This window comes from Scaptodrosophila lebanonensis, unplaced genomic scaffold (genome assembly GCF_003285725.1).
Source record: "Scaptodrosophila lebanonensis strain 11010-0011.00,11010-0021.00 unplaced genomic scaffold, SlebRS2 tig00000024-arrow-pilon, whole genome shotgun sequence".
Lineage (NCBI taxonomy): Eukaryota > Metazoa > Arthropoda > Insecta > Diptera > Drosophilidae > Scaptodrosophila > Scaptodrosophila lebanonensis.
In genome coordinates, this window is record NW_022060538.1 from 19,896,959 (window position 1) to 20,000,000 (window position 103,042).

The 103,042-nt window shown below is 37.9% G+C and overlaps 2 protein-coding genes and 1 non-coding gene across 5 annotated transcripts in view; 2 read left to right on the top strand and 1 right to left on the bottom strand.

Annotated features, from left to right (window-relative positions):
- Window positions 1–7,205: 7,205 nt before the first annotated feature.
- On the bottom strand, window positions 7,206–7,287 carry Trnas-gcu. Its single transcript has one exon. It is a non-coding gene; the product is annotated as a tRNA-Ser (tRNA).
- A 16,999-nt stretch (window positions 7,288–24,286) lies between these two features.
- Window positions 24,287–72,887, top strand: LOC115620759 (forkhead box protein O). 3 transcript variants are annotated; one of them, XM_030514156.1, is made up of 11 exons: window positions 24,287–24,319; window positions 25,314–25,634; window positions 36,792–37,085; window positions 37,410–37,624; window positions 59,229–59,521; window positions 60,856–61,077; window positions 61,321–61,534; window positions 61,600–61,804; window positions 62,856–62,977; window positions 63,044–63,660; window positions 72,005–72,887. In XM_030514156.1, the coding sequence occupies exons 3-10, from the start codon at window positions 36,866–36,868 to the stop codon at window positions 63,401–63,403; spliced, it is 1,851 nt and encodes a 616-aa protein (XP_030370016.1). In that variant the 5' UTR covers window positions 24,287–24,319; window positions 25,314–25,634; window positions 36,792–36,865; the 3' UTR covers window positions 63,404–63,660; window positions 72,005–72,887. The 3 variants fall into 3 exon arrangements, with proteins under 3 accessions (XP_030370016.1, XP_030370018.1, XP_030370017.1); XM_030514158.1 differs by having other exon boundaries at window positions 62,883–62,977; XM_030514157.1 differs by lacking the exon at window positions 24,287–24,319 and adding an exon at window positions 24,367–24,504.
- Window positions 72,888–97,659: 24,772 nt separating this feature from the next.
- Window positions 97,660–103,042, top strand: part of LOC115620984 — a 36,905-nt gene continuing 31,522 nt past the window's right edge. The window contains exons 1-2 of the mRNA XM_030514504.1: window positions 97,660–97,695; window positions 101,730–102,393. Coding sequence (XP_030370364.1) covers window positions 97,660–97,695; window positions 101,730–102,393 — 700 coding nt within the window. The remainder of the gene's footprint in view (window positions 97,696–101,729; window positions 102,394–103,042) is intronic.

A 103,042-nucleotide genomic window follows, 5' to 3' on the forward strand; every position in this document is an offset into this window, starting at 1 on the left:
GTAAGCGTTTCTTCCCTTTACCAGCAAACAGCAAACGGAGCAAAAACAACAAAAAAAAAAAAGAAAAGAAAAAGAGACATCGCCGCAGGTTCGTTGACGTTTCTCCGGGTTGGTTCGGAAACCGCTGCGCCTCGCTTATCGATGGCCTGTTCAATATTTTATTAGTGTCGTTAGCTGCGACTATACACATGGCCAAATACACACACACATACGCACACACACTCACACACTGCACATACCTAGGCAGTCTGTAAGGGTCTGAACTTTCAGCTTGACTTTGATTTCTTACTTGGGCGCGCAATAAATTTTTATTTGCCTGTAGGTTAGTTAAGTTTAGTCGAGGAAATTGTTACAATTTAGCGGACTTATTTAAATGGAGCCATTTACATAAGTTCTTCTCCACAACGGCACATTATAGGTGGGGGGTACAAGTAAATTTTATTACGCATACCATACATCGGGTTGGCACAGAAAGAGATTAAAGTGCTGAAACAGTAAATTGAGTGCGTGAGCCTCATAGGGGGCTTTTCATAGAGGCGAACTTAAAATACTTATAAATATTGTATGTACCCATATTTTAATATAAAAGCCTTGCTGTCTAATTAAAGTAAAAAGATTACTTCACAATTTTACCTTATTGCAAAAAAACAATTGGAAAATTACAAAATTTGACGAACTGAATGTTTTCAGTAATGGTTTTAAAGGTATTAAGAAATATGATTAGTATTAAGAAATACTTGCCGCTGATTTATAGAATCCGTAAAGAAAGAAGAAAGAATGAAAGAAAACTACTGTGCTAATCATTTGTCATTTGAAAAGAGGATTCGCTTCAGTACTGCATTGGGTTTATGAAACCTACAGCTACAACAATTCTTTGCAGCCATAGCCCAATTGAAGTCATAGTTTAATTAAAACGATTAATACCTAAATCTACATAAATCTCTTTTATAATTATATTTTCTCTTTATCTCCCAGCAATTTCCATGATCTTCCATCAACTCTCCATTATGTAAATCATTGCATATCTACACATTTTTATAAATTAAGAAAATTATAAATTTGATTAACAAAAACATCATCCTTGTATTTGTTAACATGTTCGATGCAAATATTGTAGAATTAGTGAGTCATCTAAGTTGCTATTACTTATTTGTTTCCTTATTATTATTAATCAGATCAGATATTTTGTGAAAAATAGTTGACCCAAGCTTTAGAGACCCCGAACTGGTTACCACATCAGACTGGAATATATAAGTCAGGCTCATTGTGAAAACAGGCGAGTATGGAAAGAGGGTTCAACTTCAAACTGGTACAATGGCTTCGGAATCATATTATCTTTCCATCTTAAAAAAGAAATGATAATGGGACAAGATGATGAGTGGTAATAGAATTTAAGACAAGGTTTTAAAATATAATATATTTCAGAAAAATGAATATACATATATATGTAAGTAAAGCTGAATGTTAAAAAAGTTTATCCAAAAGCTACCATAATCGCTTGAGAGAGAGTCATATTAGCTTCAAAAAGAACCAATAATAATAGATACTAATAATAATAATATTAAAAATAATAGAACAACATCTATTGAGGTGTTAAATATATAAGGCTGTGCTCTAAAAATACAGCTTAGGAAAAGTTTTGAGATCAACGAAACACCTTTTTATTCAGAAACAAATATCTAAAACGATTAATAAATGTTAACTAAGTTTTAAATTCTTCTTTAAGCTATCTACTGTTCATTGAAGGAAAGTTCATTTGATAATATCAATAAAAACTAAATGTATTTGCTTATGAGACATACAATCTCGGCTGTACGACGATTCACAACATTTGAGCTTCTTCAAACGTTAAACAGATTAAACCTTGATAATTATAAATATAATCTCAGCAACTTGGACTACTTACTAAAACTTTATACCTATTACATATTGTGGGAAGGTACGAGTATGTATGTATGTATCCGAGCTTGTATTTAAATGCTAGAAGCAAGGAACTGTATAGTGCATAACTTTTTGTGGTGTCACATAAAAACTGCAGATAAGCTTCAACTTCTAAGTGTTAAGACATAAACATTGCCATGTCTTTATCAATAAGCTGAGCATAAAATTTATCCAAACGTCGCACTCTTAACCCAACCACCACCACCATTGAGATAGTAGTGCGCATATATTTTCATACTTTTTACAACTACGCACTAAAAATGTCTGCCATTGTCCATGGCAGAGCCCCCCTTCCCCCACTCACCCACTCCTTGCCGACTCCCACCTAAGCCAAGAGCCGAGCCATGCATTTAACTTTAAACGTTATTATTGTCGCCTGACAGTCTCCACAATTTGGCGTAATGTGTAATATTTCTTTTTTATAACCGACTACGCATCCGACGACCCGCCGCGGCGCACTTAAGGTGTGTGCGAAGGATTGGAGATGGGAGGGAGCGGAATGGAACTCTAACACAAACCGCACAAGGCACCAACCAATGCTCGACTAGAGTTATTGTGTGGATGGGGAGGGGGATGGGGGATGGGGGTATTGTGGGGATGCTCATGATAATAAAATATAAAAACGCATAGCATACTTTTGTGTGTCGCCCAAGTGAGCTTTGCGTCTGCATATGGCGTCAGCATGAAGTAAATCAATGAACAACTGCGGATATCCGTTAATATATCATTCTATTTATGAAATTTTGTATGCTCCGCACTGAAGGGTTGTCCGTCTCGGCCAAAACTTGTTTTCAATCAATTTGATATGCCGAAAGTTGCAAGCGAATAGAAAAAGGAGAAACGACGTCGAAAAATCTTCAAAATTAATTGCGCGCTCGAGTGTTACTAATTAAAAGAACTGAGCAGGTATGTTTAGTCCACGAACCAACTCACAACTCGCCCACTATACCCTTTCGATATAGCAAGTATAGTGGGGTTGTTAGAAAACCCTCGACACAAAATAAATCAATGATTAAAGAATAGTTTTTGTATGACGAACGATTGAAGCATTTGTAATGATGTCGAAGGACACAACTAAGTTACATTATTTGAAGAAAGAAATCTGTAATCTTCTTTTAATATATTAAGAAAGTTTCTGATAAGCAATTTTTGTGTTAAGTATAGAAAACTGCAGAAAACAACTGGGTCTGAACGCCTAGTTTGAAATGTGCTAAGTAAATGTACCAGAGGGTCGGAAAGCGTCGAATACCAATTACATCCAAAGCGTCTAAGAATATCAACCGATGAATAATTCGTTGGTGTTCCATTCAAATCGTCAATTGACAACTAGAGAAATTGGTAATGCTCTTGTCCTTTCTAGTAGCTTAGTTAACACCATTTTAACAGAATATTTCGGGCTCGCCAAAATCCCTTCTGGCTCAAAAACACTGCACTCGTGCTCCATCAACATTCCCCAAAAAATAAGACGCAATTGTTCCCCAACCACCGCATTCTCCTGATTTAGGTCAGTGTGTCTTCTGGCTACTAAAGAAATTGAAAAGGCCAACTCCGGGCAGTGCAATGGAACAAATTCAATGACGATAAAATAGATTTTGATGAAAAAATAAAGATTTTGAATGTTGTAACCAATGTAATCGTAAATATAAAAAAAGTATAGAGGAGACTAAAGCTGTTGAATAATTTTATAAAAAATTTAATTCCATGAATATATGTAGCTTCGATATTAGTAATTAATTATTTCAGTCACAAAGGGGAAAGATGGATAAAAGATTCTGGTAGTTCGAGCAGCTGAAAGTTTGTGTAAAAATGTTATGCGATCTTTCCAAGTTAAATGGGAGATAAGACGATGCCCCACTTGAAGGAAGAATAGATTTCGTAATTTTAGTTTTGTTTTATATCAATATCAATCGATATCATTGTAGGAAGGTATTAAAAGCAATATTGGACTGACGTTGGGTTGCCATATGTACTTGAAGATATATTTCCATTTCTTTGATGTACCCCAAAAACGATTTAGTCTAACCACTCGCTCATCGACTTCGAGGGGCAAATATCAGGAATTATTTAACACATAGGAACAGTTTCAATTTCGTGATTGAACAAGTAACGTATAAAATATTCTGGTTGTCTAAGGGTCATACAATTTTTTGAACTCTCGCTTTGTGACGACAACAATTATAGATCATAAATAATTACATAAACTCATTATAAAAAATAAGACGCTAAGAAGAAGCTTGGAATTCTGAAATTACTTTTTTAGTAAATAATTTACAACAAACTATAATATGCAAATACATTCAACATTATTTATTCATTTAAGAGTTATAATAAACAAACATAAAAGATTCTCATTATTTTAAAGTTTTTATTCTTAATAACTAAATTGAATGTGCTATATAATGTGTCCGACAAATAATATATACTTTCAAAGATAGCGGCTTCTTATCCCTAGATTGCCGCAAACTTCCACAGTGCTCTGGAATGTGGGACGACAGGTGCTGAAGGGGAGCCGGTCAGTTGGCAAGAAGCTAAGCCAAGCATTGGCAGCAGAGAAGAAAAAACCATTTAATGACTATACATCATTTCAACAATCAATCAATTTAAGAACATTTAATCCGCAAGAATCGTGTTACATGCGGCGAAGGCAACGTCCAAGCGATAGAAGCCATGGAAAAAAAGAAGAAAAAAATAAAAGCACAACGCTAGCTGGACTTGAAACGGCTTCAAATCTTGTATATTAATCAGTCTATTAGACATGATTTGTTCCAGTGCCGACAATGTGCACGATTATTCAATCAACGATGGGCTCGCTGCTCTCTTGCATTGGAACAGGGGCGGGGCGGGGAGGGGCGGGTGGTTCTGGGGTCGCTTGGGTTGCGCACAGTTGGATGCCCAGCATACGGTTGAACAGATGGGCAGTCCACATTTCTATGTGTGTGTGTGTGTGTGTGTATGGGAGAGTGTGCAAGTCATGTCTGGCATGTGGCAAGTGCCACGGGGCAAGTGTTCAGGTTGCCTTCGCTTCACAGATAACTTTCACGCTTGTGTATAATTCTTTCATTTTTTTCCAGTCATAGACTGCGTGAAGAATAGACTGTTGAAAAGGCATTTCAGTTAAGTAGGAGTTTAAGAATTGTACAAGTATCGCTGCAGACCATGTGAACTGAAGGACCTCATTTCCAGGCCTTGATTTTGATTGTTTGATATTTATAGCTTCAAACAGTTATAGATCTTAAATGTACTTTTGGACTTATTCAATTTATTTTTCATTTCAGGTAGCTGTTTTAAGTAACTTACTTAAATTCACGAAGGTCGAGTAACATCACCAAGCTGCTTATACAACATTTTAAGGACTAATTAATTAATCATTATTAATTATAATTTATCAATCTATTGCCTAAATACGTTATATGAACACTCTCCATGAGAGTCCTCCCTCTTAATAATGAGAGTCCTCCTAATGTAATGACTAGAGTAATAATTTAAAAGTAACCTGATATTTGTAACGCTAGGATAAGGTTAACAAATAAATAAATAAATAAATAAATAAATAAATAAATAAATAAATAAAGCTTAATAGAGATTCTATAGCTTTTGTGGCAACTCACAATCGGAATGTATTTTTCTGTTTTTTTTTTAATCTACAATATAAGTATAGGAGAACTAAGAATATAGACATTTTTACACATATCATCCTAATATTTGCGCTATTTAAAATAACTCCATGAATTTTAGTAAACATTTCCATGATAATTTAGAACTTATCTGAGCCATAACTCTTTTCTCATTGGTGTGTAATCCACACAGCCCCTTAAATTTCGTTTAGTTTTCATAATTAAAGAAATATATTGCTGCAATGAAATAAAAAATAGAAAACTCATCAATATCGTTTAAGTTATATTGCCAGCAGCTAGCAATGCTCATCATATGGCTTGTCATCAAAACGACACTTTGACCAACTTTACAGTCCACCAAAAAGTCATTTGTTGTTATACTTGTATATACATACACACAGCACAGCATCGACATAAACTATATATAGTACATATATCGACCTAAGTATGAAATATAAAACTACACACACACACACACACACACACACACACACAATCATTTATGTGTAGTTTTAAGTCCCGAAATGTTTGTTCATATCGTAAAGTTTTTTATGTGACAAGAGGCGAGCAAATGAAGTTGGACGCATGGCCGGCGATGGAGATGGCCATAAAAATTGATAGAAAGTCTTTAGATGGCCTTTATGGCGAGTAAACATACATATATGAATGAATATTGACAGCGAATTTTTGATGATTTCCATGTACGAGTGCATTACTTTTGTAATTTCAGCTTTAAGTAAAGGATTTAAAAATGAAAAAAAAGAGAGAGCATATAAAAAAGAAGGAAGACAAGCGCAATTGAGCAGCGGCATTTGCATATTGAAGTGACTCGAAGTGTGCAGATGGATATGCGGGCATAAGACAACAATATCCTTGCACACACACACACAGACGTACATAAGTTTCCAGCAAGGACAGGCGATAGCGCCAAGGATAACGCACATTGTATGACTTATGGCGCAACTTTTTCAAGGCAGTACAAGCCACATCAGTGGCAAGTATTCCGCTGCTGTCAACCCGTGCAGCTTTTCAATTTCATCATATAAGCACCCCCCCCCCCCCCTCCCCCCTCCTCCACCGCCCATCCGACCATCCCCCTCACCCACAACCACTCTATATCGAGCGGAACGTCAGCTGTTTGAACCGCGTTTGTCGCGCTGCGCATTCGCAAGATTTATTTTTATCGCCTACAATTTCAATTCAATCCAATTCATTTCATTTCAGTTTTTTCTTATTTTGAGCACAAAATTTTGCAGAGAATTTCGTCGAGACTTTGATTTTGGCCACAAGTGTAGCCCGTTTGTTGGAGTCGCAGTGGCAGGAGCAGATATCATTTGGTTAGCGATAAAAAAAACCAAAAAAAAAAAAACTACAAAATTTGTCTTGTTCTGGTTGCCGGCGACTTTCATCAAGGCAAGTGAGCTCTTGGCTTTATTGCCAATTGGGGTAAGTTTGAGAGGGTTGGCGACTCGTATGGGCGCTCTGCCATAAATACTAGCACATGCAGAATCCAAATATTGATATATGGCCGGAGCATGCCGGCCAAAAAGACAATTGTGCCAAAGACAAAGCTGTTACCAATTGGCAAGCACACCTATGCTTTAACTTCTTTAATTTACTTGCAAAAAATAAAAAAGTATATCATCCAATCGACGAGGATGGGATTCGAACCCACGCGTGCAGAGCACATTGGATTAGCAGTCCAACGCCTTAACCTCTCGGCCACCTCGTCACTTTCTTCGGGCAGCGCCACATACGCTACTTCCGTTATTTCGACTTACTTTCCCGCATTCTCTGCACCCTCTTATTCAGACGTTGCTTTGCCCTGACTCCGAACTTCTGAGCGATTGCTGATGACAGCGCAGACATCTTATCGGAATGAATTAGCAAAGCCCCTCCACCTGGACAGAGATAAGTAACTGGTTTCCAAGCCAATTGGCAGCATATCTCAGTCAAGTTCTGTTGGAGTGACAGCTCAAGTGTTTAAACTGAAGATATCGTTTCATTTCTGATTAGCTTTAATCTAGTTCCAGCTTTAAGTCATAAAATTGGTGTAACTTTTAGAAGAATGTGCTGTATAAATTGTTTATTGATTGGTTTCTCCCTCAATTTTTGTAGTCCCTACCTCCCTTATGAGGAAGAGCTCTTCTCAAGTACAGCATTGCTCAGCTTAGGCGGAGATTAATAAATCTTCTCCTTTTCCAGATTAACTCTTGCATTCTGCGTTTGATCAAATTTAATAAAAATCTTAAAATGTCCGCTTAGAAATTGATGGATGACTTGAAGAACTTCCTTGAGAAAATATGTGGTGAAAGGAAGACAGCTTATACAAGGTGTGTTCCAAAGTAAACAGAACTTTAAAAAAAAAAACAGAACAAATGGTTTTTTCGGAAAAATCAATTTATTTTATTCAAAATAGTCTCCTTCTGCTTCAAGCCTTTTGAATGGCCTCTACGTCTGCATAACGCTTTCCTTTCATGGGCAAATGCATTTTTCTGAAAAGGTACCATATCAGGTGAATACGGCGAGTGGTTAATGGTTAAAATGTGATTTTTGATCAAATAATCGGTCACAAGCGTCGTTCGATGAGAGCAATTTTTGGTCGTCAGTCAATTTGTGCGGAACAAACCGTGCACACACCTTTCGTAAGCCCAAATGTTCGGTCAAAATGCGATAAATCGATGTTTTGTAGATGTTCAATTCCATTTCCATCAATTTCAATGATGATTTCGGCTTATTTTTGATGAATTCACGCACAGTTTCGATGGAATTTTCGGTGATCACGAATTTTGATTGGCCGACATGTTGATCGTCATTTATGTCCTCACAACCACTTTGAAAAAGTTAAAACCACTCGTGCACTCTGCTACGGGATAGGCAATCATCGCCATAAACTTGTTCCATTGAAACGTTTTACCAATTTAAAAACAAAATTTAATGTTGGCTGTTTGTTCGAAGCCTATTTTCGCACTGATAACACAAACATACTGACACTTAAAACGCAATAATTTCACTTCCAATCGATGAAATGTCATGAAATTCTCACTGCACAATCGATAAAGATAGCAGATTCTAACGCACCAGTCGACATATAGGTAGCGCCACCAGGGGGCGCTAGATTCAAAAAGTCCTGTTTACTTTGGAAAGCACCTTGTACATACATATCTATGTACATCTAACAGCTCATTACATGATAAATGTGTAGGTCGTTTGTGTAGGTCTAGATAGTCTGGAAGGACTGTTTCACAAAACATAAATGGCTAGTGCATAAATTTAAAAGAAATTGTCTTGTCGCACTAATAAACAAATAATATAATAAAATATAATATAATATGTACTATTTATAACTTGGCATTGGAAACTTACGTCACGTCCAACTTAAGTAGAATATAACTTCAACTAAAACCATTTAGAATTCTAAACTAATATATAGTATAGTATTCTGGTACTGGACAAAGCTTTCTTGAAAAAAATATTACAAATTTCTGTGCAAATTAATTGCGTTCAGACAGGCAAACTTTACCTGCATAAGCTTCTGGCAACTCAATCGCAAAACCGATTTTTATCTTGTCTTTCTACTTCCTAGTATGTAAGATTTAGTTACAATCCCTATTAGTAATAGAGCAGTTTTTATATTAGGGCGACATTATTCTATATCTTCAGCACGAGCCACGGAAATCTATTTAAATTAATCTTTACGAGCACCATGGGCGCCAAGTCAAAGTTCTTGAACAAAATAAACTTCTGACCCGAATTAAGTCATAAAATGGCAGCACAAACGAGTTGTGGTTGAAGTCGGGCCCACAAGAGGGGCCTACAAAGATGAAGTTGCGCGCACGCGCTCTGAAATAAAGGAATCGGAATTGACGGTTTTATGAAGGGCGCGTGTAGTTTTACGATCAGCGAGTCAGTTGACTGCTGGCTGGGGCCTGTCACTATCGGGTTAACTGGGCATAAAAACGACAGGGTGGCGGCTTAAACGCTTTTACGATGCCTCTGTCCCCGCCCCCCTCCTGGGCGTGTGAGCTGCCGGCACTAAATGTCGCACATAAAAGACGCAAACGCATAAAAACAAACGGCACCAGCAAGGCTTCCCATAAGTGCCGAAAGAGTTTGATGAATGTGCTGTTAAGGCGACAGGCGGCAGGATTATGGATGGATATATCTGCAAATTGCTGCAGATGAATGGTAATGGCAACGGCAACGGCAATGGGAGAGACAGTGGCAGATGCAGAGGCAGAGGCTTGTTTAAGAGCTCCGCTAATTGAGCATAAATCAGCTGAGCGAATTTTTCAAATTTATTGCAACAATGCGAAGCGCAAAAAGTTACGCTGATACTCGTGCTTTGTGCTCTTTGAAATTCTTCCAAAGTTTAATAAAAATTGCATCGACACTGAAGCGGAAGTTGCCAACAATTTTACAAATAAAATGCAAAAAGGATACAAAAAATTACAACAACAACAACTGTGCGCTACCAGCAATCGAGCGACAAAGTGGTCAACATGCCGCAAACTTTGTTAGTTTCCGCCATCAAATCCGGCCAGGGGACTGGGCTTAGGGGACTGGCAAAGTTGTACGAGTTTGCAGAATTCTTCTAAAACATTTTTAAACAATTTAGCGCAAGAATTAAAAATCGCAAACGCAGGCAGGCACTGAAAAGGCACAAACAAAAGTTGGAGCAGTGCACAGTGCTCTAAAAACAATTATTAGTCAAAACAATTATTTATTAAAATGATAAATTTTTAACTTTTCACTATTCAAACCTATTTTTAGTGTTGTGTGTTGTGGGTCCTTCTTATTTACTGTTAAAAATCTTTCTATGAGAAATTAGAGAAATTATTATATTTTTGCCTTAATTGGTTTTCAAACTTTAGCTTTTCGTAGAGAAATACTATTTAGAAATCTTATTTATTTGGAAGGGTTTTTAGAAAATCATATTTTCTCAGAAGTGACCGTTAAATGTATGAATTTTGAAATAAAAGTAGAGAAAATTCTATTATATTGCACACATTGAGCAAAATTTGTGTGGCTTTGGAATTATTGGCAGTATTGACGAAATTCTGTAGCAGGGAACGGGAAGACACAAAAAAAAAATGGGTGTTGCCTGTGGATCAGAAGAGTCTACATACCAAGTTTGGTTAATGTAAGCTCAGACGTTCATGAAATCCAGGGGTTCATACAGACAGACTGTCTGAGAGATGGATCGCTTTCTTTTGTCATGCTGACTAAGAATATTTGTACTTTATGAGGTTGGACATGTTTCCTTCTCCCTGTTACATACCTTGCACAAATCTTATATACACTACTGGCACAGGTTATAATAATTCATACTTGTTTGTGGAAATTGATTTGTTTTTGTAATTGTTATTTCGTTCATCCACATTGAAATTTGGAACCACTGTGGCGAACAATGCGGGTCGAGTTGAAATGGGGCTGTATAGGGATGGGCTGTAAAAAAAGTTGTACGCAAAGTTTGCCGGTTATAAATTATCGTTAGTTTGTATATATATATATGTGTGTGTGTGTGTGTGTGTGTGTGTGTGTGTGTGTGTGTGCGATACCTTTGGCACTCTTTGGCGCTCGGCACTTTTTTAAGCGGAGTTTCATCTTTTCTTTTGCCATTGGCAGCGCCGTAGACTTTTGGCGCCAACGGGTTTGACTTGAACAAATTGCTGTGTCGCGTGAAGCTACACACAGATACACACACACACACACACGTGCACTCACAAACACTGATAGACGCACCCGCACGCATGACTAAAGGCCAGCAGGGCAGGCAGCAGAGGAAGCGGAAGCTGAAGCAGAGCATCCAACATCCAGCATCCAGTTGCCATAGAGTTTTTGTTCCTTTTATTTTTATGCCATCCATACCTTTTGGCTTGGCCTTTCGCACTAATGGATTATCTAAGCCTTTTAGTGGCTATTGGTTGCTCTGGCAATTGTCTGATGGCTGCGAGCCCGTTCGTTCGTTCGCTGGTGGATGGATACGGCTTCGACAGATGTGTGTTGGCCAAATCTGGCAAGAATTTCAATATATATGTATTTACATTTATGATTTTTTTGTTGGGCTATCATTTCATATGCAAATGTGTCACATTTCAAATCGGTTTATTATGCCAGTCGGTTTCTGTAAGCGTGCAATAGAAACTGTTTATGGGTTATGTCTGCAGAAGTTGGTCAAATATTTCATTTATCATGCGATGAATTTTAATGGCTTAAGTTATTAAATTAATAAATTATGAATTGCAAAAATTGGCATACGAAATTTGTTAAACAAATGGGTTTTTTGCCTTTCTTGAACAAAAAAGTATAAGCCATTTAATTAAAAGCTTTAAGAACAGTTCTGGCAGATACCCCTTACTCGTAATTGTAAGAGAATTGGGAAGTAAGCCAATGGGAAAGCAAAATACCAATTAGTGGTAAATAAAGCCTTTTTAGCTATAAGCGAGCTTCAACTCTTACACACTGAAGTTTCGGCATAGGTGAGGCCATTCTGGATGAACTACTACTTCAGGCAGATTCAACAGACGTTTTCTCAAAAACAATAAAATTAGTTATGAGGCTTTATAGGTAGAATAGGTGCAAAGCACGGTGCAATTAAATGTTGTGGAATCTAACTATGAAAGAGACATGTGGTGTCCTTAAAATGCGCATAGTTAATAAACATCAACTAGTTCCGACCATGTCAGAAATATTTCGACAAACCATTTGAGGGCACGATCAAAAAATGACAAGCAGCCGGACTCATATAGTAAATTGTTGGGATGTCTTAAAGAACCATGTGAACAACATTTTGAAGTCCAAAAATGTGGGTGTTATCTCCATGTTGCCCAATGTGCTTATACCAGAGCTCAAGATTCGGCCTGTAGAACTTATGTACATATTTAGCTTGATATGGGTAAGGTCCTTGCCTGTAAGGTGTGCCCCCTAAACGAGCCTTATTAGATTACTTTTAATTTCCAGTTTTAAATATGAGGTAACATTGATATTCCAAAATTATGTAGCTTTTTATTTTTTTGTTTATAATTATTGTTTTGCATGTGTCTAACACTAGAGCAAGCAACTAAGAGCAACAATTGAGAAACAAATCCAATCCGACTTGGATTCTTTTTGATTATCTAAAAACCTATTTCTAATTAGCTCCACTGATCCCCAAATTCTTTTTTAGTTTATTTCAACACAACGGCTGCTCAGCGCTAATTGCACTTTCCAGTAAGCTCCTCTTGCATTTTAGAATACATGCTGTTTATATAATACTGTTGTAACAGAATATAATTGGAATAATTAATGTATATTGCTGATAAAAGTACAGAACTCAAAAATGCGTTTGTTAAAGTCAAACAAAATTTCATTCCTTTCTAATTTTAATTTTAATTTTAAATTGTGATTGTAGAAATAGGTTTAAGAAAACTCCACTCCATATCTAAGGCCATCTAGTCGTAGAAGCCTCACAACAGTCGTCTGAGAAGCGAAACCAAAAACTACAATCAGTTTTGTTTTCAAATGTGGAGTCTGTTTCTTCAACCATAAGGCTCGCCAGACAAAGTTCGCATACTTGGGCTATCAGAGTAGCGCCAGACACAAACCGGCACACATATACATACATACATGTGTACTAAGCGACTTATTAACCGATATGCCACGTACTTAAATATGTACATATGTACAGATGTGGAGTATAGCTTCGATAAGCCAGAAAATTTTTACAAATTCTGGATTAACAACACGTATAACTTAGTGTGGCTGATTAGAGAATGTTTTATCCTAAATATTATAATTTTAATGCTTTTGAAAGAAATTAGTAATTTTTTTGTCGTTACAAAGTTTTTCAAAAACAAGGAAGTTGCCCAAAAGCAATAAAATTAAATTTATTGGGGGGGTTGGCGACCAGAGAAGTATGGTGTGCCGATTACAGAGTATGCCATCGGAATGAAATGGTTGCGAAAATTTGCGCGTTGATCGAATTATCGAGTTCACACTGTATTTATTATATAGTCGTAGAGTCAGGACGGATCTATAATTAAAACAAAGAAGCTGGTAAATGCATGTTTCCGCATCTGCCCAAGAACGTTACATGCAATTGCACAGCAACAAGCACAAACATACATATGCACATACATACATGCATACATGCATATACACCCCACATGTGTACATATACAGTTGTAATTGTAATCAGCAAGGCCGAGAAACGTACACAGAACTACACACGCCCCCCAGCACCCTACCACTTCCACAAATGAGTGCAGACTCTCGTACTGTTTACAACAACAAACACAAACGCATGATTATTTATAGTAATCAAACATGTGAGTGAGTTGTGTGTGTGTGTTTGTGGCTGGGCGTGTGTGTTTGTGCATATTACAAGAGATAATGAATATGACGAGCGAAACAAAAATTTTCCAATAGCCGCAGCAGCGCTGCAATTGAAACGGCAGCAGAGTAGGGGCAGCGGCAGCAGCAGCAGCAGAGACCGCTCGACAGGTTCAATGTAATCATCAAAAGTGCAGCCACGTGCATGTGTGTGTGCGTGTGTGTAAAACAGACAGAGAGAGAGAGAGAGAGAGTGAGTCAGAGAGGAGAGAGGGCATGCATTGGTGGGCAAGTGTCAGCGCACTTTTGATTCGGTTACCATGCGATTCTGCGACAAGAACAAAAAGGTCAGTGAGTGGCAGGCAGCGCTTAAAGTAGCTGATAAAACAAATGATAAGATTGATAAGCGCTTTATTGTGATTGTGTGTGCGTGTGTCTGTATATTTAATCTGAGCATAACTAGTTTCTGTATGTGTTTTACTATCACGCCACTATGCGCCCCCAAAGGCGTTTTGTTCATTGCTAAGACGTTTCCGATGACGTCGACAGCCTGCGATTTTCCACTGCAACTGAAACCTTATCGACGATGTTGATGAACATACATACATATATATATGTATATAAATAGATTTGAATACCTTGCCTGCATTAACCTACATATACACGTAGTTGTGAGGCTCTAAATTGTGCATTGATTCAATAAAAAAACGCATTAAATTAACAAAAGTAACTTTTATTTTGCATTCAAATAAATATTCCAAAATTGATCTTATATGTGAATTTAACTATTACTTACTAATAAATATGTACTTCTTCAAGCAAATTTTCTTGGTATAAGAATAGTCGAGCTGACCTTTCTTTTGTCATTTTAAGGCAACTGTTGAAGTTCAGATTTTTTAATTCTTTCTGACTATGATTAGTAATTGTCAAACTTCTTTCATCCTCGCAATAGATCTTTGAGGAAGTATAGTACATACAGCTTCAGAAGTAACCCTTAAAGTGACCAAGAACCAGTATTGTGCTTGTTTGTGCCATTACTGTGTCTGCAGCTGCCCTCGTCCGTCCCTTGTCAATCGAGTTCATGTCACAGCTTTGCCCGTCAACTCGAGGTTGAGTTGAGTTCCTCAATCCCACATTCTTGCTCACACTCACATTATAATTATAGATATGCTTTTGCTAAAAGAAGAACAGACAAAACAAAAGCGCAACATAATGGCAGCATAAGCACAAAGAGGAAATATAAGTTGTGATCGGTACAGAAGTCTGGGGTTTCAGATAAGACAAAGCATTTAATTAACAGGTTTTTTTTATAATGACATAAATGGGTCAAATATAGAGGCAAGCGACCAACAAACATATTCCAGAAAGACACTGGCTATACATTTTCCGAACAAAGCTACACTGAGCTTAAAGGTTGTATAGAAATAATTCCCGTTTCAGAAATCAGAGAACTTAAAAAAATTGATTTTTTATAATCATTAGCTTTATGGCAAAGTTTTTCAATTCAAATAAAACGTAATAATTTAAACGCATAATTTAATAATTTTCTGTTCAGTATAGATTCGTATAGATTGTAGACCTTCCTCTTCGATTTTACGCTCTCTAAGGTGAAGTGAAGTGCAACAAATGCGGGAAAATTGTGGTTAAGCTTTCTAAAGTAAAGGTTTTAGTTTAAATTTGTTTTCGTTGTTAAGATTTCAGATTGTAAACCTATTTAAACTTTCTATGGAAGAGCTCGAGCAGTGCAAAAAAGTGCTAGTTAAGAGAAATGCTTTAAATGTTAAAAGTCAAATTTTAAATGAAATCTGTTTCCGTTGTAGTGTGTATTTTAAGGGAAGAGCCCACCCAGAGCTTTAAGTTCCTTATAATATTCACTCAAATTAAATGACATTTGAAATGGAATTGTAAAATAATCTTTGTTCAACATTTTCATCAACTTTTTTGCGGAGTGTATTAAGGGGGGCACTTGTTGATAAACCCACGAGTGTTGTAAGTGGTCAGCGCATTCATAAAGCGGAGTTGCTGCTGCCATTGATGATGATGTGTTAATGTGAATGATTATGTGTTGATATGCTGCCTATTATGTCATTATACTTGTATTGTATAATACGCATACCTATGCATGTACTCGTATGTTGTATGCCACGCTGATGTTGCTAAGCACTTGCATACAGCTTCTGGTCCTTTGGTCGTTATGTCGCCAGTGAAACCCAAGCTTGGACCCACTCTTCAAACAATCGAAGTAATTAAAGGGGGGCAGAAAACTTAGTAATCTAGAGAGGACAGAGAAAAAAATTAGATTTTGAGCGACAGGCAGCCTAAGTCGGTGGCACGGGTGAAATGGGAGGGCGTGGGAGGACAGTTCGAGCGACAAACGTTAATAGGCTATTACCATATTGTGTGCATACATTACACGTGTATATAACAAATACAAGTACATATACATAGCCACACACATACACACATATGTACATACATCGCTATAGAGACGACGCTACACCATACAACGCCCAAGGACGCGCAGCCCAACAACCACCAACAAAGACCGTCGGCAAAGCTGAGCAATCGCCTGCCAAAAAGCCGACGGCTGGGACTCAAAAGGCTCGCGCTGGATCGAGGACTGGGCAACGGCACCTCCAGGGGCGCACGAAACACCCAACGAAGTGCAGAGCCAGCCAGCCAGCGAGCAATTAAACGTCACTAAAAAGAGGCGACCTATTGGAGCGCCGCACGCGCTGCGCAGACTCCTGCCAGATCGCAGTGGACACACCCACCGGCCCGGAGGCAACATTAACCAACGGTTAACGGCCGCAGCCGACCGCAAACAGCCCGAAAAGTGTGTCAAGAAACTGCCAAGCATGTGTACATATACACACAAATATATATATATAAGTATTTACCTGCTGCAGGCGAATTCCTGCGCATCCTGCCAGCTCGCTCTAACGCCCAGGAATGTGTGAGCGAGCAGGCGAGTGTTTGAAATGGGGGGTTGGGGTGAAACTTGTGAAAAGTTTCGTGTAAGAAGGATATGCCAGACGTAGTGAGAGAAAACTTACGCCGTCGTTTCGCCGCGTGCCTGTGTGAGTGTTAAGGGAGAGTATTGCCTGAGAGTAATAATGTTTAGAGAGTTTGTGGAGCGTAAGTCGGCGCCTGAAGTGGACTCAGATTCCTACAAGTGGTCTTGGGGCAGGCCCAGCTACCGCGAAATTTAGCCTAATAGTCATTATTATTCATAAAATCAGGTATCATTCGCATTAACGGAAATCAAGAAACTTGGTTAGGATTTGTAAGTACAGCGCAACCAAATATAGCTTTCAACACTTGACAAAGAGGGTTTTGATGATTTTTGATTTTTCTACAATGACAAGATTGAGATCAAGAGGATTTAGCGTACAGTCCAACTGTTTAGAACAAGGCAGCTGAATTTTCGACACAGCTTTACATTTTATGGTGAAAATAGGAGTACGCTACTTGTATGCTATCAATAAATTTTATTAATTCACCCTGAGATCCGCTTTCCATAAAAATTGCGCATACGCCCAGTAGTACCTATTGCGATTTTGCATATGTATTTAAATATGTTGTAAATATTCTTTGTTGTCTAATCTTCATTCTTTCAAAACTGTAAGTTATATTTACAAAAGTAAAAGTATGTTTATTTAAATATATATAGAAAATAGTAAGTATTAGTTGTGTAATTTCGATTCTGAACACAAAAACGGTTTGTAAGTTTTAAAGATTAGAATCTAACCTTAATGTCCTGTATTACACTTGGTTCGATCCGGCTTGCACAAGTTCCAATGCACAGGTCTTTCCTCCAATTCCTTTAGTGAATTGCTTAATGAAGACATTTTGGAAAGAAAGAAATATCATACAGTTGATTGGCACTCCCACTAAATACTTGTAGTCTGGGGAAAAAAATGTCTATTTCAGAACTCAGTTGTGGCGGGAAAAAGTAAAAAGTACTTTAGCATATCCACAAAGTGAAATAAATAGCATTGGGTAATCTAGGAGCCTTTGCGGATCTAGTTCCAAAGATCGTTTTTCTAACGCAACTGAGAGGCCAAACGAACTAAAGGAAATTCTAACTCAGCTCAAGCTATGAGGGATACTGTATTTTGTAAATGCGTTGAATGTTCAGTCTGATAAGTTTTTGGGAATTCGCAAGTTCTACACAATCCACTGCTCTTTTCTAATTCATTTTATAGTATTTTTGAAGGTTTGTTTGTGTGTTGGCCTGCCTATCTGTCAGAATAGTATGTGTACATAGCTATTTGTTTGTTGGCTTATACTCTTTGGCCATATGTATGTAGTAGGTAGATAGCGAGCATGGCGCAGATTTTATGGTTATTTCTATCTGCTTTCATTCTTTTGCTGCTTAGTTTTTAGCCACACACAAATAGACAAACCTACCTACACACATATATACATATGTATGTCTGTATGTACATTTGAACATTCACGGTGTTCTTATTTCTATTTTTTTATTTTACAATTTTTAACGACGCAATAGCCGCGACGCCAGCAGCGAGCAGCGGCCAGCGCGTCAGAGAGAATATAATAAAAAAAACCACGTTTTTGCGCTACTTTTCCGCATCTGTGGCGCTCGGCATGTGAGCGTAAATGTCTGTATCTGTGTGTATGTGCTGGCTGTACGAGTATGCGTGTGATTTCATACCACATTAGGTAAGGTTAGGTTTTCAATTTTGTTTTCTAACGGCTGCCACACATTTTATGTTTTCTGCCTTTGCTGTCGCTTTTGTTTTCAGCGTTTGTTCATTATTTTTTACTTCTCTTCCATGGCCATCACTCGCCAATGTTCGTATGGAATTCCAGAACACTCGTTCAAATAGCGAACGAAACAGCTCCATTGATCGTGACCGGTCGCTCTCATTCACATTCGCGTTCACATTCCTTTTGCGCGCTCCAACTCAACTCTTTGCGGCTCCTTCCCCAGCTCGCTTGCGGTTTGTTTACATTAAATGGTGTGGCAGAGCCCACAAATGTTAGTTTATTTCCGCTTTCTTTTCATGCTTATGCCTTGTTTTGTTTTCATTCTGCAACCACAACCACAGCCGCAGTCGCTGTCGCAGCCGCCTAACTGGTTTGTCGCAGTCGCAGAGACGCTGAAATTTTTTCGCGTAGCATGTGGTTTTTCTCAATGCTTTGGCATGTTTATTTTTACGCTTTGCGCTTTTTGCCTATTTATTACACATTCTGTCTTGTCTATTTTGGCTAGTCTTCTGCTTTTGTAGTGAACTTGAAAAACCACGTGGTTTTTCTTCTGCTGAGCGGGCGAGTGCGCGAGCTCTTCTCATCTCGTCGTTCGTTCATTCTTTTGCCGCCGCTGTTTCTGGCCGTGTCTGTGGATGCCAAGTTGCTGGTGTGGATGCCATTGGGGCGATTTATCTGCGCTTTAGCTTCAGGAAGTGCTTCATCAAATTTACATATTGAATAAATGGCAGCTCGCATCATTTGCATGACGAGCTGGAAATTTAAACTTGTACTCGACTTGCCCCGCCTCAAGAATTCCAATCCAAGCTTCCGCCACAGTTTTAACACTCGATCTCCTAAACCGCATTTTGGGGCATGCGCTTTCATCGGCGCTAGCGGCTTTCGTCTTTATACTGTGCACCTAATGTGTTAAAGGGTATACTGGAGAGTGTAAAAACAAAATGTTCACCCATATGTACATACACAAATATGTGACGGGCAAAATTATACATACATATGTATGTATGTAAGTAGATGTGTACCAAACTTATTAAATAGACTTGTCTGATCCAAAGTTTACTAAAAATCATATATAGTGTCGTGTTTTACATAAATGCCATATAAGAGATCTGTAGAAAAACCACAATTCTAATCAAATTTTCTATTTATAGTACAACAGGAGGGAGGGAATACAAGAGTCGGAGTCGGGCTGAGACTACTTCATCGATCTACTCGTTGTCTCTCCTCTCTCACTCACTCTCGCCACTGCCGTTGCGTCAATTCGTCTCGCGCGCTCTCGCTGCATCAATTACGTTGTTAAATTAATCAGCCCGCTTTAATCTCAATAAATTAGAGATAACGCTTACGAGATATTTTGCATTTTAATGGCACACGCTACTGGGCGTAAAGCTTGAAAGCCTTCATAGCGTTGTCTGTCTGTGTGTGTGTTAGTCTTAAACGTAAATACATACAAATGCATGTACATATTTATGTGAGTGTGTGTACGTTAGGCTATGTGTGTATATACATACATATGTATGTATGAATGTACGCCTGAGATTAGTTAAATGCTTTCATGGGGGGGCTCGCTTAAGTCTCTAGAAATTGACGTTTCTCTAACGTGTTTTCCAACCGTTGTTGAGATCTTGTTTGAACAGCGATAGATAAAAAAAAGCAAATTTACGTTTTAGCTACAGTTCGCCGTCCATCACCTATGCAGTCTTTTTCTTTTTATAATAAACAAAACATCCTTCACCAGATTTTTACACCCATCACAACTTCCACATAACTTCTTATGTATGTTCGCTTCAAGGTCGTCTTCAACGGTGAAAATCCATCATATTTCTGGTCGTCCTAGTTTTTGTAGCGCTGGAGATACATTTGGCATACATACGTAGTACACGTATAGAACAGTCATGCAATTCTCTGAGTCGTTATAAGCTAGTGATTCTTTTAGACTCTATCTGAAGGATCCGAATATTCTTCACATAAAAGTATGTACATAATTATATTTAAAAAACTGCTATTGTTGACTAACAATTGCTCAGAATTCAGCATCACAATTAAGAATCAAATCTCATTTTAACACAATAGCAATGCGCTATAAGGACGTCCAAACCATTAAAAAGCCTTCTACCACCATCCTGAAGGACACGCCGGCCCATATACCATACCGCTCTTTTGGGCGATTAATTTAAAGTTAATTTTTATTCAAATTAATTTGAGTTTAGCTTGCTGTGTGAAAATTTAGTTTTGAGCCTTACGTATTACGTTGAAAACTTTAGTCTTAAATACATAATATCATGTGTGTATGTATGTACATATTTTTATCGTTTGTCGCCCACTTCTAAAATCTAAGCAACATGCGAGTTAAATTTATGTTTTGAGTTCGTTAAGGCTAAAAAATACTCTTCAAAAACATGAGTGAGGTATGTACACATATGTATACTATACATACGAGATATATATAGATAACGATAAATGTAAGATAAGGAGATAGTTCTTAAGAGAGTTGGTTCAGTTGGCTGTGTTCGAATACGAACTAACAAGCTGGTGAAATAATTTCAGAAATATAAAACTCTTATAAAACTTCAATTAACAACGCTTGTTACCAAAATGTTTAGGGATTTAGTTTTACATTTTATATATTTATTTGTATATTTCATTTGTCTTTTGAAAAGGCCCTGCATTGATCAGATATTATTGAGTTTGCCAGGCAGACATATGTATGTACGTAGAACTATATGTTATAATAATAATAAGCTACTTGATTTAACTATATTCATCAGTTAAGTTGCGTTACAAAGTCGCATTAAAAATAAAGAATGCCCTCATTTATGGGGTAATGAAGTGCTAGAGTAGAATATTCCACAACGTGGAATGGAGCTTTGCTCTTTTAATGCCCGCCCGGTTTTAGGCTTAAACAAGTTCGCTCTAAAAATCATCAGACTAGTAATATTCAAATTCAATATGAGAAACACATACATATGTACATATACAGAACTGGCGAGCAAACATTCCACACACACACCACACACACACACAAACACACACTGGTAAACAAACATCAGGCCAGCCAGCCAGCGAGCGAGCGAACAGAGTGGGGAGAAGTGGAGCGGAGTGGATCGGATCGGGACGGAACATACCAACACAACACGGTCGAGCAATAAAACAGAAATTATAATTTTTTGAAGGCCAGCGACATGAACTGATATCATTACTTCATCTAATTCCAATTGCCCAGACGTCGCTATAATTTGTTTCTACTGCGTCGCAGACCAAACATACTACATACATATATAGTAGGGGTGGAGGCACGACGCATGCGCAGCTGTGGCACATGCGCCCACTAGTCCAGTGGACATCTGATGCCAATGATCGTTTGGGGCTGGCTTTCTGCTCGACGACGTCACATGCCGCCAACATTCGACGTCGTCGTCGCTATCGTCGCTCTTACTCATATGGCCTGACCGAGCGAGCAGTGCGTCGTCAGCGAGTTGACGCGCAGTTGAAATTTGAGTTTATGTTGCGGGTCCAGTCGTCACATTTGGCTGAAACGATTCCGGCGATGCCGATATGACGACGAAAATTTCCAATTCGCCACGCGCCAACGCAAGTTGCGGCATTTTCATATTTTTTTCTTTGGTAGTTTTGGGGGAGGATGGGGCGAGGGTGGAGACAATCGTACAGTTTAATTGGATACGAGTACAATGTTAAGGTCGTGCCAGCCCGACTCATAAATACCCGATAGGAAAATAAAAAGAAGTTTTTTTATATGTGAAAAACTTGTAAACAGTCCCACAAATATATATGTACTTGTACATTAAAAATCGGACATTGTCTGGGAATGTTGTGGCAATCATTTATTTGAATTTACAGCTCAACTGGTTAACAATTTGCAATATAATAAAATAAAAATAAAATAAAAACTATTTAAAGAAAGAAAGGGAGAATGGATGGGAATCATGAACTGCTTCCATAACGTCCATCACTGAATTTGGACCTCCACTGCCAATAATTACTTGAAGTGATTGCCAGAAGCGCCCAGAATTGGTCAATAGAAAAAGTCACAAACAGCGCTAATGACTTCCAGGAAAGTCAGGCAGCTTCGTAGGGTGGTTTTAATGCATCCACCCGGATCTGACATCAAGTAATTATAACTACGAAAATTGGATTTTCAGCAGCAAGAACCAGAGATCTTATGAGGACATTTGAATCTATGCTGAAAAAGACAAATCAAACATAATATATTGAACAACGCAATCCTTATTAAATATGTATAAGTTGAAATTGGGTGAACAAAATGAATTTCCTTTTCCCCAACTTAGTAGTTAGGTATTAATTTAATCGAATATTAATAACTAACATGAATAATATAATATTATTTTTTGCTATATTGCTGAAATCGTAAGACTCATGACCCAGTTCCCAACAAATATACATATTCTACTTATGTATGTATGTATGTATGTATGTACTACATACATGCATCTGTATATATTTTCTAACATTTTTATGGACATTGTAAATGTTTCCTGTTGTTACTGTAAGCTCTTGGCAGGTTCCAGCCTACACCATAAACTGCTAGTCTCAGCGTCTAGACGTAATTAGCGATATTTGTGGAATTTGTGTGACAAAATATAAAAGTCCATATACATATGTATGTATGTATGTACTTATTTGAAAACTTGTCGAATGCACGTTTCTATGTGGCCGCTTGTAATAATATACAAATGCAATTTGAAAAGTAATAAAATGCAACTTATGTATGTATACATACATTCATGATTCTTGAAGTATGTACATATGTATGTATATACATACATACAACATAATAAAATGTGCAACGTTGTCATGACTGAAATGCAATTTGGGGGAAAAATAATTTCCATCACGAGACCCAGATCGAGAACGGGGCCGTCAGAGAGCGAGTCATAGATAAGCGCTCAACCTTCTTATCATGCAGATGCAAACTTTTTGAGTGTACAAAATGAGTCTTATTTAGATTGAGAAAGGCCGCCGCTTCGAAAGGGGCGAGATGGTTATAGACAATTAAATGAAATAGCAAACGAATGAAAAATTAAAATTCCGCATGTATAAAATAGGTAAACTTAATTTTTTTCATTTATTGTTATTTGAGTAAGTTCGTGCGTTTGTGTGCGTGTGAGCTACAAAAATACAAAAAGCGGCAAAAAAGCAACAACAATCAAGTGAGCGCCAAAAAAGTGAACACGCGTTGCTGTGGAACATAAGTAAGTCAAGTACGTATTGTGGATTCCAAAGGCACAAACGCACTGCGAGCGCCAACAGTGAGCGCACAAGCTTTACTCTCCTGCTTGCTAGCTCTTTTTCGTATATATTTACATACATACATACATAGCTTAGCACATGGGTCGCACTTTTTGTAGTTTCGTCGTTTCGTTAGCTTCGTGCAAATTGGGGCTGGCTGGCAGTTTGTGGTCGTCGTCTGCTGTCGTTGTCGTTCTCGTCGTGTTGCTTTGCCGCTTTAGCTTCGTTTCGATTCGCTTCGTATACGAAATACGTAATACAAACACATATTCACATACATATGTATGTACATACATATATACGAACGCCTCAGATAGGCAGCAGCAGCTTTTGCGCCACTCAACGCGCAGCGCCGATGAAAACGACGAATCAGTTGTCAGTTCGCATCCAACTAGAAAGCAGTTAAACGAGTAGTCCGTGCCTGTGTGTTTGCGGTTAAAAGCCACGAGGTTACAAAATATAAGAATTAAGCCTCTGCCCCCCATCCCCAACACACCCACAAACACACAGAAACGTATTGAATATCACTTCGAATATCGCTGAAAAGGAAAATACATAAAATTGATTGTGTTGTGCAAAGTGAAAGAGGAAGGCAAAATCAAAACATGTGAAAGAGTGGAATGCCCAAAACAAAGTACACACTGCTAACTACATACAAGCTTACTTCCATACATACTATGTACATTGATATGCATACATACATACCTTAATGAATATACGTATATGTATGTACATTTTTACATATGTACATGCCTATACATTCATGCAAACATAAAACGTTGAGCTAAAGTAAAGCGCAAAAAGAACGCGTTCAGTTCGTCGCACGTAGTTGTGTGTAGTAGGCATATAAAAGAATAATAAAAAAAACAGCAACAACTCTATGCCGACAGCGGCGTCGCGTCGCTGATCTTGTCGCTGCTGCTGCGCCGTCGCAGTTGCCGCCTGCGTTGTTGTTGTAGTATTTTTGGAAATTTGCTGCTGGTAGCATAACACAAACACACATATACATATGTATGTATACATATAGGCATGCAAATAAGTCTGTGCTGTCCAAATTCAAATTGGAGTGAAGAGAAAAATCAAAGCAGAAGTAGAAAAAACGTGCTTGTATTAATTTTTTGATTTGAACTTTAAACAAATTTTAATTGAGTATGTATGTGTGAGTGTGTGTGCTTGTGTGGGTCTCTGCCCGCGTCGCCGTTGACTGCGCCGGGCGCTTTCATTGAATTCTCATACGAATTCCAATTAATTTGTGTGTTGTACCCGATGCCGCCGTCCAATTGGCATGGATTGATGACGTGACGTGGGATCCGATCGTTTTCGCTGCGATTCGTCTAAATGTTTTGTTCTTGTTTTATTTAGATTTTTTGTTTTTATTATTCTGGTGCTCTGTGTTGTGTTTATTTGATTCTTATTCCATTTTGCTTTTTCTATAAATTATAGCTTGAGCAACAAAAAGTAAAAAATAAAACATCCAACAACAAATCAAACAAGTCAGAAACCGCCTAAAAATTAAATTACAACAAATTTTGTCTGTGTGTGAGCAAAAAATTATGCCAGCCATTTAAATAGCTAATACAAACACATACATATATGTACATATGCATAAGTTTTGCTCAAAACAATAACAACAACAACAAAATTCGTTAGCCTACCAAAAGTGAAACAAGTGCGTGCCATTTAACAACAACAACAATCACAAAAAGAGCCAAGTCGGAGCAACTCAGCAACTTAGAATTTCCAATTTCAACTCAACTTAAGCGGGTAAATAACAAAACCTATTACTCATCCTCATCTATAATTTGTGATCAATTAACGCCTACAAAACGTTTTCGTACATTTTGCCATTCGATATAAGCCAACTACCTTTCGGAATTTCATTTACCAAGTGCCTTAGAGATACTCATATTGGGCATTATCTAAAACCTATTTACCTAAAAGATGTTAGTTAAATCATACCTAAAGTTTTAGCATTTAAAAAGGAAAGAACCATACAAGAATTACTCATTTAGTGAAAGCAAAAGATTGTCGATCTTGAAGCTCCTTGAAAGTGGAAGCATTAGATATCAGAGTCCGCTCCTCTGTTCTAAGACTCAATACAGCCGTCCACCACTTATAATTGAGTGTTGGCATATATAATTTGATAACATGAAAATTCCACTTGGTCGAGATACCTTAGCAAAGCTTTCTTGTTTTTTCCATTTAAATCGAGTTGTCATTAAATTATGTATTCGTACACTTATTTAATGGATAATACCATTATACTTGTACTTATGTCCAATGAAATTCGTTAAAACTGAAAATTTTTTGCTGCAGCTTGGCTTTACTTTTACTTTATGTGGGTTTGTGTCTTGACTATAGACAGCTTATCACACACTGTGTGTATGTACTCCCGTGTGTGTGTTAAAGTTTGATTGCTGCGCCGTGCCATAGAACACAACACAAATTATTTGAGAGTTCAGTGCAGAGATCTTAATTAGAACACCGCTGATAATGCGCCTATAAATAGACAGACGTTGATAGCGACCCGACTTCGTCGATGTCGGCGCTGTCGTCGATTTTTTTTCGGATTTGTTTCTGTAGTTTTCATTCGGCTCTGAAGGACTGTCTGTTTTGTTTGGTTCTTCACACATGACATTTCTAGTTTTGACATCAATATTGACATTGAAATGTGATTAGACGGATTTTAATAAATGGGTCGATTTGTGAGCGACCGTTGATAAGGATTTCATATATATATATATATATATATATATATATATATATATATAATATTCAAAGTATAATATTCAAAGTATTCATTCCAAATTGAAGAAGAATAATATTCCTATAAAATTATAAAAGTGATATTGCAACAGTTTTAGTAAATCGTATCGGCTTGATTGTACAAAAGAGTAGAACCAAATGTTTTATGTGGAATTAAATTACATGTTTTATTTATCATATACATATACATATTTATAGCTTTACTTGATGAGTCTCCTTAAAATAAAGTTAGAAAAATCGAATAACTTCATATGTTTTCCTTTCATGGGTTCTTCAACTTAAAGTAGGTGGGCAATCACAAATAAATGTGGTTGGAAAAAAGAAATATTTTTTGTAGTTAAACTTGAATATGTTATTATTCGTTAAGTATCACGTAAACGCGAAACTGATTCATGTTACATATTTGCGATTCCACTCTAAAAATATTTTCACAAAGCAATTTTTCTTCATTTTTTAATTGTTTTAAAAGAGCTACATGCTTAAAAAATATTTATTTATTTTTCACTTCGATCAATCAGGTTACCTAAAGATTATAAAGATACTTCGAATCGAAATTAAATTCACCTGTTCTAGTTTCTGCAAATTTCAAATTGTTGAGTACATTTATGAGTGCTTTTAAGAAGCTGAAACTGTCCCGATAATAAATACTATATGCATATATACGTATGTATATTTGGTTGTTGAGAAGTAATTCAATGGATTCCAATCTTAATTAATATTGAATAAGAAATATAATTGCAAAAGCATTTCTTTGTTTTGGCAGGCAAAGCTGCCTTCTAAGTGTTTAGAAATTTGAAGGCGATCGTTCGCTTTCTCTGCCTCTGCTTTTGTTCTTACTTCTGCCGCTGCTGCTATTTAATTATAATGAATTCTACAAACATGCGCTCTTCTTGCATTCATTTGCATTTTTTTTCTGCGCGCTGTCTCTGCCGCAGTCGCTGCTGCTGCTGAACTATGCACAGCGCGTGTTCCTCTCTTTGACCTTCTAAGCACGTGTAAATATTAAGCTAAACGCCAAGTGCAGTGTGTGTGCATGTGTGTGCGAGCGAGTAAGCATGCCTAGTTCTCAATAAGCTTTCATTTGAATTTTATTTCCGTGATAATTGACTTAATAAATTATAAAAAATTAACAACGTAGAAAAACCAGAATGCAACGACGATCGCTTCGCCTTGCGCCTCGTTTCGTTTCATTTCGGTTGTATTCTATTTTCTTATGCACTTGCTAGGCTGGGCTAGGCTAGGCGTCGTCTCCAACAATGTTGCAAAAGAGCGCGTGATACCCGGAGAGCCAAATAGAGTGGGAGAGGCAAAAAGGGCAATCGCCTAGGCGCGTGCAGCGTCGTAATGATTTACTTACTTACAACTAATGAAAACTAATGGCTAATTCATGCAAAGTGCACACATTCAGCCCAAGTCCAAGTGCACTACAACGGACAACTGAACTGTGGTGTGATCGCGAGAGAGGGAGAGCGGGAGGTCGGGAGAGCCCGCAGTAATAAGCGACTGTAAGCTGGCAGATACAAAGATAGCGCAATGCCTGGCAATGCAACAAATTGCAATGAATTTGTGGCCTACCAGAACACCAATAAAAGTTCCAATACGCACATACAGAAGAAGAGAAATGTTCGAGTTGAAAGTGTCGATCAAGAATTTGTTGTGCAAGGTTTCAGTTTAGAGCTGAAAACTCTATGCGGAGCGAGATAAGCTTGCAGACAACAGGCTACACACACGCTCTGATAGCGCACTATTCAGAACTGAACAGTTCAGTGGGAATAGGCCTAGAACTGGGCATGGCAACAGTTGATGTTTGAGCACATGTGTGCAGAGTACTTTCCATTCATTTTGCTGTTGCTTTTTGTTGGCGCTTTTATCTTTGTGGTGATAAGCCCCATTGGGCATACTGAAAAGTAGCAACAGTTGGCCAGTAATATGAAAGAGCTTTACTTATACTTAATTGATGGACAGTATCGATAACTCGGGAGTTAGACGGAGTATAAATATAGAAGGAGTATAAAATTAAAAAGTTGCTTTGAATGCTCACAATCGTTTCACGTAGCAATTTCAATTTGCGGATTCTTAAAACATTGCTGTGTAGTTTAAAATGGAAGGCGATCGAATGCAGGTCAATATCATAAAGCAGGGTTCGCAAACTTACGCACAGAACTATTGATAATGTGAATGTATGTATGAACAGAGGTCACTGCGAATTGCTGAGAGTGCTGCACGACTCTCGGCATGTTGAACATAATACATATTTATGTATAAGCATGTATATATGTATGCAGTATGAGAAACAGACTCAGACAACGATAGCGAGGCTGATATCGACAAGTGAGTAAGGCACGCCACTATAGAATAACTTGGGGTCGGGCTTCGAGGTGTTGCACAGTCGGCTTTTTAAGTAGTTAGTGCGGTCGTTCGGTCGGTTGGTCAGACCAGTTGCTGTTCATTTGTGTGTGTACGAGTAGTTTGTGACTGACCAGCTGTCAGTTTTGCGGCACTCACACATGGCTGGTCTTTTCAAGACTGTGTGCGGCATCAGAAAAAAATAAAAAATAAAAAGAAGAAAAAATCAAGCCAGTCAGGCAGACAGCCAAACAGAAATGCGACGTCGGCGTTGACTTAGTTTGCTTAATAATCCTGTTTGACGGGTTTATAAGGCTAGTGCTTTTCCATAATACATTGGCATTTGTGTGGTGTTCGTGCTCTTTTACTTCCACGTATGCGACAGCCTTTTTAGCCATGTGCTGAGCCTACTACCACTACCACCATTACCTCCACCAGGCTATACATAATCACTTGCTGCCTGCTGTATTTTGTCGTCGCTGCCCAGAATCTGAACGTATCTGAACGCTTGATTAGTGGGCGCTGACAACTTTGCTCTTCATGTACATACATATATGATCCCATGTGTGTATGTTTTTACCCCAAATAAGCGCTGATAAGCTGTGCTGATCCGGTTAAAAATCTGTGACACTTGTTGCACACTCTATCTCACTTGCGCTCCATTTTGAGACACAGCATCTCTGGCATTATGCAGACACATCTTTTCCTGAATGTTTTAAAAAAACTTTTTCCAAAAATTTAAATAAAAATCGAAAGAACGTTGGGCCAAAAATGCCAGCAAACCTTAGTCGCCAACAATGCCAACTATTAAATAAAATTTAATAATATAAAGAGAGAAAGAAATAAATTACGTAACAATGTGGCTGGTATTTTTGTTTGACTTCTTGGGCTGTGCTTTGCTTTTTATTTTGTTTTTATTTGTATTCTAATTTTTTTACTATACCATTTTGTTTATTGCTTTCATTTTTCGTATATTTTGCTTTCATTATTTTTTCAGATCCGTGAGCTTTTTCGTTTCGCATTCTTTGGCATTTGCTTTCTGGTTTGTTTGTAAACGTCCCTCTCTCTCTTTCACGCACACAAACACACACACACACACCCTCTCTCTCTAACACACTTTTAAATAGGTGCTATAATTTTTTGGCTATATCTTTATACACTTTATCAGTGTTTGCCACAATTTGTGCTGCGTATTATTCTGTTGTCTTCAAAATGTGTCTTTCGAACATATGTATGTATCTATATTTTTGTCGATCTTCGTAGCTGTGCAAAGTGTCGGGAAATTGCGGGCGACGCCACACCCCCAAACACTACACATACAGACCCATTTCGCTAATGAGTTCTTGTCCGCATAAGTTCTGGCCCCCAATTTTCGTGACATTGAAAATGGGAATACTATACACATAGTTGTATGTGCGTATCTTAATTTGCGCGTCTCTTCAGTATTTGGTCTTCATTTAGGTTAAAAGTGATGGCCCCTGGAAATTGTGTAACACACGAAATTAGAATTCCACATGTTCAGTATCTATGAGTAACAAGAATACAATGTCGTACATGCCAATAGATACAACAAACCCAGAGAAGATTTGCTTTCAAATTTATTCAAAATTCATTTTCCCTTCCCATTTTTAATATTTACAAAAATAAATTAAAGAGCGAGAATATTATTCACACATATTTTGCTTAAATTCCTTTAAGTAGATATTTAAAAGTAGATATTTAAATAATCACGTTTTCTTGGACTTGGTATGTATTGTAAATATAATAACAACCAAGCGCGAAATACTCTGAAAATAGAGGGCTGCTTTTTCTATGTATAGTAGTTTTTAATGGCAGATAATGGGAAAAATGATTTGGCATGACCTTCTCTTAGATGTATCAGAACCTTCTATATATTTATTTGAACATACCCTTAGAATGTTTCAGAATTGTAAAATGTACATTGATATAAGTAAGAGATAAGGAAATAAGTAACTAAAACCTTATTTTTCACGTAGGCTTTCAAATGTATGACCCAAAAAATATTGTAGTAGTAGAAAATTATGTTTTGATATAGAATTCTAATGGGTTTTAAAAGTAAAAGTAGCATTCCAATTATGAGATAATTATGGAGTATAACTTAAAAACAATAAATGTTATTTACCCAAAATTTGAAACAGTTATAGTTATTTTAATAAACAAATATTTTAATTCTTAAATAGTTCTTTCAGTTTTCATTATTAAAAAATGATAATAGTAATAGTTTCTTTAAATTTTGTTATAAAATAATGACGTCTTGATGTTGAGAAATTCGTTTAATTTTTCAATTAGCAATGAAGCTATGCTCGATTGTTGGGTGTTTCTATTTGCTTGTACACCAGCGTACAAATACATGTATGTATGTATGTATGTATGTATGTATATACAAAAAACCACACAAAAAATCAACTAAAAAAACATTTGTGCTTAAAATTAGTTTAATGTTGCGCCCACTTGAGCATGAAATAATTGTTGGTAAATTATTCGGCTTATAATGCGTTAATATTGGCTTACTAAATTTTGACTTTGGATGACGCACATTTTTTGTTATAAAAGGCAGTGTTTACAACTTTCATTATGTTACGAAATTAAATAAAATAATGTCGTTTGTCAGCTTTGAATTGGAAATTAAATTATTATATCTGTCAGCAATAACAAAATATTCTAACAACGGTAATTCATTCAAATAAATACAGAAGGTCAGGACTTTTTTTGCCAAATAAAAAGTGAAGTTAAACTTGAACTGGTTGTAATAATATTGGGTCGTTAATAATTTATAGTATGCGCTAAATTTAAAATTTGATATTTAAAATAGATTTATTGGTAAATGGGATTGATGCTATACTCTTTTGGAAATAATTTGCTATACATAAGTATTTGTGTTAGTTACCACTCTTAGTAGTGAGATGTTAAACAACTTATACTTACATAGTAAGAACAATTCATATTTTTTGGGCTATTTCTGGATGTCTTTAGAGTCAGACTAACTACAATACAGGCTCATTTACTCGAAGAGCAACCAATAGCTAAAGAGAGAAGATAGATCTTAAACGATTTTTTTATGTATGTGTGTATGTATGTATATGTATTTGGTAGAATCAGCTATATATTTCCATATGTGTAATCGGTTATAATTAATCTTCAATGCTACAAAGCTGAATCTGAATATTCGTTTCTAGATATGGTACATAAATATTCCCAATCATTAAGGGGTAATCGATGTTTAACTGTTTGCATATCTTTTGAAAAAAATAACTCGAATGCTCAGACTTTCTCATAAAAAAAATAAACATGGAATGAGAACATAAAGCTAACAACATTTTTATTGAAAGAAGTAATAATGAGAAAATATGTTAATAAGCAGCATTTATTGGATTGGCTGTCCGTTTCAAAAATTAAATCTTTCAATCTAGTGTAATAACATAAAATCTTTTTTTAACGACCGCTTTCGAACTTATTTGTTTTGCTTTTTGTTTATTTGTACATACTTATTTCTCTTTAATTTCTTGCATTTTTATTCATATTTATTGTTATCGTCTTTTCATATTCTATTTTTATACATATAAAAACGTTTTGAACATGAAAATAGTTGCAAATACTATATGTGCTTGTAAATACTATATAAATAAAGGAGTTCGAAACTGACATTCTATTCATACATGTGGTTGCTATGAGATACACTGCCTTGAACTTATATCTTAATACTACTTATCGTCCTTTTGTTCTGTTTTGGAGGATGTTTTTTGTAGTTTTTATTAACGGATAGAAATACGTATACCTGTAGAAATTATTTTGTACAATAATTTACTCTGCCATAAGAAAAAGGGATACAAATACTTGTATAGTATATGATGTCTGGAAATTTAAGATGAGGCGTCTGTTGTATAGGCGCCAGCTGTATACTTGTAGTTCCGAATCGATTTGTTTTGGGTACGACGCAGTTGTGGTTCATTCCGGTTGGGTTCGGTTCGGTTTGCAATGCATTTACTTGTACTTTCCAAGTTAGTTCTGTAATGTATGTCGAATGCAAATCTTAATTTACATCTACTATACATATGTATGTGTCGCTAAAAATAGTTGGACACCGGCGAACAATTAGGAATTTGTTTTTAGAACTGTCGCTTTGGGTTTGCGGTGTGTGTTTTTGTGTGTCTGTGGCTATATATAGACATCGTTTTAAAGTTTGGCAAAGATTTTGCCATTTGCGGCGGGTTTTTGTTGTATTTTTGTTTTGTTTTGATTTTATGACTGGGGAAAAAAGCTCATTATTTTTATTTTTTATTGTTGTAGTTTCTGTTATTGCCTTAGGTCAGGGTGGGGCCGATTGGTTAGTTAGTCGCCGGCGTCGCGAATTGCACGACTGCTGTGTGTCCATTATTGTTATTATTTTTGTTATTGCTATTACGTATTGTGGTTTTTTCGTACTCTCTGTTAGCGCATTTAAAGTGCGGCTCATTATTTACGGCCGTAAATTTCGCTACAGATATTATGAAATAACTCACGACCTTATCTAACCAATTTCATTTATTTAAATACATGTTTCTTACCCGACTGGGCGTTCTTATTTAGTTTGTTTTTTCTAGCGTACAATACGTATATTATTTCTATGTCTGTGTGGAGCAAAAACCTGATAGCGATAGCTTCACAAAACAAAAATCCTCCTTTACCCTGTACCCAAAAGGGTGAAAGGTTATATAGAGAGTCTAGACAGGTAGAAGCCGGCGTAGCAGATGCCATATTGTAAGTTATACATATGTACATGATTAGTATGACAAGACCATTCGATTCGTGTGTTCGTCTGTATGAACACTGAGAACATTTAAACCATAACACTAAACTTGGTCTGTAGATGTGTCTTATTGATATTGATCAACAGCTTATATCAGAACTGGAAAAAATCTGAAAATTTACTCTTAGCACTATAGGAAACTATAGTGCATTCAATAATATGAAGATATGAAAATCAGTGGGCTATATCATATAGCTGTCCTATGAACGATTAATAGTTGCATTAATAGTTGAAGCGCTGTAGCGGTGAAAATGGTTGGTTTCGATCGTTTCTTTAGCTAGACTAAATCTTTAAAAATAGGAAACGAAAATAGTATTTCCCATATACATTTATACATAAAACAAAAATTTTAGAATAGAAGATATAACCATTCACACGGACGGACTTACCTGCTCGACCGTACTGAAACGAATAAGATTTATTATGTGGGACTTGGCACGCCATCAGCTGTTGCAGATGCTTTCGAGAACAGGGTATGATGACCCTTTTCAGAAGAATATATAAGAAGGAAGCATGAAAAAGTTTAAATTTGTAGTATGGGAGAGCACTTATGTACTCAGAGGCTGTAATTCTTAGAATCACAAAATACTATATAAACACAGACCATCTACCTGTAGCCAGCATCGGCTCTAACGTTTGGAAACATTTCCAAAAAATCCGACATACGGCAGAGCTTGTTCAAACGCTTCCGTGTTCTGGTCTCAAGGTATTTTAGCGTGTCTTCTCTTGGCAACCAATACCTCCAAAACCTTCATCATCAGAACAGTCACCACCAGCGGTGACAACCACCAACATACCTATAGATGTTCGTATGTATTTACATACTCACACATTCTGCCGCCGACCTACTGCGCCACTCTTTCGATTTCTGGCAACAAAATAGCAACAAAAAGGAGGAAAAAAACAAAATGAAATGAAATGAAATAAAAATGTGTAAACGTTTGCCGCTGGCTGTCTCCGTCGAATACGAGTATGTCGCAGTTGTCACGTTGGATTGAAAAAAGGGAAAAAGCGAATTGAAAAAGTTGAAAAAGCTCAATAAAAAATACTTTGCGAGCGATCATCGGCTGTTATTTTGTGTGCCTCTTTCGTTGAAATTTATTTAATGCATACGAGTATGTGTGTGTGCGAGATATACATACATATATTCACACACACACGCATATACCCGTACATACATATAAATGAATATATTTTAATTGAGTTACCCGACAAGCAGCTCGCGAGGCAATCGACTCATTTTGTTTACCATGAGCGCTCATCTCTTAGGGGCTCTCTCCAATTTATTTATTCCTACTCTCTCCGTTTCCCGCTCTCTCTCTCTCTCTCTCTTTCTCTCTTTTGTTATCAAAGAAAATTCTGCGCATTACAAATGCATCTCACATATGGCGAATATATTCAACAAACATCGACCAAATATATAATTTTTATTATAAAATTCCCCAATTAGTCTGCAAAATGAAAGAAATCGCCGAGTGATAAGATATTTGCCTGGCCGCGACATCAGAATGCGACAAAATATGAAAGTTTAAGCGGCCAATGGCACAGAGTTATCAATCCTAGCAATCGTAATTGCAGACGACAGCTCGACAAATGTCAATAGACCTTTAATGCAAAGTCTACATATGCAAATACTATACATACAAGTATGTACATGCATATGTATTCTATTGGTGTGTGTTCTGCCTTGATTTAGCTTTTATTTTAATTACCTAGTTTAATTATCGCCATCATCGCGACAATTTGCACTTTTAGGCTAAGCTGTTGATAACCGCGTGCTCGACCTATAACAATTCTTTTTGAAGGCCTTCTATTATAATATTGTAGTGGTGCCAGATGCTGGCTTGCCATCGAATACAAATACCAGTATCTTTATAGTTTCAATATTTATTTTTATTCTTGCCTGCTGCTTGACCTGTTTTAGTTTATTAATATCAATTGATTTTTATTCGAAGAGCAGCAGAGCTTGAGCATAAAGTTGGTGAACCGTATGTGGAACAAGTTCATAAATTACATTATCGCCAATGCATGCAATGGTCCAGCTGATACTAGCAGTATGAAAAGAGTTTTGAGTCTTCATCACATAAATACTTGTAGTGGGTTTGCGCAGTATTCGAATGTACGGGTATGCACTCAAGCAATAGTCTAGTAAGCTTTTACTGTCTCTTAACATGTTTAGGTTTTCAACATGAATAGAATAATTCCATCGTGATCTCGTGATGATATTGATGATGATGATTGATACTAAACGCGGATTTTTCAAACCCGCTTCTTAGCGTTCCCTTAAACTGTAAAAGGAAACTGGTGATGCTTGAAGAAATTGTATGTCACTTGATAGGGAAAGAGAAACCGTTAAAGAAAAACGAGCTCACATTTTTGTCGATATACTGTTTGGGGAACCCTCTTAAGATTTACAAATCTTTAACTCAACTAAGAGTGTACGAGTTTCTGTTCTTAAAGAAATAAGTTGGTAAATTATTCTACAGACACATCTGCATGAACATCTGCTCAGATAGCTAATTTTAAAATGGTTATAAGTCGCCTGCTTCTATATGTATATGTTGCCCATAGTATTCGAAAGACATCTTGTTTTAAAACTGTTTTATTTAAATTGGCATTCCAGCAGTCATTACATGTTTGATGTGAGCTTTAGGCAAACAATTCGTTGCCAATCAAGTCCCCCTTATACAGCCTGGTGATATCTCGTTGAGAAGACGTTCACCGCCGCCTATAAAAATAATTACTTGAACGCAAAGTTAACGATGCTGATAATAATGATGATGAAGCGTTCGATCATGTAAATGAGTTGGCAGACTTACAAAAAATGAAACTCAAAAATTAAAATAAATTTTGCGGCAGTGCTGTCAATTACGTCAATTGAGTATTTGAGGCATACGCCTGCTAAGGTCGACAAGGTCACTAGCAAAAACTTAATTATTAAAGCCGCACATATTTTGAAAGCTGGACTTCCTTCACAACTTTCTTCTCATAACTCTTTGCAGAGCATATTCGAGTTACGAGAGCGAGTCTGCACCAAACCGCAAAGCTGCAACTCCACAACGATCTGTACGCCATCATGGACGGCTATGCGCATGAATGGCCGACGCCGCCACGCACAGACAACAGTGCTCTGCACATGGATCACTTAGTGGGGGACTTGCCCAGCGATGCGGGCTTTGAACCTCAAACACGCGCCAGATCAAATACATGGCCCTGTCCAAGACCCGAGAACTTCGTTGAACCCGTCGATGAGTTGGACAGCACGAAGGCAAGCAATCAGCAACTGGCCACAGGAGGTGAGTGAAGAGCCAATTTGGGAAATTCGGTTGTAAGCCAGCTGTAAATGATAACCAACAATAGTTTAGTTTCTAGAATGTGGTCTCATATCTAAATTTTTCTATAACTTAAAAGCTTTATAACCACATATTCTTTTTTTATGCGTAACTTGTGCAAACATTTTAAATAGTTTGTGAAGTTTTATTGCTTAAATTTGGCATTTAGATGCAATTCGGCTTTGAGCCTTAAAACAGGGCTTTGAGGTATAAAATATTCCCACTCTTAAATGACTTGCGCCTCTCCAAAGCTAACTTAACAACTGCTTATGTGATATTTGTTTGCAGACTCACAACAGGCTATACAAAATGCGAACGCGGCCAAAAAGAATTCATCGCGTCGCAATGCATGGGGTAATCTATCCTATGCGGATCTCATAACTCACGCCATCGGCTCGGCCACGGACAAGCGGCTGACACTGAGCCAAATCTATGAATGGATGGTACAGAATGTGCCATACTTTAAGGATAAGGGCGATTCGAATAGCAGCGCTGGCTGGAAGGTAAGTCATTTTTTGTCACAATTACCAAAGGTGAATTTAGATAAAACCACTTGAATCAGATTTTTAATCATGTGATACCTGGGAAGAAAAACTGCCTTTAGAATTAAGGGACGATTTGAAGAAGGATTTCTTTCTCCGTTTAATATTTGTATTTTCGATTCAATCACTGCATACATTTTTAAAACTGTTTGAAATAAGTCGATCACGTTTTAGACATACTAAAGATAACTTCTTTTTTGAATTTCAAATTCACTTGTAAATTCATATTTTTGTGGAGTTTCATGATTGGCTTAGCTAGTGAGGATTTTTTCATTAAGCCCATTTAATTCCTAACTAATTATTTAGGCATGAACAAATTTAGTTGGTAGAAGTGTTGAAGAATTTCTTATTACTTAGAATTCGTATTTTCTTTGTTAATAAGTTGGTTTAAAAGTTACGAGCATAGCAAATTTTTCCTTTTCAAAATTTGGAACGTATTCAGATGAGCGGCATTGTGTATTCCGAGTGCAATTTTTAAGACATTAGATTTCAATTCGTATCATATTAGGTCTTTTCATTTGATGAACACTTTTTATTATTATTGCCGTATTTATTGTTGGTAGGTTTGCATATAAACCCAACAAAAACGGTCAAGTTCATGGCCAAAGCGGTCGTATGTGCATGTGTGTGTGTGTATGTGTGTGTGTGTGAGCACAAAGAGAGTGAATGAAAGCGAAGGCTTGCTCTGCGCTTTTCTGCACTTTTGCGCTGTTTGGCTTTCTGTGGTTTCATTTAAGTTGTTTTCTTTATTTGTTTGTATTTTGTCTTGCACACATTATTTAACATCATAATCATCGCCGCAGTAGCTTTGTCATCGCTGATGTTTGTATTGTGGTTTCCCATTTGTTTTTATGTACTATGTATGTATGTATGTTTGTGTGTGTGTGTGTTATTTAATAAAGACATGCATTGTTACATGTGTTGCGGTGCTTCCCCTTTGTCTGCCACTGCCACAAGTTTCACGGCTTGCTCGTGTCTGCTGCCAGAAAGTTGCAATTAATGCGCTTTATCTTTTGAAATTGGTTTCATTTGCGTTTTGTTTACATCCATTCATACGTAAATAGAAGCAGCATACACACACACACACACACACACGCACGCACACAAACGAATGCATGTTTGACATACGAGTTAGTTTTTCATTCAGCAGCTCCGAAGGGAGCTCTTAAATACATAGCTGGACAAAAAATGAATTGCTTTAAAAATGACAAGAAATTTGCAAACGCATTTGCATCAGCCATTTCAAATGAGTTTTATTTGTTGTTGTTTGCATTACTTTAATTTATATTACGCGTTGGGTTTTTTTACATTTCTCTTTTCTGTTCTGCTGATAACATTTGGCGAACAAGTGTACATGCTCTATATACATACATATGTATGGATGCGTGTGTGTGTGTGTGATTGTCAGCGCATTAAATATTTTTTGCAAGCTATCAAAATTCTGAAGGGTCATTGACTTTTTATTAATGCTTGGATCTGCCAAAAAAGTTGACAATTCGTCTTTTTAAACAAATATCTCCAAGTGTTGTGAAGAGCCAGTTTCAAATTTGTTATACTTTTCAACAAGTGAAAGGAAAACATTTTACATTTTACTTATGTGTATTAATTTGGTTTATTATTTATTGAAAACAGCCTGGCAGCTTATACACACTTACCAACACATATCATATCATTTAAGTACATAAATATAATAATAGAAATACAAGTATAATAATAGCATTACTTTCAACTTGTGGATTTTCCAGTTTGAATCAGAAATTTAATAAATACATATGAGCAATTCTTATGCCGATTCACTGAAACATACCTTGTATTATGTATACATACATACATATATGTATGTACTATTTTTTTTATCATTATTCGCTATTCTTATCGCGGTTCCTATCTGCACTTCCATGGTACTCCGAGTACTGCGCGTGCTTCACGTGATTCTTGCCATTCTATCGAGTGTTAATATATATTTTTGTTTTTGCTGATTCTTATTTCTCCTACAATTTCGTACTAACTGCCAGACAAGTGGAATTGCATAGCACCCCGCAGTCTGGCCATTACCTTCGAGTTCAAATACAAGTATTGAAGAATGTGGCTCTAAAATAACTATAACTAACAGATACTCTATGCTCTACTTTGATGAAAGCATTTGGCTGGTAGCCCACAGTCTGGCCATTGCTTTCGAATTAAAATATTGAAGAATATGGTTCTTATATAACTACAACTAAAATATGATGTATGTATATATGTCGCTCTAATATACAAACTATAATTAACAGATGTTGTACTTTGATGGAAGCATTTGGCTGGCAGGGGAAAACACATCATGAAGGTCTCTTTTCTTTGGAATTAACAATGAATACTCTATGGTTGTTTAGAGGAAATTTTGGTGGAAGCTTACATTTGTGAATTAACATAAAATTTCGTACCTTTTCAATGTTTGAATAATTCGTAGCTCTGGTTCTGTTATAATACTTTTTTAGCTAACTTTTTAACCAACAGTAATTGATAGTAATAATTGCTGTTTCTCCGGAGAGCTGGTGCCAAAATTGTCCCAATATTGTGCTTTGCTTTGACTTATTAATAGTCCTTGGTAGCTTTCATCTTTACAAGTTTCCTTCGAAATTATACATAGCTCTGAATGTTCTGTTAAGTGTCACATACAACTGCACAGAACCGTACATACTCCGAAAACTATTTAGGGTCAGAGTAGCGAAATAAGCAAAAATTGCTGAGATGGCATCGACATCGGAGACCTTTTGCGCAGACAGCGCGATTCCAACGAATTGCGCGTTCAACTAATTCATATGTATATATATTTTGTTATTATTTTTACTAATGTTTTGTTGACGATTGTTGTTGTTTGCTGTTCCCATTCATGCTTACGTATTCGTTGTTATTTTCGCGGAAGTATTCAATCAGTCCCATATATTTGGTGATTACAAGTCTTTGATACGCCATCAACACGAGCAGCAACAGGAACAACAACAATCGCACACCAAAACAACAGGAGATAAGCATGCGTTCCAGGTTTTCGGGATCTGGTTGTAGAGTATTCCCAGAGTATTCCCAGGAAAAAACGGAGTCATTGCATAGCTAAGTGCTGATTGGTTTGCTATAGAGGGAAGAAAATACGCAGTTAGCATAAAATACGCGTCCAGTGCTCCGTAGCGTGTTAAGAGAGTGCAGAGTTGCGCAGAAATCGAATTCCACAGTGGGATATAAAGTAAATAACACAAACTCTTTAAAATTTCTATTGACAATAGGTCTGTTAGCTATAGATAAGAATTGAAAAAGATTTGAAAGAAAATATACGTATGTATGTAATTTGGAACAGCGGAAAACAATTATTTGGTGTTAAAATAAATGAAAAGGTTTACTAACTTTTAAGAGTGTTTTGAAGGAGGAATGTACTGTACTTACGTTCGCATACCAGAATCACCCAACAGAGGAAGAAGAACAAAACCACTCTGTAGGTTTTGGATCTTAGTTCAGGCTTACGTAATTGCTTCGCTTACAAATTTTCTTAGGATTAACCCATTTTCGATAAAGTTTAAAAAGAAGGTAGAGGGTTACACATAAATTAGGTGCGAGTTTTTTATGAAACTTTTGGACAATATTTATTAAATTCTGTAGCGGGAGAAGGGGCGACAGATCAAACTGATGAAATAATCTCCTATAAATAGGAGGAATCGAAAATGGAAGTTTGGTGAATTTGGGCGCAGTCGTTTGTGAAAAAAGGTGGACGGACAGCTGCTTGACTGATAACCTTATATAAAAGTATTCTTTGAGGAAGAATCTATAAAAACTCTTTCTATCAACTCAAACTACACTAAAGTTTAGGGGGGGATTAAAAAGTGACTTGAGCGTGATTTTGTTGACTTTTCAAATGATATAAAATAGGTCTTTACTTAACTATTAAACTAAAAAATGATATATATGTGCATAGTATGTTGAATAATATTATTGCCATTTTTTATTTTATTGAAATTTCAACGCAATTTCATTGCTTTTTAGGTTTGTTTTTCAAATTTGTCATTAAACTGGTTACAAATATCAGGCATTCTACTATATGCAATATTACCCAAAAAGCAACTAAATGGCTAAATTCCACAGTGGAATATAAAGTAAATAATACGAGTGAATATGTACATGCCCTCCTGATTAAGAATTTATATGATTTTTGGTGTCTACCACGGCCTCAACTGGATCTTACCACTACTGAACTTTTATCCATATAAAAATTTATTTATGGTTATGGTTAAATAAATTAGACTACATTTTTTCGTTCCATACCACTGTGTATTTGTGAGAAATAAAAGAAGAAAAGCCAAACAAATAACTGAGCACCTATGTATGAATGTATATATGTATGTTTGTATATTCTATATGTTTGTATGTATGTATGTACGTAGTAAAGTACACAGTTTGTTGCCGGCAGCGGCATTTATCTGTAGGATATTTTTAGTGCTGCAGTTTTCCGGCTTTGCGGAAAGGGACAACGACAGTGCCATCATCGGCTGGCATTCCTTCATAAATTTCACGGCACACCGCCATCGTCGCGTCAATATGCATGCAAGACTGGAGCTAATTTATGCTGCACGTTTCAAGCGATGGGCAGAGAGCTCTTTGCAACGCCTCTCCAATCGCTCCAGTGCACCAAGCAACACCTTGGAGTCCGGGGACCGCAGACAGGCGACATTTCCCCTTCAATAAGGCAAGCGCATAAAAGAAAAACGATACCTCAAATGACATTTGTGGAATTTTAAACTTTTTCTTTTCATTAGTATTTCTAAAGGCTCGCACTCGAATCCGCTGCCGGGGCTGCTTCTTCATCGCCTTTCAGCGCCAGCAACGTTTTTTGGCCGTTGAACTTGTGCCAAGATTTTTTTTGCCCCCACTTCTGAATAATTTCAAATTGGCAGCGTGCGATGTGAGCGACGCGAAGTGTTAAAAAAAAACGTATACATACATATTTTTGGCCTCACATTTTGTGGTTTTTATAACTTGGCGCAGAGTAATTATAAAAATTGTTTAGAACGCCATATTCATCCATGTGGGCGTGAAAGTATTTCTGATAGCAATACAGGTTCTGTTTTTCTGCCCGTAAATTTCAGTGACAAGAACTTGGCTGTGTGGAGATTTTTTTGACGTGAATTTTTGTACGCTATTTTGATTTGTTGATCAAGTTAGTGGCGATAAATTTATTTAATTTATTATTTTAAAGGTCATTTAAAAGTTTAGGGATTGGTTCTCTCATCATCGTCTTATCATATATTTAAATAAAAGTACGTTTTGAAAGCTTAAACTAGATATAAGCAATGTGGCTTAAAACGCTTTCGTAAGTCAATTCGTATAAAAGAACTATGCTCATATTTTTTATATTCTTCGTTAAACATTATTATTGTTCAGATATGTCTCCGTGTAATTTTATCAGGAACTGAAATTGCCGCGAAGACTCAAGTGTTTCGACCCCATTGAGACCAACAAACAATATTTAAATAAGAGTTTTAAGCGATTAGATTAGATGGTTGGCAAGAAGATGAATCCAATGGCAAATACTCACACTTTGTAACACACGATAATAATATTTATTTTAATTTACAACTCTTGATATACGGAAACTCTCCGATTGCAAAAAATTAATAATAATAATTGTAGAAAGTTGTGCATTTGACACCCATCTGGTAGGATATTAACTCTTTTGTAATGTGATTTACAAGAGGGGGCAAACGCGCAACAAGCACGAAATATTTGCTATTTTTTTTGCAAATTCCTTAGATATGGACAATCCATGTTGAATTATGTAAGAAGAATGTTTCTCCTTTCCCTATGAATACATTACTTTTTACATTAGTTTTTCAAATTTCAAAAAATGATTGAGTTATGAAAAATGTGGATGAAAAAGTAGTCGTTCGTATAAGAATATTCCATATTATGCGTCGTGCATTTTTATTCACATGACGTCAATGTAGAGGCACTAATTATAGTAATGGTTTATTACTAGTTAATAAACGCCAATTAGCGAAACTGTCACATTTGTCTGCACATGACTGTACTCGTATGTGCATTAAGCTTATCAACAGTTCGACGTTGTTGCGGTTCCCAGAAACCTTTAGACCCATCAGTCCGCACTTTCCAGTCCACGAAGGCAATTGCTTATGGTTACTCATTGCATTTCAAGTTCCAATTAATTGATATAATCACGTCTTTTTGCTGTACTATAATGAAACAGCTATTGTATTTAAAGGCTTGTCCATTTACAGAACCTAGTAGTATTTGTAAAAGGCACGCGCAGTACACAAAAAAGAAAAGAAAACCCATTCAACCTTGGAAAGAGCTAGCAAAGCCCCTCCCCTCTAATATAAATATGCATTAGATGAGCGGTAAATAATGCCATTCATTAATAATATTGAACAAACGTTGCAGTGTCAAGAAATCAAATGCGCTTGCCTAATCAATGTGACACTTGGAAAGGCCCTGCCCCGCCCCTCGAACACACTCAAAGAAATCCTATATTGCGTCTTGGCCATGAGAACGGGGAAAAAGTGCAGCTACACAAGTTTATCAAAATGCCAGTTTAATAGCCACGGTACAAAACAACAATATTTCAGTTAATGGTCGATTTTTTGTTCGAGACTATCGGTGGCAACAAAAAGGCATAAAGAGCATTTAAATCTGTTATAAAAAGTATTTTTTAAGACTGGTTATGAATTTCTACGAGTATGTTTGCAAGTAGCAGAGATTTTGTCAGCAAAAAAAAATCAATACTGGCTGGAATGTATGAGATCAGAATCATGATTTAATTTGTGCGCAAAATACATTTATAAAGTTCTTCAATAAATTATTGAATATTAATCGAAAATAATCAAGATTGATAGGTTTAGGGTATATAGTATATTGCCAGGTAGATATTTTAAACGTTGATTGGTTGGTTTTTGTTAGAACGAGCTCATCCAGAGTAATGCCTGTTTATGAGTGTGGGAATTTATAAAAAGTGAACCTACTTGTACTACATGGAATGGCTTACCCAGGTACTGTGTTCAGTTTATAAAAAGTACAGGACTGTCGCATAATCGGTCACTCATTACTCGAAAGTGAAATCTAAAATGCAAATGGCACTCGTTTCTATAGAGATAAGCAATTATAAATTGACTAACACGTTTAATTTAGTCGTTTTACTTTTTAATTCCACATTCGCAAAACACAAAAAGTATCCGTTTCGAATCGATCACAAAAGCTTGTTTATAAAACTGAAAGTAAATGTTTTTCTTTTCGTACAAACAGTCAACGATTTGCTAAAGCCTTAAATATTTAAATATATTTGGTATGGTTTCTTAAGCGGTTTATATAATATATTTACATATATATATATATATATATATATATATATATATATATATATATATATATATATATATATATATATATATATATATATATATATATATATATATAAGTATTATTGAATTATTACCATTATATTGAAATTTGACAAGCAACATAATTGCTCATAAAAGCAACTGCGTTTTGTTAATATGTTTTGAGGTTTTATTAAATTGATAAATTGATATCAAACATTTTGTGTTTAAAAACCATTTTTTTTTTTGTATCTTCTCCATTTTATTGGTAAATGTTTTTATATTTAAAAGTACGGATGTGAGAAGCAATAAAGAGGTATTATTTTATACCTACTTCGGAATTTGTAAGTCAGTGTCTTGATCGATTTTATGCGGATCTCAAAGTAATTTGTAGTGCAGTTAAATACTCGTTAAGTATACGCCATGTTATCCATTACAGGTCTTGAGTGTGCGCAAACGTGTAAAGTGCATTTTAATACGCATTTTAAGAGCGCAGTATTGAAAACATGATTGTTTTTCTTTTCATTTTACAAATTTGATTAAATTAAACGTGCAAATACTGGAATAATTAAGTTCAAAAGAAGAAAAAAGCAAAAACAGTGACGACAACGCTAAAGTCTCGAACGGCATAACATACATATGTATATACAAGACAAATCGCTGAGACGTAGTATGGGGGCAGTCGCACTTATTTATTTATAAGTATAGTATACTATAGTATAGTATTTATGCATTAACATACGAGTACAAACCACTTTTAGCGCTCACTCACTCGGACCTCACGCGGCAGATCGTGCCATTTGCTTGACAATTTGTATTTCAGTTGAATTCTATTATTTCTTTCTTTTTGGCATGCTTCGATTTGCTTGCAACTTTCAATTTATTGTTGGCTGCTGTGTTGGCAGCCTCGACTGTATTTATAAATACAGTTAACTGCGTCGTACTAAATGCGAGCACACGCCCCCTTTTTTGGTTGTTGGCAGCAACAACGACGGCGACGGCGACTGCGACGATGACGATGACAGAGATAGCAACAGCGACGCATGCGGAAGCCGCGTTAAGACAGACCGGCCCTCATGTTTGTTTTGTATATGTCGGTTGTAAATAATAATATTGTATTATAATTATTGTTGTTAAAATTAAACCAATCAGCGCATTGCCTACAATCTGCCTTGGTGCTCAAGAACTCTACATAATTGATTAAGCCAGTCCAGAAAATATTGTATTATTTGATTTCTAGCTGGAGAGGAGACTTAAAGAATCTTATTCTCGACTTGGAAATGCATATGTCCATGTGTTTACTACTAACACAAAATTGAACGTTTTTTAAACATTTTAATCGTATTAATTTAGTTTAAAACAATTAAAAACGAGCTGAAAAGAATTTATTCCTCCTTTGTCGAGCATTAAGAAGTTTTCAATGCTCTTCACAAGCCACCAATCTGCTAGTAGAGTATTTAGTACAGTATTTAGTACAGTATTTAGTACAGTATTTAGTACAGTATTTAGTACAGTATTTAGTACAGTATTTAGTACAGTATTTAGTACAGTATTTAGTACAGTATTTAGTACAGTATTTAGTACAGTATTTAGTACAGTATTTAGTACAGTATTTAGTACAGTATTTAGTAGAGTAGTACTAGAGTAGTGCGAATATCTGTAACACAGAGAGGAAGGCATAGCAGAGCTCCTGGAGTATATATATTGGTGACCAGAATGACAAGACGAGTCGATATAGCCATGTCTGTCTGACCGTCTATCTGTCCGTCCGTTTGTCTGTATGTATCAACGCAAAAATCTCAGAATGTATAAGAGCTGGAATAACCAAACTTGGTATCTAGTCCGAGAAAGGACGAGATCAATACGCTGATTTGCCATTCTTCTCTGTTGTGTAATTTGTACTATTGGTGTTTTAATTTTTATTTCAGCTCTTCACTATTGAATTCCTCTATTTTTGCACATTAACAATTTTTAAATAATCCGTCGAAAGATTATGAAACAGCGTGACATTTTGCAAAAATTTAGGAAATAGTTAGTTCTTGGACGTTAAATTAGTTTGTAACCTTTCATACAGGTTTTAGGGAATTAGCTTTTTTGGTAAATTTTAATACTCTGAGTCTATTTGTAGAGTAAACTACTTGTCATCTACAGCTTGAATACATGTTTTTGGAAAAAGTCAGTAATTGTATTCCCAAAGTATAAACATTTTCCTTTCTGTTTTACAATAAATTTAAAATAAGAGGTAATTTTGAAAATGTTTAATAGTGTAGATTTTATGCAAATCTGTTTGAGTGCGAGTAGTACACTAAAGTGCAGGCCGAACTATTTTTGCATTGTCCGAGGTTAGTTGCATTAGTTGCACGGCTAAGCAAAAGCAAAACAAAACAAAATGAAAAAACTTCACGCTCGCATTTTTATAGTTTATTTATTTTTAATGCGCTCGCCCGCATTTGTTGCACTAATTAACGACGTCGTCTGGCGTGTTGAAAAATTGAAATATGTACGAGTACATGTATATTTTGCTGTCTGCACTTTTTCAACTGCGTAGTGCACGAACTTTATGTTTTCGCTTAGTAATTTTATGGGGTTTGTGTGTGCCACGCCAAATAACTTTAGGCGCAATTGCCGGCAGTCTCACAATCAGACGTACACCATTCGTCATGGCGAAATGGCAAAGTGTCTGGCGATTTTGGTTCAAGTCTGCTGAGACTATTGGGCCCGTGATGCGCAAAAACAAACACAAACGCAAACGCAAACACATCCATACTGCACTCGTTGATTACTGAAATATTCTGCATCATATTCTTATGGAGAAGACAGGTGAAGCGTGAAGGGATTATTTAAAGCAACATTATTCATAGAAATAAAGATCATGTTCCAGACACACAGGCTGGAGAAAATTCCACTGTGAACAGAAAAATAACATACTTGTATATCGAACAATATTTCAATTCATTTCTGCTAATGTAAAACTCATTATCTTACTTTAATTGAGCTCCCTTTATTTTTTACAGACTACAAAAAACAAATTAAAGTTTGAAGAGTGGAAAGGTCCTATTCTGACCATTTCTGAAATAGTCATTTACTGTTAGGTCTTTCAAGCTGTTTTATTTGCTTTCCATTGACATAAACCTTCTTCATTAGGATACCCGAGAATTTCTCAATTAGATTTAAAGCCATTCCATTCCATAACTCACAAAGCTCTCCAAAATCTTAAACTTTAACTTTACATTTCTACCTTCATGTTGTGGCGAACAAAACAAATTCCAGAGTTTTCTTTATGTTCAAATATAGATCAAACCATTGAAGATCCATCATGAAAGTTTCTCAATACACCTAATTCTGTTTTTACACGGTATTTTTGTAAACGACTTTGATATGACACGGTTGAAAATGAAAAATTTCATATATATTTCTTTAGAGATAAGTCTTGAGAGCAACGGCAAAGCTCAGGATAGGTTTTACAATTCAGTATGGAAATACGAAATTTTATTTAATTAAGCTTGTTATTTTCAGTGGAGATTTGCATAACGTTTGTTGGCCTGTGCTACATTGCAAATAACAATAGATTAAGAAAAGGATAATCATTATTAAATGATTAAATTATTAAATTGAAGTCGTTAGCTTGTGAACAAGCATCTTCTTAGTGAGTCGATGGTTACAAGTCTCTGATAGAGTTATTTTTCACCGCGACTTACATAGCCAGTTCTAATCATATTTAATCAACTCCGTTTCCTTGCTGTCTGTTTTACCAAAAACCACAAACCGACATAAAAATGTAGTTGCCTTTAAGCTGCAACACCCACATACCAAGGCTCTATCTTACTACGAGTATAGTAGGAGTATAAAACTCGTATGTACGACATTCCCGATTCGTGCCGCAGGCAAATTGTAGCGTGCCATAAATTTGCAACGCGTTTAGCGTAAAGTTCTCAATATAATTTTATTATCTTCACTTCAGCTGCACTTTCAGTAAGCGCCACGTCACGCCAGTCCGGTCTAGGTCTTTACCAACTTGCCACATACACAAACAGACACACACACACAAAATATATATTCGCACACACATGAACAGCTGGCCGTCTAACTGGCTGTTGAATTTCAAGTGCCTTTGCAGCGCGTCCACATAAAACTGTTTATCATTGACCAAGTTTTCCCCGCCGTCATCAGCTTGCCAAAGTTTTTACTTTTATCTTTTTTCTTATTTTTTTTGGTGGTCTTAGTTTTGCTGGTCAGCTTCAGATAGGATTGTGTTTGTTGTTGCTACTTTATGGCCTTTCTTATTGCATATTTATTGTTGCCCGCTGCGATCCCTCTAAGCATCTCATCGGTTGCTTGCTTGCTTGCTTTTTTATGAGACCACATGAGATAATTTCTCAATAAATTTTTAATTTTTTCCCCTCTTTTTTTTGGGGGGCTATTAAAAATCAGTCAATGTTGTGTAGTTGGTGGGGAACCAGTTTCGTTTTATTCCCTCTGTGCTTTTATTGTTGCGCATTTATATTTATATAGCAAATAATAAAAGCCAACAAAAAGTTCATTAAATGCCAAACTTTAATATTTATGTTGGACCAAGGCAGATATAAGTAAGTAGTCACACATTTAGACACTAATAATGTCACTGTTGTTTGAAGTTGGCTTGGAAATAGAAACAATTTTCAAGATCGTTTAGAGCTTTAAATCAACAAAATATAGCCACTGAAGTAGTCAGAAATGTGAATAAAAAGTGTTGGATGGGAAGTCAGAGAAACTAATTACCTGGTTGTTATGATAACTACAAAGAATAATCAATACTTTTCTATGAAATAACGACTTTAAATTAATAAGCGGCAGTACGAATAATTAATATACTCTTTAAACCAATAAATAAGTTACCTAAAACTTCTAATTGTTTGCCTAAGTATATAAGTACAACAAATAAAAGAGAGAGAAACATACGTTGTGCTTACCTAAACTATTCAAAAACCCACACTACTCCTTTGCTTCATAAATTTCGCAGCACACTCACTCACTAGATGGGGATTTGGTCGTCTTACTAGACTAGCGAAGAAGCTTGCTGCATTTATCACTTGTAATGGAGGGCTGCTGCCCCATGCTTTTTGTTTGCTTTTAATGGTCAAGGCGTTGGCGGAAGCAATTGACAACTAAATGAGGGGACGAGGATGCTCATAAATTTTGCACACACACACACATGCAGACTTGCCCACACAAATTGTTGTTAAAGCATAAAACTGTTATTTAATTTGTTGCCGCTTTAAGCCCTGCCCCAAAATGCGGCAACATAATCAATCAGAGTAAGAAGATACAATAATTACACAAGCAGTTGGCAAAGACCAGTAGCGTAGTTTATACTTACTTATGCTCGTAATGCGTTGGATTTGCTAAGCGTACTTAATGAATGTCATAAACTTCAATAAGCAAAGAGACAGGCAAACATGCTCCAAACCCACACCCACAACCATATCGACACTCACACACACACACGTATGTTGGAACAAGATAGAACGCTATAGTCGAGCAAGCCCGACAGTAAAATAGCCTGTACTCTCCACAAAAAAGAAAAATTAAAAAAAAAAAAATTAAAAAAAAAATTAAAAAAAAAATTTTTTTTTTTAAATTAAATTATTAAAAAAAATGAATGAATTAATTAAATTAAATGAGAATACATGTTTATGTTCAGTTTTAACAGCATACATTTACATCACGTACCTATGCGTGTTTATATGCGTGTATGTATGCAGCACAAAGTTGAACCAAAGCAGCAACAACAGCTGCGGGCAGCGCTGCCGACAGAGGCAGCGCATGAGCAGCGATTTTACTTATGGCTATAACTTTCTTCAGAATTGACCTATCATGATGAAATTTGGCATACGGACACATTAGTACTAACTGGATGTACCTACCAAAATTGATTTCAAAATTCCGAGAATTACGGAAGTTATAAGAAAAAACACGAATTGCGGGGGAGTGGGGGGGTGCATCGAAAAAAAACTCAAACTCGTACTTTCTCGGCCTTAGGAGAATATGGAAACCAAGTTTGGTTATTCTAGCTCTTATACTTTCTGAGATCCTTGCGTTCATACGGACAGACAGACGGACAGACGGACAGACGGACGGACGGACAAGGCTATATCGACTCGGCTTCTCATCCTGATCAATAATATATATACTTTGTGGGGTCTGCCACGCCTCCTTCTGTGTGTTACATACATGTGCACAAAACTAGTATAGCCTTTCACCCTTTGGGTACAGGCTATAAAAAGTAGCAAGAAACACATTTATGAACTTGGCTCCATTTCTATAGCATACATTTTAGGGCAATGTCCTCATTGGTCTGCCGCCGCACAAATTGCACATAATTTGGCCCGATTTGGCATTGTTGTCGTTGTTGTTGTTGCCACTGTTGCTGTTGCAACTGCTGAAGTTTCGCGCTCTTGGCGCCTCTGGCTGATTGCTTGCATTGAGTGCGCGCTGCTTGGACACATTTTCATTTTCTTTTCTTTCTTTTTTTTCTGTGTCGTCTTCGTCGTCATCGTCGAGACAAATGCGACACTTATGGCGCGCTTATTTCTACTTCTGTTAGCTTGTGTGTGTTTGTGTCTGCGACAAACACACACACACACAGATGACACTTGTCAGCGCTTCTTAGTGTTTCTGCTTTCTGTTTATTCTGCGGCCACATTGCATTATGAAGAAATTCACTTGTTATCGTTATTATAATGCCAAAGTTTAAGGTTGTTGGCTTTGAACACTGTGTGTGTGTGTGTGTTTGTGTGTGTGTGTGTGCAGGTAAAATTCAATCAAGCGTAATGCGCAAATTTTCCTTACTTCCGCATGCGTTCTGAAAATTCAGTTTCACTTCCGCATTTTGGCAACGCAGGCGCCAACGCGTCTTGCGATTAATCGTCGCCAAACTTTATTCCTGCCCTTTTTCTTTCTTTTTTTTGAATATTGCCAACTAATTCCGTATCCTACATGATTTTTTCTCGACTCTGTTGGGGGCTTTGTCGCAAACTTCTGTTTGACTGTCGCTCTGCCTTTGAAATTCATAAAACTTGTGCAAAACTTTTGCAATTTCATATCATACTCATATCATCACATCATCATTGGTACGATAATGCCGCGCGTTTTATGCTCAAACACACACAAACCGATACACATTCAGTCGGCAACACATATCTGCTCAGTATTAGCCAACTTTGCGTGCTGTGCTGTGCTGGGCAGAGCATATCAGCATTATCGGAACAGTTGACTGACTGGCCGACTACCGTTCCAGGGGGCCCAGTTGGGCAGCTTGTTGGTTCATTTGCCTTTGCTTATGTTTGGTTTTAGTTTAGCGTCAAATCTCTTTTAGATATACACAGTTGTACATACTATATATATTTCTTAAATATTGATTTTGCTGTTATACGAGTGTGTGTGTGTGTGTGGCTTTGACGGTAATGTGTTTATTAAAGAGTTTCAGTTTCAGTGTGTTTCTAATTTGATTTAAAGAGTTAAAACTTTGCAAAATTCTCTAAATTTAAGGAAGTTCCTGTTCTGTTCGAAGTTGTCTGTCTGAAGTCCAACATAAATGCATAAGTAATTTTTATGTATATACATTAATTTCATTCAATTGATCTAGGTCAATACTTTATCTTATCTAATCTGAAATTGTTAATTCGCAACTCTCTCTTTATCAAAAGGCCTAATCAAGAAAACCTTTGTAAGTACCTTTATACGTATAATCAACACGCGCCGATTAGAATTGTTTTTGCGGTAAAACCTCACCGAACAGGTTTCCCAATCAATAAAGCGTAACGTTTCCTCCAAATTAAACACACACCAGTCACAATTGATAGGCATCGCATAAAGAGCGCTGCATATTAGCGGCACGTGTGCCCATCGATGTTACACATTTTGGAGTCCGAGCCAACGAATCAACGAACTAAACGACCACAAATGAATTTGAATGGTGGCTTGTGTTGAAAGCAATGAAGCGGCGAGCTCAAAAATCAAATGCTGGCGTTATTCCACACACCAATCCAATCACAGTGAACGGTCGCACACAAAAATCCAATAAGCGAGCTTATAAACAAAAAGTCAAATTTCGAGAGCGTGCATGAAATTCAATCGCGCGCTGTGGCTGAAAAATGTTTAAACAATTAATTAGCCGAAAAGTAAACAGAACCCAAAGCACTCTTCCATTGCTGGGTAAACCGGCTAGAAGCAGTTTCATAAACTCACATCGACTGCTCATATACTATAGTATGTATATTCTGTCTACATTTGTTTAGTCTTCGTCTTCGGCTCTCTTGAGTGTTTGTATTTACAAAATTGGCGGCAAAAAGCATTCTGCGGAATTCAGAAATTAGTTTAAACAATTCAATTAAAGTTGCAATGCATAATGCAGAGAGGAATTCAAAGCAAACCGGCCGAGCAGCCAGCGGTATAGGCGATGGGGACTGACAGCGGACATTCCATTTTTTTTATTGCACCAAACTTGGGTAGCAATTAGTGAGTGGGCGTGGCGGGGAGGGGGCAGTCGGAACAACCTGTGCTCAGTGTCGTTTCAAAATTTATATCTCGATTTCACATCTAAATGCGAATAATCTTTTTTCCATTCGTATGTTCGCTTTTTTTTATATATACTTGTATATATCCTCGTATTATTTTCTTTCTTTCTTGTTTGCGCCGCAGCGGCACATTGAAGTTCAGCAGTCCAGGGACTGGGGTTCATTTGATTTGTGTGTGAGAACTGCAGCAGCTGTTTAGCGTTGCTGTGCGATTTTTCCCCTTCATTTATCGCACTAGCCTTCTATGGCATAGTCGGTTTGGTTATATAGATATAGATCTGCGTTTTGTCGTACGACCGGCCGACTAACTGGCATTTAAGCTTAGTCGAAACGCAATTTCTATGCTGGTTTAAATTTTTTTTTTCATTCAGCCGTCGCGTCAAGCAATGTGTCTGCTTGCTGCGTATAATTTGTATTTTTGAAGAACTTATAAAAAAGGAGAATATAAAGGCAATGTTCCTAATAAAATAGATTACAAGATGCGTCCAAAGTAATCAGGACTTTTTTTTTTAATTTTTAAGATCACATGATATAATTGATATTTAATTTTGATAATTTTTAACGAGTGTTTGAGGTGTCGGAATGTTTTACTTAAAACGTTTCACTTGCAAAAAAATTGTTAAAAAAAAAGGTAATAATGTCTGCGATGAACACAGCTTTTGCAGACCGAATGTGTGGCGCCACAAGAAATGGTTATTAATACTCTGCCCCTGAAAGGAACAACAGTATACTAGGTTTGTGCAAAGATGACTATTTGTACATCAGTCCGTTCGTATGAACAGCTGGAAAATATTATACAGATGCCTTATATGAGCATTACAAGTTTATTTCGAAATCATCCTCCTACTCCCCCGTGATTAGAGATTTTCCATAACTCCTGTAATTCTGCGAATTTCAAACTCAATTTGGCAATTCTCATGTTAGGTTTTATCATGATAGCCCAAATATAAAGGAAGTTGTAGCCATAACTATAGTCTTTGGTGGTGTTTGAACTCAACTCTATACTGCACACATACACAAATACACCGTCACGCATAGACACACACAGCCACAATGTCGATGCATTGGAGGAAGTAATTATTACAACTTTGATTTGATTTTTTTTTTTAATTTTTATATTTATATGTTTCTTATGCACAGAGGAATAGACCAGAAGGAAGCAGTAGTATGATGTTTTCTGATAAAAGTACATCCTTGTATATAAGTACTATACATACTTGTATCTAGAATTAGTTGCATATCGATAGGCGCCTTTTGTATTGCATTTGAGCGCCTCCTTTGGTTGCTGTTTTGCAGGTTGAGAGCGCACTAGATTTCCAGTGTAAATATTACAGCACTCGTCTAAGTCTCGTCTTGTTTGAGCTCGAGTGCGACCTACATTAGACGCACTTAGCGCCACATGTCACAATTTCGTGGGGGCAGCCCCCCCGATTGTGTCGCTATACGGGTATGCGCTCCATGCGCTCCATAAGCCTCGCAAATGGCCCAATGAAATATGCATATTTGATGCGATGACAAGCGATGAGGCTATACTGTGCTGTGCTATAAATACGCCTCTCTGTACAGAACATATCATCTTCAGTGTCTCTATCAGACTGGGCTTGGTTGGGGGTGGTTGGGGGGTGGTGAATCAATGCTGATAAAGACGCGCACACACACCCGGAGCTGGGAAAAAAAGTCATGAATATGAAACTGAAATGAAACGAGCGCACAGATTTAATATATTTTAGTGCTGTGCCGTCTACCCCCGCCCTCCCCTGGCAACAATTACTCATATAAATTATAAAGAAATGATTCAGTGGCTCGGTTGGTCTCCCCTCCTTCCACGTCCTATCGTTTGCGTTGTCGTCGCCCCGGCCTGCTTCTGGGTAATAAATACTCGTATGAATTGTGCTCTAATAATTGTAATTGGCAAACAAGCAGAAATGGAAGAAGCAGTAGCTCCAACTAGTTCTGCATAACTGGGTCAATTTTGTAATAGGCACATACATACTACATTTGCAGATGGATTTTGCCTGGCAACAAATTGGGCCCACATTTACGCTCAGTGCACATTAATTGTGCACAAAAGGCGCCCACACTAACACGGTCATACAATCACACATGCGGAACATTCCATTTTTTTTTTTCCTTTTGCTGGTTCTGTTGCAATATCCTTGGCGACAATTGCGCGGGCCATGTATTAAATTTCCATTCGTAGGTTTTTGCTCATTTGTTGCGACAAATTTCAATGCTCGATGGAAGCCATTGAGCATAGTTTCAGCTTCCTTTATGCCATTTTATGCTATTTTCCCTAGAATCGAAATTGCCAGCATATAGTGCGCCTTTTGATTCATTTCACATTTCCTTCAGAGGAACTGCCTGCCGCCTCTCCTCGGGTGGGCGTCGATGGCAGCGAGATTCCTTTTAAGCCTGACGGGGTTGGTATGACCTACATATGCAGCGCCTTGGCAACTTTTCTTATGTAGTTGGTGTTTTTTTTTTATATATATATTATTCATTTGGATTTCTTTTCTGCCAGTTGCCAGGAGCGCCGTCGACCAGTATGTGGTCTCGTCTATCTTGCGATTTAATAGCGCCAATTAGTTAGATGAATTGAAGCCGCGCAAGAGCGTCTTTGCCAGATTTAAGTTTATGAATATTCAATGAAGTGAATGCCATAAATTATTTGTGCCATTTGTTTGAATTTCGCGTTGCTCTTATGGCCTTGAGCGAAAGGTTGCCTGCCTGCCTGCCTCCCCCTTGAGTGAAACATTAAGTTTTATGTACATAGTATATTGATGTCTATGTGAAAAAGTGATATATTTATGGTGCTGCTCATGAGTAGGTGAGCTTAAATTCAAGAAGTTTTTTTTTATAAGATAAACTTATTCCTAGTACTTTAAAAATCTATGCTGCTACTATAGCTGGTAATTTATTTGTATTAAATAGCAAGATAGTCCATTTAAGGCGAAGCTTACATGTTTGGGACTAAGTTACTCAGCTTCTTAATATGTACTTATATATTGATAAAGTCAAATGATAACAAGCTTTAAAACTGACCAAATGGAAACTTTGGAAGTCATTGAATTTGAAAGAATTTACATAGCATTGACCTCACATTTATAATCAGAATGAATAATATGGCTATAGGTTGGTTGCCTTGGTCACCTTCATTTTTCCATTAACTATACCTTAAGAGTTGGAGCAATTTTGGAAATTAGTTATCAAGGAAATGATTCATTCTGATTCCGTTCCCTACACTTTTTGTTTTTAAATCTTTAATCTCTATTTAAGATCTGTCCTAGGTTAGACAATTATTAAATTTTATGATAACTTTTTAAGGTGGAAATTATGTAAATTTTTACTCAAGAAAATTACTCCTTTGATTAGATTAGAAGAGAAGAATACCAGAATACCAGACTCCGGAAAAGCGGCTTCTGTGTTCTTGCTGAGATATTTGTCTTAAATTTTAATTCTTTTTCTTATTTTGACGCCAAGGCATCTCTACTACAATGCTAACACATAAATTGTAATTTATTGTTTTTACTTACATCAAAATATTTCTAATACAAGTAGTAGTAGTTGACTAAAACTCACTAATAGAATAAGTAAGAGATTGTGCCGCTTCAATTGACTTTCATTATTTGTTATTGTAACGCATAACTCTAAAAATATTCTCATACTTCTGGAAAAATGCAAGAAAATATTTATACTCAACTAAAGATGTGGAAAAGGGGGGGAAAATATTTGGAGTCACATTAGCATAATAAAAACGTTTCGCTATTTAAATGAATGCGCTGCCAAAATGTTTGAATGTTTATCCAGAAATCACAACTCCTTGCCACACATGTAGTAAGTAAGTGTGCCGTCGAGCCATGAGCGGTGGGTGCACTTAAACATTTAAATAAAAATGATAACTTTATGTGTGTGGCACACGGGGAGGAAGACGACAGCTGAAGGGGTAAAATGTGCGTGGGCTAAAACCGAAATGTCATTATAGGACGATGGCAAGGACTACGACTATAGGGACGACGATGTCGTCTGTGCTGGCGATGAGCAACAGTAACACTGACGCCAAGTAAAAGTTTTCGACTGACAAAAAAGTATTAGGAAGTCTGCCATGGCGTCGGCGACGTAGCACACGGCGGCGCACAGTGAACATAATTTCAAGATTTGTATGTAAAAATCTTAGCAAACACTACAAAATATGAGTAAGCTACGGGAAAATGTTGATTGATTAGACGTGTAAATTTGCTGCTAAACAAAACACACTTTCTGGCGGATTTATTTAAAACAGATACTTGATGGTTGACTGGTTAGTGATCCTGGCCTTTGGCCATCAAGGCAAACAAATAACTACTTGGATATCACAGTTGAGAGTCGATCTAAATTGTGCTAGCCTAGGCAAATATACATCTCATCTTTAAAGCTTTCTGTTTACAAGAGTTGGTTCAAAGAGATAAACCCATAAATGAAATGCTGAACAAATTAATCATGAAATGATGCAAAAAGCAAAATAAGACTTAAATTCTAAGTCTACTCTTGTCTGTTCTGTCCACTGTGTGGCGGTTGATGCCGGTGCTCCGCACAGGTTCGGGTGGCACGTTGTGTGGGTGCTATAGTAACACGTAGATACGTATATAGATGCGGATGTGAATAGATGAGCCAAAAACATGCTTGTGTGTGTGTGTGTGTGTGTGAGTGAGTGTGCGAGTGTGTACCGGCAACGGTGATAAATGGCGCCAATGTGCCGCAACATGTCGACTGGAGTCGCGTCGTCGTTGTCGTTTTGTTGGCTCTGGTTTTTGGGGTTTAGTTGTAGGGAAGGGGTAGCTTTGGCATTTACCAACCGGTTAGTTTAGTTTGAAATGCTCCATTTGGCTTCGCTTGCTCCATCCTTTTTATCCGTCTTTTTTTTTTTGTTGTTTTAAACCTGATGACAAATGCCACTAAACGTGTTTGATTGTTTTTTGTTTGGCGGCGGTGCGTAATTGTTGTTGGCTTACCTTCAAAGCACACCAAATGAATTCGCTCCTCCCCTACTCGCTGCCTGTCGCTTGGCTGTCATTACATGGGACACGATATTTATGACTATTGTTATAAAATATGAATTGACAGCTTAAACGACGGCAGTCGACAACGACGACAACGAAGACGACGACGACGACGACGACGACGACGACAACGACAAGGCGAAGACAACTTCCAATTAGTGTGTGCGCATGCAGAGCTCGTATATTTGCCAGTATATGTTTGTGTGTGTGCGTATCTAAGTTGTGTGCAGAGTCGTCTGTTGTCTACTTACGGGCGCTCTCTAAAAACCATAAAAATGTCGACAGACAATTGAATGGCAACTCACGGTCTGAATCTATGGCAAGGAAACGCAGCGCAAGCAACCGCAGGAAGTTCTAGCAATTGCTTACAAATTGTTACATCAGCGACAACGTTGTCGTTGTCTTACAACTAGAGCTCTGGGAAACATCTTAACCCATGCCCACACCCACACCCACACGCGCACACACTCCCAGCGGAATTTGCAAATTTTGCAAAAAAGAATATCATACTGCTCGTTTGAGTATACGGGTATACGCGATGTGGTGATAAAAATGCGCAACAATTTTCCACATTCACATTTCTTTAATTGCCACATTTTCGCCTTCGTTTTCTTTACAGAACTCCATACGTCACAATCTGTCGCTCCACAATCGCTTTATGCGCGTACAGAACGAAGGTACCGGCAAATCGTCCTGGTGGATGTTGAACCCAGAAGCCAAGCCTGGCAAATCGGTACGTCGTCGCGCCGCCTCCATGGAAACCTCACGCTATGAGAAGCGCCGAGGACGGGCCAAAAAACGCGTCGAGGCTCTGCGTCAGGCTGGCGCGGTGGGCCTCAATGATGCCACGCCCTCGCCCAGCAGCAGCGTTAGCGAGGGTCTTGATCATTTTCCTGAGAGTCCACTGCACAGGTAACTATTAACTCGCCAGCTTGTCCAACAATATTATTTAAAGTAAATTCAAAAGTAGTTTTTTTTTAGTAGAAAAGTAACTAATCTTAGTAGAGAGCACTTAGTTATTTAAATTTTGTAGAATACTATCAAAGTTAGTATGCAAGTTTTATAAAATTTTAATAAAATTCGAATTCGAAGAAGAATTAAAGGCTTTAACTAAACAGGCATGAGTATTTACTTCTTGTAGCCAGAGAACAAGCTGTTTGTCATGGGAAAGGCAACTTTTTAGATCACGACTATAGACTCTGTCAAATGTTAAATATAGTGCATGAGAGATAAAAGCAGTAACTTAATTTTAAGTATGCCCACTGAGATAAGAGATTAGTAGCCATCTGACAATAGTTATTGAAAGCATTTGGTATCTACGTAATAGATAATACGTACTAGATAAAAGACGGCATGAAGATGATGGCTTTGAAAAACTTACCAAGTGCTTTTAGTTATTCCTGGCCCCCAACAGCGACATAATAGCATATGGCGGGCAGTATTCATTATTTCATTAGGTTCAAAGCCAACTTTCTATCGTATATATTGCCTTCTATCTATAGTAATACCAGTCTTAGAAAATTCTCATAACTTATAAGAATAAGGAATATGTGATGACATGATGGATAATATTTATTAATATATTTAAAGCAAGCGTACAATAGTTCAGCAGCTGACCATTGCGTTTCTTTTAGGGAAAATAACTGTATAATTCGTATAGCATACTTTTTTGGGTCAACAAATGTATTATGTTTTGTTCAAAATTAAATATATAATTATTTAGAAATAGGTTTATCTAAATTAATGCAACATATTATTAGCATGCCTTCAAGAATTGCTTGATTATTATTATTTACAACTAAAGCTGCAACTCACACATACTATAATTATTCAGGATATTTCTGAATGCTATTTAATGATTGTTTATAGCAATACCCTTTCTAAATGTATGTCTCACTAAAAAAAATGCTTAAAAATCGCTCAGCTGTGTGAGTTCAGCTTTTAATTGTTGCTATACTTAAACTACACAAGTAAAATACATATTTTAACCTTAACTAATTACAAAATTGCAATTTCAAAAATAGGTTGAGCATGCAAGTTTTAAAAAGGGAACTTAGCCATTGCTTTGGCCTTTTACTTTCTCGTATACTAGTTTACTTGCAAAAACTCTAGACATATCTAAAGCTTTTGTTTTTTAATAAACTTGAACACTTTAAGGTTTATTTGTTTTAAGCGTTTATTGGTTTGATATAATTTCCTAATTTTTGCATTATTTTTGCGTTTTTCTTTTCATTTGCGTTGCGCAGCGGCGGCTTTCAATTGTCGCCGGACTTTCGTCAACGCGCTTCATCTAATGCCAGTTCCTGTGGACGCCTCAGTCCCATACGCGCGCTGGATCTCGAGCCCGAATGGGGCTTCCCGGTCGACTATCCCAACCAGATGACGCAGGCGCAGGCCAAAGCACTGGACCAGCTGGCGGGCTCGATGGCGGATGAGTTGAAATTGCACGACATGTTGCAACAGCAAGGGTCAGTTGTGTTGCGTGTTTTATGTTTTCTTTTTAAGACCCCCACCCTCCCCAATTGTTTGATGTTAGCGGTTTTTGTTTTTGGTTTGTTTTTATTTTTGCGTTGCTGCATGCAGACACACGCACAAACGCACGAGCTTTGCATGCCATGATTAGTTTGTGGTTAGCCAGCCATGCAAGACATTTCTATAAAGTCAACATATTTTCTCGTTCTTGCAACCAAACGATCGTACGGCTGGAGCAGATTCAGTGCCGCCTCGGGCATACCCACACAGCCCCCGCCACCGTATCAGCCGCCGCAGCAGCAGCAGCAGCAACAACTGCAACAGGGCTACACGCTCAATGGGCCAGTAAATGCACAGGGCTACGGCGGCCTGCTTCCCCAGACCCAACAACAACAGCAGCAGTGTTTACTGCACCGCTCGCTCAACTGTAATTGTCTGCACAATGCCCGAGATGTGAGTGTGGGATGGGTTCTGGACCCTAGACTTGTTCGTCACTAACTGCTTGTGCTTCTTCGCAGGGCCTGTCGCCAAACTCAGTCACCACTACAATGTCGCCCGCGTATCCCAACAGCGAACCCTCCTCGGACTCGCTCAACACCTACAGCAATGTCGTCCTAGATGGCACGAACAGCTTAGCAGCGGACAATGGCGTTCTCTTGGTGCAGCAGCAGCAGCAGCAGCAACAGTCTCAGCAGCAGCAGCAGCTCAGCTCAAATTTAGAAGGTAAGTGTCAAAGGAGTATTGCACAAATAAAAATCCTTAAATACATCAAATACTATACATGTACTGAGCAACAAGTGCGAATAGTTCCCAGCTTATCGGAAGGTGAATGAAATTTAGTGCGAAAGTCAGCATTTTATATATACACTGATAAAAAAGTTGCATAGTACAGATTAATATTTTCATATTAAATTTAATGTTCTACTATTTCATATTCAAATCAAATATAAACATCGTAAATTTTACAAAAAACATATGCAATTAGTGATTTTAATATGAATAATATTTAAAACAAAGTGTAAAACTTCATTATTAAAGTGTGTCATATTCAATTAAATGTTGAACCATTTAATATGGTTAATATACTAGAAATATATTAAATTTAAATTGACTAGAATCTCAAGTCGGTTTTCAGCGGTTGTGTGGTCATTAGATATGTGTCAAGTAAATGCTATTCAATCAGCTGCTCCTCGCTTTTAATATTAATATTGATCCAAACTATATCCGTACTAAAAGGAATAAAAAAATCAAGAAAAGTAAATCATATCATAATAACAAAAGAATTTTAAAATTATTTTCTGCTAAAAATGGGTCTATAGAGAAAAAAAAATATATAGAAATAAAATGAGCATCATGGAAATGAAAAGAGTTGAAAAAAAAAACAGAAAAGTGGAATAAATATTTTATAATTATAAAAAATAAACCACGTCTCTACAACATCACTTGTGATTTAATATCCTCACACTTTAATTTTAATATTTTAATATGAAATTTAAAATTTAAGTGTGCATACACTCGTTGGTGCAAAATCGATGGTAAAAATAGTTAAATCTACGTGTAAATATTGAAATTTCCGTGGTTTTTTTTATCAGTGTAGTAGCGCTTTCTTTCAATCTTCTATTAGATTGCTCAGAGATCTGTCTGCTTTCTCCTATTCCTAAGTAAAGCACACGAATTCAACACTCACACTCGCTCTCACACTCCACGTGTCTCTGTCTCTCTCTCTCTCTCTCTCTCTTTCCTATTCCCCCTACCGCTGCAACTGCACCTTTAGATAATAACTGCGCCTCTACTTTGATAGGACAATGCCTGGAAGCATTAAACAACGAGGCGCAACAAATTGACGAATTTAATTTGGAGAACTTCCAAGGCGGCCTCGAGTGCAATGTGGAGGAGGTAAGATTGCCATGTTTGCCATTATTTGTCGATCTTTGCTAATCAGCCGTCTTAATCCTACTTCAGCTGCTGCAACAGGAGATGAACTATGACGGCTTGCTGGACATCAACATACCGCTGGCCACGGTGCCCGCTCCAAATGTGATCTTAGCCAACAATAGTACAACAACAACGAGCACAACGCTTAATCCAGCCCTGGCTACAGCCGTCAGTAGCGGCAGCAGCAGCGCTGCACAGTTGAATCAGTTGTTGCAACAACAACAACAGCAACAACATCAACAACAACAGCAACAGGTGTTGCTGAACAACAACAACAACAGCTTGGAGCTGTCGGCACAAACGCAGAGCACAAATCTGAATGCGGCACGCGTAGTGCAATATTCACAGCCCAGTGTTGTCACCTCACCGCCATCCTGGGTACATTAGAGTCGCCTCTAGGAGCCAGGGAACGAGTGTGTTTGTGTTCAGTTACTACGCTTGCAGCTTTGTTGTACTTGTATTTGTTAATTTGTCATTGTCGTCGTTGAAACGCTTCGAACATTTAAGCCACCAGGGCAAGGACTAAATCTAAGGACAATAGTGTAAAATTTAAGCAAGCCGAGCGGGAGCAGCGGCAGCAGCATCAAGAGCAAGAGCAAGAGCAGGAGCGGAAGCAGCAGCTGGCCGCCACTACAGTTTACAAAGTAAGTACTCAAATCTGTGGATAGCCCTCGGTCCCCATTCATCTGCCTCTGCCCCCTTCTACAGTCAGTCCACAGCCTCCAGTCTTAAGAGTATGCCCAAGTCCTTTTCAATTTTCATCATTTTAAAAGGCATTCAATGTGACACTTATGCATAAATTATGTTAATAATGTAATTTCACAGTGCATGCGGCGCAATTTATGAATATGTACAAGTAAGATGTGGCGACGGCCACAGAGACAGAGGGAGAGAGAGAGTCGTCTGCCTGGCCAGTTGGCTCAGTCAATGCTGAGGCCGCGAGGGTGGCTTTAGAAGTACACGCCACGCCACTCCGACCAAAAAAGCATCCAATTTTGCGATATAAATAAAAAAAACTAATGATTTATAGCCGTAGATTCATAGTTGGTTTATTATTTTCTAAACTAATTATTTAAAATTGGTGCCAAACTCGCATCCGGCTTGTTTCGAAAATGAAAGAGACTTTTTCAAAGTACAAAGACAAAAATAGTTCTCACATATTTAAAGAACCAAGTAATTGAAGAAACTTAAATAATTAACTCTTCTTAAAAATGTCAGCATAGAAATCTATGAATCTACTGCAAGAATATCTTATAACAGACTAGTTTCATGATGGTATTTTGAAGAGATGACGTAGAGGAATAAAGGAAGTTGAGAAGGCAATAAATATTATTAAGTGGAAAACTAAATTAAAATTGTAAATAGTTACAAATTGACAAATTTAAAGACCACCTAATAATTTTCTTTTTCTTTTTCTTTTCTTGCTCAGCTACAGATAGTTTTGATATCATTATAAGTATTTCTTTAAATTAAACGTTTTGTTGCTTCTACTTTTCTAACGAACTCTCAATTGCAATTCTTATTAACATCACGTTTTGAGCTCAACTATTCAGATGTTTTACTAAAAAACCATTTTCTCTCCTGATCTCCTGATTTTCAATAACAAGTACAAGTATCTTGAACATGACTTCTTGACGCAATGTGATGGAAGATTTTCTATACCTTATACCTGAAGGCCAAAGAGTATTAGTTTTGTGCAATGCTAATGAGATATTTTCACATTTCTGTTTTGTGAAATAAAATGTTTCTAATATTAGGAGCCTTCTATTTTCAAGTGCATTTCTTCTGAAATACTATACATATAAATCAAACATATTTTCCGCCCCCTTACAATAAATGAACAAACGGCACACCATCGAGTAAAGGAGCATCTTCACCACCAACCCGAATTACGTTTGACTTTGATTTTCTGCCTTATGCTCTCCCCTCTCCTGTTTATGGCATATCGTATACAAATCGTCTTATTTCACTTCATTTTACTTGCGTCGCGTTTTGTACCATGACGTCGCTATGAATCTTTTATGACGTTATTCTGTGCCTCAATTTTTGTTTTTTATTCTACTGTTTTGATTTTATTTTTATGCCAGTGCTCGGCGTTTTTTCGTCTGGCAGCTACTTTGGGGCAATTACACGCGTTCAATTATCATAATACATTGTCAAGTAGGATATTTGGCGGGATGGGAGAGTGAAAAGCGGACAGGGCTTTAAGTCGTTTTCAATTTACGGCAATTTGCTTTAAAGCGCCAAATTATACAAAATTAAATAAATTTACGTAAGCCATAAAATATGCAAAGAGCTCGAAGCAGCGACAGGTAGCAGCCCGGCAGGCTGGCTGGCCGGCAGTCAAGTGTTCCTCGTCCTTGCCGCTGTAATGGCCGCGCTAATTTGGTTTGAAAAGCGCCCCCGAGGCCGTTCCCTTCGACCACGGCGAAAATTCGTCAAGGCAACCAACCCTCCCAAATAAGTGTAGTCTCCAGCGCGTGCTGACCATCGAGGCACGGCAAAGCAACTGCTGAAAAATTAATTACGTCCTTAGGGTGACTTATGCGCTCTCGACCGTATAGTAGTTGGAGTTGTTGTTGTTGTGGCTACTGACGGGCTGAGCTAAGCGCTGCTATTTACCTGCCCGTCGTCCGCCGTCCGCCGCCCGCCAAATCAAGCGTGTTAAACGTCGCTAATATTGAAAAATTACCAAACAGATTTCGTTCACATGATCTTCTTTACTTGAGTGATGGCCGAGATTTCACGCTTTGCAACCTTTTCGTTGAAAGGACCTTGTCGAGTCAAGCTCTTAGTATTGTGTTAGCGAAGGCATCAATGGAATGTTTCGTTTTTGGTAGCCCATAAGGGCGGTATAGGAATTATTGTTGAAAATATTTTGAAATCTTCAAACCCTAAATAAAAGTGTTCATTTTCTTGTAATTCGAATGGAAATTAATTTTATTCTGATTAATTATTTATATTCAAGACTTTCGAAAAATAAGAACAGAGAATTGATGTTTTGGCGAAAAGGATTACTTTATTCCAAATAATCACCTTTACCGATTCAATAGGTCGTTTTGCATGATCAGGAAGCATTACGAAAAAGTGTTTTAGGAATGTCCTTCAGAATGGTGGTATAAGCCTTTCGAATAGCATTTTGGTACCGTTAGTAGAAACACAGTGAAGGCCGATAACTCCCAATAAAATGTTAGGCCACTAGAAGCGGATATTTAAAGAAAAGTCCTCCTTACTTTAGAATGCATCCTGTATGTCAATGTATCTAGTTGTATCTATTAGTTTAGCAATGTACTTCTTCACTTTCCACTGAACAGCTTTGATTCCGAGCTGATTTCGATTTCCAACTGCAACGATTTACTCTCAATTGAATAATTCTCCTTTTAACTTTAAGCAGCTGGATCATAGAAACTGTAATAATATTTTAAGAAAAAGTGTTTTAGGAATGTCCTTCAGAATGGTGGTATAAGCCTTTCGAATAGCATTTTGGTACCGTTAGTAGAAACACAGTGAAGGCCGATAACTCCCAATAAAATGTTAGGCCACTAGAAGCGGATATTTAAAGAAAAGTCCTCCTTACTTTAGAATGCATCCTGTATGTCAATGTATCTCGTTGTATCTATTAGTTTAGCAATGTACTTCTTCACTTTCCACTGAACAGCTTTGATTCCGAGCTGATTTCGATTTCCAACTGCAACGATTTACTCTCAATTGAATAATTCTCCTTTTAACTTTAAGCAGCTGGATCATAGAAACTGTAATAATATTTTAAGAAATCGTGAACTGAAAATTCGAATACAAAAAGGACACCTGACATATGAAGAGCATATTGCCTGGCTTTGAAGTAGCATTAGGGTGGAGAGCATCTAAGAATCAATTAATAGCAAAAACAGACTTGAGACTTGAAACTTGAATTCTCTAAGAAAGAAAATGTGGATTCTCTAACAGAGCAAGAACTGAATTGAGAAAGGACTAGTTTCAAAGGCTGAAGCGTATATAATAAAGTATATGCCGAAAAGAAGAATAGATATAAGAAATATTAGACGGTCGGACAAACAGACATGGCTATATAGATTCGGATTAGGAATATATATTTGTACATCTAATTCTGTTTTTACACGGTCTTTTTTACATGGTTTGAAAAGTAAAAATATTATTATATGGTTTCGCGACTTTATTCCATTTAGCACGATTTCTTTTGCATATGATCAATATCTTTTTTTTACCCGGTTTTTTTTACACGACTTCTATCGGAACCAATCTACCGTGTAAAAACAGAATTAGGTGTATACATTTACGTTATGGGCTCGGAGATTCTTCCTTCTACCTGTAACATACTTTGCACAAATCCAATATACCCTTTTTCCCTACAAGTGTAGAGTATAAAATTTATTTTTTTTAGAATCAATTGCCTATGGAATTCTAGCCCTTTTTTTAGAGAGTGCAAGTTCATTTATTTACGGATCAAAAAAGCCAATGTGTCACTTCTCGTTTCAAGTTGGTCACTTATTTATTAAAAGTATTTGTAAGGCCCGAAACCTACTATAATTTTCAGGGGAATTTAAGTATTTGAAGAGCATGTCCACTCTTCTGGGACCAAAAGAAAGCCCGCTGCAAGCACGAGTCCTGCCTATTTCTCTTGACTTCATTTAACTTTTTTCTCAACTTTATTTCAATGTCAGAAAAACTGTCAGTGTGCATTTTTGCTTTGTGCCAAACTTTTTTCAATGGGGGGGCTTGGTTTGCCAGAAAGAAGTGCCAGGAGAAAAAGTTTTCAATGCCCTTTCCAGCGCACGCACAAATTGAATTCCACATTAAGTTTGTAAGCCAACAATTAGAAAACAGCAAAGCGACCAGAAAAAATCCTCTAAATACAATGCCAGGACTTGTTTCAATTGCTTTTGTTGTTGTTGTTGTTAGCGAGAGGAAGTCGCCGCCAAGACGAGAAAGACAAAGTTGTAACTTTCGTAAGTTTGGCGCCAATCGTGTGACGTGCTAATAAAATAAAATCTGGAATGTGGATGGGAGGCTCGCAATTTATGCCAAAGTGCAAACTTTTGTGTTTGCCGCACGCTGCCGCTTCATTTGAGTGAATAATTTGAATTGCAGTAGCGGGCGGATTTACATTTTCCTTTTTCTCATATTTTTTTGTTCATAATTTCTCGGAGTGACAGGCAAAAATTCTCTTCTCTTCCATTCTATTCGCTTTGTTATTATGCTAATGCGCTTTAAGACGGCGGTTCTGGCTGTTGCATATTTAATAAGAAGTGTGGCAGTTGCTTGAAGAGATGTTGATGCCACGACTGCATTGTCGGCTGCTGGCTGACTCGTGTCGTCTAATAAGCTGAACGCGACACATGTCAATAAATGCCAAAGTTCAGCCAACAGCTGCCAGCAACCGGCTGAGAAGACGAGCCAGTCTATAAACTGACGCTATAAACTGACGGCAGGAAATCACAATTTGCAACTTCATCAGCAGGCGCCGCATATTGACACATACTCGTAATAAATTCAACTCAATGGCGGCAAATTATGGGATCTGCGAGTGGGGGCTGCGGATTGGGGGCTGGGGCTGGGGGGCTGCCAGGCAACCAGCGAGAAGGGAAAAAAATGCGAGCGCGTGAAACACAAAAGCATTTTCGGGCAATTTATTATATCAAAAGTAGCGCAAAGTAGCAGAAGTAGAAAAAAGCAACAAACCGCGGATGTTTCTTTTTTCTGCTTTCTTTTTTCTTTTTTTTTTTTTTTTGACAAAAGCAACAAAGCCTGTTGCCAGGGGCGTCCACACCTCCATCTGGACTTCTTCTTGGCAACAAGGTCGTCACGTTGTCTTAAAGTTTTGGACCGAATTCTCCTTGTTCCCTTGCTGGTCGAAATTTTGGTGCGAGGTGTTGAAACTTGCCCACAACTTGCTGAATAATTCAGCCAAGTTGCGACAAGTTTTGGCCACCTTCCTGGGGAGCTCCCGAGGACTATTTGATTAAATCTTAATGCAGCCGCACAGCATTAATAAGTAAAAATGCCACAGGCTTTCGACTCAATGAATAAATTGAGTTGGGTAACAAAGTATGCCCCCGGGGGCCAGCAAGGGGGCCAACCATCAAGACGGCCGACTGACTGTACCGCTTGTGTTTGCAAAAGTTTGCTCAGGTTTGTTCGCCCCATCACCCGTCAAAGTGTCAGCAATGACGCCTAATTGGGCGCTGCATTCGATGAAAATTTAATTATCGTTTGCGGCAAGAAGGCAAGCAAATCAATTTGTCACTTAAAGCGCAAATTGTCTGCAATTTAATAATATTTAAGCTGTCAGCGAGCAGCGGGAATGAATCATAAAAGGACACACGAGCAAGCTGCTCAAGTGGAAGGCGGAGGAGGGGGCAGCAGAGCTCCAAGGTGTGGGGCACTTGTCATTACAACAGCAAACCGCATTTACACTCACTTAGCTCGAGCGATGTCGAGGTCGTTCTGGGTGCAGACAACGTGCAACCCAACAAAAGAGCCGAGCAAACGAACGAACGAACGACAGCCACAGAGTGCCGGAAAACAATAGCAGGAGCAGCAGGAATCGAAAGGATATGACAAGCGAATTACACTCAGCAAAGTTGGGGGTAGCCTTCATGTGAAAAGTGCGTAAAAGTTGTTGCAATTAACTAAGGAGACTGTTAAATCCAAAGTTGAAAAGATTGGGGAGATTTCAAAGTGTGTTAAAGTTCTTACAATTAACTAAGAAGACTGTTAAATCCAAAGATTGGAGACACTTCAAAGTGCGTAAAAGTTGTTACAATTAACTAAGAAGACTGTTAAATCCAAAGATTGGAGACACTTCAAAGTGTGTTAAAGTTGTTACCATTAACTAAGAAGACTGTTAATTCCAAAGTTGAAAAGATTGGGGAGACTATAAAGTGTGTTAAAGGTCTTACAATTAACTAAGGAGACTGTTAAATCCAAAGTTGAAAAGATTGGGGAGACTACAAAATGTGTTAAAGTTGTTACAATTAACTAAGAAGACTGTTAAATCCAAACTTGACAAATGGTCAGAAGAATAGATTATTTCTATTTCGAAGCAAAAAGTGTTCTGTGCACGATTTGTTGTTTTCATAGCTGTTTTCAGGTGGAATCGCTTTTTAAATTGTGGTCGTTTATTAACTAAATGCAAGCCTCTAATTATTTTAATAGAAGAACTCGACTTAACAATATAAATTGGCCAACAACTATCTTTGTTTCTCTGCATAGTTCCGCTTTTAGTTCCAATCGATGTTCAATAGCTTCGATACTCTGCATTTCCCAGCTCGAGTCACATGAACTCGAAGCATTCACATCACTTTTTCTCTGAGTGCATGCACATTGAATCACATTCTGCACAAGCAGCTTAAAGTTCTCAAGGATTTATGTGTGTTTGTCTCAGTTGGTGAGTGAGTGTGTGTGTGTGTGTGTTGCCTGCAGCAGGGACGGGATCAGCAAAGTGTTGCGACTTAAGCACTTGTTGCATGGACAGACTTGATGCCACAAAGCAAAATAATGTGGCACCCATACGTATGCGAGTGTCTCTCTGTCTCTCTCTATGTGTGTGTGTGTGTGTTATACTTGTAAGTAATAAAGCAAACAGTTGCTGAGATGCCGCACGGTGATGGGCTTGTAATAAAGTGTAAAACAGGAGCAAAAGTGACAAACTTAAGGCTAAATGCGCTTGCCAAGTGGCTGAGCAAACATGCGGGCCTTTTGCAAAATGTATGCGCGATTTGAAGCGAAAAACGCAACTGGGCCGTAAATGCTGTGCAAATATTGCCGCGGGTGCGAGTTCGGATGCTGCCAACTAATCACACACACACTCACACTCATACACTCACACTCATACACTCACACACACGCTGGCATTTTGATGCCTGAGCCTGAGGACAGCAATAAAATGACGTGACAGCGCGTAAATGCGCGCCCATAAGTATGCAATGACTTTTTGCTCGCTCACTTGACGGCAATAAAATTCAATTGCAGCCCTCAAGAGAGCGTGGGGGGGGGGGGGGGTGGGGGACGAGTGGGCCGTAAAAATTGTGCGTGAACTATATTTTAAGCTGTAACTAATAAAATGGAAAAAAAGAAGCAGAAAAGATAAGCGCCGAGCCTTGATTTTTATGCTCAACAATTTGTTCTCAAATTTATTGTTATGTTCACAGCCGCGCGCCAGCGAGAAGCTAAAAATCTTATTTTAAATGTTCGAGTCAAAGATATTTTTTTTTTATGGCTACATTTTTGCGTTGCTGCTTGAAATTTTTGCATACAAATTGCCAGCCATGTGAGACAGCGTAGGCCTGGGCCGTTGCGAGGGCGACCAAACGATCTTTGACATTTGCTTATCGCTTATGAATATTTTGACGCCAGCCAAGCAGACATCTAGTCAGTCAGCAGGGGTAGCCAAAATCGCTGCTCCTCCACCTCCTCCTTCTCCTCCTCCTGCTGCTGCCACCAAGTGTCAAGTGGCTAAGTGAATAAATTAGCCAGCATTGGCCAACAACTGGCATTGGGCCACCAACACCACTTCCCTATTCACAGCTCTATGCTGATGCGGATTGTATTTTAATAAAGTGTGAATGGCGGCTTAAACTACTGGGCTGCCGCTGAGTGGGCACTTGGAAGTCTTTTTACATTCATAGGCAGTGTGTTTATCACGAAATCATTGTGCTAGTTTGGTTTTAGTTGGAATGACTGTTCAGCTCTTTGTGACTGGAAGGATGAAGAAGAACATGTAAGCTGACATCCGTACTCTGATGGCAGCGATTTGGCGTTCAAATCTATGACAATTCTTATACCCTGTACCAGACTTGGTCTCACACTAGTCTGAAGTCTTATTCAAATAGTTCAGTTGAAAGGATAGAATAGAAAGTATAGGTTGGGTGCAGTGCGGTGTTTGTTTTAATGTGATTTTCCATACTCTTCATTCTTATTTGCCTTACATAAATGAATACTAATAATGCCTTTCGTGCTCTTTCATTGCAGGATAAATCTGGTCGTTTCTAATTTAAAGTAAACATACATACATACATATATACGTATAATATACACAACAAAAAAGAAGAAATACACAGCAAAGTAAATGCATAATAACATACCAAGTAGTAACCAATAATTAGCGCTTACAATTAGAAAAATTCTTTGAGGAAAACATATACAAAATTGTGTAACGAACGTAATTAGAAGAGCAAGAAAGAAAAAATACAAACAACAATTAACAAATATATGTACTAGTAGAGCACTTTCTTTGAAAGAAAATTCAACATAAAATGGTAGCAAATAAGTCACATTTTGTAAATATTAATTGTAATACCCTTGACGTTATGGAATAAAAGCAAACGTAAAACGTAAACGTAAATATAATGATACTAAATATTACCAAGCAAACAAAACTTAACAACAAATTAGCACAATTATGTAATAATGTATGCCTAATGTATTTAATTGTAAATTTTCTATTAAAATAAATGAGAGAAATCTTCAAACTACGCTAGACACGAGCAACGTGTGAGCGCATTGAATACGTAACTTCCTCTAGTACTACGATACATAGTTAGCTGAGGGCCGCTGGTAGCTGGTCTATTAAATTTTCAGTTTTCTCCTAATAAATAATTTAAAAGAAAAACAATAAAAATGAAGAGCAACGCAAACTTTTTGGTTATGAGCTAAAAACCTATTGAATGTAATTCATAGAAGTCTATTGTTAGAAAATGTAAATGTTGCTAGGCAAAAAGGAAAAAACAAGAGAATAAAAAATCTTAAAAGAACGACTAAAAATATTAAACATAATGCATACAAAAATCTAAACTACACTATAATTACAAATATATGCGCATATTTGTGTACTATTACGGGCTAAATGTTAATGATTAACTAGATTGTATAATTCAAATGTAGTTCATACTATTTAAAAACAAATACAAAGAGCGTAAAGAAGATGAAAACAGCAACAAGTTTGTTTCTATTTTAGTACGGAATGGGAAACAGGGACTTAAACAATTTCGGGTGAGCGGAATTTATTTTGCAATGCGCCGATCGATTCACTGGTGCAGCCAAGTTTCTGTTTGTCATAGAGCTGAGCTGACTAACCAGGGGCAAGGAAGTTCGCTCGGAATTCGGTATCAATTCATTCTATACATACAAGTGTAATTATACCATAGCACTGGAGAAACACTGGAGAACTCAAATGTATCAAGGGATAACAGCATGTCAGTGGATCGATTCGCTATTTGCAATCTACACTTTTCACAAGAATATAAGAGTCAATAGATTTGCCAGATCAGATGGAATCACATGACAGAGCAATACATTCAATATAATGCTAAACACAGTAGAAAACAATATACATATATAAAATGCGTCTATGTACAAAATTTGGTGTCTCCAGTTCTTATAATTTTTGAAATCTAGCTGACATATAAACTTGGCTAAATCGACTCGGCTGCTATTGGCGATAAAGAATATATTTATGGGGTCGAAAATGGTTTCTTCTGTCTATTAATTGGTCCACTTTGCACAATACTAACGTAATCTTGTAACTTTTACTACACTTTTTTACAGGTTATTTCACTGTCGGACTTTTTTCAGACTGTAGGGTACTCTCTAGTTTTTTCTTGTTTCGTGCGTGATTTTTTATGTTTCTGAGTCACTATAATATGAAACGCGAGCACGCAGGGCCACTATGGATCACGAACCAAAACGTGGCCCAGGCTCATCTCTATTTTTGATAACTAAAGGTCCTTAAAGCAGTTCCCCCAACAAATACTGAGTGCGCCATCTATGGAAGCGCTGCTGCACTTTTACAACGGTGTCCTGACTTTCGTAGACTAGAACCACAATGTGGATTGTGGAGTAAATGTGTGTGTGGAATTGTTCTAAATTTCTGTTGCGTTCCACTAGCGCACCTATCGGGCACCGCTGGAACTACGGACCTTTGTCCGGCTAGCTGCTCCTACGAACGATAGAGTATTGATGATTCGTTTGACTGGCTTTATTGGCAACAGCATCGTATTATAGTTCTTGTAATATAAATATTAATAAAAGCTGGTAATAGTGAGGCTAAGTGAATATTGTTCACATATGCTACTTAATTTATGGAATCTCTGTTGCACTTTTACAACAGCGCGTTGCTTTTTGCGGACACATTAAAAAGTGTCTAATCACATTATCAAAGTTTGGTTAATGTAGAAAGGTCGACTTTATCGCTGGCTAGAAATATTTCGGACTGCCCTCATACATACCTCATAGATGAAGCTGTTTTAAAACTTCGCCACTTTGTTGTGTAGATGGAGCTGTCAAATAATTGTTTCAAAAATAAAAACTACTGGAAAGTGTATTTTAAAATTTCAAATAATTGTTTAATTGCGACATATAAACATTTATTTTTTACTTAAAGTCACATAACCAATATTTAAATGTTGTAATGTTAAATGTTGTAATGTTGTTGCAATTTAGTTATAATGCGAGCTGTTATGACCAAAACCAAAATTTTAAAATCAATTTTAATAATATTGTAAGCATATGCTATATAGATTTATTGAAACAAATTGTTGCTAGGCGGTATTATGCAATGAAAAGTTTCAGTACTTTTCTAAGTACATATGTAAGTATCTTTTTGTTTCTGCCAATTTCTTTATAATTACACATATATAATTCCCAGTTTAGATGTCTTTTCAGGGCTCAATTAAATATAATTCTTTGTACGATTGCCTCGATTTAAATATATAAGAAACTAACTAACTACAGAAAAACTTCACAAACACAGAAGAACACCAATTATTTTTATTTAAATACAAAATATTCCGATTCTATGAGCTTCTGTAGGAATATTTATAAGCGAGCCCAGATTGATCATTTTAAACAATTCAGATAAATGAATGCAAATATTGAGGCTGATACGGAAATACGAGTCAGCGGTAAAATCTTGTTAACATTTTTCTGCACTTTTGTTGCGGGTCATTGGAGAATGTGAATCTGTGCGAACCCATATGGGTTCGACGGTTCGTAATGTGGCGGGGTGGCGGTGAAGCAACTGCACGGAATTGGTTCAATAACCTGCTCAACAAGTCTGCGAAGCATTGCCGTCGCCGCAGTTGAAAACAAAAGCAGCAGCAACAGCAACCCCTCGCTGATGATGATGATGATGTTGCCAATGCTTGCCTTGGGGCATGCCACAGCTTTGTGTGCTCGTTGTGAGGCAGAAAATGGCAAGAAATAAAACTGAAATAATTCAATATGAGGCGGGCAAGGGGAGGCGTGGCAGCAGCATCCTTACGTAATGAATGTCCTTTGCAGGCATCGCACGTTTCATGTTTTTCGTTGTTTGCCTGTGAACCCGAGCTCTACTTCTGCTCCTTGCCAATAGAAAAATGTACGAGTGTATGTCCTGTGCGTGCGATTGTGTGCGTGTGTGCGTGTGTGAGTGCGCGTGCACCAATTTGGGCTGCGTCCGTGGCAAGTCGCCCGTCCAAGTCCACGTCGTCATATTCGCTAGTCGCATATTAAAGCCGGCTCCGTCTTAAATTCATGAGACACTTTAACACTTTAGTTGCTTGTCTTAATTTTGCGCATTTTCCGTTTAACTTATTCCGGCCGCTGCCGCCGCTCATAATAAATGCAGAAAACAAATAAATTCTTCGCCATCCCCAGCACAGCCTCGCCAGCAGTTAAAATGCCAAAAATATTTGCATGCAAATTCTTGACCTCGCCGACGCAGAGAGCAACTAAAAGCCGAGCTGTTGGCAGCAGGAGCAGTCGCCTGTCGGGCCGTGCTCGTAGAAGGGGCCCAGCGGCAGCCACAATTTCAGTAAATTTAATTGAAACCCTTTGCAGCTCATGCATATTTATTAACTTTATACTGTCGGGACAGAGCTGCTTCTGAGACGAGGTTGTCCCTTAAAGTTGCCTTACGATGTGTCAGACAAACAGACACTATCCTAACACCCACACACACACACACTAACACACACACACACACACACACACACACATGCACAGCGAAGCTTACTTTTGACAATGGGATTGCGTAGACTTTCAGTTTTAGTTAGCAAGGGTTAGGGTTTGCAGGGTGAGTATGGAAATATCTTCTATATTCGATCATAAGTATGTATACTAAATATTTGCACTTATGCCTATGCCTTTTTTATTTTATAAGTAGCTTGTCCTTTATAGTCGGCTGAGCCTCTTACCTGCTCAAGCTTTAAAATTCATAACTAGCCTTCTGACTTAAACACAATATTGGTTGAATATAATGTACAAGAAAACATAAAGCGAAACGAGTAGAACGTCAAAGTCGTGCCAGCCCGACACTTGAATACTCTTTACCCACCGTTTTCCCTGCTACAAAAATTAACTTTGTGGCATCAACGTTAGCGATTTTATTCTGATATTTCATGATCTCGCTCTCTGGTGAGGTACTATAAGAAACTCAAAAACACCAAATTTGCTTACAATTTGAAAATAAACAGACCTGTTTTGAGTGCTAAGAGTATTTCTTAGTTCCACACAAAGTTGATGAAAAACGATCATTTTTACGTTCTTAAATTAGATACTATATCTTAATACACATTATTCGACTAAGGGTAAAGTGCAGCTATACGGGTATAAATTAAAGAGACCTCTCTGTGTAGGTATCAAAACTACATATTGAGGGTGCAGGATATAAAAAAGTTCTTTCTGACACATTCTTCAAATTCCAATTACTCATCAGCTTTATAAATGCCAAACCTAAGTCTGCTAACAAACCCATCTAAGATACTCATTTAAGTGTGCAACTATGTATTTATCAATGAGTGATTTTCATATAGTTTTATTAAAAATTTATAATACTATAAAAATAGATAATGATAGACAATTATAATAAAATATAAGCTGTTTTTATTTGTTCTTATATCAAATATTATTTGATATCCAATGAATTAACCCCAAATTTAATGATCAAAGTTTTTAAAACATTGAGTCAATTGATCGGCCGCAAAAGTACAAAATGCAAGTTGCGAGTTTTTCTGTACTATTGACAGATTTCTTACCAGATATCGGCATAAACAGCATATGCATTGTATCCTGTGTTTTTGATATATCCGTATATATGTGCTTTTGTTCTCAACGGCCCGGCCATACGAGTTAGTTGGATGAGATGGATTCTCAACTACAACGCGCAGAATAATTTGATTTTATTTATTATTTTTATTTATTATTAATTACTAGTGCGACAAAAAAGATTCTTATAAATTACTGCACTAGTCACAAAGTGCTGAACTGAAAATAATTGAATTAGAGAGATAAGCGTGTTAAAATAGATTTCAATGCCTTCATTAACCAGATTTGAAATTGTTTTCGAATGTCTGTACGTATTTTAAGCGTTCCGTTTCTAACTTCGTTGCCGAAGGAACTGATGGAGCTTGCAACCAGCAATGAGCGTAAATAAATGATTTTCCCAAATAAATGTCAAAAAAGTCTTATATTCTGAGAAATATAAGACGGTGAGTAGAAATTGAAAACATGTTTCATTTGTCATAAATGAAATAAATTAACTGTCAAGTTTACAAGTATTTAACCAATTTAATGATTATCCACTTTGGACAGTTTTGAATAAAAACACTCTGCTAATAAAAAAAATTTAAAAAAATTGCCACATCAGATATGGATCCATAGAGAATTTAATAAGGCTAGAGCTAATCCAAAATTACAGATTCCCTTTCCTTGAGAATATTGGAATCTATAAAATAGCAGCTATCGACCACAAATTTTCTATTTGTGTATACGATTCTTACAAGATTCTTCAAAGGTAGAAATGAACTTCTGCGCGCACGCATACACACACATATGTACATGAGACTCTGCTGAAGGATATTTGAAAGGCTTTGTGACCCTGTTGACTAACAAACCGGACGTCTCGCACAAATACACGGAATTACAGCGTAGGAATGGGCATGGGGAGCAAGTGGTACGTGATTGCACAAATTGGTTGGTGGGCTGGTTGGTTGGTTGGTTGGTTGGCAGATTGAGGGACATGCAAAATGTGAGCAACAGTTGCCGCGACTGACTTGGCCACTCAATCAGCTCATTCGGCCTCTCGGCCCCCACACCCGCTTGGCCACAAGACGCGCATTAAGCTGCGCATAACTTACGGCCAAATAAGTTTTGAGCACACGGCCCAAAAGTAGACGGCAATAAAAGTTAAGCGGGTGTGCAAAAGAAACGAAACGAACGAAAAGAAAAAGGAGAAGGGAATGGAAATGGGAATGGGAATGAAAATGAAAAGTAGGCAGGCAGCAATGCGAAGTAGAGAAAACTCAATTTCCAACTTGCCGTCCTTCATGATTATGCTAATGCGTCTGTCTTTTGTCTCTGACTGCTGCAAATCTGCTAAGACACGGCCAGGCAAGGAGGCCAGCAGCCAGTGTGTGTACAAGTATGTGTGTGTTTGTGCTAGCTAGCTGCCTTGAAGTCGTTGCTATACCTGTTGTTGTTGTTGTTGCCTTTCCTCCTGTTGCACCAACGACGACATACAAGTAGATGACAAAACAAGGCAGGTGTTCACGCCTAAACTTCATTCACTGTTGGCCTCTTCAGCAAATCCTTTACCATTCGCTTGTGCTTTTCGCGTTCGCACCATTTGAATTGCCAATAAAAACGGTCAAGAATTTGTATACCGCCCCACCCACCGCTCCAGCTCCCAGCACCTAGCCGGTGTGTTGTTTGCGTTTTCTCGCTTATCGCTCTGACTTTTCGCTTCCGGTCTTATTTCTTGCCATCTGGACGCAACGCGAGGAGACGCAACACAACCTCCAGCTCCTCCAATATCTCCGGCACGTCCTGCACGTTGTCGTTGTCAGTCGGCCAGCGTATAACACAAAAGGTCTGGGCCTTCCCGACAGCTTGCCTGACTGCCTGCCTATCTATTTTTATTTGTTGTTGTATTTATGTGGAGCTGCGCTCCTCAACAAATTGTTGCGCTGTCGCTTGGCGGACTTCTCTACAGCACGCGGGATGCGGTTCGTCCTCCCGAGTCCTGTGAGCGAATCTGCTGCGTAAACATTCGTGTGGCACGAACGAAAGGGCTCTCTCGGCGCTCGGTGCGCGAGAAGAGCACAACAGTGGCGGCGGCATTCAAACAAACTCGAATGAATTCCATTTCAGCTAAAAAATACTGAAATATATGCTTTGGTATCCTTACTAAGTACAGAAGCAAATAGAGTATTGACACGTTCGTAATAATGCTGAATTGTTTTTAAACCTGTAGCTTATTAGCAATTATGTTTTCTTCCTTCTTCATGCTTTAAGCTTGCAACATAATAATTCGTTCCACCTAAGCTTTCTGTTTCATTTGATTTCAATACTATGTTTAAAATTGTTCGAATGGTTCATTTTGTTTTATATATTTTTCCAACAGTTGTGAATGAAGATATTCCTTTCTGAGAGAGAAGAACAGAACAAATGTGCTTATATCGAAAGTCAAGGGGGATCTAGGAAAATCTTTCAATGAATCAATAAAGTATGAGTCTAACTTTAAAGCTTGCGTTCCCACCTATAGTACGGTTGAGTAATATTTTTGGAAATCCAAATACTTTAAAGAGTATTGGGTTGATCCAGGAAAGCATATGTAATGTGAATGCATTTCAATTTATGGAATCAGTTGAGTCCACATAGAATGTTAAGTAATTAAGTAATCCTAAGAGTTCATTTTCAATAAAAATTTTGACTGATTTTCCAGTGAACATTCAATTCAACAGCTTTGGTAATATAAGTTTTTGAACATAAATAACACTGGAGTAATGCAAATAAGCTGATTGTAATTTTGGTACTAAAATCGAAGTGTCTCATTGCCTTGATTAGAATGAATGGGTGTTGAGCCTTTGCCACCACAAGGAAGAGTAATTCTCTTTTTTGAGGCTATCAATTTAAGTTCGTTAAACTCCCTTAAACATGTATAGTTTTTATTAAAAGCAAAATGGAACATTACAATTCTTGGCTATAATGAAATGTTTATTATGTTGTGAAGATGCGAGGACCTACACAGAGTATTGCATTGTATTTCTTTTGATATTTACATTTTAATCTATTTGTCTCCATCGTTTCCATGTCTCTTTAATTTATGTTGGTCGACTATATAGTATAATTAATAAATTTCTATACCCGTATTTTTCTGTTAGGAATGAACTCAAAACCTACATAAGCCGCCATTTGAGCCACGCTTCAAAACAAATAGCGTTGGCTTAAGGGGCACACATTTCTGGCACACTGTGCGTGCTGCGTATAACAGTTTCGGCCCAACTCGTATGCCAGTTGATGGTGTGGGTGAGCAACAGCTGCAGGAATCGCTGCCTTTGCCGCTGCCCGACGCACAGCAAACAGTTCGTTGATAGCGTTCGTCTGGCTTGGTACGTTGCACGGCTAAACGCATTAAAGCGGCAAAAGTAACGGTAACGGTAACAGCAACAGTAACAGCAACAGAAAAAGCAATAACAACAACAACAGTCAAACAGCCAAACAGCGGCAGTAGCAGAAGTGACAGCAAAAGCAACAACTGCAACAACACGAAGTGCGAAGCAGCAAATAACGGAATTCTGTTCTATTCGGGGCTCGCCTAGAAGTTCGAAGTCGTTTGAAGTACCGCGCGCGTTTTCCTTGCCTCATCAGCCAGCGCTCTCGACGTCGCATTTTCATTTCATTTCGGTTGCAATTTTAAAGTTGCTTTCAGAATACAACGCGAGTAACGGTAAATGCGAATACACACACACACACACATATATACACTCATCTACTCGCAAATTGCTTTTGTGCTGCGGCAGGCTGTCAGAAGCAAAGCGGGCACCGAATTTATTCGCGCAAACTGCACTTGCCTACCTTATCGCCTCTATCCACTGCCCCCTCTCCCCTCCTTTTAATCCCTCAGTCTAGTGACGTGCCTGTGCTTGACGGCCTTATCCCTCCACCTGGCATCCTTTCGTTGCCTGTCGCCTGTTGCCCGCTTTTCTAGCAGCTGCTCCTGCTGCACAGTTCGCAAAGCAAATTGCGCGGCGCGTCTGTTTTTGGCATTAAAAGTGTGCGTGTGCATCCACAGGACATCGTGCGGAGAAAGCCAGCAACGGTTATACGCTGCTTGTCTCCTATTGTGCATAATTAGCGAGCGCCACCGAAATCCTTGCGCAAGGATTTACGCACGGCCAAGCGGCATAAAATGATAAGTAAGTGTACAACAAAAAACAAAATAAGAAAAAAAAACAAAAACAACAACTAAAATAAGAAAAACAATGCGAGGCAAGCAACAACAAGTTGAGAAAAAGGAAAGGAAAGAATGCTGCAAAATGCTAAAAATGTGCAGCTTTCCACAACGTTACACACATTTTCACTAAAGACTGTTGCCATTGTTATGGTTCTCCGTTCCTGTGCTGTTCCTGAGCTGTTGTTGTTGTTTCGCCTTCTGCTTCCGGTGCTTATTATGCTAATAAATGTTCGGGGTTGAGCTCATTTATGCGCCAAGCGTCAAGTGCTAAACCCATAAACGTTGTTCAGCCCATTGTTGTTGTTTGTATTGTGTGTGTGTGTAAGTGTGTGTGTGTGTTGCTGGCACATGTTAGTGGTGCAGTCTGTTTAACGCCACTTAATGTGCTTTATATTCACTTTTCAGCGCGTTTCATTTGTTTTTGTTGGTGTTGGGTGTTGATGGCAGCTGCCTCTACAACTAAGCCAACTGACAACTGCACAAAGAGCTCATTGCCACAAAAACACCACAAAGCACACACACACACACACTCAGACCCACATCCACACCCACACCCGCACCCGCACTCACACTCAATTACACATTCAAGCCCACAACTGCAAATCCTGCCACACTTTTGTGTACTTGCCACTCGACGCTTTGGCTAAGTGCGAAAAAGAGAGAATTGGTGTTGCCGTGGCGCGTGTTTTACAACACAAAACAACACATCCACACATCCAGACATCCACACACACAATTGTATAGAAAAAGAACTTTCCTTTGCTGCCCAGCCGCTCGCCTAGAAAAACTCTAAAAAAAGTTACGAAACAAATAAAGGGAGGAGAATCATGAAACAACATTAATTTATGTACTAAAAGCTCGCGCAAACAAACCTTGGAAACTTTGTCGCATAAGAATAGCAACTACAATGTACTCGTCCTCGTCCTGCTCCTGATCATCAGCATGTGTTGAAAGCGGCAATGGGCGCGCTGAAAAGTTAAATGCAGAAGCAAATGGAATGTTGCTATTAAGTCGTGCCTTATGGCTGGAGCTAATGGAAGCGACTTCTTAATTGCGGAAAATAAAGAAAAGACGCATTATTTTCCAAAGAAACTTTTCACTACAACTTCTTTTTATGAAGCTGGATATTACAATGCGAGCTTCGCGGTTGGACAAAGCTAGGGGTATAAGGACTTCCTACATGAGAATATTTATAAAAAAACAACTCATAAAATATAAAGAAAATGTGAAGTGCAACCGAATACTTCTCTCAGTTCTATATGTTTTAATTAATTAACTATTTAATATTTATAAATAGCTTGAACGAAATTTAAGCAGTATTATAACAATTATTCCCTTGGATGATAATAAAATGTATTTCTGATGTTTCTTTCATCACATTTAATGTTATTGATAATAAAATGTATTTCTGATATTTCTTTCATCACATTTAATGTTGTTGACCTACACACCTACATTCCTGCAGACATTTAAGCCCCAAAAAAATTTAATATAACGAAACGTGTGTTTAACGAAGGCAAATTGGAAGCTCAAGACAAAAAGTGAATTCCGTGCCAGATTTTTCGTTTATTTGAAAAACGGATATAGTCCTGTGACTCAGTCGAATCTCAGCTTTACTGTTTCGTCTTCCGTTAATAGCCATGCTAGAGCTCATAATCCCGTTGATTAACTTTCTATAACCCACCTTTACAAGGTGAACTAACTGCTGCACCAACTTTCTAAGCCCCATCAATAGTTTGTAAATCGATAATGAGACCAACTACTTGGGCTTCAGAATTTAGTACCCCAGTGAAGTTTTTCTTAAAGTTCCTCTTTAATAGCGCAACCGTGGACTTTTAATTAAAAAGCCAAACAAAAACTTGCAAAACGGAAAAGGGTCTTCCAAGCTAATTATATACTTATTAAAATCTTTCTTCACTCATCCCTCTTTTTCGCGTCTAGTGCGTTATTTGCTTACCTACTTGTATTTATAAATTCCCTTAAAGCGAGCACAAACGAGGCGCACTTTAATCTGCCACGAATGAAGACAGACTCGAAGCATTTGCACACACACATGCATTTTAATTTGGCTCCAAAATAATATGAGGACTATCTTGAAGGCATCTTCGCTAACTGATGGGGCGTTTGGGCGCATCGCTGGCCCATCTCGAGCGTATCTTTGGCACATAAACCAAGGCACGGCGCAATTATAACTTATTTCCTTTTGAGTTTACTCGATTTACGAGGCTTAACTGCTTGAGTAAATCAACATCAAATGTGAGATGTGAGTGCTTAAGTGCATGTGTGTGTGTGTGCGAGTGTCGGTGTTTGTATGTGTGTGTGTGTGTGTGTGTGTGTGTGTGGAAAAACGTTCATTGATCTCACGTAAATGCTCGTTGGCTTTAAGCTCGCAGGCTCGTCCGTTTTAAAAAGCGCTGTAAAAACTTTTGCAGGAAGTGTTGAAGTCGATTTAATGAAACAATGCAGCGCATGCCTTAACAGCTATGCTTGGCGGTGTGCGTGTGTGTGTGTGAGCGTGTTCAAGTGTGTGTGTGTGTGAGAGTGCGTAAATTTTACGAGTGTCGCTGCTGTTGTTGATGCTGTCGTCTTATTTTTTTGCTCACTTTTATTTGCCTCCCACTTGAGTCGTTGTGCTCGCTCTACTCCTCCTCCCCCTTTCTCAGCGCCTCTTTTCTTCTCTCCTCCCTCTGCTCATTTGGCGCTTGTTTGCATTTGTCCTTTGTAGTAATGGTTGTCGTTGTTGTTGTTGTTGTTGCTCTCGCACACGCCCAAAAGGCAGGCTACATGAAATTTGTCGAGATTTACGAATACGAGTATATGCTGCCCTGCATGGCATTCACTACTCGAATATGCCTTTTGTCGCATCCTCATCGCTCGCTCCTATGCTCTATGGGGCCCTGTTGGGGTGCGGTGATGTTGGGAGGCTGGGCGTTACAAAAACTCAATTGCGGCTTTTTATGCGTAATTCGGTTCTTTGTCGTTGTTGCTGTCGTTGTTTTCATGATATTATTTTTTAATTTAACTTTTATATTTGGGATTATGCTGTGGAAGGACCGCTTCTGCTTCTTTTTGTTCGTTTTATTATTTATTTTTTTTTTATTTTATTTTATGGACGCTCTTCGGATTTGCCCGCATTTGGCGGTTTACTTTTATGGCGGAGTGTCTTTTGATTTCATAATATGGCAATTGCAGGCAATAGCTTCACTTTCCATTTTATTAAAATTAATTTAAATGTGGCAGAGCGTGCCCGAGCTCGTACACAATGCCAGGACATTGGTCACGTTATGTAACTGAAAAATCGTGCAAACAAAGGGCAGCAACAAAGAAAAACAGCAACAGCAACAACAGCGGCTTATGTTAATGAGCACTTACAAGCTTTAATGGGAAAACAATGGAATGTCCTTAGCGTCTGTAGGCGGTAAAAAATGTAAAAATTATGCACTGGCCATAGAAAGAATGAGGTAATGGGCGACAGTGGGGCAAAATACTTGTATTACATTTTCGTTTAGCATAACTATAATAATCTTACATTCATATTCAAATATATAGAAATGCGCTTTTTAAAAACCAGTACTGCCTCACTACTATATAGTTGTTAAAAAAACTTGAAATATACCTTTAGACTAGTCGCAGCTGCCACCAAAATGTTAAAAGTAAAGTTGCAGGCCATGAGTGTTCCATTAAGCCATGTGAGTTTTTATCGATATCAAGTAATATTCCTATAGCTTCATGACAATCATCAACCATCAAAAGAATATATTAAATAAACGAAGTAACGTAATGCTTGGAATATGCAAGAGAAGAACATGGCAATCTTCTTCTTGACTAATTATTCCGAGAATGCTCCCAAGAATAGTATTTTCTTGTTATTGTGCAACGATGTGCAACATTTTCCATGACATAAATGCCAGTCTCCTTTATTGACTGCACATTTTCCTCAGTTCGTGAAGAAATCATCAATCAAGTTTTCATATTTGTTTAGGGAATATCATAGTAAGAGACAAAACCGTAAGCTTGTTATATTTTAGTCTGGGGAATTAATGTCGGTGCATATAGACAGATGAATGCACGAGTGATGGATATGTCTTTATTTAAGAATTTAAATACATACTATATATAAGTATGTTGTATATGATGATTAGCGATGATTACAAAAACACTGTGCAGTTTATTTAATTTTTAAAGTAACGTTTATGCTACTTAGAAAATAATTCCTCTGGTATTTCCTATAAAATATGCCAATTTTTTTGTTCAGTTTTAACGATTTTGTTACCAATGTGCGAATCGCTCGAGGTTCTCAGCTTGTTTGTGTGCCTATATGTTTGCTTAATTAACACTTTAAACCTTAATTTGATCAATAATTTATTTGGGCAGCACACACACACACACACACACACACACATGGACGCAACTTTGCAGGACAGTGTATATATAATGACACTACATTCAGAGGAGCAGGCACCCACATAGCTTGGGTTAGCTGGCTGGCTAAAAACAACAATAAGTGGCATCGATTGTCGAGTAGTCTGTGCTCGCGCGTTGTCTGTGGCACAGCTTCAGGACATTATCGATGTCGATGTGGATGTCGTTGTTGTCTTGCCACTGAAAAGCGGATTTCAGGCGAGCTTCGAAGCAGCAGCGCCACAGTTCATAACACGCCAACGTTGCTATTTTGTCAACACGTACACGTATTAGACTCTTACAACCATATACACACACACACACATGTACGAGTATGCATGGGAGGAGCACACCCATTGCCTTCTCATACGAAGCAATTTTTATCCTTTTTGCTTATGGACGCGACCGGCACGCCCGCAATATTTCAACAGGCAAATGCTTTCGCTCCTGCCCTTGCCTCGCCCCCAACCAGGGGCCTGTCGCTGTTGCTGTCGCTTTCGTCACCGACGTTCGACATTGTTGCTCCCTTAGCGCGACTGCTTGTTGATGCCACTTTGTCATGTGCCCGACAAAGAAAATTGAAAATAAAAATGGATTTCCACATCCACAATTTTTTCCTCCTTCTTTCTTCTTTTGCACTCGAATAAAATTGCAAAGTTTGTAAGTAGCAGGCAGCAGCGACACATGCAAAAATTGAACAGATAGCGACAACTAATACAGCATGGGCAATACAAATAGACACAATCCATTTGCAGCATCACTAACAGCAACCATATTTCGTTGGGCTACAACAAATTGTCAGATATTTGCTGAAATTGAGAAAAATGTTTTAAATTTGCGAAAGGCTGGAACAATCCTTAAAGCTGGTAACTAAAAATTGCAATCGATTTTACATACACAGGTAAAAAAGTGCTGCAGTAACCAAAGCAAAGCGAATGAACAGTGCTGTAAGCGAATATAGTAGTTATTTGTTTTGCATTCATATAAAGACATATCCCTGCACGCACAAACGTGCGACTATGGGAATCTGCGTGTGTGTGTGTGTGTTTATATTGGTATACGTGTGGAAATTTCGAAACGGAAGTAAATGTTCAAGCGCATTCGCACTCAATACACCCAAACATATAAAATCGCAGATATATAGTATAGTATGTACTCGTATAGTGTATGAACATTCGCGTACATATACACACATACATGCAAGCTTCCACAAAGCTCGTTTAAGGGAAGTTGGCAGTTGATATTGTAGTGGCACGCCTTTTCTTTCCTTCACGCACAGCAACTGCCAACTATAAACATTCGTGTGTATGCGTATGTGTGTATGGCAAGCTCATATTTGCATAAATATGTGCATATTTTCGTATCTTGAATGTTGGTGGCTTTCATTGCCACGTTTCCTGCGGTCTGCCTTACTGTGGTTTCCACATCTTAAGCTACAGAACAGAGCGGAGGGTCGGGAAGGGCATGAGCATTAAAATGAGCTTCTGTGTGTGTGTGTGTTCTTGTCTGTTCATAATCAACGCTGTTAATTACTCATGCATAGCCACCGTTAGTTATCCGACTGAACAGCTCAGAAAACGGAGCACAGTGGGTGAACCGATCATTAATAACTTATAGTAAGAAATAGGAATTGGCTGCCCGAAATTTCTTATGCAGGACGCGTAAACAAATCTATGTTTGCAAGCTTATTTTCTCTCCTCAAATTAAAATAAAAGCTGCAAGCGTACGGAAAATTATTTGAATAAAAACAATCTGAACATATTTAAGAACAATAACGTATTTAAAAACATTGAAATACTGTATATAGAGCGCATATATTGCCGTTTCCGTTACTCTAATTTGGCTCACATTTACAATAAGGGCTCGCAACCTTCTGAAAATCAACAGTAAATCGTTGAAAATATCGGTCAGTGATTAGTTCTTTAAAATGATCAACAAAGTTCCGACACCTACAATTTAGGATATTGCTCGCTGGATTGTAAATTTCTCCCCACAGTATGTTTCAGCCATTTTGTCGCTCCGAAAAAAGAGCAGAAAAAACGTAGCCTATTTTTGTGCGCTCTGCTAAGCGCTTGGCCGTCCATGCATTTTGTGTTCGCACAATTTCACTTTCGCAGGGTTATGCTTTTTAATTTTTTTTGTTACCCTTTTTGTTACCACTGCTGCATTTTGCGACATTTTTGCAGAACCAGCGATCCAGACCATATTTTTGTGAGCAATTTTTCAACTGTGATTTATGCTTGGGAAATGGCAATTTTAATTGGTTTCTGCATGTAATGTGGCCGAGTGTTTTAGCTCATTCCCTCTACCTTTCACTACCTATTTATGCTCTGTTGAAAATTGTAATATGTGTGTGTGTGTGTGTGTGTGTGCTTACTCAAACAATGTGCATTGGTGCTCGAGCTAATTACATGCTTTGTAAACGCAAGTGGATTTATTGCCAATGTCGGGCTGGACAGAGATGGTCAGAGAATTGTTTAGCTCTCTTTTCAAATGGCTCTGCAATTTTCGATAGCGAAATAATGCAATCAAAGCTGGTTGTAGCCCAGAAGCCAAATGCAGTGCAAATGCAGTTTAGACACTTTACGCAAAACCAATTAAAAATCCATCCCCCCAGGGCGTGGGTTGATGAAAATTGAGCTGAAAGCCAGCAGAACAGTTGCTGGAACAGGCAAACCAAATATACAAATCCACTGAATGTATTTAAAATTCTGTGTGTGTTATTATTGAATATGGGCTTTTCATCGTTGATAGTGAACTTTTGCCAACAGTTTTTGGTTTCCACATATTTTGTTATTTTAAAAACTAATCTGCTTACATACACATACTATTCTGCCATGAGTGTGTGTTCTTGTTGCTGTATTCTTAAATTGTGATGACTATTATAAGTTAGAATGGCAATGCAATTGCGAATGGAAATTCAATTTCAAATTGTTCTAAAGTTATTTAAGTAACAATTATGCATGTTTCGGCCATTTGTAGTTGTTTTCATTGAACAAATCTTTATTATTCATAAGTCAGTTATACTACTTGATTAAATCAACAAGTATGATATAGATATTGGATGCTAAGGTATCTCGACTCGGCTATATTATTGAATCATTTATTTAGAAATTTGTTAGAGGTTACGTTGCTGTAAATAATTGATTCCTTTATGAGCAGTATGTGAGCCAGCATTGCCATTGTGAGGAAAGATGCGACAGTTTGGGCTTCATTTCCGTCATTCAGCGATGACTTCTGGCAAGCAAATTGTCGTATAGCACTCAGCGTTCATTGTAGTACGACCCTTCGAAGCCATGGATGCAACGTGCAATTAATTTCTTCAAAGCACTGCGCGAACGAACACTTTTGTTGGCTTATGTTCATTTTAGAACACCCACACAGTCGATTGTTGCTTAGTGTCCTTTTGAATATATCCAAGTTTCGTCATTGAATTGAATTGCTTGATCTAGTTTTTGAGAATCGGCCAACATGAACATAATTTGTTTACAGCCAAATGATCATCGAAATGCATCACTCACACTAGCACGACTGCGCTTGAATTGTTGCTTGGGATGGAACTTCGTCACCAAAAGCTGGAAGTTGCTTTTCCACGCATTGTTGTGGAGTTAAGCCTTCACAAAGTTGGAGAAGAAGAAGGAAATGGTTTCCATAAAACTAATAAGAAAATCCTCTGGGTACAGACGATAAAAAAATAAGTGAAAAGAATATTTTTAATAAATTGTTGTTTGTTTTGTGTAGAGGGTACAGGGTATATAAGAGTTGGGAATGCGCACACAACCTTACACTGTCTTCAAATTCGCAGAATTTTCGCGTTCCTTATGGCAACAGCTCTTTTAATTGGGCAAGTCGGCAACTGGACCACGAAGTGCATGATTGCCATGACAGTGCAAATTAATAGTCGCTCTGGCTCTGTGAGCTCTTTTGGTTGCAACGTGTCAAAGATAGCTAAAGGCCGAGGTGTGCACCATCAGTGCACATACGAGCATGCAATTAACAAGAGTGCTGGCACAGAATGTGTGCTAGTGTGTTGACAACTGTTGCCTGGACCCAAAGCTATGGCATGTTAGCCAAAATCCAAGCCCAACTGGTCCTTTTTAGCAAAAAGTCACGTAGCAACTGTTGGAGACACATCGTAAAAGTCGTTTAAATGTTCATAAAATGCTAGACGGGCAAAGGGTTGTCGCTCGCAGCAGAAATATTTGGGTAGTGCTCGTAAAAACTGTGTGCGTATGACGTGCAAATTTTGAAGCCAGTTTTTAGTTAGAAAACAAACCCAGCAAGGCACGACAAGGCACTGACAACTACAGCGGAATAAGCGAACGAACGCATTTTATTTTATGGGGATGGGTAACGATAGCAAAAGCAAATGTTGAAAGTGCTGTGCAGTGATAATGAAGTTAATATAAACACACACACATACAGGGAGAAGGGATATGACCCAGGGAGTGAGACAGGACGAGGGACTGCGTCACAGTGACAGAACAGTCGCGGTCAGACACAGGCAAGGCTTTTGCCTCTGTAGCAAGTGCAAAATCCATTTGAGAGAGTAATTAACTTTGAAAAGGACGCCAAACGCACAGCGCTGCCGCGTGCCGTGCGTCGAGCATCGTTCCACATGCCGCATGTCGTCTCAGCACAGTGCGACAGTGTCACAATCTGTTAAAGGAAAATTTGCACAACGGTTGGAAGGTGAAGAAATTGTAACTAAATTCTAATAAATAATATAAAGCTTTCAAATAGAAATATAACTTCTATTCAATATTTCTATTCAAGCACAAAAGAAACCAAATGCAGATTACGGAGAATCGCATGAAGTAGGATTAAATTAAAATTTAATCACTCTTGTGGAAATAAAATAATTGAATAACATAAAGAAAATTGATTGGGAAAAGCTACACACTGCGCATTTAAAGCCAAGAAAAATAACAAATAATAATACAAATACAATACAGTTTTCTTTGTTTTATTTTCCTGAAAATTGTATAGTCGTATTTATTTAAATTTAGTAGAGATTTTTAGCTTACCATAAATTGGAATTACTGCTGAGTGTCTGCTATATTAAAATAACTAAAAGGAGGTCGGAATTGGTGGAGCTAATTAATGCTCCCTCGCTTTGTATAACTAGCTGGCGGGTAAGGATAGGGAACTTGATTCTAACATAAGCAGCACTAGCCAACATAGACATGAAGAGGACACGAATCATAATAAGCCTCGTATCGAAATACCTGTCCTGGTGCGGGTCCCTCTGTTATTTTTCACAAGTGTGCCAGCGAACTCAACCTAAACACATCTATATACGAGCATAGTATTATAGTTTATGTTTTATAATTGCAAATTTTCAACTAGTTCTATGTTATGTATTTTATTTCATGTTTTTCCAAAAGTAAATGCCACCTCTTTCATACATCTCGGGCAGAAGTGCTCGCGTATTTCCTTCCTCTTATGCGCTTCTAATACAATCTTGGAGTCCAACACATTTCTAAGTAATTGGCCCATGTTTATATAGATTGTGTCACTGTGCTGTTCAGGTGGGTTTGCGGACCGAGTGCTTGAATAATTTGCACTTTTGGATTGTTTAAAGCAGGCACGAATACTTAGAGGAAGTGGCACTAACTTTCCATTCCACGGTCCCCGCCAGTTGACGGCGAGTCGCTTAACACAGTTAAGCAGAATATCTTCGCTTTGAGCTGTGCATAACTGATAAGGGCAGGAGGAAAGACGAGAGCCAAGCAAATGGCGGGCACTTCAAGTACAGAGGCGACTCGCATAACCACACAGACACCCACACACACACACACACACAGACACCATTTGCTAATTTCATTAACCCTTGTGCTGGAGTACGACCGTCCCCACGCCAAGTAACTGCGCAGAGCGTTCTACTTGTAATTAAATAAATGTGAGTTAGGTTCTGTTTTCAAGTCAAATGCTGTTATGCGCTTCTTGGAAAGCGTTTACATGCACGTCGTGTCCATTGAAATGCTAACATTTTTTCAATGTTGGCAGCACAAAGGAAAAGCCGACACAGCACATAAAGCTAATATAATATTGTAATTTATGCATGAGCGATCTTTAATTAAATTGTTGAGCTGGAAAATTTGCTTAGTTTAGTGGACATATTTTTGTGCGGACAGTCAACAGAGCTTGGGCTTGAATTTCTGTAACATTTTTGAAATCAAAGCAGTCGAGGTAAATCAGGAAAGGGCTGTCAAAAAACTCGACCTATGCCAAAAAAAGTTGTTGAACTTTTTAATAAAATATATGTGGTCAGCAGGGTCTAACTTTATTAATGTATTTTCAATTTAAATAGTTGACATTTTTGACATTTTCTATGAAATTTGGTAAAGGCTTGATTTTGTAAAAAATGCATACTTTTAGATTTTTGTCATTATACTTTTACTATACCCAAAGAGTAAAGGGATATACACTTTTGACACATTTTTAAATTCATAACAATTATGGCAACAAACAAACCCAATTTAATCAGAATTAGTTTTGATTATATAATTTAATGCAAATATTGCTGCCATCTGCAAAACTTCGGTTCAATAACTCAACCCAAATATTACGCTTCCCGTAAATTCAAGGAAAATCAAGTGCATAAAAGTGCGCACAGCAACCTCAGGCGCGCATTATCATTATAAATATATGAATATATATTGTATGTATTACACATACATACATGCATATCGCATTACATATCAAAGCCCACGCACGCATACATCAATATGTAGTACCTGTGTAAACATAAAAAAGGATTAACCTCATAAAGGGGTCGCGCACATGTTTAAGGCGTACGACATAAAAATGTTATGCGTGACACGCGAGCAACGTAAATTGTTGTTGTTATCCTTTGGCTAATAAAAATATTTTCTTTAATTTCATTAAATTTGGATTCAACAAACAAGTGTGCGGAGTTTGTTTTCTCGGCGTTTGTATCGTTACATAGCTGTTGTTTTAAATTTATTTTCTCTCTTTATTTCGCTGTTGTGGCTTAAATAAACAGGTGAATGCCCACAACATAAGTGCATTTTGTGAGCGCATTAAAGGCCATGAGCCGTAAAAATTTCAGCTCATTTCAGAGTGTTGAGCCGCCAGCTGTGTTGGCCAAAGGGGAGCAGGGGTGGAGGAGCGATGTTGTGTGCGAAAATTGTTGGCGAAAAGCAAAAGCTTCAGCACTGCTTAATGCGCATACCTGTGCTTATCAACATACACGCACGCATTTGAATCACAAATACACACACACACACACAGCTACCCTCCACACATACGCGTACATACATATATGAATATGTGAGCAGCCTGCTGGGCGCGATTAAAAATGCTCAGGACAATAAAAAAGCGCTTGAAGCCAAAATGGTGTGTCAGTCTGCACGTTCAAAAAAAAGACTATAAATGTGAGACCTCCTCCTAACCCTCCTCTAACCCTTTCACATTGATGCATGTGCATGCATGCGTGTGTGTGTGTGTATGCTGCAGCCACATGTTGCCCTCACGGGCTTCGCTTTTTCACAGTCGCTCCCTCATCTGTCTGTGCTCGCCTCGTGTGGTAATCGATTTTCGGCATTGCCTGTTCCGGCCCCTCATTTGCCTTCTCCATTCCACAGCCTCCAGTGCCACCACCTCCAACATCCTTCCCATTTTGAACTCGACGAGAATTGCGGCTGGCATCGAACAGAAAAGAAAACATTGGCCTGGTTATTGGCAATACGTTTGGCAATCGATGCATCCATCAATTTGTTTTTTCTTTCTTTCTTTTTTAAATGCAGTTGTTGTTGCTGCAAAACCGAGAGACTGCAGTAAATAACAAGTTTCGGCAGCATGAACAATTGCTATGGTGGTTGCATTTTCCCTTCCCCTTAGAGCGCTTGAAAAGAACTTTATCTACGAACAGATAACATAGCACATCATTTATTTAGCACTCATTTATTTAGTTCCAACATTATATACTACTAGCGTCCCGCCCCTGCTTCGCAAGGGGTATTTTACAACAATTTCAAACATTTTATAACACATACATTCTTTTTGCTATGAGTTACTAAAAAAGAGTAAAACAATAAACATAGTTTGCATATTATTATTTCATTGATTTCCCTTTTGCTCTTCTCTGTAAGCGATTTTTGAAGGGTTTAATGAATTAAAAAATTCCTGTGGGTAATGGACTGTGGCGTCGATATTAGTCACGGTGTCAATCGATTTGTAATTTTCTATTTGGCTGGGGACTTTTGAAAAATGTTGCCTTAATTTTTTAATGTTTCGAGCATGATTCTGAACTAATAGCATCCGGTTCAGGAATTTTATAGGTACTTTTTCTACACCTTGGGTTACATAATCGTAGACTATGTTACCCGGGGATAGTGTAGCTTCCCAACAGTGAAATAATCCTTTAAATCGGTCCAGTAGTTTCGAATTTAAATAAACATACAAACAAACAATCAAAAATTTCCTCTTTATAATATTAGTAGAGAAATACTTTTTACTTTACTTTCTGATTATATTGGAATCAAAAATTATGAATAAAAAATCTTAGCGAACACAAAAGTTATGATGATGCATTTCAGTCTTTGTGAGACTTATCCTCGAAATAATAAACATCTTTTATTGCCGTACTGTGTATTTATGACTTTGAATATGGCTGGCATTGGTATTAACCTTATGGCATTGTCGGGAGTTTTCACAGCACTCATACGCACCGTGTAACAGATTTTCATTTCGCCATTCCACCTCGCATAATTGACGTGTTTTATGGCTAGTTTAACCCACTAATAAATTGGAACAGGTGTTTTAGCTGCCGGCATGAGAGAATTGCTGCTAAAGCCACAACTTTTTGTTGCATACACATGCACATAAATCAAACGGGACTTAGGCGACAGCCTGCGGCTTAGCTCCGCACAGACTTGGCCCATGTGTGCCGCCAAATGTTTTTGGCTGCCATTCGCCATAAAACAAAAGCGGAAACCGCAAAAATGTTCACTCCGTTAGCGTTGACAATGCGCCAGTCGCGGCATAAAACTTGTTGAATTATTTTTGTTTTGTTGGTGTTGTTGTGTGTGGAATTTTTATTATTATTGCAAATTAAAAAAGTTGGTATCCGCCTAACTATGCGTTGTTGTTGGCGGCTCTGAACCTGTTCCAGGTTGGCTCTGAAAATCAACTATGTAAGAGCCAAGTTTCATGCTACGATGGACGACTAACAAAAATACCCAAAGTATTTTCAACAATTTGCCGCAGGCACAACCAAACCAGAGCCATCATAGACACACACACACACAACCAGGCTTCTGTGTGTGGGGACGAGCGTAGTGTTGTGAGCTCAGGCGTGTCGCAGTACGCCAAGCACTTGGCCCCTCAACTCCCCAACCAACACAAAGCTGGGAGGCTCCGGAGCGTGTTAGCAAATTAAATTCCATTTTCGCAGGTGGCGGCTGTCGAATATTTGCGTAAATGTGAAGCAGAGGCGCAATTATGAGTGCTGCAGGATGGTGGCAAGGCGTGGTGTGGCATGGCGTTGCTGGGTGGTTAACTGCGACATGCAGTCGTAAAATTTAATGCAGCAAAGCAAAAGCTCTGCTCCACCTCCAATATTCGCGCTGACTTTTTCCCGGGAATGCCAGGGTGACCAGCCGTCTGGGAAAGACTTATCAACGCTGCATATTTTGATGATTTTATTTTAAATGTTAATATTACTATAATTAGTTTGAATATTCATAATAAATTCGTATTTAAATATGTTTTTAATACGCATTTTCATTGCACTCCGACACAGCCAGTCGGGGCATATTATCTGCCTCCGTGATAGCTTTAAAATTGTGGAGCAGGATTGAAACTGTCGGACGTTCCACCATTGTTCCTTTTACTTCTAAAACTCTGCATTGAAGGGTTCATGCATGAGGTTCGTAGCCAATGGTGGTCGTCAATTCTATCTTCGAAATCTCAAGCACTTGAAAAGCTGTCATTACTTTTTTTCCTTTTTGCATAAACCGTTTAAAAAAATAATCAGACCCAGTGTTTGTTTTTTTTTACTGGCTGTTACATTACTTCATTATCATCATTCTATGACTTAAAGCATAGAATTGGGCTTATTGCAATTGTTGTTGTAGATTTCTCATACATATTTGTTTCTGGTAGCTTTGTTATATAAATGAGAACACTAATAATATTTGTTAACCATTTAAATAAGTTTGAGATAGTTATTTAGTTTCCACAAAATATGTCTTGCAGGCAGTTCTGGAATTTAGTCAATTTCGTAAACATTCAATATTTAATGTTATGCTTTATTATGTATACTACTTAGTTTGTTCAACTAGAGCCTGCTTGGTTTCTTACTTCTGTGGAAGGCAAAACGTAACGGATAACACAAAACACATCTTCTTTATTCGATGACTCGTTGGAGACTGAGTTAGAGCGCATTGCTAAGCTACAATGTATAGCGAGATCGGGGAAACAGCTGATAGGGTTGCCAGAGTTCCTGTGTACATACTTATCCTCCTACACTTCTTTTCATCCTAATTCAAAATAATGACAAATGAAACAAATAATATAACGAGTAAAGACTTTGAAGCGAGGTATAAATTTAAGTTTCCTTTTCCGTATAATTATGATGAGATATTAAATTTATCTTCACCCATCTCAAAAAATACACTAATATCAGAAATATGAGAGACACGCAATATGGTCACCTTTCTGGTCACTTGTCTTTGTGTAACATTTTTAATGTGCTTTCGAATTAAATGCCGCCAAGTTCCTGTAAAGTTCTGTATGAATGTATTTAGAAAAGCAATTTGGCTGTCAACGATCGGCGGGCGACTATTTGTAATTGTTGTTATCGTTGTGTTTTGTGTTGTCCTTTGCTTCTTTCTGCTGTGTCATTAGAAAATTGACATGTTCTCTTAATGCGGCGCAATGTCGCTCAACGCCTCACTTAACCCAGCCAAAAAAGCATATTGCAAGAAAAGGAAAGAAAAAAAGAAAGAAATAAAGGGAAATAAAATGATGGGCAGAAAATGCCAAATAGCAAAATAAGAAGAAAGCACGCGCACGGCAAAAGGAAAATGCTCATTTTCTACTTGCTCAGCGGGAGCAACAGCAACAACAACAACAGCAGTCATAACAACAACACTAACGTCTCGTTTTCCGTTTTCAATTTTCCACATCGCCTTTGCCTGCCTGTCATTATTTGATAGAGTGAGTCAAGGAATTGATTAAAAAGCATTGTCGTGCATATCCTCCAGTATAGTAAGAAGCGGCGCAGAGCCTTAAGCTGCCCCGCTCGCCCCTCCTAGTGTGCTTAGTGAGTGTACAAGTATGTATGTACAAGTATATGCGATGCCGTGCCACATATGTTGGCCGCACATCTGGTGGCAGGCGCGCGCCTCTTGTCTGTCGATGCTTTGATCTATTCGCCGTATTAACGCCACTACGTCGAAGGCTTGCCTAACAAATTGACGCTTTAATCCGAAGGCAAGCAGTCAGGCAGCCATGATGGCAGGATGTTATATGCGTATGTATGTACTCGCAAGGCAGTCATGTAGTCGATGCCTGCTCATTTGGACACTGACTGTGATTCATTGAGCCGCCAGCAGTCGCAGCGCTCATTTCGTTTCGTTTCATATCGTTTGGTTTGGTTTTATATATTTTTTATATACTGCCAACGCTGCTTTGGCTTTTGTGCCTGGCCTTGTCGTATCTCGTGTCATATTATGGTAATTCGAATCCAAACCGATTAGAGGCAAAATGTGGAAGAATGAATTTCTCTCTTATGTCGTTGCGCATTAGAGCGCGTCCGAGCGTCGTTCCTGCAAGGTGGCTTTGGCAGCGGCATTGACAGCTTTTCCTTGCAAACCTTTTCATTTTGTGCAGTTGCCTTTTTTGCCTTTCTATTTGATGCTCCTAAGTTTCTTATAGTTTCATCTGGCTGTGTGTGTGTATGTGTGGGTGGCGCTTAGTTGTATGCTACGCTAAACAACTTTGCCAACAAAGCGGCTTGTTGCTTCCACACCAGCAAATCAAAATGGCAAACGTGGACATTCTGCAATGGACGCAATTCGTAATCTGTGGCACAAATAGGTAACTTCCCTTTCAGTTTTAAAACAAAGGTTTCCTCAAACATGAAACTACGAGTATAAAAGGTTGTGAATATTGTTCGATGTTCTGATATTTTTTAGTCGAGCCAACAAGTTAGTCAATGGATTCTCTCATAAAAATTGACTTTGCATCTTAATTTTAATCTTTATTTTGAGCTTTGAGCATTAGATTAAAATATGAAGAATATAACTGAATGCAAAAGAGTAGAATGGAATAGAATATTTATAGTTACAGCAATTGTATATTAATTAACAGCTACCCCACAGTTAGTAACAGAATTAGTACCATAAGTTAGAGAAGCGTTTGTTGTTCATTAATACGATTTTTTCATTACGTTTTATCTTACCAATAATTGTTTTAGCAGTAACAACAACAGTAAGTAGATTGCAACTCCAAATCAAATACTTCTTGAATGCAAAATCGAAGAAGATGCAAGCTTAAGCAGAAAATTCCAATAGTTTCGATTTGAAATTGAGTTTTAAATTGATTTTTTACATTTTCAAGTTCTTGTGCACTATTTACTTATTTGGTACCACTGTCAAGTCTTGTTGTAGTTATTGTTGTTATGCACAGAGTGTTGGCTTTCAAGAGTCAGCTCCACCCTAACGCCATTTCATCTTAGGCCAGAGGCACAGTTCAGCTCGTGGCAAGCAACCAGTCAGCTAGAGCTGTATTAAAAGGAATTCTATTGCATTTGAATTGAATTGTGTTTTCCTTTTTCCTCGGCAGCAACAACACATTGCCCGTGACAAGCCACGACAACAGCATTAGCTGGTTATCTGCCTGCCCCTAGTTGTCTTTTTGTTTTGAGCCATATCTGCTCTGGCTTGTGGCATTTACTTTATTTTGCCATTTTTTTCTGCTGCTAGAGGCTAACCTCATTTTCTGATCCGCCTTCGGCAGCTGCTAATGCAATTTGATAACTGCTGTGGCACAAATGTTGAATGTTTATTGCATTGGTTGTCTATTCACTTTTCTTCCATCTGGCCAGTTGCAAGTTAATCAAGCGATTTTTCTTGTTTCTAGTCCTCATTTCTCTGGCAGTTCTAAGGGCTAAAGGAATGCAGAATATCGGCTGCAACCTGTTGAAACGCATCGAATCATCTGCAGATATGCGCTGACTGGCATTAAATAAAACATTATTGATTTCCATGGCAATTGCTCTGTCGCAAGCACTACTGTTGTTGTGCGTGCTTGGCATCTGCTATTCGTGCTCGTATAACTGTTTTCCCTCATTCATTTCTCCGTCTGATTTCTGCGTCTTCTTTCTCCTTCTGCCGGGGTAAGCCTTTGATTTGTGTTTGATTTTTCCGGTGCTAAAAGCATTTCCCGTGAACTTGGGGTGCTCCTATGAAGCTAAGTGCGATGACTGTTCAAAATGGAGTCGAATCGAAATAAGTGAAAGGGCAATAAATGTAGTCAGGCATAAATTATTTCAATATTGCAATATTTGCGCAGAGCAAATGCTTAGAAACGGAATATTGTACGATCAAAGAGTATTAAATTATATTTTGTTGTCTCCTCCGCTCTCTGTGATAAATTGTCTCTAAAGAAAGCTATATTTTTATATATTATATTTATTAGGTAGTAGAGAGTTCTCTGTGACTGCTCTTTGGAATTATAATCCTTTAATGATTTATTTTTGTTTAAGTCTAAGAATATTAAAAAACAACAGTTCATGTTTTGATTGTCATTTTAATAGTCAATTTTAATCTCTGTTATAAATATGATCTCTCTACTCTTTTATATAACTACAGTTGGAGCTTAGAACTTTTTTAATGAATGTCGTCCTTTCATAATTTTGTACATTTTCTCTTCAAAGCTAATGCTCAAGAGTGAGTCAAGCGCCGGCATTGAGCAATTCTTGTTCAAAAGGCATTAAAATTGGCAGTTGGGCGAACTGGAAAATGTGCTTGAGTTGTGAATGCAAAGCAGTTGTAATTGGTGGAACTTGTTGAGTTTTTGCAGATCTGAAAGGAACTGTTTGGCTTTCTTCTATTTTCACATTTTTCTTTGTCAATTAATCACTTTTATTTCTGTCTACACATGTTCCTCAATCAGTGACAGTTAACCTTTAGTGGCTTTTCAGAAGTCATTTTGCATTCTCTTTGGTTATTCTTACATTCAAAAAAGAGGGGGTCATGACTAGAATATGCTAAGAATTTGCCTATATTCATGCGTTCTATTAAAAGACTCTTCAATGAGAAGAAAAACATTCTTTAATATATTTGTTGATATATTTTGTTGTTTTATTAGCTTTTAAAACGGCTCGAGTGATAATTTGTATTCTATCTTTTGAAACATTTATGTTTGTAGCGATTTTAGCAATACACAGATTATTTATGAAAAAGCTGCTTAAATATACAAGTAGTATAATCTATTATATGAGTCGCTATTGGCAGTTAATTCCAGCTCACAAACTGCTTTCATTCGCTCATTAAAATACACATGTGGATTTGAGTAATAACTTCTTAGTTCGTTATCTGTAAATGCATGTGGAACGTTAGTTGGCGATTACAATTCGCAAATGGCAATTCACAAACACATTTACATTGTACGAGTGTGCGAGAGATATGTACTATACATGATTCTTAATTCGTGCATATTAAATTCAACCATTGGTCATTAAACACAATTTGAGTATTATGAGTGGGCGGATGGGTCCTGGATCTGGCGCTTGTGTGCTCCAGTGGCTCCACGTGCGTGCTTTGGTCACTTTGTGGTCACATTTTACAGCAAATCAATTGTGCCGCCCACTCGGGCGTGAAATTTTATTAGCGCAAAATGATTTCATGTGCCAAATATTTGGCAAAATCGATGCCCAGCAGCCACATGGGGCGACCGCAACTGATGAAGCTGCTGCGGCCTCTGTCCCCAATGGCCGCTAATGGCGACGCTCCTTTTTACGAGTGCTTTGCTTTACATTAACGGGGCGTGTCGAGCATATGTGTGTGTGTGTGTGTGTGTGTCTGCAAATGGGTGGGAGTGGGCGTGAGCCTCAGTTTATGGGTGGTGTTTGTGTGTGTGCCTGTATTTAATAATATTGACCACCGCTCACAAAGCGTTTCATTTAAGTGCACTCAAAGCGCGTTATTCGGCTTTAATCTCGCGCTGTTGTGTGCAGTTTATGTCATTTATCGATAATTACAATTTATGCGCTGTACTCTGCTTGTCTCCATGATGATGTCAGTGGCGATGATGTCAGGCTGAGTGCGGCTGGCATTTGTGCAGGACATTGTTCACTTAAAGGGCTGAGCTTTTATTGAATATGACTACAAAAGGATTTTCTTTTTTGGTTTGATACAGTTTTTCAATCACTTTTATCAAATTAATACAATTTTAATAGCTCTTTTGGTCCATTCTCTTTAACCACTAGAGTGGGACAAAATCAGCTTTTTACACTTACTTCGCTAGTTAGCCAGCCACCAGTATCTAGTTATTATTGCCATTAAGCATTTTTCTTTCTTTGGAAATATGATCGACCCTGCCACTATAAAATATTCCATCCTCATTTGTATATAAGTAGCTTGGTATCACCAAAAGTTCACCATTTCAATCATTAATTGTATCAGCGCCTGAAGATATTTAAATAATCATATTATCACAGAAAATTTAACTGAAATTTTTATCTACTTAAGTGTCAAATATTTGCTGTTCAATATAGTTTTAAAAGAAGCACATGAAATATTTATAAATAATATTTTATCAAACTGAAATGGATGCTTAGTTCTGGGGTTGTGCTAACAAAAATGTACAGAAGGATAAAAGAAATATATTTGGTTAATTTTTATATGAAGATGTGTAATTAAGAAGGAAACTTATTATTTGTAAAATTTGTTCATTTATTATTAAGATTAAGCTTCGATCTTAGGTTCGGTCAATCGTTTCAGATGTTCATTTGTTATTAGAAAACTAATGTTGCTATTTAATTTGATGATTGCAGGCATTTGGTACAACAGTGACCGTCGCGATTGGGTTCGGGTTGCCGGCCGATAGTACCCATTATACCCTGTGAAAGGGTTGAGACCATCATCACTGCGAAAATCATCCTTCTCCAGCAGCAGCAGCATCAACAACGCTTGTCCGCCCCCGCCGCCCACTCCACACCAATTGACCAACAGCGGCAACAACAGCAGCAGCAGCCACCAACACCAGAACCAGCACCAGCACCAGCATCACCACCAATCCCAGCACAGACGTCCGAGCAACAGCCACGCACACAACGAAGCTGGCAGCTTGGCCACAAAACCCGCTGCAAATTTGCTCGATAGCAATCAATTGCAAGTGAACTACTTCGAGTTCCCACCAACCACGCGCAGTGGAACGCTGCTGTTGGCCCCCACCTCATCAACACCAGCGCTCAATTGCAACGTCGGCAACGGTTCCCAGTACTCAGCAGTTGCCACAGCAGCCGCTTCGACAGCCTGCGCTCTCCTTGCCACCTGCCAAGCGGGCACCACTTCGGCGAACAACTCACCCAAGAGTGCTGCTGGGCAGCATCACACTTTTCTTCGGCAACAACAGCAACTGTTGCAGCTACAGCGACCACCACAGGTAGCCACAGCAACAACAGCAACAACAGCCGACAGCATGGGCAGACGCGAGATAAAACGTTCTAACACCAGTGGCTCAACCACAAGATCCTATGACAGCGGTAGCGGTGAGTAAAAAGCAAAAAGCGTTGCGTTTTCAGTTAGGAAAGCGGTTTAGATTCCCCCAGCCCCCAAAGGCGGGCAACCTTTTCGCGTTGGCCGCTCTTCAGCAAATTAGTCGCGGCAGCTGCCAGTGCAACAAAATGGAAATCTATTAACCCAAACACAATTGATGGCTGCGTAGTCGTGGGACTGCTTCGGATGCTCCTAATCGCCTTAGGCATTGTGCGTAGGTGGGCGCTGTTAATGCCTCGGCAAATGGCATTAGGCTTGGAAATTAACTCAACCGAGATTTGTTGTCGGGCTGTCCGAGCCTCTGTACCTTTAGGTGATGGAGCATGCCTGAATACCTCCTGGTGCTGGCATGCTCGCCAATACTTGGAAAAAGCTTCTGATAATTGGGATGAGGGCAAAAGGCTCTTTAGCTTAACAAGAGATTTTATAATATATTACTTTTTCATATAGCAATTAGGCAATATTAATGACAGCAGATGGATATATTCTATCCTTCCGAGCCGAATATGCACTTCAATTTCATTTATTCCCAGCAAGGCAAAAGGCAAAATGTGATTTAAAAACAAACATTTTACACAAGGTTTTTGTTAAAGCACAAGTCCCAGCAGAATCATACGACTTTCTGTGGCAGATAGAGGGGGA

What these genes read in the sequence shown, in the direction of transcription:
- LOC115620759 (XM_030514156.1), top strand. Translation starts at nt 36,866, where the DNA reads ATGGACGGCTATGCGCATGAATGGCCGACGCCGCCACGCACAGACAAC. An exon ending in GACATGTTGCAACAGCAAGG is followed by an intron (nt 61,078 to 61,320) that starts GTCAGTTGTGTT and finishes CGGCTGGAGCAG; the next exon opens with ATTCAGTGCCGCCTCGGGCA. An exon ending in GTCTGCACAATGCCCGAGAT is followed by an intron (nt 61,535 to 61,599) that starts GTGAGTGTGGGA and finishes GCTTCTTCGCAG; the next exon opens with GGCCTGTCGCCAAACTCAGT.